Source organism: Pistacia vera, unplaced genomic scaffold (genome assembly GCF_008641045.1).
Source record: "Pistacia vera cultivar Batoury unplaced genomic scaffold, PisVer_v2 Contig198, whole genome shotgun sequence".
In the NCBI taxonomy this organism is placed as follows: domain Eukaryota; kingdom Viridiplantae; phylum Streptophyta; class Magnoliopsida; order Sapindales; family Anacardiaceae; genus Pistacia; species Pistacia vera.
Window position 1 is genome coordinate 342,759 of NW_022195999.1, and position 144,179 is coordinate 486,937.

The 144,179-nt window shown below is 35.4% G+C and overlaps 12 protein-coding genes, 3 non-coding genes and 2 pseudogenes across 19 annotated transcripts; 7 read left to right on the plus strand and 10 right to left on the minus strand.

The window, feature by feature from the left end:
* Window positions 1–23,667: 23,667 nt before the first annotated feature.
* LOC116128215 (seipin-2) lies at window positions 23,668–26,361 on the plus strand. Its single transcript, XM_031413908.1, has 2 exons — window positions 23,668–24,750; window positions 25,838–26,361. Exons 1-2 carry the CDS (start codon window positions 23,800–23,802, stop codon window positions 26,321–26,323), a joined length of 1,437 nt encoding a protein of 478 aa, XP_031269768.1. The 5' UTR covers window positions 23,668–23,799; the 3' UTR covers window positions 26,324–26,361.
* Window positions 26,362–28,244: 1,883 nt separating this feature from the next.
* On the minus strand, window positions 28,245–30,246 carry LOC116128216 (aquaporin NIP1-2-like). Its single transcript, XM_031413909.1, has 5 exons — window positions 29,924–30,246; window positions 29,604–29,828; window positions 29,119–29,316; window positions 28,780–28,841; window positions 28,245–28,664 (listed from the first exon to the last, which is right to left on the minus strand). The coding sequence occupies exons 1-5, from the start codon at window positions 30,059–30,061 to the stop codon at window positions 28,454–28,456; spliced, it is 834 nt and encodes a 277-aa protein (XP_031269769.1). The 5' UTR covers window positions 30,062–30,246; the 3' UTR covers window positions 28,245–28,453.
* A 6,813-nt stretch (window positions 30,247–37,059) lies between these two features.
* On the plus strand, window positions 37,060–38,531 carry LOC116128270 (CTD small phosphatase-like protein). The gene is made up of 2 exons (XM_031413986.1): window positions 37,060–37,980; window positions 38,408–38,531. The coding sequence occupies exons 1-2, from the start codon at window positions 37,118–37,120 to the stop codon at window positions 38,424–38,426; spliced, it is 882 nt and encodes a 293-aa protein (XP_031269846.1). The 5' UTR covers window positions 37,060–37,117; the 3' UTR covers window positions 38,427–38,531.
* Window positions 38,532–41,777: 3,246 nt separating this feature from the next.
* Window positions 41,778–41,991, plus strand: LOC116128272. The gene has a single exon (XR_004127737.1). It is a non-coding gene; the product is annotated as a small nucleolar RNA U3 (small nucleolar RNA).
* Window positions 41,992–42,167: 176 nt separating this feature from the next.
* Window positions 42,168–45,523, plus strand: LOC116128239. Its single transcript, XM_031413963.1, has 5 exons — window positions 42,168–42,387; window positions 42,805–43,716; window positions 44,030–44,230; window positions 44,375–44,570; window positions 45,114–45,523. The coding sequence occupies exons 1-5, from the start codon at window positions 42,298–42,300 to the stop codon at window positions 45,296–45,298; spliced, it is 1,584 nt and encodes a 527-aa protein (XP_031269823.1). The 5' UTR covers window positions 42,168–42,297; the 3' UTR covers window positions 45,299–45,523.
* Window positions 45,524–53,749: 8,226 nt separating this feature from the next.
* Window positions 53,750–56,917, minus strand: LOC116128228 (BES1/BZR1 homolog protein 4-like). 2 transcript variants are annotated; one of them, XM_031413948.1, is made up of 3 exons: window positions 56,561–56,917; window positions 54,030–54,793; window positions 53,750–53,927 (listed from the first exon to the last, which is right to left on the minus strand). In XM_031413948.1, the coding sequence occupies exons 1-3, from the start codon at window positions 56,774–56,776 to the stop codon at window positions 53,924–53,926; spliced, it is 984 nt and encodes a 327-aa protein (XP_031269808.1). In that variant the 5' UTR covers window positions 56,777–56,917; the 3' UTR covers window positions 53,750–53,923. The 2 variants fall into 2 exon arrangements, with proteins under 2 accessions (XP_031269808.1, XP_031269809.1); XM_031413949.1 differs by lacking the exon at window positions 53,750–53,927 and having other exon boundaries at window positions 54,026–54,793.
* A 1,685-nt stretch (window positions 56,918–58,602) lies between these two features.
* LOC116128234 (BES1/BZR1 homolog protein 4-like) lies at window positions 58,603–61,770 on the minus strand. 2 transcript variants are annotated; one of them, XM_031413956.1, is made up of 3 exons: window positions 61,414–61,770; window positions 58,883–59,646; window positions 58,603–58,780 (listed from the first exon to the last, which is right to left on the minus strand). In XM_031413956.1, exons 1-3 carry the CDS (start codon window positions 61,627–61,629, stop codon window positions 58,777–58,779), a joined length of 984 nt encoding a protein of 327 aa, XP_031269816.1. In that variant the 5' UTR covers window positions 61,630–61,770; the 3' UTR covers window positions 58,603–58,776. The 2 variants fall into 2 exon arrangements, with proteins under 2 accessions (XP_031269816.1, XP_031269817.1); XM_031413957.1 differs by lacking the exon at window positions 58,603–58,780 and having other exon boundaries at window positions 58,879–59,646.
* Window positions 61,771–66,406: 4,636 nt separating this feature from the next.
* Window positions 66,407–70,961, plus strand: LOC116128233 (heat stress transcription factor A-4c-like). Of its 3 annotated transcripts, none has more exons than XR_004127736.1 (5): window positions 66,407–66,567; window positions 66,666–67,432; window positions 67,530–68,606; window positions 69,401–69,516; window positions 70,202–70,961. XR_004127736.1 is itself a non-coding variant. In XM_031413955.1 (3 exons), the coding sequence occupies exons 2-3, from the start codon at window positions 67,217–67,219 to the stop codon at window positions 68,526–68,528; spliced, it is 1,215 nt and encodes a 404-aa protein (XP_031269815.1). In that variant the 5' UTR covers window positions 66,407–66,567; window positions 66,666–67,216; the 3' UTR covers window positions 68,529–68,765. The 3 variants fall into 3 exon arrangements, 1 of the variants encoding a protein (XP_031269815.1); XR_004127735.1 differs by lacking the exon at window positions 70,202–70,961 and adding an exon at window positions 70,097–70,180; XM_031413955.1 differs by lacking the exons at window positions 69,401–69,516; window positions 70,202–70,961 and having other exon boundaries at window positions 67,530–68,765.
* Window positions 70,962–75,663: 4,702 nt separating this feature from the next.
* On the plus strand, window positions 75,664–77,832 carry LOC116128232 (pentatricopeptide repeat-containing protein At4g18840-like). Its single transcript, XM_031413954.1, has one exon. The coding sequence runs from the start codon at window positions 75,758–75,760 to the stop codon at window positions 77,363–77,365; it is 1,608 nt and encodes a 535-aa protein (XP_031269814.1). The 5' UTR covers window positions 75,664–75,757; the 3' UTR covers window positions 77,366–77,832.
* A 107-nt stretch (window positions 77,833–77,939) lies between these two features.
* Window positions 77,940–79,311, minus strand: LOC116128208 (transcription repressor OFP5-like). Its single transcript, XM_031413901.1, has one exon. The coding sequence runs from the start codon at window positions 79,259–79,261 to the stop codon at window positions 77,957–77,959; it is 1,305 nt and encodes a 434-aa protein (XP_031269761.1). The 5' UTR covers window positions 79,262–79,311; the 3' UTR covers window positions 77,940–77,956.
* A 2,986-nt stretch (window positions 79,312–82,297) lies between these two features.
* Window positions 82,298–84,385, plus strand: LOC116128254. The gene is made up of 3 exons (XM_031413973.1): window positions 82,298–82,556; window positions 82,866–83,482; window positions 83,602–84,385. Exons 1-3 carry the CDS (start codon window positions 82,298–82,300, stop codon window positions 84,244–84,246), a joined length of 1,521 nt encoding a protein of 506 aa, XP_031269833.1. The 3' UTR covers window positions 84,247–84,385.
* Window positions 84,386–87,264: 2,879 nt separating this feature from the next.
* TRNAE-UUC lies at window positions 87,265–87,336 on the minus strand. Its single transcript has one exon. It is a non-coding gene; the product is annotated as a tRNA-Glu (tRNA).
* Window positions 87,337–90,416: 3,080 nt separating this feature from the next.
* On the minus strand, window positions 90,417–93,112 carry LOC116128213 (U-box domain-containing protein 17-like). The gene is made up of 2 exons (XM_031413907.1): window positions 90,594–93,112; window positions 90,417–90,500 (listed from the first exon to the last, which is right to left on the minus strand). The coding sequence occupies exon 1, from the start codon at window positions 92,741–92,743 to the stop codon at window positions 90,596–90,598; it is 2,148 nt and encodes a 715-aa protein (XP_031269767.1). The 5' UTR covers window positions 92,744–93,112; the 3' UTR covers window positions 90,417–90,500; window positions 90,594–90,595.
* A 9,894-nt stretch (window positions 93,113–103,006) lies between these two features.
* On the minus strand, window positions 103,007–105,107 carry LOC116128214 (annotated as a pseudogene).
* Window positions 105,108–111,978: 6,871 nt separating this feature from the next.
* Window positions 111,979–112,050, minus strand: TRNAE-UUC. The gene has a single exon. It is a non-coding gene; the product is annotated as a tRNA-Glu (tRNA).
* A 3,189-nt stretch (window positions 112,051–115,239) lies between these two features.
* LOC116128271 lies at window positions 115,240–117,510 on the minus strand (annotated as a pseudogene).
* A 9,932-nt stretch (window positions 117,511–127,442) lies between these two features.
* Window positions 127,443–136,293, minus strand: LOC116128225 (protein STICHEL-like 3). Its single transcript, XM_031413946.1, has 7 exons — window positions 135,664–136,293; window positions 133,232–135,481; window positions 132,074–132,293; window positions 131,129–131,683; window positions 128,732–129,383; window positions 128,422–128,485; window positions 127,443–127,709 (listed from the first exon to the last, which is right to left on the minus strand). Exons 2-7 carry the CDS (start codon window positions 135,296–135,298, stop codon window positions 127,617–127,619), a joined length of 3,651 nt encoding a protein of 1,216 aa, XP_031269806.1. The 5' UTR covers window positions 135,299–135,481; window positions 135,664–136,293; the 3' UTR covers window positions 127,443–127,616.
* Between the last annotated feature and the right edge of the window lie 7,886 nt (window positions 136,294–144,179).

Sequence of the window (144,179 nt, forward strand, 5' to 3'; positions counted from 1 at the left end):
AACAAGACATTCTCCAATGCATTGTGCCTGTAGCAGAGGATACTTGGAGGTAACTAGATTGTTTTTGAGGGTTGACCAAGACCTTTCTCTACAATACAATGGAAAAGGTTACACCCCATTGCACTTGGCAGCCATGCATGTCAGAATTCCAGTCCTTGAAGATTTTTGTTAAGCTCTCCAACTTCCTATCAGTACCTGACATAAAAGGAAGAAACAGTGTGTCATCTTGCTATTAAGTTCAAGTGGAAGTTTCAAGACTTGTGATAAAGAACAAAATAGTTTACACTTGAATTGATTTTAATTGTTACTATCTGAATGATGTTATTTCAGTTAGCAATATATATTTTGAATAAAACAACAGAGAACATCAACTGCTGCAATTGTGAACGAGATACAGTGCTAGAAGTGATGTAGAAAGCAACCAATTCAAGAAAGCCTTAAAGCCACAGAAAAACTCTCTAACCAGGGGTCACAAAAATACTTGAAAACACCAAATGATTTGATATGGGCAACGGTGTGAACTGCCCTTAGACTTCCGACTTTGCCAGCAGCCCAGGAGTTGTGCCTGCATCAAGCTCAAGCATGTCAGCAAAATCTAGAAAAGATTCAGGCGATTGTTAAATCGAAGAAAAATATGTGATAGTCATTACTGTTGATCAAGATGATATTATGCTGGAAAGTGGAAACTCATGAAGTTGGTCACATTTTTGTAATAATGGAGCTGCATACTTTGGCGGCAAAAAACTGGAGTTCTGTTGCTGTTAGTTTCTACTGTAATGCATCAGAATTTCTTTAATTGTTATAAGGTACACCTTAGGTGAATTCAGCTGAAAATCTGTTGCTGCTTAGGTGTTAATATAATGTGATGTGTTTGTAGTTGTTAGCAAAGTATGGCTGTGTATTTTGATTGTAAAACCTACTGCAGAGTAGGTGCAACAGTGTAGTAATCTTTGTATATTTTTGCATTATTGCTTAATGAATTCAGCTCATTCATGCATTAGGCCTTTGTAAGTTAACTTTGTTTCAGCTTTTCCTTAGAATTCTCCAGCTCTAAAACCATCAATTACAGTACCCTAATAAAACCACAGATCCAGAAGCAAAAATTGGATATGCTTACCACCTGGCCTCACGTGTCATTGAATCTTGTGGCCTCTTGCCTACATCAAGCGCGCAACCAGTGTGAAAAGAGGATTTACTTGAGCATCCATCCCTAAATAAACCAGAAATTCAAGATGATAAGCCTCTAGAACCAGTTACCTTGACAGAAGAAAAGTTTTGTGTAATCTGAAAGAAATAAGGACCCTGAGTGATGGACGCGGGAGAGAATTGAATCAACCTTCTAAAAGTCGCCATAAAAAGCAAAGGCAAGATGAGATATACGAAGAAGCTCTACATAATGCCAGGAACACAATTACAACGGTGGCAATTTTGATTGCCACAGTTGCTTTTACTCCAGGCACAAACCCTCCCGGTTGAGTCCCTCCAGGAGGGACCATTGAAAGGGAAATTAACAGTTGGCAGAACAAGGGATCTTTACTGTAAGCAACAACATTGCATTTTTCACATCCTCTGGCATTGTCATTGATCTGGTGAGCTTCATCCCCTTTCGAGGAAAACAAATTACGAAAATGTTGGTGATAACTCACAAGGTCATGTGGATGGATAACTAAGGTTTATTCTTTAACCTTAGGATCTTCATTTTTTAACCTTGGTTCACTGCTCAAAACTGAAATATGGATATTAAATTTTCTATATAAAAAATAAAATGCTTTTTTTTTTTAAAAAAACCCGTATAAGCATAGAAACAACCTCAATTAGACGCCAATGGATTTCACCTAGAAATTGAGTGAAAAATGGATTACTAGCATTGAAATCTGAAGTGCTAAAAAGTATGGATGAATCGAAGACAACATAAAATGCCATGGTGCGATATATTACCTGCATGGTTTCAGTGTTGTCCTCTGGAGAAGGCGCCCTGACCGTGTCTTTAACTCGGGACCAATTACTGATGAAGTAATTCTTACTTTTCTTGTCCCATCCTTCTGATCTTGTAACTGAAGAAATTTCAATCTAGGGAAAAGAATAACTGATGAAGTAAACTTCCCAGTGATCTCATCCCAAAAAATTAAAGATAAGAAAGACACCTTTAGAAGAAAACCAACCTGTATTCAGACGGGTAAGAGAATTGAAAAATGTTTAAGAAAATCCTCTACTCTTCCAAAGTTGGTCAAATCTAGCCATTCTCTCAAGGAAGCCACAAAGCATTAAAGCCTTTACCTTGGCGACTAAATTTTTGTGCGCCTCAGAAATTAAAATATACCTGTAACATTATTAGTCATGAATTAATTGCATAATGAAATTTTTAAATGATACAAAATATGAATAATGCCTATCATCAATTAATAATCCTCTTTGAAGACAACGAAGGAATTCTTGACAGAGAACTGATTGCGTGAACACCATGTTGCGCCTTGAGTTGAGTTGCATCGTTGCAACTGTGAACAAAAGCTTGAAACTCTGTTGCATGAAGCTTTTCATCAAGAGAGAGAGGATGTGGTAATGCTGCTCTTGGAGATTAAGCCTTGGACACAAACTTCACTTGCTTGCGGCAGAGGATACTTGGAGATAACAAGATTGTTTTTGAGGCTTGACCAAGGCCTTGTCTCTGCAATACAATGACAAAGGTTACACCCACTGCACTTGGCAGCCATGCATGGAAGAATTCCAATCCTCGAAGATTTTTGTTAAGTTCTCCAACTTCCTTTAGTATCTGACATAAGAGGAAGAAACACTGTGTCATCTTGCTGTAAAATTCAACCACTATGATGAACTTGTATGTCTGGAAAATTTATTCATATCATCTAATCTTCTCCTTAAGAGAGATAAATATGGAAACACCGTATTACATTGATGGATACCTACCCAGAATCACTCACTCAAAACACACACCACAGCAGTCACAATGAATCAACCCAGAATACACAACCAGAACTTGCCCAACACAGGAAATATCAGAAATTATATATATATATTGAAGATGATGAACTCTACACCAATTCAAGATAACCTCAACTCAATCAACATGAACAAGTAAAGAAATAACAAAAATGAAGATAAACAGGGTAACAACTAAGTAACATAGCCTGCTGGACTTCAAGGGCCAGCCAGCTCCCCTTTTCACTTTTCTTCTTTGAATAACCTTCTAATTCTTCTTGTCTCATTGACTAGCTTAAAAACCCTCCAAAACTGATGTAGTGTATTTTCAAGAAGTTTATAAAACACCCCAAATCAAGGTGTTTTGGTTGGTTTTAAAATTTTATTTCACAAATACTCTATCCACTACAAAACTATCTCAATTATATCCAAATTTTAAAAAATTAACCATATTATGTGTGTCGCCAACCATATTAAATATAAAATAATTTTAAGCAATCATAAAAAAAATTATTAAAATCTCATTTCTAAATGCTTTCTTGGAGAAGTGTAATTACAATTTTTCAATCACTCCAGATACTGCAAAGAATGGCAAAGAATGATAAGGAGACTTTATTACATTTAAAGTTATAAAATACTAATAAGTAGAAAACAAATAGAAAACCCTTACCTTGTAATTGAAAAAACAAAACTCCAAACTACTGGTTGAAGTTAGGGTATTTTATGGGCATTTATGTAAATTTATCATTTTAAAAAACAGTCAGAACCGCTAGAAAATAAACTCTCAAGCATAGGTTGGGTGTTTTAAAAACCCCTACTAAAAACCTTTCAAAACTACTATGGTAGTTTAGCCTCATAACCACTACCATGAAACTCTCAAATGGACCCTTAAAGTTTGAATTGGTAAGTTCAGCGTAGAGCTGGGCATTTGGGACCGGGCCCAAAAGCCTAGCCCCAAAACCCAGTCCTCGGAGACCTGGTCCCGTTTCCTAAGGAAGAGGGCCCGAGCCCTCCACTGGGCCCTCCTCCAAGGCCCGCGCCTGGGACCGATCCCAGGCCTGGGCCCAAATTTTTTTGCATTTTTTCAATTTAGTCCTCTGCACAATTACATAAAACTCCCTACTAATTTTAAATAAATATAAATTATGAGGGCTAAAATTAAATTTTACAAAATTTATAAAAAAAAAATTAATAATAATAATGTTTTTATAACCGTTTGCAGCAGCCAACGGTTATATTTTTCTTTTAACCATTGGCTGGCAACGGTCACATGCCAGCCAACGGTTATATAAATTATAACTTTTTTTTTTCATTTTTCCCCCCACAACTACGCTGTAAATAACCCTAAAATCTTTCATTTTTTTCACATCAATCAATCTCTCATTCTTTCATTCTCTCAATCTCTCTACTCCAAATCTCCAATCAATTTCTCATTCAATTTATATTTATATTTATAATTTATTCATATTATTTATTTATATTATTCAATTTTTTTCTATTTTTCAATATCATCATAATTTCATATTATTATTTAATTTCTTTTCATTTTAATTATTTATTATTTTATCATAAATTTATAATGGCTTCCTCAAATGAGTTTTACATTCCATCCACCGAAGAAATGGAAGGCTTCAATCCATTTTCACCATTTTCTCCAGAGGAAGCAACTGCAATTCCACAACCACATTCAGTCAGGACGAGGTGTAGCCAAACACATGCGAGCTACGAGTCAATGGGCACGGGCATAGCCCAACCCCTCCGACCATCAAAGAGGGTCGTGTCCAATGTATGGCGATACTTCACCAAATCAAAACAGCCAAAGACAAATGGGGAGGGGGAAGAATCGTATGGGATATGTAATTTTTGTGGAACCATTATTGGCGCTGAGAAGGGGACTTCGACGATGCGATAACACGTGGAGAAGAAGCATCCCCAAATAGATGCATCTTCAAGCGAATTAGGACCATCAGGTAGACAAATTCGATCTCAACTTAATTTTAATTCACAATCCTCAACTCTCTCAACATGGCAATACAATACACATATTGCACGAGAGGAAATAGCAAGATATATAATTACTACGGACTCTCCTAGTTGTTTATATGAAAATCCTTTTTTTATTAATATGGTTAAAACTGCATTTTGTCCAGCATATACCCCTATTAGTAGAAGTACAAGTAGAAGAGATATACTAAAACTTTATAACAAAATAAATAATAAACTTAAAAACGAATTTCAAAATTTTAGGAATATATCTATTGCACTTACATCAGACATATGGGCTTGTAGATCAAAAACCGATTTTTTAACTGTCACAGTACATTTCTTAGATCATAATTGGGGTTTACAACAAAAATAGATAAGTTTTAAACCATTATATGAAAAATATAGTGCTGAAACTATTTATTTTACAATTCTTGAAGTTTTGCAAGAATATTTATTAACTGATAGAGTTGTAGCGCTAACGCCTGATAATGCAGCTGTTAACACCGTGCAATCTCTTTATTTGAAAAGAGATTGGATCCGTGTGGTGAAGGCAAATTTTTTCACCAGAGATGTGCTTGCCACATCATCAATTTGATAGTTAAAGCAGGTTTAGATGCTATACATTCAAAGATGGAGATGGTGCGCAGAGCTATCGGATTTATCGTCGGCGGTAGCAATAAAAGATGGCAGGAGTATGTCAAATATTGTAAGCAAGAGGAGTCACCGGTTCGACATTTCAAGTTATGTATAGACATGCCTATCTGTTGGAACTCTACCTACTTGATGTTGGAAAAAGCTTTGCCAACCGCAAAACAAATTATAGATTTCGTCAACCGGAAGAACCAACCAGAGGAAGTTGTCAGCTACGATGATTGGGCGGTTTGTGAACTTTTTTATTCATTTCTTAAAAAAAATTATGATACTACTAATACATTAAGTGGTATTTATTATCTAACTACTAATTTAGTGTTAGATATTTTACTTCAAATTGTTAAAACTTTTGCTCAATATAGATATAATAACATTTTACGTGAAATTGTTTTAAATATGGAAGAAAAATATAAGAGATATTGGTTAGATATTCCATTCTTATATGGATTAGGCCTTTTTCTAGATCCTAGGTTTAAATTACCCGTAGTTAACGGTGTAATTACTGAGTTAGGCCAGCATTTAGGATATGATTATATGTCTTATTTTATCGACTTTAAACAAAAATTAGATAGGCTTTTTTCTTTATATGAGAACAAGTACAATGGAAGTGGAGCGTCTAGGAGAGACGATCAGGACCTTGATGCAGCCCTCCCTCAAGGATCGAGCAAGTGGACGTATGTGGAACGTGGCAGAAGCTCCAACTCGTACATACATGGACCAAATGAGCTGACTCGCTACCTACAGGTGGACCTGACCTTTATGATGATGAAGGAGCAACTTGACATAGATATTCTTCAATGGTGAAACCAACATGAAAGTCGATTCCCCATTATATCCCAAATGGCACGTAACATTTTATCTATGCCGGTTTCTATAATTGCACCCGAGTCAACATTTTCAACAAGTGGTCGGATTGTTGAAGACAAATGATGTTCTTTAACCAATGAGATGATTGAAGTGATAACGTGTTTACGGGATTAGACTCATGCAGAAAGAAGACTGCAACAGCACCTTGAAGATCCCGAACTACTCAAACTCTTTAGGAATACAGATTTTAATGATGTAACTAGTGTTGACGATGGAATTGAAGATGAATAATTTAATAAAAAAATTATTTAATTGTTAATTTGTGAAGCGTGAATGTGCGAAATGTGAATATTACATTTATGTTAAAAACTAAAATTAACTATTAATTTATTTATTTTTTTATTATTTTTTCAAATTAATTAAATTTTATAAACTTACTAATCAACCCCTGAAAAATACTAAAAACCCCCTATAAAATTTCATTTCGCCCCTAAAATATAAAAAAAGATCAGGGGAGGAAAAAAATTATCCAAGCCCATAAGACCAGTCCCTACCAGTCCTAGGGCCAGTCCTTACCAGTCATAGGGCCTAGTTCGGGTCCTGATTTTTCTCATGGGCCTGGGATCGGTCCCAGGCCCATGAGTGACGGTCCCAAGCCCATGAGTGACAGTCCCATTTAGGACCAGTCCCAAACCTTTTTTTTTTTTTTTTTTGAACTTTTCTGCATTCTGAGTTTGCGACTCTTGCTTGGGTCCGTTCATGTTGATGTTGAAGCAAAATTGATTCCATCAATGCGCTGAAGTTGAACTTAGAGCTGGTTAAGGACCAGTCCCAAATGGGCCTAGGCCTAGGCCCGTTTGGGACTGGTCCTTAACCAGCTCTAAGTTCAACTTCAGCGCATTGATGGAATCAATTTTGCTTCAACATCAACATAAACGAACCCAAGCAAGAGTCGCAAACTCATAATGCAGAAAAGTTCAAAAAAAAAAAAAAAAAAAAAAGGGACCAGATTAGAGAGAGCATTCAGTCTTGCTTGTGAAGAATGCAACTCAATTAACTATGTTGTGCCTAATTTCATGGCGATCAAATGTGTGCCACGCATCTTGAAGCTGTGTCAAAGGCTAATGGCCTGAATCCTCCCACGTGTCGTCTCGTCAACGATTGTCTTCTCTCACCAGGTGATTATTGTCCAAAGCATGGGTAAAGCTACCATTAGCATGGCCAAGCCTATTACAAGCATGGAGATTAATGACTTAGATCCTAATTAAGGGGGTTATGCATGCAAGCAACCTCGTAACACCTACTCTCAACCACTGTTAGAGAGTCAAGTGTAAAAGGAGTCCACATCCTCTGTTCCAGGGGATTACAATATTAGTAAAGTTGAAGACAAAAAATACACTGACCTTTTTTCCTAGAGTTTTTAAAGAGAATAGGTCGCAAGAGCCGAATGTCGTTCATTTATCTCGCGAACTTCCCTATGCAACCCCATTCGACCCTGTAACACTCCTCAATAATAGCACAACAGTAAATATAGGTTTGGTTTCTATACCGCCAAACCACTATAAAAAAAATTTTGCTCTTTACTTTATTACATGACCTTGCTGGTTACCAGTAATCACATATACATCCTACCTGGTCCCTTCGAAGGCCAACTGGATTTCTCTAATTGGTATGAATTATCGCATCAACAAATTGCCATTGGTTTGCTAATTCAATGACATTCATTGACTTCTATTGACTAATTAATATGAAGGGAAAACCCTTTTCTAGAAACGGAGTATACCCTACACACATGAGGAATGAGAAAGCAGAAGATGAATGCAACCCAACACTTCAACAAAATTCTCATATACCAACCCAAAGATTGTTCATGTTACTGACTGACAGTCAAATAATCAAATATATAAAAATCTCATTTACTCTTTTTCTCCTTTAACTCACAGTGTCACTGTAGGGGTGGTAAACGAATCGAGCGGCTCGGTGAGCCGGCTCAGCTTGACTCAAGTCAAGCTCGTCCAAAGCTCGACTCAGCTGTAATCAAGTAGGCTCGGCTCTATTGTGAATATTTTGTGAGTCGAGTTCAATCAATGCTCAGCTCGGCTCGAACAGCTCGCTCGAAAGGCTTTCGAGCCGAATCTGGCTCAAAAAATAAAGGGTTGATATAGAGGGTTTTTGAAACTATGGAGCTTTAAATTGTAATTTGCATTACTTAATATTTGAAAAATTAACAAATCCCCCATGTAAACATTTGTAGAAAACAAGATCTCTTCCCCCATTTACTGAAAATCCCTAAAAGTGAAAAAGAAAAATACCCAATCCACCACCATGCTATCGCCGTTGCCATCTTATTGTCGTCGTGCTCATGTTGCCCATTGTTCCTACCATCGGCCATTTTGTTGGAGGTGATTAAGAATTGGGTACTAACCATCCCTTGAGGGTGACTGCCTCAACCTGGCTCTGTCTCTTCTATGGACATTCGTATGACCACTGAGGGCTTGAGCAGATTTAAATTACTTTTGCAGAAGCTACATGTTATTAACGGAATCAAAGAAATTGGGGAAAAAGTGTATTGTTTGTTATTGATTACTTCGAGAACTTACAACACTTATATGGTATTGTTACTAACAATTAACTGCAATAAAATATTAACTAAACTCTAGTCAACTAGGTATAACACTTTAACACTCAACTTAACTAACTATTACAACATTGTAAAGTAAGTTAAGAGTCTGTTTGTTTTATTATTTTAGATAGGATTTATAGGATTTTTGAAAAAGTAAAAGTTGGGTGGTTATTATGAGGTGGGATTTGACAATTAACTAAAATATCTCCTAGGTTTGTTAATTTACTAAACACCCCTTGTAATAAAACATTAAAAATTAATAAAAACACCCCTACCCACTCATTAAATACCGGCAGCTGACCACCACCACCAGAGGGTGGTCAGATTCGCCGTATTGGCGGATGACCAACTAGATCTAACCCGTCGTGAGCTGATACGACCTTTTCCAGCCAGATCCACCATGGATTTGACTGGAAAATGCCAGATCTGGTCGCATTTGGTTGTATATGGCTGTCGTTGATGGTCAATGACAGCCATATCTTGGTCATCATTGATGATTAGCTACGGCCAAATCTTTGGATGTAAATCGGGCCTTTTCGGTCAAATCCACGGTGGATTTGGCTGAAAAAGGCTAGATCTGCTTACTACCAACCAGATCCAGCCGATAGTGCGCCAATATACCAGATTCTGGCCACCTGTTGGCGGTGGCGGTCAAAATCTGACAAATGTGGGTGGGTGGGGGTGTTTTAATCAATTTCTAAATTTTTTTGGGTGTTTAGTTAAATTAATAAACCTATGAGGTTTAAAAAAAATATGATTTTCAAAATAAGAAAACAAATATGTATTTTGAAAAAAATTATGAATAGGATAGTGTAAAAACAGGAAAACAAACAGACCCTAAGCTATTATAACACTGTAAAGTATATGGCACGTGTAACTTGTAAGATCTTAGTGGCCATGAAAACCCATAATTAATTGGAGTTAATGAGTGTTTAGTTAAGTGGGGTCACTGACTATAGGTAAGACTCCTTGGTGTCTGCAACATCTAGCTAGAACAAGAATAGTTGATTTCTATTACAAACAGAGAACTGATTGTAATTTTCTTATTTTTTATTGACAAATTATACATCAATATATAAGAAAATAAAGAACTAATCTAGGAAATAAAAAATCTAACTTCCTATTTTACAGATTTGTTCCTATTATTTATTGATTACAATCTTAATATCCTATTATAGATTTATACACTTAATCATGCAATATCTGCAAGATTTTGCATGATTATCTACAGCACTCCCCCTCAAGATGGAGCATAGATGTTAATCATGCCCAGCTTGTTACAAATATAATCAATCCGAACCCCATTCAAAGCTTTAGTGAAAACATCTACTAGTTGCTCTCCAGTCTTCACATATCCTGTAGAAATTAAACCTTGCTGTATTTTCTCACAAATGAAATGACAGTCAATTTCAATGTGCTTAGTTCGTTCATGAAATACGGGATTAGAAACAATATGAAGAGCAGCTTGGTTATCACTAGGGGTGAGCACGGGTAGCGGGTAGAACCAGAACCGGGGGTAAGAACCGGAACCGGAATCGGAACCTACCCAGAACCTGCACTGTGCGGGTAGGTTCCGGTTCCAATTTTTTGGAACCGCTACTGTGCGGTTCCGGCTCCGGTTCTTACCCCCGGAGGAACCGGAACCGGAACCGGAACCTGTAAAAAGGGTACCCTGTTTGGAACCTGCATGGTGTACCCCTGTTTGGAACCTGTTTGGAACCTGTTTTGGAACCTGTTTGGACCTGTTTTGGAACCTGTTTTGGAACCTGTTTGAAACCTGTTTTGGAACCTATATTGGAACCTTTTTTGAACCTGTTAGAACCTATTTTGGAACCTGGACTATAAATAATATTTGTGAAATGTAAATAATGGGGGAGTTTCTATTATTTTACATATAAAAAAATTTAAAATAGAAAAAGTTAAATTTTTAGAATAACCTAATTAAATAAATATACAATACAATTATACTTTATACATATAAATTACACCATATTAAAAGCTTTAATAATTATAATACATTAATATAAGTTTTGATCAATTAAGTGAATAATTGGAATTATGATCCAATTAAAAGTGTTTTACATTTTTAATGTTATTAAAATAATTATTTTTGAATAAAATAGTATATTTGATTGAGTAATTATTTTAGTTATTTACTTCAATTATCAAGTTCTAAGTATATCAATATAAATTAGTAATTAATTATTATATATGATAAATTGATAAACATTAATAAATTTAATTACTAGTAAATATCATGCTTAATCAATTATAACATTACATTATAGTTAAATGATTACTTAATTAATTATTTATAACATTACTTAATTGTTTATAGTATAATTTTATAGCATTACATTAATTGATTACTACCTTAATTAATTGACTTTATTATAAACTTAGTACAAACTTAATTAAATGATTAAAAATTTAATTAATTATAATATAACATTAAAAATTTATAGTATTTATTTAATAGTTAATTCACTATAATTTACATTATAGTATGATTATTAATTAATTATAACATTACATAATTAATAATTACTATTTGATTATGAGTTATGATATTATGTTTTAAACATTAGTAATTATTAATTTGCTACATAAACATTAGCACAATACTTAATTAAATGATAAGAATTTAATTAATTATAACATTACCTTATAAACATTTCATTATAACTTAATTAAACATTACATTATAGTTAAATAATTACTCAATTAAATTATAATATTATTATATTACATATATATTATGATCATTTACTTAATTATAGCATTACATAGTTAAATGATTACATAATTACATAATTAGGTATGAATTTATAACATTACTTATAACGTTAGTAATTTACTATTTACTATATTTTACATTACTTAATTAAACGATTAAAAATTTAATTAATTATAACATTACCTTATATATAATATAATTACTTAATCAATTATACATTCTATTATAAACATTAGTATATTAATAAAATGATTTGAAATTTAATTAATTATAATAAATTATAGATTTATATATGATTATTTAATTCATTATAACATTACATTATACATTATAGTATGATCTATTAATTAATATAACATTACATAATTAAATAATTACTTAATTGATTATGAGTTATGATATATATTAAACATTAGTAATTACTAATTTACTATATAAACATTAGCACAATACTTAATTGAATGATAAGAAATTTAATTAATTATAATATTATCTTATAAACATTTCATTATAAACATTAATTAAGCATTATTATAGTTAAATAATTACTCAATTAAATTATAATATTATATATTACATTATATTATGATTACTTACTTAATTATAGCATTATATGTTAAATGATTACATAATTACTTAATTAGTTTATAATTTATAACATTACATTATAAACATTAGTAATTTACTATACTATTACTTACTTAATAACAGATTAAAAATTTAATTAATTATAACATTACTTATTATTTGTAATATGATTACTTATCAATTATAACTTCCATTATAAACTTAGTATATTAATCAAATGTTGAAATTTATTAATTATAATATTAAATTATAGATTTGTAGTATGATTACTTAATTCATTATAACATTACATATATACATTTATAGATGATCATATAATTAATATAACATTACATAATTAAATAATTACTTAATTGATTATGAGTTATGATATTATATTTAAACATTATAATTACTAATTTACTACATAAACATTAGCACAATACTTAATTAAATGATAAGATTTAATTAATTATAACATTACCTTATAAACATTAATTAAGCATTACATTATAGTTAAATAATTACTCATTTAATTATATATTATTATATACATTATATTATGATTACTTACTTAATTATAGCATTATATAGTTAAATGATTACATAATTACTTAATTAGTTATGAATTTATAACATTACATTATAAACATTAGTAATCTACTATACTATTACATTACTTAATTAAACGATTAAAAATTTAATTATTATAACATTACTTTATATATTTGTAATATGATTACTTAATCAATTATAACATTCCTTATAACATTAGTATATTAATTAAATGATTTGAAATTTAATTAATTATAATATTAATTATAGTTGTAGTATGATTACTTAATTCTTATAACATTCACTTATACTATTATATTATGATCATATATTAATAAACATTACATAATTAAATAATACTTAATTGATTATGAGTTATGATATTATATTTTAACTAGTATTACTAATTTACTACATAAACATTAGCACATACTTAATTAAATGATAAGAAATTTAATTAATTATAACATTACCTTATAAACATAATTAAGCATTACATTATAGTTAATAATTACTCAATTAAATTATAATTTATTATATTACATTATATTATAATTACTTACTAATTTAACATTATATAGTTATGATTACATAATTACTTAATTAGTTTGAATTTATAACATTACATTATAACATTAGTAATTTACTATACTATTACATTACTTAATTAAACGATTAAAAATTTAATTAATTATACTTATTTTATATTTTGTAATATGATTACTTAATCAATTATAACATCCCTTATAAATATTAGTATATTATTAAATATTTGAAATTTAATTAATTATAAATTAAATTATAGATTTGTAGTATGATTACTTAATTCATTATAACATTACATTATACTATATAGTATGATCATATATTATATAACATTACATAATAAATGATTACTTAATTGATTGACATTTATTATAAACATAGTAATTTACTAATTTGCACAATATTTAATCGAATTATTATATTTTTTATTATTATAACATTATTATAAATTTATGGATGATATTTAATTAATTATCATTCTATTATACAATATTATATACTTAATTAATGATTAAAATTTAATTAATTATAAATTACTTATAATTAATAATATATTACTTAATTATTAACATTAACATTTACATGTGTATGATCACTTATTTAATTATACATTACTTGTTTCTAATATTAAATTTTAAATTAATTTGGTATATTATAAATACCCATTAACCAATTATAACATTAAATTATAAATTATAAACATTAATAATTATTAACTTATCAAATAGACCCCTGGCAAATGGCAATGTTAGTAATTAGTATTAAGATTGTTGTTTGTTTAAATGATTTTGGTGAAGTTATTTTATGTATTGTGATGAATAATTGTTGTGTTTTGGTTTGATTGACGAATTTTATGTGAATTTGATGAATTGATTGAATTCAAGCGTTGCTTAGAGATTACAGGTTATAGTTACATTGGACACAATGAATGAAAACGAAAATTTGTTAGGGGTGTATTTGTAAACTTATAAGTTATTTTTGTTATTTTTTAAACTAATAGGGGGTAATTGATTTTTTACAGGGTACCCTGGAAAGGAACCGAACCTGCATTTTAGGTTCCGGTTCCTTGAATTGAAGAAACTGTACTGTGGCGTTCCGGTTCCGGTTCCTTTTTTTGGGAACCTGTACTGTCGGTTCCGGTTCCGGTTCCCCGGAAAAGTGCAGGTACCCGGAACCGCTCACCCCTAGTTATCACACCACAATTTTGCTGGCAAAGAGGCCATAAGACCACTTCGTAAAAAACTGATATCCATATTACTTCAAACACAACTGGCCATCCCTATATTCCGATTCTGCACTAGATCGGGACACAATAGTTTGCTTCTTACTTTTCCATAAGACCAAATTTCCACCAATAAACACAGTAGCACGTAATGGATCTCCTATCGATCTTGGAACCTGCCCAATCTGCATCAGAGAAGCACTCAACATTATTATGTCCATGATTTTCGTCAAAATCCCAGGTCCTGGAGCTCCTTTCAGATAACACAGAATCTGTTCTAACGCTGCCCAATATCAACATTAGAGAAGACATGAATTGACTACTACACTGACAGAGTACACAATATCAGGACGAGTGACTGTTAGATAGTTCAACTTTCCAACCAGTCTTCTATACCTCTCAAGATTTCAATAGTTCACCATCTTTGGTAAGTTACGAATTAGGAAACATTGGCATACTACATGGCTTAGCACTCAATTTTCCTGTCTCAGTTAATAAGTCAAGTACATATTTTCTTTGACAGAGGAAGATGCCTTTTCTTGCTCCTTGTAACCTCAACCCCTAAGAAATACTTCAACACTCCTAAATCTTTTGTATGAAACTGAGTGTGAAGAAATGTTGAGTAATGAAATCCCTGTAGTGTCACTCCCAGTGATGATAATGTCATCAACTATACAACAAGAAGAATAATGCCAACTGTCGTTGTTTGTAAAAGACTGAGTGATCAACTTGCTCTTTGTCATTCCAAACTTCGCAACTACCTCACTAAACTTCCCAAACCAAGCACGTGGACTCTATTTCAAACCATACAATGATTTGCGAAGATGACAAACTTTCTCATACTCCCCCTGACAACAAATCCAGGTGGTTGCTCCCATATAGACTTCTTCCTGAAGGTCACCATGTAAAAAGGCATTTTTTATGTCCAACTGATGTAATGGCCAAGAATGAGTAGCCCCATAGAGATAAATAAGCGAACAGAAGTCAATTAGCCACAGGGGAAAAAGTGTCGATAATCCACTCCTAAGTTTGAGCATAGCCTTTAGCTCAAAGACGAGCTTTAAGCCTAGCCACTGACCTATCAGATTTACTTTAACAGCAAACACCCATTTGCATCCAATAGGCTTATTTCCAATAGGTAAGTCAACCAGTTCCAAGTACTATTAACATCTAAAGCATTCATCCTTCTATCATAGCATCACGCCAACCAGGATGAGATAAGCTTCATGGACAGTTCAGGAAGGGAGGAGTCTAGTGATGCCACAAAAACAAGAAAAAGATGATAGTGATAGGTGTCATAAGAACACAATGAGAGATAGGATAATACATTGACGTTTACCTTTTCGAAGAGCAATGGGAAGTCAAGATCATCAGGTTAGATCCAACGACGAAGAGTCTTGGGTCGGACATGAAGTCTGAGTTCTCCTTGACAAGGAACACAGGTATCGGGATCACTGGAGACTGGTCTAATGACGAAGGGACTGGTACAGAGGTCATATCGACGAAATAGACAAGCGAAATGGAGGTATTGGACAGACAAGTGGTGGTGCCCGAGGAGGAACAGTAGGTGGGGAAGACTCAGGTGTGGGAGTAGCTGGTAGGGATGTGACAGTATAGATTAGTAAGTCATCGTCCTCCCCCTGACGTGTATAGGTAGACGAAGTGGGGAAAAAAGGGGTGTTTTCTAAGAAAGTAACATCAGGTGACACCAGATATCTATTAAGACTAGGACAATAACATCGATATCCCTTCTGAAGACGAGAGTAACCTAGAAAAACACATTTAAGAGATTTGGGATCTAACTTGGTTACTTGGGGTCGAACATCACGAACAAAACAAGTACTACCAAATATCTTTGGGGCAATAGGAAACAAAGGCTTAGACGGGAAGAGAACACTGTAAGGAGTAGAACCATTCAGAATAGAGGAAGGCATGCGGTTAATTAGAAAACAGGCCGTGGAAACTGCATCGGCCCAAAACTGTTTAGGAACTTGCATTTGAAATAATAGGGCTCGAGCGGTTTCAAGAAGGTGCCTATTTTTCCTCTCGGCTACTACATTTTGGGACGGTGTGTCAACACAAGAGGATTGATGAAGAATGCCATGCTGGCTCATATAAGACTGAAAAGAACTCGAAAAATATTCTTTGGCATTATCGCTTCTTAATGTCTGGACAGAAGTATTAAATTGAGTTTTAACTTTAGCACAAAAGGCACAAAAATGAGAAAACAACTCAGAACGGTTTTTCATTAAATAAAGCCAAGTTACACGAGAGTTGTCATTAACAAAGGTAACAAAATATTTAAATCCATGTTTAGACATAATAGAACAAGGACTCCAAACATCTGAATGAACTAATTCCAAAGGGACACTAGCCCGTTTATTAACTCCTGGACTTGAAGAAAGACGGTGGTGTTTGGCAAATTGACATGACTCATAATCTAACGAAGATAATTTATTAAACTGAGGACATAGTTTCTTTAACAATGGTAAAGAAGGATGTCCTAACCGATAATGCGCCTCAAAAGGGGTCGAAATACTGGAACATGCAATGGTTATGGGCACCTGTGTGTCAAGGATGTAAAGCCCTCCAGATTCATGTCCTTTACCAATAATCTACTTTGTCGTAAGATCCTGAAACAGGCAATGATCACGGAAAAATGAGATGCAACATTTAAGAGCATGAGTGAGTTTACTCACAGAAATTAAATTAAAAGCGAACTGTGGTAGACTCAATACAAAGGATAGGGAAATTAACGGAGTAGGGTTAACAGACCCAGACTCAAGAACACAAGAAGTTGATCCATCAGCTAAAGTAACATTAGACAAGGAATTATGTGACTGATATGATGAGAAGAGACTAGGATTACCTATCATATGATCTGTGGCACCAGAATCAATGACCCATTTGGAGGATGAGGAAATAAGACATGTATTTGGTTTACCTGACTTGGCAAGAGCAGTGATGGAAGTAGATGAGGACTTCAATGATTCTTGATAATGAGAAAACTTGGCAAACTCATCAGCTGAAATCATAACCCTCTTTTCAGAAGTATCAATAGCGGCAACATGAGCTGACTGAGGTTTCTAGGCCTTATTTTGCAACTTTCTATACGTGCACTTTGTATGACTGGGTTCATGACAATTGTAGCACACAATCCTTCCGGACTCCTGACTCCGATTCTCACGATAATTCGAACCCCCTCCTCTATTATTGCTCCTGTTATATGAACACCCAGTGTCATGATTCTGACTTACAATAGCACTACTCGATTGAACAGATGGAGTGCTTTCTATACGAAGAATCCTAGTAAATATGTCTTGGAGGGAGGTGATCTCAGAACTAGCAAGATCCTGAGATTTAGCATATTCAAACTCAGAAAGGAGTCCAGCTAGGAAACTCATAATCGCCATTTTCTCTCGTTGAGCTTGTTGAACTTGCACATCAGCACTCACCGGTAGAAGAATGTTAAGTTCTTCATATATCTTTTTAAAATCCATAAAATAGGCCGTAAGAGACCTATCTTGTTTCTCAGCTTGATAAAAAGCTTTGCATACATCAAAAATACGAGAAACATTTCCTTTCCCAGAATACAAAAAATCTAGATAGTCCATCAATTCCTTCACATAATCACAATGATTAATTAAACCAAGTACCTCACTATTGATGGAGTTCCGTATCTGCAAGAACAACCCGGCATCCTCTCTCAACCATGTTTGTTTTGAATCGTCTTCAGATGAATCTTTGGTGAGATGATCATCTTTACCAATGCTTCGCAAATAAAGACGAATTGTCTTACTCCAATCAAAATAATTATCAGACCCATTAAGCTTATGTTCCGTAATTTTGGACATTATAGGAACCATATCAATTATAGACTTATCAGTCATGGTAAGAAGACGAAAATAGCCAACAAAAACTCTTTCAAATAATGAACCCTATATCAACAAAAACCAACAAAACTGATACCAATAGAAACCAACAAAACTGTTCTGACCTGGCAGAGAAACTGAGGAACTAATCACACAGATTTGCCGAAAATAACAAGACGAAGCCGGGAAGGGTGATAGAAGCAAGTTCCTCCGTCGCAAGCGCCCACACGCGCCAGCGCGTGGATCTGACGCAGATGAAAAAGGGTGGTGCGTGAGACTCACGTGCTACTCCTCCGATGACCGGACTTCAGGGAATGGTCGATCGGTAGACCGGTAGACGAGGCTTCTTCCTAGGCAAGCGGTGAGAAAAAATGGCACTCTCCAGGGTGACTCACAAATAATGCTCACTTGGGCAGAAAAAAAAAACGAATTGAAAAAAAAAAACAACCTAGAATTGCTCTGATACCATGTTACAAACAGAGAACTGATTGTAATTTTCTTATTTTGTATTGACAAATTATACATCAATATATAGGAAAATAAAGAACTAATCTAGGAAATAAATAATCTAATCTAGGAAATAAAAAAACTAACTTCCTATTTTACAGATTTGTTCCTATTATGTATTGATTACAATCCTAATATCCTATTATAGATTTATACACTTAATCATGCAATATCTGTAAGATTTTGCATGATTATCTACAACAATTTCCTTTTATCATAAAAAAAAAAAAAAAAATAAGAGACAAGCAACATTTTTGGATTGTGTGTATACTTATACAGATCAAAGATGCACGCTTCTCTAATGGCTCGCAAGCCGACTCAAATTCAAATTCTTGAGCTGGCTCACAAGCCAAGCTTGAATCCCCCCTCTCCTTTAACGAGTTCGAACAGGAAATCAACGGCTTGTCTAGCTCGGCTCGAACTCAAACTCAGCCCCCTATTGATCGAGCCGAGCTCGGTTAGCTGAAAACTCAGCTCAGCTCAACTCGGCTCGATAACAGCCCTAGTGTCATGCCATCGAAGAATGTCGTAGGCCCGTTAATTATTGGGATGTAAGTGTCAATTTCCAAAATTTGTGGATCATGATTATTAAACTTGAAAGTAGGTATTAGATAGTAAAATATCCTGAGATTCCTAGCAGAAGTATCACCATTGGAAAGTATATACGTATTAAGAAGTAATTAAGAAATTAAATACGAGTCTCTAAACTCTAATGGAGGTGGGCGATAATTTCCAAAAGTATAGGAATTTTTAATTAAGCTAAAGTTTAGGGGTGCTCAAGATATTAACCATATGAATTAGACCTAGGCAGGGACTAGTCCCAACCGGGTTTGGGTCTGGGCCTGATTGGGACCAGTCACTCACGGGCTTGGGACCAATCCTAGGCCCATGAGAAATTTCAAGGCCCAAGACCGGTCCTATGGGCCTGGAAAATTTATTTTCACCTTGCAACTTTTTTTATATATTTAAGGGGCCAAAAAAATTATGTAGGGAGATTTATGTAATTTTTAGCGGCTTGGAAAATTTATTTCCACCTATGAGAGATTAGTAAATTTTTAATTAATTTTAAAAAATAATAAATAAATTAATAGTTAATTATAATTAATAATTATTTATAAATATGGGGTGTTTTAAATTTAAACTTTAAAGAGATAATTTAATTAATTAATTTTAACATAAATATAATATTCACACAATCACACTTCACAAATAAACAACTAAATAAATTTGTTTTTATTAAATTATTCATCATCAACAATATTTACATTGTTCAAATCTGTGTTCTTGAAGAGTTCGAGTAGTTTGAGATCTTCAGGATACTGTTGTAGTCTTCTCTTTGCATGAGTCCAATCTCATAAACACGTTATCACTTCAATCATCTTATTGGTTAAAGAGCATCTTCTGTCTTTAACAATCTGATCACTCATTAAGAATGCTGACTCAGATGCAATTGTAGAAATCAGCACAGATAAAATATCACATGCCATTTGGGCTACAATGGGGAATCGACTTTGATGTTGTTTCCACCATTGAAGCACATTCATCTCACATTTCTCCTTCTTCGTCATCTAAGACATGTCCATTTGTAGGTAGCGATTCAGCTCATTTGGTCCATGTACGTACGAGCTGGAGCTACTACTTCTGCCATGTTCCATATATGTCTACATACTCGATCCTTGATAGATGTCTTCACCAGGGTCCGGTCGGACATCTCTATTGGACGTTTCAATTCCACTTCCATTGTACCTGCTCTGATATAAAGAAAAAAGGCTTTCCAATTTTTGCTTAAAGTTAATCAAATAATACGTATAATCATGTCCTAAATGTTGGCTTATCTCAGTAACTATATAATCAACTACATGTAATTTAAACCTGAGATCTACAACAAGGCCTAATCCATATAAGAATGGAATATCTAACCAATATTTCTCATATTTTTTTTTTTCCATCTTTGAAACAATTTCCTTTAAGACGTCATTATATCTATATTTAGCAAAAGCTTTAGAAATTTGAAGTAAAATATCTAATGCTAAATTAGTAGTAGGATAATAAATATCACTTAATGTATTAGTGGAATCATAAAAAACTTTAAGAAATGAATAAAAAAGTTTGCAAACCATCCAATCATTATAGTTGACAACTTCCTCCAAATAGTTCTTTTGATTGACGAAATCTATAATTTGTCTTGCAGTTGGCAAAGCTTTTTCCAACATCAAGTAGGTGGAGTTCCAACGGATAGACATGTCCGTACATAACTTCAAAGGTCAAACTAGTGGGTCCTCTTGCTTACAATATTTGACGTACTCTGCCATCTTTTGCTGCCACTGCCGATGATGAATCTGATAGCCACGCGCACCCTCTCAATCTTCGAATTTATAGCCTTTAAACCTACTTTAACAATCAAATTGATGATATGGCAAGTACATCTTTGATGAAAAAATTTGCCTTCACCAAGCGGATCCAATCTCTTTTCAAATAAAGAGATAGTCGCAGTCTTAGCAGCTGCATTATCCAGCGTTAGCTCTACAAGTCTTTTAGTTAATACATATTCTTGCAAAACTTCAAGAATTGTAAAATAAATAGTGTCAGCATTATGTGAAATATATAATAGTCTAAAACCTATCAATTTGTTGTAAACCCCAACCATGATCTAAGTAATGTATTGTGACAGTTAAAAAATCTATTTTTAATCTACAAGCCCATATGTCTAAAGTAAGTGTAATGGATATATTCCTAAAATTTTGAAATTCGTTTTTAAGTTGAACATTTATTTGGTTATAAAGTTTTAGTATGTCTCTTCTACTTGTACTTCTACTAACATGAGTATATGCTGGACAAAATGCAATTTTAATCATGTGAATAAAATAAGTATTTTCAGATAAAGAAAGGGGAGAGTCCGTAGCAACTATTTATTTTGCTGTTTTCTCTCATGATTGGAGTGCATTGTATTGTCATGTTGACAGAGTTGAGGATTATGGATTAAAATTAAGTTGAGTTTGAATTTGCTTAGCGGGTCCGGTTGAAGATGAATCGGATAGCTACATTATTTGGGGGTGTTTTTTCTCCAAGTGTCGTCACATCGTCGAAGTCTCATTCTCAACCTCAATAATGGTTCCACATAAATTACATACCTTGCACGATTCTTCCCCTCCCCATTTGTCTTTCCCTATTTTGATTTGCTGAAGTATCGCCATATATACATCAGACACAGCCCTTTTTGACAGTCGAGGGGGTTGGGCTTGCTTGTGTTTGGATGTACCTCGTCCTAGTCAAACGTGGTTGTTGAATTGCAATTACTGCCTCTGAAAATAGTGAAAATGGATCGAAGCCTTCCATTTCTTCAATGGATGGAACGTAAAACTCATTTGGCACTTCCATTATGAATTTATGATAAAATAATAAATAATTAAAATGAAAAAAAAATGAATAATAATATGAATAAGAGATGATATTGAAAAATAGAAAAAATTGAATAAATTATAAATATAAATATAAATTGAATGTAGAGAATATGAATGACAATTGGATTGGAGTAGAGAGAATGAGGCTCCGTTTGGTTCACTTTTTTACATTTTTTAGAAAAGTTTTTTTTTAAAAGTTAAAAAAAGTTGAATTGGGCGGGTATTATGATGTAGGATTTGGAAATTAATAAAAATACCCCTTATATTTTTTTATTTACTAAACACCCCTATAATAAAACATTAAAAGTTAACAAAAACACCCCTAATCCACCCGATAAATACGGACAGCCGGCCACTACTACCGGAGGGTGGTCGGAGTCACCATATCCGTGCATGACCGACTGGATCTTGCCGGTCGTGCGTCGATATGGCCTTTTCCGTCAGATCAACGGTGGATCTGGCCGACAAAGGCTAGATCTAGCCGCATTTGCTCATCAACGACAGCCAAAGATACAACCGTCATTGATGGTCAACGACGACCATATGTTAGCCGTTGTTGACGACTGGCTACGGCCAGATCTTTGGCCTTAGATCTGGCCTTTTCCGGCCAGATCCACCGTGGATCTAGCTGGAAAATGCTAGATCGGTGCACTACCAGCCAGATTCAGCGCGCCATTATACTAGATTCCGGCCATCTTCCAGCAGTAGTGGCCGGAATTTGGTAAATGTGGGTTTCTGGGGTGTTTTTGCAATTTCTAAAAAAAATATTTAGGGGTATTTAATTAAATCAACAAATTTAAGGGGTTTAAAAAAGTTGAATAATATTGTGAGTTTTTGCAATTTTACTTTATAACTTTTTTGGGAATACTAAAGCGAACCAAACGGAGCCTGAGAGATTGATAGTTGGTGTGAAAAAAATGGAAGTGTGTCGTAATACTCTTTTTTCTTTTCTCCTTTTTTTTTTTTTTTTGGTAAACTATCAATTTAACTCTCAATATTTTTGTCAATTTTAATATTTACAAGAGGTTTTTAGATATTTTTTAAAGGATTTTTTTGGGGAAAAAAAAAAAAGGTTTGGCCTTAAGCTGGGACTATCCCAAGCCCGGGCCTTGGAGGAGGGCCCGATCTAGAGACTGGTCCCTCCTCCATGGGCCTGGTCCGGGTTTGGGACCAGGCCCTCCTACCTGTCCAAATGCCCAGGTCTAAATTTATTATGAATTGAGAACTTTGGTGCATTGGGTGGACAAGGCTGACGCTGACCACGTGTTTCGAACCTGGTTGCGTCAACACTTAACAGGCACGAATCTGAGAAAAGAAAGAGTGTGAAAGGAGAAAAAATTCAATTGTAATGTAATGCAACACAAACCCTATTCCTTTTCCCTAATCTTTTAATGGACCCGCCAAATCCGGCCAAAGATGACGACGATGAACTTTTCGTCGACGCCCTCGACGACTTCCCCTTCGACGATTGCCTTCATACTGACAAATCAGACCAGTCCCCGTCGAAATCCAAAGACATTCCCTCGACTCTGAGGCGGCGTTCGCTGTCTCGCCGGCGAAGTGAAATTCATCGAAATTTGAAGGAGAATGAAGTTATTTTCGAGAAAGGATCGGACTCGACTGTGGACCGAGTTGACTCATTCCGAGTTAGCGAAGATAAGACTGAGGAATCGACGGTAACTTTCGAAAATGATGACCCAGTTAGTGACTCAGCTGATTCGGTTGACTCAGAGTCTTCGAGTTTGCTCGTTTATATTGCTGGGTTAATGATTAAAGCAATTTGTTTTGAGTTCAATTTGCTAATTAGCTTCGTTTTATTTCCCATATCGATTTTATCTTCTTTTTACATGTTTGTGATGGACCCATTTCGTACTGTAAAACGTGGAAGAGAGTATTTAATGCTAAAGTTTTATAATTTATGGAATTTGATATCTGGGTTTGTTAGTCCTTGGATTCATGATTGGTTAAAAGGGTATGAATCGATATGGAAGCTAGTTTTGCGATTCGGTTGGGGCTTGTTCTGGTGTATTTATGTATGCTCCGTGTTGTGTGGGTTATTGCTGTTGGCAGTCGTGATTAGTGGGTTTTTTATGAGGTTTTTGGTGGAAGAACCTATTCAAATAAAAGAGACTCTGAATTTTGATTACACAAAGAATAGTCCAGTTGCGTTTGTACGTATTCTGTCTTGTGATGCTGTTTTCTGTGGCTTCAATTGTGAAGAGAAGAAAGAAGTTTCAAAGAGTTTAGGGTCTCGGGTTATACCAATTGATCATAAGATGCAGGTTTCTGTCATGTTGACACTGCCGGAATCAGATTACAATCGAAAACTTGGGGTTTTTCAGGTGAATATTTGTTGCAAAGCTTGCGATTCCTTTTGGCTATGTGTTTTTTTTAATGTTTCGATCAAGTTAATAGTCTTTAATCAGTCAGTTTGTATTTAGTAGTAATGACTTTGTAGTTTGCTCTGTTTCATGCTTCAGCATTTGCTATGGTTCGAATAACTTATTTGCATAGTTTAATCAGTATCAGATAAGAAAACTAAATTACTAGGGTGGAGGAAATTTTAAATTTCCAGCTAATTAATCGTTACTTTATATGTCCCATAAGCGCAAGATAATTTTGTAGCTTATAACTTCTGCCACATTTCGATTTGTGAATTTTAAGTAGTAGTCTCTCCTTGCAAGTTGCAGTATCATACTGTGTACAAAAGATTGAGACGTTATTTCCTTTTAGAGGATAAAGGGGCCTTAGAAGAAGACCTTAATACTGTGCTATGGCTCTTACTCTAAAAGACTTATTCCCCAGATTTTTAGATAAAACCACTTCTTTTGTCTCCCTCATCTCAATGAAGTTTCATGGCTTTAGGTTGAAGTTAATGAATGTTATGTGAGAATGAATGTTGGATTATGATCTTCTGACCCAGTGACAATAAGTTTGGTTGTTGAGATTAGCTAGAACCTCTGGAGAGTGGATGGTTCATCAGAACATCACAAAAAGTATGGACCTTAATACCAGAATACCCTAACATTGTAGCATGTGCAGCAGCTGGACTATGTGAACTTAAACCACTGGTCTCTTTTTTTGAAGAAAACAAATGTAAATTGTCTTTTTTTTCTGATATAAATAGCTTTTTTCATATTCCAGTACTACTAACTCGTCTATTTTGAATCTGTTCTTAACATGTTCTGTTTAGAACTTGATACTTTAGCATGTGATATGTAATCTCAGGGCCACTAATTTTTTAGATTGATTTATTTCCTCTTTACTTTTATTGTCCGGCATTTTTGTTAATTGCCCTTTCCCTGTTCTTGAGATCTGTTCAATAATTGTAGCATTGGAGTCCATGTTCTGCATTTTTTTGTGGTATGTAGAGGATGGATGCTGGTCTGACTGATTTCCTTTTTTTTTTTTTTTTTTTTTTTTTCGAAGATCAGAGTAGAACTCATTTCTGCTAATGGCAAAACACTTGCGAGTGCAAGCCATCCTTGCATGTTAAAATTCAAAAGTGAACCTATCCGTCTTCTATTGACTTTCCTTAAAGTTGCTCCTATTGTTGCTGGGTATGTATCAGAATCTCAAACACTGAATGTGAAGCTTAAAGGTTTCATAGAAGGGGATGTTCCTACTTCATGCTTAAAGGTGAAAATTGAACAACGAGCAGAATATGGGCTCGGTGCTGGTGTCCCTGAAATATATGATGCCTCCCTTATCCTTGAGTCAGAACTTCCATTTTTTAAAAGAATTATATGGTATTGGAGGAAAACCATTTTTGTATGGATTACCATTACATTGTTTATAATGGAGTTGTGCTTCATGCTAATCTGTTGTAGACCTATTATTCTTCCAAGAGCAAGACCAAGGGGTGATTCTGCAAGTAATAGTGCCCGTGGAAGTAGAATCCAGTCACAAACTTAGTTACGGCCAATGAGGCTTCAGCAGAATCCGGTTGCAAACTTAGTAACTTGATGAAATTGATTTCTAACACATTAATTCACACTCAGATTTTTTGTAATTTGATTTCTCTCTTATTTGTTAATTCTTTTTGGCCACTGTGTATATGTTTTTATGTTGTAAACTCAATAGTCAATAATAATCTACATGTTCGAAAGAGAATTTACTTGAGTATTTGAATATCATATCTTTAGCTCTTGATATTTTAACTTTGGAATGCAAATGGACAAAGTTCTTATATTTTAAGTTTTAAACATAGGTTAAGCTTGACGAAAATTCTGAAGAGGCCATTTATTTATGTCATTTACCATTCAATTTTTTTCAAATTTGAACACTTTCTTGACCTAAACTTAATTGAATTTTGAAGGGTCTTATTTACTAATCTATTAATGACACCTCTGTATTATGAAAATAATACGTGTATGCAGAATTTGACTGCAACTCAAATAGAGGGAGGGAAACTCTCCTTTTAAGTTTCCAATGTCACAGCCTCACAGAATGAAATATTTGCAGGAGTTCAATTTGGATTGGTCTTAATCCTTTTCACAATACCCCCATTCAGTTCCGATAATACCGTCAAAAAGATTCACATGATTTGAACATTCCTAAATTTCTGTCATGAACTGGATAATACTTTAAAAAAAGAAACTTTCAACTTACATCAACTTTTACGAAATGTGCTTTGTTTTAGGTGAAGAAAAACTTGATTCATGTGACTTGGGAAACGTTTTTTGAAGTTTGAACAACAAATTGGCTCATTAAAACTGTTCTTATCCACAGCACACGTCTTCTGCTCAGATCATCTTACACCATTTTCTTGTCATCCATATCACGAGTATAAAGGAAAGAAGCCATTTCAATTTTCCCGTGTTATGGCCAAGAATTCATGCTCATGTTTCTGGCTTCAAGTCATTTAATAGCTTGTGATTCACACAACATATCACTTTTCTAAATATGATATTTGGATAAGGTGTTTGACTCAAATTTTCTAACCCAAGTGATAAGTTAGCAACTTTTTTCCACCCAAATAATGGCTTAATGACACTTTCCGATTGATAAACTTTTAAAATATCACTTTACTATCCAAATTTATATTCCGACAGCAAACAAAGAGCAAACTCGGTCCAAGCTGTTGGGGCTTTTGAAAAATGGGAGCAGATGAGTCTTTTGGTGGTGAAAGATTGGATTTTGCTGGTTGTGATTAACCAAAATTTGACCTGGAAGGGGCGATTGTGTAAACCCTGATCGCTTGATTGTCGATGATTGATGGGGTGGACGGGAGTAAGGTTTGAGGGGTTTTCATAAGTGATGATCGAGAAAGATAACGGTGATGATATAGGGTCGCAACAATGTCAGAATTGGAAACGTAATATAAATATGGATAGTAAAATAGTATTTTAAAAATTTGTAGGTGGGAAAGTGTCATCAAACCATTATTTTGGTGGAAAAAAAAAAATTTGTTTTACTCATCTTTTTTATAATGAAACTCAAGATCGCAAATATTCCTTTGGAAGATCTTCAGCGGCAATCTTCAATGGGATAGTGTTAAAACCTATTTTGAAAACTAATCATTCAACATAAGCAAACAAAAAGTGAACAATTGGAAGATTCATTTTTGTTCAATTTTTCTTTTGTGAGAAGAACAGCTAAAATTATGTAAACAAATGGTATCTCCACAACACGTGGAAACTGGAGAGATGGAACCTCCAGATCAATATGCATACGGTCAAAGATTACTGCAATTGAATGGTGTATTTTATTTCATTTTGAACACAATTTAATGGTGTCTTTTTTCTCATTTAATCAGTCTACCGCCACAATTAACAAAGGAATAATTCATATTATCATTTGGAGATTTGTATTAGAAGAAAGAAAACACCAAGGATAACAAAGTGCTACTTTATTTTACTATGCGTATTACAGGAGTGAATACATACATTTTAAGAAGATAAAAACTTATATAATTGTGTCTGCTTACACAAATGCAGAACATACAAATCCACCCCAGTAACATGATGCAGAAAACCCTCCAAAATCTGTATTTTACACAAGTTAACCTAATAATTCTGTAAATTAGACTCCTTAATTGAATTCTTAGGTGCTGTTCACGTTCTTCAGGAACGAAGCACTCTTTGTAATCTCGCGCAAGGGCTTGTCCGTGTACCTCACCATATTGTACATCCAAGCTCCGGCTGTGGCGCCAAGGATTGGTGAAGTCAAGTAAATCCATAGACCCCTATACTGGCTTGACACAATGGCAGGTCCCAAGCTTCTTGCAGGGTTCATTGATGCTCCTGATATTGGTCTGCACAAAACAAGAAATTAATATTTTACTTAAAGATGACTTGTGCTAAGCTCCAATATGTGTTGACTATGATATATGTTTAACTAGTTTGAAATGATAAATTAAGTTAATATACCCTGCAAACATCACATTAAGCAGCACGGTGGAACCGACAGCGAGCCCTGCAAGCTCTCCAATCTGCAGAAGCAACAGAATTATTAATCATGTAATGTTTCCACATATCATTGTCAATAGAGATAATTTTAAAGATTAAGTCATTGTCTATGTCATTGTTTTTTAACATTAAGATTCACACGGTTTGGTATGTATTAAACTGATTAATACTAAAAAAAACTTCAACATATCCGAAATCCCATCTTGTTATTGAAGTTAATTAGCTACCCTTTTGGATAATTATGTATATCTAATCACAAATTAAAAAGAAATGATTAGGTGAGAAGGAAGATGAACTGACCGCTCTGTTATCAGTGGCAACTCCAGATATAACAAACATGAGGTAAAATGTGATTATGAACTCAATCACAAAAGACTGCATTTCAGACCCAGTTGGTGCTGTTCCTACAAAGTGATCTTGGTTCCCGTTGAAGAGCAATCGAAGGGTTCCAGCCGCCAGTGTCGATCCAAGAACTTGAGCTGCTACATAAGCTGGTACCTGCAACATTGAAGCAACATAAACTTGATATATAACTTAAACTAATAGTCCAGGTGAGGCGAAAAGCCTATTATCATAATTAAGATTGAATTGAACCAGAAAAAACTGAAATGATGTTCAAGAAGAATTGGGACTGTCAACAGTGGCTGCAGGCATAATAGAAGTAACAGAAATAGACATATAAGTGATTAATTAACATTATTTTAAAGGCATATCAAAGTTGGCTTGGTGGTGTCGTTTACCAAATTGATGAAAAAATGGTGCTAAAGTATTGACCAAGTTTTCACCTGTTTCAATGGAAACCTCTTGCAGGTTGCGAAAGCAATGGTGACAGCAGGATTAAAATGGCCACCAGAGATATGGCCAACAGAATAAACCAGGACCATCACCGCCAGCCCCCACACTATTGATATCCCAGGCAGTGTCACAACCTTTTCTTTGCTCAAATTCACCACCACAGCCCCACAACCAGCAAAAATCAGAAAGTATGTGCCCAAAATCTCAGCTATTATCTGCATAAACATAACAAGCAACAAATCAATCACCCCATATCCAAAAACAAAGAAACTTTCCAATATAATTCAGAAGAAGAAAAGTGTTTAGTCACCTTCTGCACGAAAGGCACAGAAAATTGTAGGTCGGAGTCTTGTTTGGCTTTGCAGACAGCAGAGCCAGGAGTATTTTCACCATCTTTAACGTTGACAACAACTTCATGGTATCCATTGCTCCCAGCAGCCTCGGCCATATTGATCTGTATATACGAGAAAAGCTATATATATATACAAAGCAAAAGGATTTGGGAGCAAAGTGGACACAGAGATGGATTGACAAAAAAAAATCCTAGCAGTTTTGGCTGTTTGTGACTAATGCTCAAAATATTAAACTGCCGATGTTCAATTTATGGACAACCGAAGGAAGGTCCCCCTTAAATAATGGAGAAAGGAAGAGAGAAATAGTAAGGGCCAGGTTGTTGGACTTTTTCTCTTTCACATAGAAAGAGAATATAAATTTGTCATAAACTTTAATATTAAATATATTTTTCTTGTGATTATTAAATAATGTCTCTCTGTTTACTTTGGAGATATCGTTGAAAGTGTGACATTTCATATCATGCAAAATATAAATATTAATGTGTTGTTTTTTTTTTTTTTTTTTTTTTAAATTTTATGGTGGGGGGGAGAAAGGAAAGCATTGAAGGCTAGCTGCCTGGTTCAACCACCCACCGCAAATACAGGGCAACATGCAAGCTTCTTTTATTAATTTTTGTGTAATACCCTTATTTATTAACCTCATTAATATTATAATCTTCCTATATTAGTTTTCTCTGTTTTCTTTTTTTCTCACTTCTATTTTAAGATAAATATTGCTATACTCATTTATCTATTTTTTCTTTTCCACTTTTAAGAGACCATATATAATATTGCATCAACAAGGTATTTCTTTCATATTTTTAATATATATATATATAACTTTAAATAAACATTTAATGTAACATAGTAAATATTTTTTGCAATATGTAGATAATTATTACTATGTGAAGATAAGTTCCTTAAGACGGGATATAAAAAATTACAATGTCGAGTTCATTCTTATTTTTTATCCATTTTACCCTTATATGAAAAAGAGTATCTTCGACTAATAAATATGCAAAAATAAAATAAAATACCTCATTTCCACTCATTTTCATTCACTCTAGCCTCACTTCTTCAGCAGCTGAGATCCAAGACTGGTTCATGCAGAGACACCAGCTCCCACCTGGGTTAGGTTTCAGATAAATGAAGTGCAAATGCGGAGGAGTGAGTGGTGGTTGCTTTCACTGATGAAGAGACGTGTACAGAAGGGTTGGAGGAAAAAGCAATGCGGTGGAGAAGTAATGAATCAATGGAAGATGAAGAAGAGTGGTTTAAATTTGTGGTGTTGAGTTAGATAGATAGAATTAATTAACTAGTTTCTAAATATAGTCAGTATTAATTATTGCTGGTGTAGAGTATTAATGAATCAATGTTTATTTTCCAGTCGGATTTTGTTCTTAGTTCATAGTTGGAACCAAGTCTGATAACTGTCTAGTACTTTGAGAAACCACTTAATGGCTGGTTGCTTTGTTAGACAAGCCATTAATTAGTTGATTTATATATGTAAAGTTGCATTGCATATATAAAAGATGAACTCACTCAAACTATTGTCATAAGATGTTTGTTTAAATTTTATCAGTTCAAAATCTCGTAATTCAGACTTAAAAACTTATAATTAAAGCACTTTTTTATTTATTATTTAACTTTCATCACTGAAAATCTCACAAGAAAAGTATTAAATAAAGATAGAAAACAATGATTTATCTTGATTCGTTTCAATTAAAGAATTACGTCCAGCATTCAAACTGATAATTTTATTGAGTATCAAAACTATACAGGAATTACGATTATAGCACACTCTCACTCTTTATTCTCACTTTAAGTTTTTTACTATTACAGAAAATACATAATAAAAACCTAACCTTATTTAAGTTTGCTCGAATCTAACCTGATTCAGGTCTAAATATTAGTAAACTAATTCTAACAAGACCCCCAAATGAGTCGTCATAGATAGATAATTCGTCAAAGTTAAGAGAAGTATGCAAAGTTAAGAGAAGTATGCACCATATCTAATACTTTATTTACTACATGAAATATGTATATACCCTTTTCTTTTCTTTTTATTATTATTATTATTATGTTTTTTTTTTGGGTAAGAAGAAATCATGAATCTCAAATATCTAATAAAATATCAAATAATTTATAATGGATTGTTATTATAGACTAATAATATTATTAGAATGGTAAGTATTCACTGATTCCATTAATTTATTTTGGCTCAAAATGGATTTATTTATGATGATAATTTTTATGCTATATACTTGTTCCCATTGTATTTGTCCATTCCAATTTCTCCAAATCCACCAAGCATTAATTTTAGCAACTATCAATCAATTCCCTCACTCTTTTCAAGTTAACTTATCTGCTCACAACCATACAAAATAACCTCAATTATGTCTGGAACATTATGTCTGGCTTCAGACAATTAACTAAGAAGCAAAATGACTAAGAAATCAAGAAATGTTTCCGATAGTTAAAAAAATGGAATATCCCACTGTTTAAATAAAAATAAAAACAGGCAAGCATCTCCATTATATGCAACTCTCTCACCATATAGAGATACCGTGTTCTTTTTTCTTTTTTTTTTTAATCATCAAGAATATTCGGGTCAGTTTAAGCAAACATCAACTAATCTTTTAGAATTCTAGAACTAACGACTTGATAAGAGCTCTAATGGCTATCCCTATTAGTAACCGATAAAGGATTCGAACTCAGGACCTCTTAAATAATACACCCAAGAGTTCCTATCAAACTACTCGATCACCCAGAGATAGTTATATAAAGCTATCTTTCGTCAACTAAATTCTCTTCGGATTAACTTATTTCATTTATTTATATTAAATTTTGCGGCTTTTAAAGATTCATGTGTCACATTTTATTCTAGTGATTGCATATACAATGTGTGGAGATTGAACTTTTAATTTGGAGGATTGTCTTTTTCTGTCATTTATATTCGTGATTTTGTTTATTCATTGCAATCAATCCATATTTGGAGGCATTGATCCTTATAATAAGTTAAGTTAAAAATAAAAATAAAAATTCTTGCCAATATGCAAATTTATATTAATTTTTGGATAATACTTCAGCTTATTTTTTAAGTATTAATGGAGCTTTCCTGGATTAGTAGGTAATCAACCGTCATATTGATTCAATGTTTAATATAATTAGACAGCCCTAATTTAAAATAAAAATAAAAATGAAGGGCTAGTCAACACTCAACAAGGGGATTGCACCCTTCAATTTCCAAAAATAAATGAAAATTAAGGCTCAGTCAATGAGAAATATTGCTTCCCTCATTACCCAAATGACATCAATATGCCAATATTTTCCAATAAAAAAAATCATACAATTACAATATAATCTAAGTTTCTTCCTTTTTATAACTTGGGATGTCTGGGCCAACTTACACGTACCTCAGCTAATCCTCTAGGATCCTGAAACTACCGACCAGGTAATAGCTCTAATGGCTACCCTATTAGCAATCGAAAAGAAACTCAAACTCAAGACCTCTTGAGTAATAAACACAAGAGTTTCTATCGAACCACTCGGCAACTCAAAAGTAGTTATAAGTTTCTTCCTGTTAATTTTTTAACCCTTTTGTTTTGACTACAAGTAATCTAATTGTTTTCTTACTTCCCTGCATACTAAGCAACTGATTAATTACCCAACCCAATTGAATATTCATTGACCTTATAGGTGAACCAAATCCATTTAACTCAGCAATTAGTTCCACCAACATGAAGCATTCAATTGATTGGCATTAGCTATTAACTACTGAGTCTAAAAAAAAAAGTCATAAAATCCATTTCAATTTATTAGTTTTTTCACTTAGTAATTATTTACATGTATTTGTTGGGTTCCTCTGTCTGCAGATTTCAAAGTACATTATCAAAGACATCTTCAACAGCCAAATTTCCGGTAGGTATTTAATACATGATATTGGCCCATGGCTGAAATACAGGTTATTGTGGGGGATGCTAACCCCTAAAATTTATTATGAATTAAATGTTTGGAGAGTAACAGATGAAGATGGAGAAGATCAACTTGATGGAGGGGTCAAAATAAAATTCTACAAATTTGACCCAGCTAGATGCTGCTGATCTCACAATTTGTCACATATTACGTGGGTTTTCCTTCTTATTGCTTAATTAATTATGATTTATTAAATCAGAAAAAAGAAAAAAAGTTTTTGCCTTGACACGGTCCTATTTGTTTGCTATAATAAATCTTTTTTGTGCTGAAATTATGCCTTGAAAGAGTGACCTTAGACACTCTCACGCACTAGTATAATAATCAACTAATCAATTTCCTGGTAATTTTTGCTGAAAAGTCATGACACTTTGACTCAATGGTTTTTTCTCTATGAATTTAATTTTCCTACGACCATGTGCAATGCAACCACTACTAGTCTAAATTGTCAAACATATGCATTAACGCATACTAACATCATCCCTTGATGACCACTACTGAGTGAGTGACTGAATAATCAGTTAGGATTTTTGGGTGTTTTATTCAAAAAATCCTGAGTTCGATTCACCTCAATCCCTATTAGAGGGATCACTAATTGATCTGATCGTTGAGGTGTACAAAAACTGGTTTGATCGTTAACTTCAAGGGTCAGAGATTAATTGAGTGACTACCAGCTTGACTGTTTCACAGTTTTATGAACAGTTTACTTATATCATCCACCGAAATGGTTTATGTCAAAAGGACAAGTAGCCGCATACAGAAACGACAGATTTTATCATGGCAATGACATATATCTAACACTTGTGTGAAATAAGTAATAAGGCGTACTGTTTCAACGCGCATAGACCAAGCCAACCTCACACCAGAGTCCATTCATGGCCACTTTTTTCTATTTTCTACCATTCCCATTAATGTTGTAGGAGACTCAAAGTAAATGCACTCTGTTTTCTACTTCCATGTTTTCCTTTTGGATTGGACTACGTCCAACACTCCAAATTTTTCAAACCCAAATGGGTCGTTCGTTGCCTTATGGCCCTTATCCCTTTTTTCAGATTCTGCTACTGTTTTGTGTAATCTTCTGCTTTCACATTTAGAATTCTCTTTTATTAGCAAAATGGTTTGGTGAAAGCCCCCTCAAAGGGTCTCCCGTTTATAATGGAGATTCACTAGAAATTGCAAATTTAAATTGTTTAAAAGACTTAGTGGCAGACAAAGAATACTGTGGCATTTTGCTTTATGTAGAATTTTGCTTATGACTCTATGCATGTTATTGCCTCCTTAATTAATTGGTCATCAGTGACCTAATTTTGCTTACTATGAGATTACTTAAGTTGACACTGGCATTAATTGATGCTACTTATAATGGCAAAATTTTCCATAAGATAACTTTTTTTAATTTTTTTTTTATGACTAGGGTGTTCGGGGGCCAACTTACGCGCACCTCAATTAGTCCCTCGAAACCCTAGAATTACCAGACTGATAAGAGCTTCAATGGCTCTCCCTATTAGCATCTGAGAAGTAACTCAAACTCAAAACCTCTTGAATAATATACTCAATAGTCTTTATCGAACCACTCAATCATCCAGAGGTAATTGCAATAAAATGACTTGACCGGAGAAGGAATTAATTAAGTAAACTGGAGTAATAGGGGGTAGGGAATAAAGGAGCTCAAATTAAATAAAGAGCCAAATAGGGACAAATACTTTTTAGATAATTAGTGAAGAATATATGCCCTAGTCAAAAAAGAAAAAGAAGGTAAAGGCAGGAGATACTCTTCAATTTGAAAACTCTTTTTCTCCTTTTTTTTTTTTTCAAATTAAATTAGGCAATTTTTTTTTTTAATAACCGAGGGTGTTCGGGCTAGCTTACGCACATCTCAACTAATCTCCCAAGACCTTGGAACTACTGGTCGAGTAAGAGCTCCAGTAACTATCTCTATTAACAACCGAGAAAGGACTCAAACTCAGGATCTCTTGATTAATACACCCAAAAATCTCTATTAAACCATTCGACCATCGAGAGGTAGTTAATTAGGAAATACTTACTCTTCTTCCTTTGTTAATTTTGTTAAAAAAATTGGTTTGTTCATTTCAGAAGCAAACTGGAAATTCAGTTGAGCTTTATCTTGGGCTTTCTATTTGAGTTCCTGACTCATATGGGCCAAAAGTTTGTACCCATAAAAAGAGTGGTTTTATTTGAAGTTTAAACCCCATTCAACCTCTTTTTTGACCCCGATAATTGTTTTCCAAAACAACATATATTTTTTAAACTTGTAATTACCAAAAAAGGCATTTAATATTTTAATACACCTAGATATTAAAAAACTATTTATTTTTTAGAACTCTAAACCATTTTGTTTTAAGATTAAAAGTATTTGGAAATGATGAAATATGATATCAAATTATCAATCAATGAAAACCTTAGCCTAGAGTTGCAAATTAACTTTTAGAAGCCCATGACTTATTTAAATATTGTCTTTATTTTTTATGATCGAGGGTGTCCGAGTCAATTTATATACACTTTAACTAACCTCTTTGAACTTTGAAACTATCGACCTTATAAGAGTTTCAGTGACTACCCCTATTAGCAACTAAAAAGGGTTCGATCTCAGAACCTCTTAAGTAATACACCTAAAAATCTCTATCAAACTACTCAACCACTAAGAGATAGTTATTTAAATACCGTTCAAGATCTCTGTTTTTTTTTTCTAAAAAAGAAAAAATTAGGTCTATAATATGTTTGATCAAATTTATATGACCAACCAAAACCTTTGTTCTTTCAGTATAAATCCACTAAAATATCATCTTACTTGGTTCTCTTTACCTTTGATTTCAAGGGAGGGAGGCAATTGTCCCTCTTGAATTCTAAATTTTTTTCTTATATGTTTTCACTAATTTTTAATTCCTTTTCTTTTACCTTATTACAAACCATGGGTAATAGAGTTTTGAAATGGTCATTTACTTTTTAGCCCCAAATTTTGGTTAAATTTTAAATAATTTCCCATAATTTTGACTAAAATTAACCGCCCTCACTTTAACAAAAATATAGCTTCGGTTCCGAGCCTATCTTTTCGACCGTTATACCGAACCACAATTTAAACCCCCAACGCTCCCCATATCCCTACTTCCCTTCCCCAAATCTCTCTCTCATTCTCTCCCTATCTCTCCTACATTCTCAAGGAAAAAAACGAATCCACAAAAATGGTGGCCAAGTTTATCAAAAAAACCCCACCGAAAATCTCCAAGAACCGCCATCGCCGCCGCAAGAAGTCCCCCTCCAAGTCCGCCTCCGCTGCTAACTTCATCTCTTCCATTAACAAATCTTTGTACTCATGCAAGCGCCGTCTCGCCAAACTTTTCTCCAAATTGGTGCGCATGACCACTCCAACTCGCAAAAGCAAAGGCTACAAGATATTGAAAACAGAACAAAAAGATCACCCTGAATTTGAAGATCAAGTTCTTGTTCCTAAAGTTCTTTTCTTTGGTAAGGAAAACGTTCTTCCTCCTCTCATATCCCCTGAGAAAAAAACCATTTTTCTTGATCTTGACGAGACGTTAATCCATTCAAAACCCGACCCTCCTCCGGAAAAATTTGACTTCATTGTTAGGCCAAGAATTGATGGAGAAATCATGAATTTTTATGTTGCAAAACGGCCCGGTGTTGATGCTTTCTTGGAATCAATAAGTAAAAAGTACGAATTGGTGGTGTTCACGGCGGGGTTAAAGGAGTATGCGTCGTTGGTTCTTGATAGGCTTGATGAGAAGAGGGTGATATCGCATCGGCTTTATCGTGATTCTTGCAAACAACATGATGGAAAGTTTGTAAAGGACTTGTCTGAGATGGGGAGAGACTTGAAGAAGGTGGTGATTGTTGATGATAATCCAAATGCCTATATTTTTCATCCGCAAAATGCGATTCCGATGAAACCCTTCACCGGCGACGCCAATGATAAGGAGTTGTGTAAGTTGGCCAAATTTTTTGAGCGTTGTGATTGTTTCGTTGATATGAGGGATGCTGTGAAGGCATTTCATCCTTTCCAGAACAACTTCGATGGTGAAAAAAGGTATGAGAACTCGGAAATGTGATTTCTTGGATTTTATGGTTGAGGAGATTTGTATTGAACAATGAATTGCTAAATGAAAAGAATGCAATGAATTGTTCAGGGATTGAATTCAGATGCAAAGTTTCTTTGCATGATATAACTATTGTACCATGACAAAGTTGATTATGTTTCTGTTTAAATTTTCTTTTGGACTCCAAATTCCCAACTTTTTAATGATGTTTAAAAATATGACCGAGTAAATTTACAATTTGAATACATCAATAACCCTTCAGATTTAAAGAAGGAAAATCTAGATTTACACATGTCTAGGATCATTATGAAATCAGATTTACGCATGTGGAGAAGTGGTGGAGCAAAGAATCCCTTCTCACTGTCCCCAGTTAGAAGTTTTTGACAGTTTACTAACATAAAAGAGTTGGTTTTGCAGAAGAAATGGTGGATCCTAATTTTTCTTGCGTGGATCTTGAAACAATTTGACGCTGACGGTGTATCTATCTCTATTCCAAATATTTTGGCAGCCAACTCTATTGCAGGATATATTTATTTAACTACATCTTCACTCGGTTTTAACGGCTACCCTGTAAAATATAACTTTCAGTTTTATAATGATAATTTTCTTCTCTCCTTCCTTTCCTCCTGCAACTTTGATATCTTTTACAATGCATCATCGATGTGAACGGATTTTATTATTCTGCAATTTGACTTGAGTATGACCAGACGGAAGTTGGACATGGAAGAGAATTCAGGTAAAAAGAGCAGGGGCTAATAGTGTAAAAGAAATGTCCTGGTTGGAGATTTCAAACTCAGGCTCTCAGTTACATAAATTAGCCAACGAGATATCCATAGAAACATTTCACCAACTTTTATAGGTAACTGAAGATTACATGAACATTCTCTTAAGAGCTTAATAATTTCCTTCCCTTTCAACCTTTCAAAGGACAATCTCAGAATCTGGGGGGCATTGTTTCAGTCAGTAACCACAAGAATTTTCCTGTTTCACTCTTGGCAATTTGAAATTCAGTTTAAATAGCTTCTAATCCTTGCTATACCCGGGCAGATTCAAAGAAGCAATAACAGAGATTCCAACACAAAGGCTACATGTCCCAATTACAAGAATTTATGGTTGGCAAAATTGTCTCAAAGCTTTCTGCTTGATAGGAAATTTTAAACAAGAAGGGTAATAAGATGGTAATATACCACTACAACGTCAAAATCACAAGAATATTTGCTAGCCAGAGTTCTCTAACAGTTTTCTGCTTGATAAAAAATTTTAACTAGAATGAAAATAAATTAGTATCGTGCCATTGACTGCTTTTCTTATGGTTAGAAACATTCCCTTACACATTTAAGTACAATCTCAAGGCACTCAACATTACCCACATCTAGTTTCTCAACAGAAAGTTGTTAACCACAGCATGCAATCAGGAGTGAAACACTATTTCTTCAATTCTAAAGATAAGCCTCTTCTCTAGAAAACTTTTTTGGGTACTAAGCCCACTTCTGCCATCTTCTATATTCTATCAACTACACAAGCAGATACTCATAAATAACCCCGAGACAACAATGCCAATATGGAATTGCAAAAGTTTAGTATAAGGAAAAGTCCAATACCTTAATGGTGAACCCTAAAATCAGCCAGTCAATTAAGACTTGAACCTCTCAAAAACTAAAATCCTAAAAAGTTAAAAACAAAAAAAAGTAAAACATAAGCTTCTAAATTTGGCGTAACGCCATCAATCATACTCCATAAATATAGAGAAAATTGTCCACGTAACAGTATAAAGAGTGAATCTATATATAACACATTTGACATTTTGACAAAAATGCTTCTATTTAAGTAAATCCTAAGAGGGTCTACTCTGATAACCAAAAGAGAAGATTGATTAGAAAAAATTTACAGAGGATGTGTACCACATCATCCATGTATCTATCGTAAAAACATGACACAACATATTTGCTTCTTAAATTTCTTAGTCATCAATACATGATAAGTCTTTTGTGCCTGTCCCATCTAGAAACTTTCTCAACATCAAAAACTACACAGTTTTAAAAATCATACCAACCAACATAAGAAGAACCAGAATTTGAGAAGCAGAAGCACATTCCAACCGGAGGACATGACGAACAATCAACTCCAACACCAATGTAAAACTAAAGTGATCCAACATAGAAGGAAAATCTCATCATTGATTTCCTTCAAGAATCAGAAAGTTTTTCCTTCAATAACTTCCAATTCAATCGAACATATATATCAAAAGGCGACAAACAAAATCCAATTAATCGTGCGAATTGAGAATGTCTTTTGAGCTATAAATTAATTCCCAAACTTTCCAATCCAGAACCAACTCCATATATTGAATCAATAATCACAAAGCGTTAACAAGCTATCCCAATTCGTACAAATTAAAAAATAAAAACAAAAACAAAAACATAACATAAAATGGGTTACTACAATACAAAGCAAGCTCACAATCGATAAACTCCAGATGAAAATGTAAGGTCATGAATCACAAGTAAAGACCTGGTGAGGCAACCTCCAAGCTTCAGTTTTGGAAAAGCACATGTCATTGAGAGCTTCACTACGGCACCATCGGCACTTAGGGTTCTGAGAACACTGAGATCTTGACAACATTTCGTTGCACCTCGGGATCTGGTAGCGTTTCCTTTGAACTGCCAACAGGTTTCGATTTGAAGATGAATAAAAAGAGATTGATGTGGGTTTGAGATGTTGTGTTGATGAGAATTGGAAGAGAGTTGATAGGAAGATGAAGAGGATTAGTATCAAAACTGAGATTCTACGGTTCGTTGTCGCCATGGGGAAGACAAAGATACGGCTTGTGTACTGCGATTTTACTAGCTTTCGGTCTTTTTACGGGAATTTTTCTGTTTCCGGATTTTTCGTCACCGAATAGTTATTATACAGTTAAAATTAATTGACGAATATGTTCAATTAATTTTTATTGGGCTAATGAAAATAAGAAAATAACTTCCCACCCAAGGTTTACCTTAAATGACATTTTCCCACCAAAAAAGTTTCAAACTACCCCTTTCTCACCTAAAGTTTATATTCCATTTACTATCCACAATATACTTTCCATTTCGGCGGCCACCGTAGAGCAAATTTGGTCCAAGCTAGTGGGGCTTTTGAAGAGGGGATATCAATAAGTTTTTTGGTAGTGACAGGTTAAATTTTGGTGGTCGTAATTGATCGAAATCTAAAGTGGGAGGGGTAGTTATGTGTTTCACAAATCACTCGATTGTTGACGATTTGCGGGGTTGGTGAGAGCAAGGTTTGAAAGATTTCAATGAGTGATGATTAGAAAAGAAAATGGTGGTGGTGTAGAATCGTCAAGATGTCGGAATCGGTTGGCGATTAGTCGAAATATAAACTTTGGGTGAGAAAATAACATTTTGAAAATTTTTGGGTAGAAAATGTCATTAAGGAAAACCTTGGGTGGGAAAAAGTGTTTACTCATGAAAATAAATAAATAAAAAATCTAATAAATACAATATTCTTTTGATATATATAATTGATATTAAAAAATTAAACAGCAAGGAGGTTTTTAAGGCTTTCTGAAAATAGTGGGGCATCTTAGAATTGAATGATCTCTCAAGGAGGAAGTAAAATATATCCATTGAATTGAATATTATAGTGCTGTACACGTGGCAACAAATATAACAATCACACCTGTCAAAATCCACAAATCCAGCCCAGCAAGAGAAAAACCGAAATCCCACATCGCTAGCTTACGCAACAAACTTATAGGTTTTATAAGCCTTTGAGACAACACTTGGGTACGACCTTACTTGAACAGGATCTGTTCTATAGGCTCGTACCTCTGTGTCTTTGAGTTCTAAGAAGACAGGATATCAAATCTGGTGGATGAATCATGACCGTGAGATCAGAGCGTGATTAACAGAGACCAATGATGTAGATCACTGGCCTCAGTAGAGGATCGTTCTCAGCCATTGAAAAGTGGTTGGGGTGATCCCACGGTTGTCTGACAGATTATAAATTACTTTTAACTTTTTTACCCTCCCTTGCTGACTTGTCACACTTTTATTCGTCCATCCTTAGTAAAACTATGCACATTGCCGTAGGCTGCCACGTAATCTACGGTTAATTTATTTTATTTTTAGATAAAAAAAGGAACGTGAAAAAGACGTAAAAAAATGGTACAAGAAAACAATGACTCCAAAGAGACGCCATTACAGCTCAAAATCCCCAAATAATTTAATTTCCCAGAAAATAGAAAATTAAAATAAACCCGAAAATTTGTATTCAATCAAGTCGAATTCTGCTATTATCGTGATTAGATGGAAGACTATCAAGTGAATCCCAAATCCGAATCGGTAGAAATCGGAGCTCCGAAGTCCAGTCAGCCGAATCCTCCTTCTCCGCCGGCGGTGAGTTCGTAATTATAAATTCGTTTGGTCTAGTTTCATTGCTTTAAATTCGGTTTCATGATTTTGTCGATCTGAATTCAATTGAATTTCCGTTCATTTTGATTGAGCTGGCCAGTTTTGTTTGTATAATCGGGCTGTTGTTATTTCAATTTTTTTTTAAATAATTTCTTTCTAAAAAAAAAAAATTGTTTCTTTGAGTATTGTTGTTTTCATGTTTTTTGTGGCTTATTAATCATAAATTAGATTAACAGAATTTTGAAATTTTTCATGCGAGTGGGCTAAGATGTGAATAATCATGGGGTGGTTAAATGTTAATCTGTTTAATTTCAATTGAATTAGGCTAGAGATTATTGAATAATAAATTATTGATGCATAGTTGTAAGTTGTTTTTTCTCAGCTTTTGACGTTTGATTACAGGATGATAAGGGACTTGAAGATTGTAGAGATCATTCTAAATCACTACCCATTGTTGGCTTTGAGAGTAAAATAACTGTTGAATCTAGAGATAACGATGCTGAGTTACCTAGACCAGTTAATAAGGATGAACAAAATATGGAATCAAAGGCTACACAGAAAAATATGGGAAAATACTTCTATTATGACTCGCCGCATTATGAATATACCGGGGTTTGGATACCTGTTTCGGTTCCACCAATGATGGAAGGCGATAATGAAGAGTGGGCAAGAGAGCTTCACACAAATGGAGGTTACTTGCCAGAAGGTGACATGGGATGGAGCCAATTCCTTAAGGAAGATAAAGAGTTAACCATGTGGGATGTTATAGTGGAGATGTTACTTGTGGCCCGTGGAAAAGTAAGTGCTATTGCTAAGGGAGATATTCATAGAGTTAACTTTTCATGGATGTCAAACCATCTACTTGAGCAAGCTTGGCAAGAGATGGCTCAAACTCTCACTGAGGCCAACTTTGGTAATGTAAGTGAACTTCTTGAAGCAGACCCACCAAAATGGATGGCTGATAGTGCTGCTTCTGCTTGTATGCTGTGTGGTGTGCGGTTTCATCCTATTATGTGCTCCAGGCATCACTGCCGGTTCTGTGGAGGAATATTTTGTGGTGAGTGTTCTAAAGGAAGGAGTTTGTTGCCTGCAAAGTTTCGAGTTTCAGATCCCCAACGTGTCTGTGATGTGTGCTGTGTGCGACTTGATTCCGTCCAACCATACTTGATGAACCAAGTAAGTAATGCTGCTCAGTTGCCAACCCATGACCTGACAGACCTCAGTACATTGAGATCCTGGGTTAATTTTCCATGGGGACAGTCCATGGAATATGAGATTTATAAGGCAACAAACACAATTCGAGGTTATAGTAAGGTAAGATTCAATTTCCAAGGATGTTTCTTTCAAGCATATCTCTTTTTATGAAAGCTGTTATATGAATAAGCCAATGAATTGTGGGAATCACTTTTAACATGTACTAGATCTATCAGGGAGTTACGTGTTAGTTCACTTCAGATTTATTCTTTCCTAGCGCAGAAACTGTGCACAAGAATTATGTCATGTGGAGCTTGCATCTAATTTGGAGAGATGAGCTCTTTGCTTTTATTTTTTTTAGCTTGATGAAAGATTTCTGTTATGTTCTTGAAAGCCGCATATTTCTGACTGTCTATAACATATTTCTGCTCAGGTTGGTTATCTGAAGCCTGAGAAATCAATTCCAGATGTCATTCTACGACAAGCAAAAGGCCTTGCAGTACTATCTATTGCAAAAGTTGGGATGATGGTTACCTATAATATTGGAACAGGGCTTGTAGTTGCTCGTAGAGAAGACGGCTCGTGGTCTCCACCATCTGCCATTTCTTCATTTGGTGTAGGATGGGGAGCTCAGGTGAAGTAGCTCTTCTTTGACAATTGCCAGAACTTAAAAGAAGCCTTAATTTTAAGATACTAATGCAGTTTTGTTTAACCATATTTTGGTATTATTTACCTTTTTGTTTTATCTTTTCATTATTGCGGGGATATTTGCTTACAGGCTGGAGGAGAACTGACAGACTTCATAATTGTTTTGAGAACGAATGAGGCTGTGAAGACATTTACTGGTAATGTGCATCTCTCCATTGGAGCTGGCTTGAGTGCAGCAGTTGGCACTGTAGGACGAGCAGCTGAAGCTGATGTACGGGCTGGTGACGGTGGTTATGCTGCTTGTTATACATACAGCTGCAGTAAAGGTACAAATTTAAAATCCATATGCCAAAGTTTTATTTTTATTTTTATTTCATTTTTCTGTTTTTCTTCTATTTCTTTGAGGTTCATGCTTTAAGTCTTTTTTATTTTTTCAAGTCATATTCTTTTATGTGCACTAGTCTCAACGGTTGATGGAAGTTATGGATTCTGATCTGAATAAGAACGAGATTATAAACAAATATCCACGATAGACAAAGTTGCCGAGATGCCAAATAGTGAAAGTAATTTGTTAAATATCTTCTTAGGAGTCAATGGTCTACTGGTCAATGCAATGTCAAGCTCTCTTTTTAGGGGAGCCATGGGGATTGTGTAGGGAAGGTTCAAATTTGTTTAATATTGATCCTGAAAACTTTTATAGTAAGAAATATTTCTTGCCTCAAATAGTAGTACTGTGAGATGCAGAGATGCAAGCTTCTCATGTTATCACTTGATACAAGATGGCAGAAGTTAGCCTGTGTCTGCTGCACCTCTCAAGTTTGATTCACATTTTTTTCCATTTTTAATTTGTTTTATACTTAAATGTGCAGGTGCATTTGTTGGATGTTCGCTGGAAGGAAGTATTTTCACCACTCGCACACGAGAGAATTCCCGGTTTTACGGCAGTCAATCCATCACTGCATCAGATATACTCCTGGGCTCAATGCCCATGCCACCTGCTGCTGCTATTCTTTATCCGGCACTTGAAGATCTATATCAGAAGTTTCAGAGATGATTAGTTTAGAGTCAGACTGAAATTATTTACTAGTATATAACGAAAAAGCAGTCCATGGAGCATGAGACCTTATGTGGTCAAAGCGTCTATGTATATGATAGTTCTTTAGCCACGATTTGTTGGGCTTGTAAATAGCTGATGTTCAAGTGTATAGCGTGTCCTCATAAAATTGGTTTATTATAAAGCAATGTGGTTCTCATTCTTTATAAATGCCTATTATTGTTAGTGGCCTTTTTGTATTTCTGAAAATTAATAAAAAATTAGAAAAATAAGACGAAAATGGGTAATAAATCACAAAGGGTCTCCTATTGGTTTGGGCCTAATGGTGATTAATAATATTATACTTACAAAGATTTTCATACAAAGTGATGTAGCAAAATATAAATAGAAGAGTAAAATAAAAAGTCAAACTCATTAAATTCACTCTTCTATTCATTTTTTGTCACATCACTTTGTATGGAGGTCTTTGTAAAATTTCTTTGTAAGTGTAGTATTATTCAATGGTAATCGTTGCATCCCTTCTTCTTGAACTTTGATCACACTTTCTAATATCGATGAACCAACATGCGATCGATCTCCTTACAAAACCCCACTCTAAGAAGCGTTCCATTGTAGCTTTGTCATCCCTAAATGTAAGAGTCAAATATCCAACTAGTTAGTGAAAGTATATGCATGATTTAAAAAACATTCTAGGTGATTAGAATTATAAAATCGAGGCCAAAAATTCAATAGAAAAATCACACTTTGAAAATACAGAATAGTTATAAAAAAACAGTATTTTGGTCTGATTTAGATCATGTTAGATAGCTTACCAGAAATTTGTTGGGTTTGTGGGTTTTGCCTTTTGACCTCGATTTTGGGCGTTAAAATATGTATTCTAACATGGAAAAACTGTCCAAAGGGTTTATGAATATAGAGACAAAAAATTCCCCCAAAAAAAGTGAAAAAAGGTAGCAAAGAATAACCTGGTGAAGCAACTGTATTATGATACTTAAAAAAGTAGTAAAATATATCTATTTATGGTGATTTGTATGGTACTTGGAGGTTGGTTTTGTGGTTGTAGTGTTTAAGATGTGGTGTTTGAATAGTTCAATTGATGCATAGCGTTGATGCTTAATTTTGACGTCAACGATCTTATACGTGTAAAGTATTAAAAGAATCTTAAAAATTACACATGAAACGATTATGAGATTTGGTTATAGAACTGAGATTATATATGTTTGAAAAAACATAAATAAAATATTAACAAAATGGATTTTTATAGTGGTTCGAATTCTTAAAACAAATCCTACAACCACTGTGATTTTATTATTCTCTAACTATTTTTCTGATATCGCCTTTAAGGCGTCCAAAGATTGAGTAATGCTTTGTTTACAAAGAAAAATAATGAAACTCAAACGTATGTCAACTTATATATATCCAACCTCTCATTTTTCATGAAAAGAGATACTCATTTATACCTTTGAGATCAATGTAATGAGTGTATTTGCAAGTTGTCTTAACACGTGAGAACCACTTTTTAATCTTTATTTTAAAATAAGATAGGATTGATATAAATGCTATTAGGTCGATTTAGTTTTGCCGATAAAGGTTATTTTGTCATTTAACTCTTATTAAACTTTAATTGATGAGATTGACAACTCATTATGATTGGTGGTGCTAATGTCAGTGTAACACAGAGAAAATTGGAACTTTGAATAACGCTCAAATGTCATAAAAGAGAGAATTTTGCAAAATTCGTAAAAAAATAAAATATGAATTTCGCATGATAAAAATATGAAATTTGAACATATGGCTACGCAGATATTTCACCATATGGGAAAATGGGAAAACTGAAGGAAAAAAAAAAAACTTTCTAAGAGGTTGAAAGTTGGAACGTGTCCATGGGTATTTTGGTAATTTAGGGACTTTGCCCTCCTGACGCTAAAACCGTCATTTTGCTACCCAGATTAGTAAATATTAATGTTTTAGGACTAATATGATTTTTTGGGATTTTAAAATTATTTTTCCTTTGGGTTTTTAAAAATGGAGCTTTCATATCTATTTATCCAAGAAGTTCAATTAGATACCCTCCGAGCAGGCCTAATTCAAAGAAACATCTTGACTCAATAAGATGCTCTAAATACCGCCACACTATAACCCACAAAATTGCCCTATTGAAGTGGTTTGAGTCCATTACCCTTCGGAAAGAGAAAAGAGTGGTTACTCTTTATTTATGTTGTTGTTCGGTTGTAGGCCATTGAACCGTGGAGTGTACCAGATTTTGCCTTGAGGTAGGCTTGGGCCTCGTGTCACATAAGGGCCTTATCTGACTCATTGGATCAAATTGAACCTAAAATACAAAACTACCATTTCTTGATGGGCGTTTATGAACAATGCGATCGTATGATGAGCTTTTAGCAGCAGTGTCATCGTTTGATGGGCTTTTACGAGACAATCTATACCATCTTTTAATGGGCTTTTAGTAGCGAGTGTGTAGGTTTTGTCTATGAGAGTGACATAGGCTTGTATGGAAGAATCGTATTGGACTTACATGTCAGAGAATGCTAAAGTGTCTTAGGTTTATATGTTAGAGAATGTTAAGGGCTTTTTCAATTTTATTGGGCTTACATGTGAGAGAATGTCAAAGTGCTTTGGGTTTACAATACCGAGGGCTTTTAGAATCACATTAGGCTTATAGAGCAAACAACATGTTCTCACCCAAGGTTTAGCGAAATTCCAGTTCATACCTTTGGTTGCATTTATTTCAAATTCACACCCTTGAACTAACACTGTTAATTAATTTTGAATTCTGACATGTGCAATTACCAGCCGTCGGCGTTTTCAACCTTGTTCTAGCTGGTTTTTCACGCAAAATCACTTCCAACCTCTTCCTTGTAACCCTACACCAAAACCCACCAAACCCCTTCACTATTGCATCTTCCCATCGCTAGGAAGCAGCCTGTGTTTGGTTGGGTAGCTGGTTGAGGAATTTCCTCAAACAGCTAGTGGGCGTGACTTTGAATGGAGATTTTGGGCTGGTGGATGATAACTGGTAGCCAAAGAATGCACAACAACCACAACAAATCAACAAAGAGGAGGATTGGGTGTCAAAAAGGCAGAAAAAAAGGTGCAAAAAAAGTTATCGCACGGCGATGGGAATTGAACTTGGGTAGTAAACGGCGAGTGATGATGGCCGATGAGGAGGTGGGTTTTGTAGAGGCAATGAAGGGGATTCGATTGGTGGCTTCGGGGTGAATTTTCAATGAGGGAATCTGCCGAAATTTGGCCGCAAAGTTTGAAGAAATCGTAAACGCCAAGGAGGCTGTTTTCCGACGATGGGAGGGTGCAACAGAGAAGGGGTTTGGTGGGTTTTGGTGTAGAGGTTACGAGAAAGACGTTGGAGGTGATTTTGGGTGAAAAACTAGTTACAACAAGGCTGAAAACGCCAACAACTTAATGGTGGTGCCGACTGGAAAGTGATGGTGGCTGTGTGGGGGAAATAAAAAGTGAAGGGGTAGGAAGGTAATAACACAAGTCAGAATTCAAAATTAATTAATGGTGTTAGTTTAAGGGTGTGAATTTGGGATAAATACAACCAGGGGGTATGAAGTCGGGATTTCGCTAAACCTCGGGTGGGAACATGTCGTTTGCTCTGGACTTATATGTCAAAGAATGTCAAAATATCTTGGACTTACATGTCATCTAATACTAAAGACTTATTGTTTTGATTAGGGATGGGCAGGTCCCAAAATCAAAGAAACTGAAACCAAAACTGTCAGTACTGGTTCCTAAAAACTTAGAACCGATTTTGGGTACCCTAAAAAATATCAATTAGCCCTCTATTTTAAAAAAAATGATAAATAAACCCTTATAAAATAATAATTACACCCCTAATAATTAAGCGCAAAACATTAAATAATATATTTGTTTATATTTACCTTATGTTTGATGCTTGATTATAAATATTTAATTGTTTTTTTTCATCGATAATAACCATTTAAAAACTATTATTTAATAGAAATGTCTTAATGTATATTAATTTCTTAATTAAGTAATAAGTGAAACTTAAATATTAATAAGAATGTTTTGAAAAACTGATATTTTAATGAAAATTAATAAGAATTTTGATTCTAAGATTAAAAGAACCAATTTTTTTTTTATATATTTATATGATATGCAGAATATAAAAAAAAACCACATATGCAAAATGTTTAAAAGCCTCATATTCTTTAATATTATATTAATTTAGTCCCAATGTCGGTTCCTTTTCCTTTGATTTGGAACCGAAACCGGAATCACACAGTATCGGTTCCAATTTTTTGAAACCTAAATCTACCCTATTATGGCCAATTCCGGATAGGAACCGAAACCAACACCCGGGTACCCGTTGATTCCGATTCTATCCTAAAATTTTGCCCACCCCTAGTTTTAATGATGCCTTGGACTTATATTTGGAAAATGTCGAGCTTTATTTGGGAATAAAAAAAAGTGGTGACTTGGGCCCAAAATTTAATTTTGAATTTTGAGTAGTAGTTTCGTACATTAATTAGAGCCTTAATTGCGACAAAAAAAAAAAAAAAAAAGGGAATTCTAAGAGGTTGAAGTTGAAACGTGTTCATGGGTATTTTGGTAATTTAGAGACTTTGCCCTCCAGACGCTAAAACCGTCATTTTGCTACCTAGATCAGTAAATATATGTTTTATGATTTTTGGGAGATTTTTGGATTTTAAAATTATTTTCCTTTGGGTTTTTAAAAATCGAGCTTTCATATCTATTGATCCAAGTTCAATTAGATACCCTCCAAGCGAACCTAATTCAAAGAAACATCTTGACTCAATAAGATGCTCTAAATACCGCCACACTATAACCCACAAAATTGCCCCATTGAGTGGTTTGAGTCCATTACCATTAGCCTTCGGAAAGAGAAAAGAGTAGTTACTCTTTGTTTATGTTTGTTGTTCGGGATTTTGCTTTGAGGTAGGCTTGGGCCTTGTGTCACATAAGGGCCTTATCTGACTCATTGGGTCAAATTGAACCTAAAATAGAAAACTACCATTTCTTGATGGGCTTTAGCAATAGTGCTCTCGTGTGCCATCTCTTGATAGGCGTTTATGAACAATGTTATCATATGATGAGCTTTTAGCGGCAGTGTCATTGTTTGATGGGCTTTTACAAGACAATCAGTACCATCTTTTAATGGGCTTTTTAGCAACAAGTGTCATATGTTTATCTATGAGAGTGACATTAGACTTACATGTCAAAGACTTAGGTTTACATGTCAGGAAATGTTAGGGCCTTTTTCAATTTTATTGGGCTTGCATGTGAGAGAATGTCAAAGTGCTTTGGGTTTACAATACCTAGGGCTTTTAAAATCGCATTAGGCTTATAGAGCAAACGACATGTTCCTACCCAAGGTTTAGCGAAATCTCGAGTTTATACCTCTAGTTACATTTATTCCAAATTCACACTCTTGAGCTAACATTGTTAATTAATTTTGAATTCTAACATGTGCAATTATCATCCTACCCTCCACTTTTTATTTCCTCCAAAACAACCACCTTCACCAGCCACTGCCACTACCAAGTTATCGGCGTTTTCAACCTTGTTCTCGCTGGTTTTTCACCCAAAATCACCTCCAACCTCTCCCTTGTAACCCCTACACCAACACCCACCAAACCCCTTCACCGTTGCATCTTCCCATGGCCGAAAAGCAACCTATGCTTGGCTGGGCAGTTGGTTGAGGAATTTCCTCAAACAGCTGGTGGGCGTGACTTTGAAAGGAAATTTTGGGCTGGTGGATGATAACCAGTGGCCAAAGAATGCACAACACCCACAATAAAGCAACAAAGAGAAGGATCGGGAGTCAAAAAGGCAGAAAAAACGGTGCAAAAAAAGTTGTCGCACGGTGATGGGAATTGAACTTGGGTAGCAAACGGCGAGTGATGATGGCCGATGAGAAGGTGGGTTTTGTAGAGGTGATGAAGGGGATTCGATTGGTGGCTTCGAGGTGAATTTTCAATGAGGGAATCAATCGGAATCTGGCCGCAAAGTTAGGAGAAAACGCAAATGACAAGGAGGTCATTTTCTGGCGATGGGAGGGTGCAACGAAGAAGGGGTTTAGTGGGTTTTGGTGTAAAGGTTACGAGAAAAAGGTTGGAGGTGATTTTGGGTGAAAAACCAGCCTGAACAAGGCTGAAAACGCTAGTGGCTTGGTGGTGGTGGCTGTGTGGGGGAAATAAAAAATGAAGGGCTAGGATGGTAATAACACAAGTTAGAATTCAAAATTAATTAACGCTGTTAGTTTAAGGGTGTGAATGTGGAATAAATACAGGCAAGGTATGAAGTCAGGGTTTCCCTAAATCTCGGGTGGGTACATCTCGTTATGTCAAAGAATGTCAAAATATCTTGGTAGTGGTGGCGACTGGAAGGTGATGGTGGTTGTGTGGGGGAAATAAAAAGTGAAGGGGTAAGATAGTAATAACACAAGTCATAATTCAAAATTAATTAACGGTGTTAGTTTAAGGGTGTGAATCTGGAATAAATACAACCAGGGGTATGAAGTTAGGATTTCGCTAAACCTCAGGTGGGAACATGTCGTTATGTCAAAGAATGTCAAAATATCTTGGACTTACATGTCATCTAATACTAAAGACTTATTGTTTTGATTAGCGGTGGGCGGGTCCAAGCACCCGTCCAAAATCAAAGGAACCGAAACTAGCCGATTCCTTTGATTTGGAATCGGAATCGGAACTGTCGATACTAGTTCCTAAAAACTTAGAACCAGAACTTGTGTTACAGGTTCCCATTCCGATTCCGGGTACCCTAGAAAATATTAATTACCCCCTTATTTTTAAAAAATGACAAATCAACCCTTATAAAATTACAATGACATCCCTAACAATTAAATGCAAAACATTAAATAATATATTTATTTATATTTACTTGATGTTTGATTATAAGTATTTAATTGTTTGTTTTCACAGATAATAAACATTTAAAAGCTATTATTTAACATAAATGTCTTAATTTATATTAATTTCTTAATCAAATAATAAGTGAAACTTAAATATTAATAAGAATATTTCGAAAAACTGATAGTTTTAATGAAAATTAATAAGAATTTTGATACTAAGATTAAAAAAACAAAAATTTTCTAATATATTTATAAGATATGCAAAATATAAAAAAACCCCATATGCAAAATATTAAAAACCCCATATTCTTTAATATTATATCAATTTAGTCCCGATTTCGGTTCCTTTTCCTTTGATTTGGAACCAGAACCGCATAATATCAGTTTTAATTTTTTGGAATCTAAACCTACCATGTTATGGTCAATAGGTTCCCGTTGGTTCCGATTCTACCCTAAAATTTTGCCCACCCCTAGTTTTGATGATGCCTTGGACTTACATTTGGAAAATGTCGAGCTTTTTTTGGAAATAAAAAAAGTGGTGACTTGGGCCCAAAATTTAATTTTGAATTTTGAGTAGTAGTCTTGTACATTAATTAGAGCCTTAATTGCGAGATTGAACTTTGATTATGCAATTGGACTTCCCATGACAAAAATGGCCATCATCACCTATTACATTGAATGGCGTCTAACGTCAATCCCCAATAGTAACATGAATTGACTCGATAATACAATGTTTCGTTTAGCAATAACATGTACATTCTTCCCGAATTTGTTTTCCTTAATTTTTCATATATTCTTCTCTGGTAGTCGAAAACAAAAGACCTAGAAAGCAAACACTAATTTAACATCATTCATCACCTGTATCTACAGATACTATTTACGCAAAAACAATCTCAACAATGACCATAATAATTATCCAACAACATGGCCATGATCCTTTCCTAATCCAAATATTATCAATTATCATAAAGTCACAGAGATCTGGCATGCAATGCAATAGTCATACCATAATTCATCTTCGTTCTAATTATTATTCAACATTCAAATTTTCACTGGCTGGAACACCTCAAATGTGCTGCCAAAACCACAACAACATAAATTGAATACATAAGAAATATCGATCCAAGAATGTTGCATAATTTTCATCTGGCATATACACTCTAGATTATTGTTTTTATTTTGATTTGTACTGGCTGATTATGTAAAATGGAGTGATGGAAAAAAGGCATGGAATGAAACAATAATTGGCTAGGAATAAATCAACATGCGACCATAAAATAGAAGTACTCATACACGTGCACAAATGTGATTGTAGCTTCAAAACAATCATCTAATCTTTGACAACCCAACACCCTTTTAATCACAAACCAGAAATCACACCAAAAAAAACAAAACCAGTGTATAAATGCTGCAATGGGAAATTCTATTTGGGAAAATTTGATGAAGGAAATAAGGAACATAAGAATGAATTGAACCAAGGGAGCCAAGTCACCACCATAATCTATTTATAATTTTAACTTTTTGTCCTTTTTTTTTTCATTTTTGTTAGGAAAAAAAGAAAAAAAAAAAAGAAAAGAAAAGAGCAAGATACTCCTACTTACTGTACTTCTATATCAGCTGCCTTGCCAACTGAAAATACTAGATAATTTGAAGTTGAATTTTGCACAAGGAATGACGAAGCCAAATCAAGACACTGGACAATTCCCCCATACCTCTTATACAAATATTCTTTATCTGCAATAGCAAAGCAGACACATAGGTAAACAAAGCCAGAATGAATCGAAGGATGTATATAATATGCTGAATCCATACAGCAACAAATGCATTTGAATTTACCTGGTTCTAGAGTTTCCCAGTGTAAGTTCAAGATCATCAGATACACATTCCTCATGGATCCTTTCTCCTTCCCAAGGCTTCACCAAACCCGTTGCATTACAGCCAAATGCAAACTCAGCTGCAATCCCATCTGTCATTGGAACATCTGCTGTTTGATCAACACCAGCAGGAACTGCAGGAGAGCAGGTTCCACTTTGTCCAGGAGTCCACATCCGTGACGGTCCACCTGAAAAAACCTCCTCTCTAAAACCAAATGGATTTCGTGCGACAAGGCTGAATGTAGGAGATGATGGACCACTTTGGGGAATTTGAATTCCTGCAAGCCATCCTGAATCAGGCAGGACTTGACGGCCAGGACTTGGTGGGGTTGATGATGGCATGTAAGAATAATGCTGCCCGGGCCAGGCTGAGCCGGCAGCAGGGTCATCCCAGTCATTTTTTGTTCGAGGAGTTCGGGCAGTTGGGGAGCTCAATGGAGGCGTCACTGGAGCACTTATGGAACCCCCAGGATTATAGAGATGGTGGGGGTGTTTAGATGAAGTTGATGATGAGCTAGAAGAGAGGTTTTTGAGCCATGGTATGAGGGAATTGGCATCAGCACCACCATTTGTATTGGCAGCATAATGAGATGCACGTGGACTAGGGAAGGAAGATGAGGCAGGACTTGGATTGTAGGATGCACATGGACTTGGCTGATATGATGAGCATGGACTAGCTGATGCAGACCCTCCAATAATGTCCATGCGTTCTACAGGTCTGCAACCCTACAAAAAGGCATAAAAAGGAACATTAATGAGCAGAGCAAAATTATTCAAACAACTTTACTATTATCATATGCATTCCATCTCAAAAAAGATTTATTCTCATAGCAAAAAGAAAAAATTGATAATTATCAAATGCACTATTGTCCAAATAGACACTTCCTACTTTATCATATCCTTCCAAGCAAAATTTGACGTGATCATGGGCCATAAAAGGTCGAAAGTTAAATTACTCACTGAGATTGTGGTACTTGTATGAAGCTTTGAGCCAATTGTCAATATCAATAATTGAAAGCACATTTTATTGAATGAACTACAAAGGTTGACACGTAATTCTGAACCTAATATCTACTCATATAACTACCTAAACATACTGATGTCACATTAATTTGATAATTTTGTGTGGACACAATTCAACTGCTAGAAAGAAAGACCAATCATCTTAATTTAAGTTGTCCCTTTCTATTCAATTCAATATTTAGTTCAAAGACCTATTTCATAATAATAAACAGCTCCTATAGTCAATGGTGGCCTTCATAACAAAGTCTTAAATGGCACAACTTCATTATATCCAAGAAAATGACAACATTATCTACTAATATAGTTATCTCCATTTCCTCCTAGACCCCACCACATATATTAATCAATACACAATGCAAAGGTTTTAACCAATAAAATCTTTATTGATCCATAATTTTCAAAGACACCATCAATGCAGAATGAACCATTTCAACTGTTTAACACGAATGCAGGATTGAATAAATGTGTACTGGACTTATCATAACTACAATCAAGACAACAAGAGCCACCATATCGGCCACTCAAATTCGAATTGCAAATATAATGATGGGTAGTGTAGTAATTTCGACCCGACAAGTTACTATATTAATGCATTATGCACCTCATAACACGCTATCTCCCAACATGTTCCTGCCTTAATCAAAGACATCCCACACGCTTTACTGTCTAATTTAAAAAATTATTACAAAATGTGGAATCCAAGGATTCGATATCTCCTTTTCTCATTAAATTTAATGAAAGTTTCAACAAAACTTTTCAACAATTAATAAAGCAAAACCCACCGGCTCACGAAAAAAATAACCCGGGAATCTCGCGAGAAATGTTCCGAAATGACCACTATGACCTCACAATTATGAAGAGAGATTAGACCTTGCAGTGGCAATTTCGGAAATAAAAGTAAATGATGACATGTAAGAAAAAGTTTTCACGATAAAATGTAAAGCGCTTGAAAATCGAGAATCAACAAAAGAGGAAAAAGAGAGATTGAGCACAGAAACAACAGAGCTTGCATTAAAGCAAAGTGGCAGTTCAATCCAGTAAGGTGGGATTGAAAAATCAAAATGACAAAACTGCCCCTTAAAAGAACATCGTTCTGATGACAAAACATGGATATGATCGTCTTACAAAAAAGTAATTTGAAAACTCTGCCCCTCTCCTCATCCCGTTGTTATAAGAAAATCAAAAACAGGGAGCGAATATTACGATCTTGTGTTTCGTGCTATCAGCCCAAATAATATTTTTTTTATCAAAGCAACCAAAACAATCTCAACCGTCGATCAAGTAACATCACACAAAGTTATCTGACATACACCGTGTAACTGACCGGCACACGTCACTACGTCAGTTTGAACTTTGAACGAACAAAATTTTCCATTAATTTCCAGAACTGATTTCAAATTTTAGATCCACATGAAAGTTAACTAAACCTGATAATAATTATTAACTAGTAATTAATAATGAATAAATTACCTTTCTGTAAGTGGTGCCGTCTTCTTCGACGGTCCACCCGGCTTCATTACAGAGAGCTTTCAAGACCTCGTTGTTGTCGCAGTGTTTAGGAAGCTTGTAGTTACCGTACATTCTCAAGCCTGAGTAGATCTTCGCGGCGATGGCTCGTCTTCTCCGCTCTCGTCTCTTGTTGTTCTCCCTCTCCTTCCACGTCGGCATTCTCGTTCCCGAAGTCATGTTTTACAGAACTTCTTTCGGTCGAGAAAACGACGTCGCTCTTTATGAGCTTGGTTTCATGAGAAGGGGAAATGATCGGAGAGGGAGTGGACTGATTGGCGGTATTTTTTTAAGAGACAGAGTGGTTAAATGAAGTTGTTTTGGGGAGAAGGTGAACTAAATACAGAGTGTGATTGTAAATGGACATGGAAATGTGAAGAAATTACCAGGATGCCATTTTCATGCTTTATTCCGAGATCACGGGACTAACACGTGTTTAGGCTTTCAATAAATAAAGTCCCTGTGATGTGTACTGTAGAGTGTGGGCTTCGCGGTACCTAAAGTTTAATAAAGGTAAACGGTGGCGTTTGGTTTCTTGTCGTATTAATTTGGACTGCTTTTTTTGGTTCCCAGAAAAACATTTGTCGTGTAAATGACAGAGAAAAGAAAAGAGGGGGTATAATGGGAAACTAATAAATTTATTTATTAATTATAATTTGTTAAAATCTTATTTGGATTTGTCCATTTGGATTTTGGGATAAAGCCAAGGCCTTCCAGGCAAAATTTTTTACCATATATTCAGCCGGTGGGGAGCCGTCACACGGCGGCGTGATGTGAATGGAGTTGTTTGATGTGAAACGGCGTCACTCTGTTGTCAGTGTGGATTTTACAATTGATGTATCTAAATGTATAGCGTTTGTTGGTTGGACGGATGGTCTGAGAGAGAGAGAGTCAGGGCTTCTCTCTCTGCAGTCTTCACGTGACAGTACCCACTGCCCACTCGCTGCTTTAGCGTGACTAACGAGAAGAGAGACTTATTTTACTTAGTAGCATAATTGGATAGCCAGTTAGGAGTTTGGTGGTTGGTAAATGTGGGGCAATCTGACATGTGCCACCTTCTCCGATCATCTCTTGTTGGTGATTGATCATCTTTCGAGCCTCTTCACTTTCACAGAGAACTCTGTCGAAATGGCGTCTAACGTCAATCCCCAATAGTAACATGAATTGACTCGATAATACAATGTTTCGTTTAGCAATAACATGTACACTCTTCCCGAATTTGTTTTCCTTAATTTTTCATATATTCTTCTCTGGTAGTCGAAAACAAAAGACCTAGAAAGCAAACACTAATTTAACATCATTCATCACCTGTATCTACAGATACTATTTACGCAAAAACAATCTCAACAATGACCATAATAATTATCCAACAACATGGCCATGATCCTTTCCTAATCCAAATATTATCAATTATCATAAAGTCACAGAGATCTGGCATGCAATGCAATAGTCATACCATAATTCATCTTCGTTCTAATTATTATTCAACATTCAAATTTTCACTGGCTGGAACACCTCAAATGTGCTGCCAAAACCACAACAACATAAATTGAATACATAAGAAATATCGATCCAAGAATGTTGCATAATTTTCATCTGGCATATACACTCTAGATTATTGTTTTTATTTTGATTTGTACTGGCTGATTATGTAAAATGGAGTGATGGAAAAAAGGCATGGAATGAAACAATAATTGGCTAGGAATAAATCAACATGCGACCATAAAATAGAAGTACTCATACACGTGCACAAATGTGATTGTAGCTTCAAAACAATCATCTAATCTTTGACAACCCAACACCCTTTTAATCACAAACCAGAAATCACACCAAAAAAAACAAAACCAGTGTATAAATGCTGCAATGGGAAATTCTATTTGGGAAAATTTGATGAAGGAAATAAGGAACATAAGAATGAATTGAACCAAGGGAGCCAAGTCACCACCATAATCTATTTATAATTTTAACTTTTTGTCCTTTTTTTTTTCATTTTTGTTAGGAAAAAAAGAAAAAAAAAAAAGAAAAGAAAAGAGCAAGATACTCCTACTTACTGTACTTCTATATCAGCTGCCTTGCCAACTGAAAATACTAGATAATTTGAAGTTGAATTTTGCACAAGGAATGACGAAGCCAAATCAAGACACTGGACAATTCCCCCATACCTCTTATACAAATATTCTTTATCTGCAATAGCAAAGCAGACACATAGGTAAACAAAGCCAGAATGAATCGAAGGATGTATATAATATGCTGAATCCATACAGCAACAAATGCATTTGAATTTACCTGGTTCTAGAGTTTCCCAGTGTAAGTTCAAGATCATCAGATACACATTCCTCATGGATCCTTTCTCCTTCCCAAGGCTTCACCAAACCCGTTGCATTACAGCCAAATGCAAACTCAGCTGCAATCCCATCTGTCATTGGAACATCTGCTGTTTGATCAACACCAGCAGGAACTGCAGGAGAGCAGGTTCCACTTTGTCCAGGAGTCCACATCCGTGACGGTCCACCTGAAAAAACCTCCTCTCTAAAACCAAATGGATTTCGTGCGACAAGGCTGAATGTAGGAGATGATGGACCACTTTGGGGAATTTGAATTCCTGCAAGCCATCCTGAATCAGGCAGGACTTGACGGCCAGGACTTGGTGGGGTTGATGATGGCATGTAAGAATAATGCTGCCCGGGCCAGGCTGAGCCGGCAGCAGGGTCATCCCAGTCATTTTTTGTTCGAGGAGTTCGGGCAGTTGGGGAGCTCAATGGAGGCGTCACTGGAGCACTTATGGAACCCCCAGGATTATAGAGATGGTGGGGGTGTTTAGATGAAGTTGATGATGAGCTAGAAGAGAGGTTTTTGAGCCATGGTATGAGGGAATTGGCATCAGCACCACCATTTGTATTGGCAGCATAATGAGATGCACGTGGACTAGGGAAGGAAGATGAGGCAGGACTTGGATTGTAGGATGCACATGGACTTGGCTGATATGATGAGCATGGACTAGCTGATGCAGACCCTCCAATAATGTCCATGCGTTCTACAGGTCTGCAACCCTACAAAAAGGCATAAAAAGGAACATTAATGAGCAGAGCAAAATTATTCAAACAACTTTACTATTATCATATGCATTCCATCTCAAAAAAGATTTATTCTCATAGCAAAAAGAAAAAATTGATAATTATCAAATGCACTATTGTCCAAATAGACACTTCCTACTTTATCATATCCTTCCAAGCAAAATTTGACGTGATCATGGGCCATAAAAGGTCGAAAGTTAAATTACTCACTGAGATTGTGGTACTTGTATGAAGCTTTGAGCCAATTGTCAATATCAATAATTGAAAGCACATTTTATTGAATGAACTACAAAGGTTGACACGTAATTCTGAACCTAATATCTACTCATATAACTACCTAAACATACTGATGTCACATTAATTTGATAATTTTGTGTGGACACAATTCAACTGCTAGAAAGAAAGACCAATCATCTTAATTTAAGTTGTCCCTTTCTATTCAATTCAATATTTAGTTCAAAGACCTATTTCATAATAATAAACAGCTCCTATAGTCAATGGTGGCCTTCATAACAAAGTCTTAAATGGCACAACTTCATTATATCCAAGAAAATGACAACATTATCTACTAATATAGTTATCTCCATTTCCTCCTAGACCCCACCACATATATTAATCAATACACAATGCAAAGGTTTTAACCAATAAAATCTTTATTGATCCATAATTTTCAAAGACACCATCAATGCAGAATGAACCATTTCAACTGTTTAACACGAATGCAGGATTGAATAAATGTGTACTGGACTTATCATAACTACAATCAAGACAACAAGAGCCACCATATCGGCCACTCAAATTCGAATTGCAAATATAATGATGGGTAGTGTAGTAATTTCGACCCGACAAGTTACTATATTAATGCATTATGCACCTCATAACACGCTATCTCCCAACATGTTCCTGCCTTAATCAAAGACATCCCACACGCTTTACTGTCTAATTTAAAAAATTATTACAAAATGTGGAATCCAAGGATTCGATATCTCCTTTTCTCATTAAATTTAATGAAAGTTTCAACAAAACTTTTCAACAATTAATAAAGCAAAACCCACCGGCTCACGAAAAAAATAACCCGGGAATCTCGCGAGAAATGTTCCGAAATGACCACTATGACCTCACAATTATGAAGAGAGATTAGACCTTGCAGTGGCAATTTCGGAAATAAAAGTAAATGATGACATGTAAGAAAAAGTTTTCACGATAAAATGTAAAGCGCTTGAAAATCGAGAATCAACAAAAGAGGAAAAAGAGAGATTGAGCACAGAAACAACAGAGCTTGCATTAAAGCAAAGTGGCAGTTCAATCCAGTAAGGTGGGATTGAAAAATCAAAATGACAAAACTGCCCCTTAAAAGAACATCGTTCTGATGACAAAACATGGATATGATCGTCTTACAAAAAAGTAATTTGAAAACTCTGCCCCTCTCCTCATCCCGTTGTTATAAGAAAATCAAAAACAGGGAGCGAATATTACGATCTTGTGTTTCGTGCTATCAGCCCAAATAATATTTTTTTTATCAAAGCAACCAAAACAATCTCAACCGTCGATCAAGTAACATCACACAAAGTTATCTGACATACACCGTGTAACTGACCGGCACACGTCACTACGTCAGTTTGAACTTTGAACGAACAAAATTTTCCATTAATTTCCAGAACTGATTTCAAATTTTAGATCCACATGAAAGTTAACTAAACCTGATAATAATTATTAACTAGTAATTAATAATGAATAAATTACCTTTCTGTAAGTGGTGCCGTCTTCTTCGACGGTCCACCCGGCTTCATTACAGAGAGCTTTCAAGACCTCGTTGTTGTCGCAGTGTTTAGGAAGCTTGTAGTTACCGTACATTCTCAAGCCTGAGTAGATCTTCGCGGCGATGGCTCGTCTTCTCCGCTCTCGTCTCTTGTTGTTCTCCCTCTCCTTCCACGTCGGCATTCTCGTTCCCGAAGTCATGTTTTACAGAACTTCTTTCGGTCGAGAAAACGACGTCGCTCTTTATGAGCTTGGTTTCATGAGAAGGGGAAATGATCGGAGAGGGAGTGGACTGATTGGCGGTATTTTTTTAAGAGACAGAGTGGTTAAATGAAGTTGTTTTGGGGAGAAGGTGAACTAAATACAGAGTGTGATTGTAAATGGACATGGAAATGTGAAGAAATTACCAGGATGCCATTTTCATGCTTTATTCCGAGATCACGGGACTAACACGTGTTTAGGCTTTCAATAAATAAAGTCCCTGTGATGTGTACTGTAGAGTGTGGGCTTCGCGGTACCTAAAGTTTAATAAAGGTAAACGGTGGCGTTTGGTTTCTTGTCGTATTAATTTGGACTGCTTTTTTTGGTTCCCAGAAAAACATTTGTCGTGTAAATGACAGAGAAAAGAAAAGAGGGGGTATAATGGGAAACTAATAAATTTATTTATTAATTATAATTTGTTAAAATCTTATTTGGATTTGTCCATTTGGATTTTGGGATAAAGCCAAGACCTTCCAGGCAAAATTTTTTACCATATATTCAGCTGGTGGGGAGCCGTCACACGGCGGCGTGATGTGAATGGAGTTGTTTGATGTGAAACGGCGTCACTCTGTTGTCAGTGTGGATTTTACAATTGATGTATCTAAATGTATAGCGTTTGTTGGTTGGATGGATGGTCTGAGAGAGAGAGAGTCAGGGCTTATCTCTCTGCAGTCTTCACGTGACAGTACCCAGTGCCCACTCGCTCCTTTAGCGTGACTAACGAGAAGAGAGACTTATTTTACTTAGTAGCATAATTAGATAGCCAGTTAGGAGTTTGGTGGTTGGTAAGTGTGGGGCAATCTGACATGTGCCACCTTCTCCGATCATCTCTTGTTGGTGATTGATCATCTTTCGAGCCTCTTCACTTTCACAGAGAACTCTGTCGAAACTGCTATTTTTTATTAGAATAATACTATATGTATCGTTTTTATAATATATTTTTTATATAATATTATATTATAAAATATAATTAAATAAAAATTTAATTTTAATTTTAAATTAATTAATTATATCTTATTACATAATATTATATAAAAATAATATATATGTAATATTACTTTTTTTTATTATAGTCCATCGTTATCATTTTGCTCACCCTTATCATATTAAGCTATTTAAGAAATTAAATGCTCATTAAGAACTAATAAATATGATTATTATTATATGATAAGCAGATTCATAGGACTATATGATAGGAGTGGTGTACCTCATTAGGTGGACGTACTTGAGAATATAAAATTATAAGTCTATGTAAATAATTTATAGGAACATGAGACAGCCCTGGTTGATTTCGATGTGGGCCGAATGGCTGTATAAAGTATTGGCCTACTATCAACATAGCGTTTATATAAAAGAAAGTTTAGTTATACTTCAGACGCCATGTACATAATTTTTTATTTTTTTATTTTTTTTGTCACTAGATTGTCAATACTTTAACTAATCCCTTAAGAATGTGAAGCTAAAGGTCCATCAAAACTTTAATAATTATCTTTATTAGTATATAAAAAAGACTCGAACTCAAATATTTATATCAAACTATTCGATCACTCAGAGATAGTTTATAAACATGTTTTATTTCTTACATAAGTGAATAAAAATAAAAATAGTTTAAAGATAAAGATGGGTTAACAATCTAATATTATAAATTTTTTCTCATAATCTTAACGTTACACATCATTTATAAGCTGACTAACTATTAGTTATCATGTTAAGATTTTGAAAGAGAATTTATAAAATTGAAATATAAAATGATATTAACCAAAGTTTAATTAAATATACGATATTAAGATAAAAAAATTTATTCTTATAACGCAAGCCGTCAGGTAGTTTATCACTTCAAGTAAACGTGGGGCCCACACCATCCTGATGGTCATTTTTTCCAAAGTCCAACGTCCCGCACGTGCGCCGCGGACTCCAACTGGCAATGAACAAATTGGATTGAAATTAGTGGAGTCGGGTCCGCCTCGGCCACCCTTATGAGGCTATTACCTATTAGGTAGCTGGCTATGGAGTTCATTAGTAGCAAGCAATAACACAGTGATGTGGCACATATTATACAATTTTTATTATAATAGATAAGAACCAATTAACGTGGCACGAATTGCGGGAGTTTTGACAAGTTGGTAGAAAATGGTGGGGACCAGTGGGTAAGGAAAATCTAATCATATCCGTTAAACTGGTGGGGTCAGGTGATGGCCGATATGCCCGCCACCCACGAGGCAGTCTAGCGCTGATTTAAGGTCTAAGCCTGGTTGGTTGTGTTGTCTTTTCCAAGCTTTTGTTTTTAGTCACCTCATTCTCAACTCTCACTAAAAACAAAATCCAACTCACATTACTTCAACCTTCTTTTATTTATTTATTTTTAATTTATGATATCCAAACTTCGATAAATCTTTCAGACGTTACTATTACCCTAATAATCGAGATGAAAAAAAATTTAAACTTAAAACATTTTAAAAAATGCAGTCAACGAATCACTTGACTATTTAATGTAGTTGGCTCTTTTTTTTTATTTTTTTTAAAGAAATAATGGAAATTTACATTTTAAATCAGATTTTTTTATAAAGATGTATTTTAATTCCACCATATATTTTATTAACCCAAGTAAATAGAGAAGGTAAAAATAAAATATATTTTTAATAATTAAGACTTTTATACTATAAATTCTTGATCATTGATTTATGATTTAGAATTTACGTTAATACTAAAAATAATTAAAAATTGTAACTTATTTTTCAAGTAAATTGGATTATATTTTATTAAAAATTCAAATTTTGTATCAAATTTTTTGGCCTTGTTGTTTGGCTTTATATCCAACTCAAGTATATGCTCCACATTTGGGCTTTCATTTTCCGGAACACGACAATCATAAAGCCCTGTAAACAAGACTCGGTCAGCCCAATTCCCAATTGTATTCAAACAAAGCTTTGGTCCACTTCCGTTAATTATGTTCTAATTCCACAGATTTTACGCTCAAATTCGAATGTCAGGTCAACCATTTTAACTATACACCAATCACATTAATCAAATAATTTATATTTGATTTTTGTTTAGTACTTTGATTTCAAACAGTTAGATTCTAACCCAATAATTAAAATATGAGTAGTATACTTTGATTGGATCACAATATATACGTCAAATCAATTAGACGGATTCACTATATTAATATCTCGTTTAAAGTTGATAATAAGAATATTCAAACTCATCAAATTAGGTTCGAGAATCTAATTATACTTAAAACTTATGAAAGATTGAAATAAAAATAATAAAAACTTACGTGATTAGATTGATTTAGTGTTTTAAACGTGAAAAAGAGTTGCGTCGAACATCAGGAATGATAGATTTGATCGATTCATAAAAAGTTGTATCGTAAACGATAAATTCAATTAAATAAATCTATCATGAAATGATTACGCATGTCAAGATCTCACATCAAAAGGCATGAAATTTGCGATGCCTTGAACGAAATATAAACAACATTCTTACTTTCACCGTTGTTTGAACCAAAAAAAAAAACACATATCAAGACTTAAAAGATGGTTAACGTGTGAGTGTGACGCTGACCCAGACAACTTGTTTGCATACCACTCTATCACCCAACCGGACCCTAAGCCGAATGGGCTAAGGAAAGTCCCTTGAATGTAGAATAAACAAACAACCAAAATTAAAAAAAAAAAAAAAAAAAAAAGGAAAATTTTAACACCCTATACTTTACCGTAAAATCACCAATTCCTATAAGTTTTGAGAAATTAATTACTACACCTCCGTGTAGAAAACACTTATATGGGGATAGTTTATCATTTTTCTAATGAGATAAAGCCGTTTAATTAAAAGTTAACGATGTGTTACTACTCGTAATTATTTTAATAATCATTGCCAAGGTTGGTAGTTAAAAAAATTAACATTTTAAGTGAAAAGTTTTCACCATGTCAATGCTGATTGATCTCTTAAGGGGCAGGTAGAGGCGAGTGATTCAACTCAAAAAAATGAAAATTTTTTTTTCTTATGTATATTAATTTAATTATCATCCCACTCTTTATTTTTATAAAATGATATTAAATTACTTATTTGTCCTTCCTAATCCATCTATACATTTTAGCATGATAAAAAGATGAAACCGTTTTATATAAGTATATATCACAAAATTATATATTTATTAAAAGTAATATTACACTAACAACAATTTCTTAAAAAATTTTTATTATAATCCTAACGTAACAACTCGCAATTAATTAGTGAAACTCATGTAAGATCCGTTATGAATTAACAAATTACGAGTTGTCACGTCATAATTATGAGAGAAAGTTTGTAAAAGAGAGTTGTTAGTATAGTATTATTCAATTATTAAATGAATATCATTAATTAGAGGGCAGCATGGAAGGTTCTAGAAACACCTAGAGAATTCGCTGACTTCCACTTGAAAACTTCGGGGGTGTAGAGTAATAAGACATGTAACAATCCACATAAGCACACACGTCACACAAATTCAAGACAAACTGAGCATATAATAAAACTTACAAAAAAAGAAAAAAAATCAATATCGGAGGGGAAAAGACAGATATGAAGGGAGCCAATGATTTGAACACAACTAGGCAAAACTGCGTGATATCATTATCGTGTACTGGTAGTCAATGCCCTTTTATTTATTGAATTACACTGCTAAAAGGACAAGTTTATATATACATATATATATATATACATATTACATGGTTATGAATTTACTTTGTAATAAAAAAAAATTGTATTAAAAAAACCCTAGAAAATCTCTCTACGCGTTTCTAGAACCAGAATCCCCAAAAGTTCTCATACAGGGTTCAACTAAATGAATCGTTTTGGGGACCGGAACCCCCATGCTAGCGTGATTGCTCTTTCTGTTTGGTAAAAGCTCTGACACCTTGAATTCATTTTTTTGCTTTGGTATTTTTTTTTTTTTTTTTGGTGGATTTTAGTTGAAATTGAATTTTTGGGAAATACAGGGATTGACTGCTACTGTGGTTAGACACTTGGAATATATTTTGTGGGTTTTGATCTGGGTTTGGAATTGCTTTGGATTTGACGATTCTTGAAGCTTTGACAAATCTTGGGTGATAAGTTTGGCTGTGTGTGGTGTGAGGTCAAAAGGGTTTTCTGTTCACTTAATTGTAGAGCTTGGAATTCGGGTTCTTTCCATTTGAATTGTTCCTTGATTTTGTTAGTGTCATTTTAGTTGTAAAGAGCTCAAGGAAAATTGGGCAATCTGATTGGGTATTTACTGAGAGTAAAAGGTTTTTTCCGTTGTGGATTCAAGAGTTGTAAAGGGTTTATAGGAATTTAGTGTTTTTAAAATTCATTGGAGTTTAGCAACTTTATAATGAAACAATGATGGAAGGGTTTGCTTTTCATTGAGATTGAAACTTGAAGTGGATATTGAAGTTCGGTTATAAAAATAATTTGAGTTTTGTCTTTTGGTGCTGAAACTATTCAAGCAAATTGAGAGTTTGCTGCAGGTGTTGAATTTGGGGAATTTGATTAGATTTTAAGGTTTGCAATGGATGATGTTCAAGGCAGTTCAAATTCACTTCCTCCTTTCCTTGCAAAAACATATGATATGGTAGACGATCCATCAACAAATTCAGTTGTGTCCTGGAGTCCATCTAACAAAAGCTTTGTTGTGTGGAATCCACCAGAGTTTGCCAGGGATCTGCTACCAAGATTCTTTAAGCACAATAACTTCTCAAGTTTTATCAGACAGCTCAATACATATGTAAGCCAATATTGTTTCATTCAATTGGTATATTTTATTTGATATAATATTATTGTAGATTAATGCATATGGTGATATTGACTTTACATTTCAACAGGGTTTCAGAAAAGTTGATCCTGAGCAATGGGAATTTGCAAATGAGGATTTTGTAAGAGGTCAGCCACATCTTATGAAGAATATCCACAGACGAAAGCCAGTTCATAGTCATTCTCTTCAGAATGTACAAAACCAAGGAACTCAGTTAACTGAATTGGAAAGACAGAGTTTAAAGGAAGAAATTGAGAGATTAAAAAATGATAAAGAATTGCTTATTTTGGACCTACAGAGGCACGAGCAGGAGCGGCAAGGATTTGAATTGCAAATGCAGCTTTTGAAGGAGCGTTTTCAGCGTATGGAACGGAGACAGCAGAAGATGTTGTCTTCTGTGGCTAGAGCCTTGCAGAAACCAGGGGTTGCCTCAAATCTTGGGTCACAGTTGGAAACTCATGATAGAAAGAGAAGACTTCCACGAATAGGTTACTTTTACGATGAGGGCAACATTGGAGACAATTTGCTGGGGACTTCCCAGACTGTAGCTAGAGAAAATGCTGAGAGTACTAGTGCTTTGTCATCAAACACAGAACATTTTGAGCATTTGGAATCTTCCTTGACCTTTTGGGAGAATATTGTGCATGATGGTGGTGAAACTGCTCTTCCACTTAATTCAAGCCTGGAGTTGGATGAATCTACAAGTGCAGATAGTCCAGCCATATCTTGCATACAGCTTAATGTTGATGTTCGGCCAAAATCTCCTGGAATTGACATGAACTCTAAGCCTGTTGTAGCAGCTGCTTCTGATCCTGCTGTGTCAAAGGAACCAGCAGCTGTGACAGCTGCTGCTGTCACAACTGGCGTCAATGATGTATTTTGGGAACAGTTTTTGACAGAAAATCCTGGTTCTACTGAAATCCAGGAAGTTCAGTCAGAAAGAAGGGATTCAGATGGCAGGAAGAATGATAACAAACCTGTTGATCATGGCAGATTTTGGTGGAATATGAGAAATGTAAATAGTCTTGCAGAACGGATGGAGCATCTAACTCCTGCGGAGAGAACTTGATATTGTTTGATTGTTTTTTTTTCTTTTTCTGTTTTCCAGCTTTTGATGCCTCAGTATCATCTTGCATAATAAATTTAGGTATGATTGGTTGGATCTGACAATAAATAGATGTTCTATGTTTGTAGTTCATTGTTTTTCAGAACATCATGATTTATTGTTATGCCACAAGTCCATTATGCATTTTGGTTTTAGTTGCTGTTATGATTTAAATGGCCTGCGTGGACTCTCTTTCAATCATGTTCTGCTCAATCTGTTATTTAAAGAAAAGAAAAAAAACCGTATGCAAGCATGCAGAAAAGCTCATACACTGATGTTGTGTTTAGGCAAGTAGCTGAGTGATCTTTAATCTGACTTGAAGATTCCCTACTAAGATATGCTCCTTGCCCATCGAGTGATTCGCATCTTTTCTTGAAAAACATTCAATTATGATCCGATTGTTACTGGTGTTCTCGGTTGATGATTTGCATTTAATACACTCTACTACTAGAGGAATCTAATGTGTTCAGTTGACATCAAGGAAACTTCCATTTACGTGTTTTATCTTCTTGGATATGACCTGATGACTTTTTATTACTTATTGCATATTATCGAATTATTGATTTTATGGCTTGTTCTCATATGTTCAGCAACCAGAGTCATATTGGGTTTCTTCATGAGTTAACTTCAGACCAAGGTTGGGAGTTTGAGCAGCCATTTGTTAGGATAGGTTGGCAAAACACTTCTTTCCCATTATATTTTTGCTACATGCCGAACAGAAGTTGCCAGACTACCGTGTCCCTACCAAAAGTCAATTTGAATGCTTTTCAGGTTTTTATTGGTGTCATGCCTTGCCTTTCACATTAATTGGGTGCTCTGCTCACTGTTTCTCATAGATTGAGCCGCTGATAAGATTGCTTCTGGGGTCGCCCATGTTTTTGTCACTGTAGCACTAAAATATGAGTCACCAATGGAACGTCAACCTCTAAACAAAGATCATTCTTATAATCTGGTAAGACATTCATATTACCTACTGGAATGAAAGAATCAGTTTGACCTTCTAACTCGCTGATTAATAGAATTATTTATGCCTATTTTCGCCCTATCAACACATTCCACTGTTTATGAGGAGTGAGTACTTGCTTTTTCTCATAATCTAGATGAGCATGCATACTTCTGAAATATGTTGAACGATGGTCTGTGTCCATTATGCTGGCCATGTGATAATCTTTGGTGCTCAACAGCAGAACCTCGCATAATTTCAGGCTTGACACGGCAGCAGAACTTCGTACACTAATATATTGCTTCCATAACTGATCATCTCATATAACTCTAATGCCCTTGGGAAAGAATCAAATACTATAAAATTCATTCCTAGACACTACTGTATGTGCATAGCTTCAACTAATCTTCTCCTTGAATTTGATTTTGCAAGTTAAGAAGATGAAGTTTAATGGATGTTGAAATCTCCCATTAGCAGGATGATAGACTGTACATAGCCGTTATGGTTTTTATGTCATGTATGGTTGTTCAATTTAGAGCCAGTATTAATACTTGCTCTGACCAAAATCTTGCTATTTGACATTACACAGGTAAGTTATTACTTGTAAAAGACGCAAATCATTCTTGCAATTGCGTATTTGAGGGGCGGTCTTACTGACATTGACAGTATGCTCTTCTGCGGTCCATGGTTGTAGATGATTTGCTTATGCCAAGAGATTCTCTAATTTTACTTTTACACGTAACAAAACTGAAACTATTCTAGTTGATGAAAAGACAAGTGGCCCCGAAGTTGACTGTTTTGGGAGCTTTTTCATTGCCATAATCTCGCCTCCATCTCTGTCACCGTTTACCTACTATTTATGAAGAAGATATTGATGATGACATCGGGGTTGGGTGGCTCGCAGGAAGCCTAGCACTTACTCAGAAAGTGCTGGGTAGTTAGGTTACAGATAACACAACTACCTTCAAGCTTTCCGCCGCAAGCACATGGGTTTTTTATGCTAAATTATGTGGGCAACAGATATAGCCAATGAGCTATCCGTTATCAAATGCCACTTTTGGAATGGAATCTTGTGTAGCATATTATATCAGCAGCCGCGCTACGTGGCTACCACTGCACCAGTACAGAACCTGGCTAGCTCAATCAGTGGAGGATGTTCTCTTCATAGTAGATATAGTCGCTTAGGATTTGTGAATAATATTTTACTTACGGAAGTAAATATTTCAATTCAATCCTGATCAACTTAGTTAAAAGTTAACGTGTGCAAAATTTATCACAGGCCCGCTTCCAACATTGGTAAATACCATAACTATTGGTGTTGTGCCACAAAATACATACTGATGTCAGCACCACTAATCAGAGCTCGACAAGCACTTAAAGGCAAAGGGTATTAGTTGTCAAAACTCAAATCGTCTCGAAGAGATATTATATAACACTTGTCACACCTTTATCAAAACAAAGGATCAAGATAAATGAGAGATCACTATGTGTCAAGGCAACTTATAAAAGCACTTATTACGTTGAGCTCAAAGATTTATAAAACTATAAATGGTCAGTTCTCTTCGTGAAAAGGAGGCTGGCTGGGCATATGAGAGCTAGACATACATTTGAGATTTATTATTTTTTCTCTGCAAACAAAATATTTCTCCATTTTTGTACACTTTATAGGCAATATCAGAAAAATAGTCAGAGAATAATGGTGGATGTAAGATTCGCTTTAAGCATTCGAACCACTATAAAAATCCCCATTGTCAGTCTTTTATTTATGTTTTTACAAAAATATATCATCTCAGCTTTAATCAACTCTCATAATCATATCACGTATAATTTCTAAGACCTGTTTAGTACTTTACACGTGCGAGGTAGTTTGTGTCAAAATCACACATCAACAGTTTGACGCTAGAAAGGGGGCATGATTCGCATCAGCTCTCCATGTTTTTCTAGCAAATCTCAACTTCTTCAAAATACTGAAGCATGTTTCATATTAGAGCTCCCAGATCGCGTGGCTAGATCGGCCAAATCGTATGCATCAAAGCTTCCACATCGCGTGGTAAGATCGCTCAAATCGCACGCATCAGAGCTCTCGGATCACCCAGATTGCACGTATCAAAGCTCTTGGATTGCCCAAATCGCACGCCTCAGAGCTCTCAGATCAAGCACATCAAAGCTCTTAGATAGCCAGATCGCTCAGATCGCACGTATCAAAGCTCTCAGATCGTGCTCTTAGATCACTCTGATCTTCATATTCAAATCGCATGGCTAGATAGCTCAGATCTCTCAGATCAGATTGAGCTCTCAAGCTCTCAGATCAGATTGAGCTCTCAAGCTCTCAAGCTCCCAAGTTAACTAGCTCCTAAGTTCTTGAGATCACACGTTCAAGATCGTTGAAATCACATGTTTAAGATCATCGAGATCACGCGTTCAAGATCATTGAGATCACACATTCAAATCATTCAGATCGCGCTCCCGAGCGGCCAAATCGTGTTTTTGAGCACTCAAATCGCACTCTCGAGTGACTAGATTGTGCTTCCGAGCACTCAGATTGTGCTCTCGAGCGACCAAATCGTGCTTCCAAAAACTCAGATCACGCTCCCGAGTGACCAGATTGTCCTTTCAAGCACTCAGATCGCGCTCCCAATAGCCAAATCATGCTTCTAAGTACTTAGATCACGCTCCCGAGTGGCCAGATCATGCTTCTGAGCACCCAGATCACGCTTCCGAGCGCTCAGATCGCTAATCTCAGTTCTCATATCAAGCTCCGTGCTTTTTGATCGAACTCCCTGTGTTCTCAGATCAAGCTCTGCGCTTTCTGATAGAACTCCTTATGTTCTCCGATCAAGCTTCGTGCTTTCTGATCGAATTCCTTGTGTTCTCAGATCAAGCTTCGCGTTTTCTGATCGAACTGCTTGTGTTCTCAGATCAAGCTTCGCACTTTCTGATTGAACTCCTTGTGTTCTCATATCAAGCTCCGCGCTTTCTAATCGAACTCCTTGAGTTCTCAGATCAAGCTTCAAGCTTTCTGATAGAACTGCTTGTTTTCTTAGATCAAGTTTTGCGCTTTTTGATCGAACTCCTTGTGTTCTCAGATCAAGCTTTGAGCTTTCTGATCAAACTCCTTGAGCTATTTATGCTCTCTGATCGAGCTCATAAGCTCGCTTATTTGCTTGAGACGCATGCATTAGTTCGTTCAGATCGTGCACTTCAGATTGCTTAGATTGCGTGCACATATCAAACTCCTTAAGCTCTCAGCTCGCACGCTCCAAATTAAGTTCCTCATCTTGAGGTTGCATACTTCGCATCGATTAGATCTCACGCCTTAAACTCTCAGATCGAGCTCCTATTAGATCGCAATCAACTCTTAGTTCTCAAATCGCGATCAGCTTTGAGATTGCGAACAACCTCAAATCGTGTTCCCAGCTCTCAGATTGCGATCAGTTCTTAGTTCTCAGATCGCGACCAGTTGTCAACGTAAAAAAAAATACATCGAAAACTCAAACAACCCTAAAACATGCCAAAATGGTGGATTTTCACCTAAAAAAAAACCCTAACTAGGTTTCCTTGTTGCCACAACGTAGAGCTCGAAACGAGCTTTCCGTGGATATCTTAGTAACTCCAAAACTCTTCCCGGATCAAAAGTTATGGTTGTTTTAATTTGACATGTTCGTTTAAGACCTCTGAACCGTGCGTTTTGACTTCTGACGCTCAACTCTCTCTAGGAATTCATCTACTAGACATTTTATGTCAGTTATCAGATCGTGATTAGCTTCAGATCGCTCCAAGCTCTCAAATCGCAGTCCTAGCTCTCAGCACCCGATCACGCTAAGCATAGTTCGAGCTCTTCAGTTCGAGACTGCAGTTTATAGTGCGAGACCCATTCAAATCAAAGACCTAAGTTTTTGAAGTGCAATTACGTACTCCAAAAACTAGGGGGGTTCTTGTAAGAATTCATGCTTAGAACGGGTAAAATTGGTGTATAACATGGTATAAGGTCATATGGCATGTTATTGAAACTAAAAGGGTGATATTGTTACCTTTTATGCTTTACAACTCTTGTAACTTGAAAATGAGTTCAAGATCTTTAACAAATTTGATGAGAATCCTCAAAGTAAAGTTCACCCCAAGATGAAGAAAAGAGAGCCGGCTATGAGAGCTCAAGAGAGAGAGGTTCATTCCAAATGAAAAATTAGATTAAATTTAGGAATATCACTTATTTATATACAAAGACCATTTTGCTATATTTTGAAATTGTTCTCAAGTCCTTGAATTAAAATGAATCCTATATTAACACTTAATACAAATTCAATATTATTTTCAAGTCTTTAAAATAATTTCAATTTAATATTAACTCATTATTGATCATAAATCCTTGAAACAATTTCAATTTAATATTAACTCTTTAACATTAAATCCTTGATTTAAACAAATTTATAATCAAGACATATAAAATAATCTCGTTTAATATTTAACCCATTCATTTCTCACCAATACATAAATTCGGATGCACACGTTTACATCTGAACATCGTTAACCTTTAACGATATGTATTACTTTCTCTTCTCATACTTGGTTTTTAGGTGTGACCACTTAAGTTCACTGTAACCTAGCTGTGGGCTCAATATCACAATCCGATATGTTTCGTCATAACTTTTTATGATTGAAACTCCCACCGATCATGGTAGGCATCTAGCAATACTCCATAACCCCTAAGCTGCAATGAAGTTAAACTCCAATGAACCTTTTTTTCCCGATCGTACGTCTTATGTAGTACAATCGCTCTGTCATCTAATCCCGATTAAGTATAGGTTTATGGTATGTCAAAACCCTTAACTTAATCTTTATCCGAATTGTTAATCAATACAATGGAACGTGTCATCATGAAACTCCTTTTTCATTTGACTATTTTGTACTCTGGCCAAAGATTTCCTTTTTTCAATGTTTATTGTACTCATCTGGGAACTCGGGACCAAACTATTTTGAGTCAACGAATCCTATCTTGACCATCACTTGTCCTCGCACATGAATAACATATGATCAAATTGGCTTCTTACACAAGACATGACTAGTCTTGTGTATATACACCATATGAATATGCATCATATGTCGAGTCTGACCGTAATGTCTCGGGTCTAAAGATTAGTGGTACACTAGTAAGATCCTAAGATGTATCATTGACCACATTCTAAATGTCCATATGATTCATCGTAATCGGTCATATTCGATAAACAGTTCACCAACTTTTTATCCATGCTAATGCCCTAATGATATACCTCTTATAATCACCCACACTAATATCATCACATGATATTCAATGGAGGCATTCAATATATCTACGATGCAATGTTATTGCCCAATTAACATTACTTACGTAGGGAATGCTTCGACGATTTGATCTTCTAAAGATCCGTATCATCCGGACATTTCACATGCATTATAAATAGTATAAATGAAGCAGTAAACAACATGTGAAATTAGAACTCTTTCTTCCATTCTTAAAAGAGTATTCACAAGATATAATGTCTTAAAACTGACAATACGATTGGTTCTTAAGGCATACACTAATAGTTCTGTTGTGCCAAAAATACACATTGGTGTTAGCACCACCAATCAGAGCTCAACAAGCACTTAAAGGCAAAGGGTATTAGTTGTCAAAGCCCAAACCCCATCAAAGAGATATTATATATCACATGTTCCAGCTTTATCAAAATAAAGGATCAGAATGAATGAAAGCTCTCCATGTGTCAAGACAACTTGCAAAAACACTCATTACGTTGAGCTCAAATGTGTATAAATAGGCAGCTCTCTTCATGAAAATGAGACTGGTTGGGCATATGAGAGCTAGGCATACGTTTGAACTTTATTATTTTTTCTTTGTAAACAAAACATTTCTCTATTTTTGTATGCCTTTATAGGTAATATCAGAAAAATAGTCAGAGAATAATAAAATAACAATGGATATATGATTCGTTTTAAGCATCCGAACCACTTTAAAAAATCTCCTTGTCAATCTTTTATTTATATTTCTACAAACGTATATCATCTCAGCTCTATAATCAACTTTCATAATTATATTACGTATAATTTCTAAGACCTGCTTTAACACTTTGAAACCGATTAGTGTCAAAATCATACTCAACAATTGGTATAATACAAATTATACTCTTGACAGATATTTTCACAAGAAAATTTGGGGTCGACGTTTGAATATAAGCATTTTGTGAACAAGTCGGGAATCGACTCAACAGTTTGGGAGATGACAATGAGTGCATGTTTATCGCAGCCCCCGATTCTCTCTTTCACAGATATGGCCACTTCCCTTACTGAAATTCAGCAAGCTCATGCCCACATGATCAAAACTGGTCATTTCAACAACACTTTTGCTGCAAGCAGACTCATCAGTTTTGCCATCACGAACCCTGATCCTCAAACTCTCTCTTATAGTCACTCCGTTTTCACTCGCATTCACGACCCAAATTCATACACTTTTAATACCCTCATTAGAGCTTATGCCAACGGCCTCAACCCACAAAATGCACTCCCAATCTTCCTTCAAATGTTAAGTGGCCATGCAAATGTTGTTCCTGATAAGTACACTTTCACTTTTGTATTAAAGGCGTGTGCTAATTTTGGTGGATTGAGAGAAGGAATGCAAATTCATGGTCATTTGTTAAAGAATGGAATTGGGAGTGATTTGTTTGTTCAAAATACTTTGGTTCATATTTATGCTAAATCGGGGTGTATCAAAAGCGCACGTAATATGCTTGATAAAATGCCGAATCGAGACGTGGTTTCTTGGAATGCGCTTTTAAGTGCTTATGTGGAAATGAGAATGATGGAGTTGGCGCGTGAATTGTTTGATGGAATGGAGGAAAGGAGTGTAGAATCTTGGAATTTTATGATTTCGGGGTATGTAAATGTTGGATTGGTTGAAGAAGCTAGACGGGTTTTTAATATGATGCCTTTGAAGAATGTGGTTTCTTGGAATGCTATTATCACTGGTTATGCGCACGCGAGTTGTTTTAAGGAAGTTTTATTGTTGTTTGAGGATATGCAGAATGCGAAAGTGAAGCCTGATAATTGCACATTTGTCAATGTTTTATCTGCTTGCGCTCGTGTTGGAGCTTTAAGCCAAGGTGAATGGATTCATGCTTATATTGATAAGAATGGGATTGGAATTGATGGTTTTATAGCTACTGCACTTGTTGATATGTATTCCAAATGTGGGAACATTGAAAAGGCTATGAAAGTTTTTAGAAGCACTCTGAGGAAGGATGTTAGTACTTGGAATTCAATAATTTCGGGTTTAAGTATACATGGTTTTGGAGAATCTGCATTGCAGATATTCTCTGAGATGATTGTGGAGGGTTTTGAGCCGAATGAAGTGACATTTATTGGCGTTTTATCTGCATGTAGTCGTTCAGGGTTGTTAAATGAGGGGCGTGAAATGTTTGACCTCATGACTCGTGTATATGGGATTCAACCAACAGTTGAGCACTATGGCTGCATGGTGGATTTGCTTGGTCGACAGGGATTACTAGAGGAGGCTGAAGAACTTGTGAGAACAATGCCACAGAAAGAAGCTCCTGTTGTCTGGGAATCACTTTTGGGTTCTTGCAAAAACCATGGTAATATTGAATTGGCAGAGTTTGTTGCTAGGAAGCTCCTGGAGTTGAATCCTCAAGATAGTGCTGGTTATGTTCAATTGTCAAACATGTATGCATCTGTTGGAAGATGGGATGATGTTATGGAGGTGAGAAGTAAGATGAAGGCACAAAAAGTAAATAAGGAGCCCGGTTGTAGCATGATAGAAGTGGATGGAGTAATTCATGAGTTTTTAGCTGGTGAAGGAATTATTCCTTGAGCAAACTTTACCCTGGGAAGTATGAATTAGACAATCCAGATGCAAGCTCTTCTTGGTAAACCCTGGAGCCCAACAGGGTATTAAACCTACTTATTTTCGAGAAGTAACAATTGTTCACTCTCCTGATCCTGGCACTCCGTATGAGTTCAATTAAAGCCTACAAGTAGCCATGTGCTGTAGATTGTGGAATCCACAAGAATAGGCAGTGGACTTTTGAGAGAAAGGAGCCTTCAAATCCATAACTGTTGCATAAAAATTACAAAATGATAGAATTCTGCTGATGGGATGTTAAAATTGTTTGTACTTGGAGAATGGAACCGCTTCGTCTTTAGAACATTGTGGGGAGGCATCTAGTGATAGTGTTCCCTGATTGTAAGTAGCCAGCTTTGTACTATTTACCACCTAAAAACTTCTTTTCTTTTAGTACATTCAGTTCTACCAATTGTCAACTTAGAGGATTCTGGTGCATGTGCGATAAATTTCAAGTAAAGATTTCAATGTAAATGAAATTAGAAGCATGATATTAAAGCACTAAGACTGTAACTATTGACAGTATGATTACAAGTTTGCCTATCATTAGCTGACCATTAGTTAATAATTATGGAAATAATTTTCATTCTTTAATTCATTGTCAAAGCAAGCCTGGTCCATGTCATACCATACCTGCCGGAAAACCTTGATGATGAGATCATGGTATTCATCGGAATTCAGTGTCAGATAGCACGCCAAGAGCTCTTCGAGTTCTTCTGGCTGGCTGATCTTCTTCTCCATGATCATCTCATTCATCGAGTCTCGGAAGTCTTTTTGCGGATCAAATGAGGTTTTCACCACAGCAAAGCTCTCTAGGTCTGTTCCTCCCTCCATTGTTTTCTCTTTTCCCTTCCTCATCTTCAGTTTGGCTTTCTTCATGTCTTCAAGGGCCTTTATTCTTGGAGAGGAAACTTTCACCCTGCTACTCTGTTTCGTTCTTTGTCTCTGCAATTCTCTGCTAATGTACATAGATTTCCTCTGGTTCTCATTCTTTGACTTTAGCTCTTTGATCTTCATCTGTTTCAATTCTTCCCACTCTGAACTCATTTTCTCTACAGAAGTTCCATAATTTCCATTTAAACTCCGTCCTGCATGTACACCATCTTCTTCAGCTATGAAATTACAATTTTTTGACATTCTTGAAGAGAAATGACGCCGTTTCTCTAAATCAGCACTCGTTAATTTGCAATTCTCTCTCTGCATCATTTGAATTGTTCTTGGCTGTTCAAATTCCAAGTTGTCTTTTGCAACTGATTTTCTTGATTTCTCTTCTCTTTCATTTGAACTCCTTGAAACTCTTGGATTTATTTTCTTCAATTTCTTTTCAGTTTTCACTCTAGGCGTCTTGATAATTGCTTCATGTACTTCACTTTTACATGCATCCATTCCAGGAAAAATCTCCCCATCTCTTGACGACTCTCTAATCTTCCTTGAATTCAAACTCAAGTTGTCAAACATCTGAATCTCTTCTTTTCCCATTAACGTTGTAGCTTTTGATCCAGAACTCTGCCAAGTTGAAGGCGGAACGTCAAACTCATCATGAGAATTAAACCAATCCGAGCTTAAAACACTCCTACTACTCTTCCCCTCAAAACCCTCTTCGCCAAATGATAATCTCCAGAAATCATCACCTTCCCTGCCATAGAATCTACCTCCTCCTCTAGCATTACCACATGTTTGCGAACTTACGCAGGCCGAATTCCACCTGGCGTCGACGCCCTTCACTTTACCCGGTTTTGGTTCCACGTCTCTACTCTTTTGCTTGAACTTAGAAAGCCATGAGATGGGAAAGACATGAGAGATCAAAGAAGAAGAAGAAGAAGAAGACGACTTGGAATTATAAACTTTCTTTCTTCCCCACTTCATTATCTTATGCTAACAGATAGAAAGTGAGTCTCTGAATGAAAACTGTTTGATGAAGGAGATAATGTTGATCACATTCAGAAAACTGAATGAATGATAATGGATGAAAAGTGTGGAGAGTTCTAGCAGTTATGGGGCAGTTAGGCTGATAAATAGGTACGTCGTGTTTCTGTGTTTACTAATTTTTTTTTATTTTTTTTTTTTCTTTTTGTCTTTGGGGTTCAAAAGAAAGAACCGCTCTAATTCATGTGACCACTTTACTTACCTTTTTCTGCTTTCTGATTTGTACTTGAATAGAAATTTATGCCAAGTAGGGGACCCTATTTCTGATGCTCAAGTTAAGTAACAACCTAAGTACATACATTTATCAGAAACTGAGTTAAACCCAGATGGCCTTCTCTATATTACCACATTACTTGAACTGGCTGTCAATATCTCTAACAGCTACTTGGCTTGAGACGATCTTGGATGATTAAGACAGATAGTCTGTCTCTCTCTTTTTATGTCTTTGCTTTTTGGGTGTGATTTATTTGTATGGTTTTAGTGATTTAGAGATGTTCTCTCTTTAATCATTTCCTTCCCTTTGGTACTAAAATCAAAATATCAAATTGATTGTTGTTCCTTCTTTTGCTTTTGGCCTTTTCTACATTGTGTCGTCTTCTTTTAGTCAAACTTTGGTACAGATTCTCTGCAGTAGCCAAAGAAATCTCATGGGTTGGGTTAAAATTGGGTTGGGCTGGCTAGAACATAGACTCACCCCATCTGCTCTGCGCTACTTCAAATTATACATGGTNTTTTTTTTTTCTTTTTGTCTTTGGGGTTCAAAAGAAAGAACCGCTCTAATTCATGTGACCACTTTAGTTACCTTTTTCTGCTTTCTGATTTGTACTTGAATAGAAATTTATGCCAAGTAGGGGACCCTATTTCTGATGCTCAAGTTAAGTAACAACCTAAGTACATACATTTATCAGAAACTGAGTTAAACCCAGATGGCCTTCTCCATATTACCACATTACTTGAACTGGCTGTCAATATCTCTAACAGCTACTTGGCTTGAGACCATCTTGGATGATTAAGACAGATAGTCTGTCTCTCTCTTTTTATGTCTTTGCTTTTTGGGTGTGATTTATTTGTATGGTTTTAGTGATTTAGAGATGTTCTCTCTTTAATCATTTCCTTCCCTTTGGTACTAAAATCAAAATATCAAATTGATTGTTGTTCCTTCTTTTGCTTTTGGCCTTTTCTACATTGTGTCGTCTTCTTTTAGTCAAACTTTGGTACAGATTCTCTGCAGTAGCCAAAGAAATCTCATGGGTTGGGTTAAAATTGGGTTGGGCTGGCTAGAACATAGACTCACCCCATCTGCTCTGCGCTACTTCAAATTATACATGGTTAGTCATCTCTCATTTGAAAAATATTGATAAACCCTAGCTCCCAAGTTTCCTTTGAACATGAAATTTAACAAATTGAACAATGTTGTCATTCTGTTACAGACATTTTTTCTTCCTCAGATAATACAAATTTGCCTAATTTTATAGATGATGACAGCAAGAGCAAAACAAAAGAAAAAGGTTAATTCATGAACAGAATAGAAGAAGAAAAACCTAGATAGTTAACCCCAAGGGTTTGGCCTCGCGGTCAAGGAGGGTTGCTCACTTTCTTGAGTTTTTAAGTTCAAACTTTAAGGTCATCTATCACAATAACATTATGATTTACCTGATCATTTGGACTTATAGGGTGTTTAATAGACTCTGAGGATTAGTTGAGATGTGCACAAGTTTGCTAGATACTCTAGTAATAAAAAAAATGAAAAAACTAGATAGTTTTTTCTTATATTTGACTTTTCTCATATGAATTTTATCATTTTTCACATTGCCGATGAATGAGAGTATAAACTAGTTTATAAATCTTGAACTATCTCAATTAAAGTATACAGATTTTGGGTGGTGAAAGATACTTCGGCAATGGTTCTGGTATCAACCTCCCAGGATGGTTTACACCTCAAGTACAGAATCATCTAACTTTGCTCTTGCTTCACAAATAATGAAAGCATCACTTTGATTAAAAGAAAACCATTATGTCTTCATCCTAAAGGTCACAACTGTTAAGTTTTTTAACTTGGGGGGTTGTTTCATCCTAACCACTCCTGTATTGTTTTCTTCAATGTGTAATGCATTATATCAGAATATGCATTTTATATGGTTAACAATAATAGAAATATTTATGTAATCAAGAACATTATTGAAATTAAGCTAAGGTTACTATGTAAATCCAGAGATGGTAAAAGTTAGATTGCAGAAATTAAGGACTTCTGTAAAGAAAATTGGGTTTGTCATTTTCTTTTCTGGTAGGTAAGTCAAGATCCAACAAAAAGCTGAAGCATCAAACCACCCTCTATGATTCAGAATTTCCACCCATAAGGAGTTAACAATAGTGCTTGATTTGACTGCGTTTCACCTAATAATCAGAAAACTAAAGAGGGTACTGTATGTTCAAGCAAGGAGAAGTACGAATAAAGTAGGAAGTCATTATTAACTCCCCATCCTGGCACCAACAGTAAAGATAATGTTTCATGTTCAAATCCATTTAATACATTGTTTGGCCAATAATATTTCTCATCATGTAGAAACAGTAAATTCCCTTGTGGAAAAGTTGAACTTCTGCGAGAGATGGGCTTGTCCTTTTCTTTTCTGGTACGAAAGTCGGGGACTAACAAATACTTAAGCATCAAACTGCCTTCTAAGATACAGAATTTGCACCCAACAAAGGGCAAAATCAGTCAAAAGTAATGATATTTTAGTGCTGCACAGCTTTACTTACACCTAATATTCAGCATGAGAAAGGCATATAAGATAGAGTAAGTTCTATGCATTTAAAAAGTAGGAACAAAATTTTTTTGAAGCAAACTCTACAAAGTTTAAAATAAATAAGTCCCATTCCCACTTTCATTGAAGTTTATTGATTCTTTCATACATTACAAAGCACAAAAACTTTGATATAGAAATTTACTTCATCTCAACTTAGCTTGAAATATCATCAATGGCTAAGCTCAGGAAACCATGTAGATTTTCTGTAGTTCTAGTTCTAGTTCTGGTTTTTCTTTGCAATGGTTGGCATGCGAATGCCGAAACTGAGTATATATCAGCAGTAGGTGATCCAGGAATGAGAAGGGATGGCCTTAGATTAGCCATTGAGTCATGGAATCAATGCAATGAGGTAGGAAAAGAAGTTCCTCATATGGGAAGTCCAAGAGCTGCAGATTGCTTTGACATATACAAGGCTTCTCCACAGTCAAATGGTAAGTTCCCACTTTTCCTTGTATTTTCATTTGATGTTAGGTCACTTATGATTAGGTTAAACATAATTATTAAAGAGCATTAACACAAACTGGATTCGTTTCCTTTTTTATTTCTCATCATGTTCGTGGAGGTGATGAAAGAAGATTGTATTTTGTTTTATCTTTACATTAAAAGCAACCTTGTCCTTGAAAGTCACTGTGTTATTTAATTTCTCTCCAGAAACATATATCAAGTTATCTTTGGCAGTGTAGAAAAAGTAGTTATTCTTTCCATTATATTCTCATTTTTGGCAATTAATTTATGTATAGAAAAAAACTGTTCCATTTGCCTACCCTACACATTGGTCCACAGAGTGACAGAGGCAGACAACAAGCTAGGGGTTGGAGACCCTTTTCTTGGAGTTCAACCGGATGCTCTTTTCAATGTAGACCTTTATGCTGCAGAGAAGGAACTCTATTTGGGATCTAAATGTGAAGTTGAAGACAAACCAAATCCTTGGCAATTTTGGATGATCATGCTCAAGAGTGGTAACATGGATACTTCTGCAGCCATGTGTCCTAAAAACGGGTATAAAGTTGGGCCATTTGGCCCTGATAATGGGTTCCCTTGCTTTGGAAAAGGGTGTATGAATCAACCATTGATATATCATGACTACACCACATTGCAGGGGCCAAATAGGACTACCCTTAAGGGAAGGTTTTATGGCTCATGGGATTTGAATGCTGATTTGAGTAAAGGATCGGTGGGTAACATTTCTTACCATTCTGTGGATTGGAAGAAGGAAATTGGTCGAGGAAGTTGGGTTTTTCATCATGTCTTGAGGACTTCAATAAAGTATCCGTGGTTGATGCTTTACTTCCGATCAGATGCCACGCAGGGGGTGTCTGGTGGCTACCATTATCCCACCAGGGGTATGTCCAAGATTGTAAGTCATTCTCACTCTAATTTAGCTTTATGGAAGCATTCCATTTTAAATTACAATTTTTTTCGATCAAGCAAATCAGGTTGTTGGGCAATCATTAAAATCCCAGATGTATTTTGCAGATTCCAGGATCACCAAACTTTAAAGTAAGGTTTACTCTAAATGTGATCAAAGGTGGGGGTCATAACAGCCAATTCTACCTACTGGACATTGGCAGTTGTTGGAAGAACAATGGACAAAATTGTGATGGCAATGTAACATCAGATGTTACTAGATATAGTGAGATGATCATAAATCCCAACATAACTTCGTGGTGCCAGCCTGACCATCTCAGTACATGTCCACCGTACCACACATTCCCCAATGGGACTCGCGTCCATCGCAACGACACTGCCCACTTCCCTTATGCTGCTTATCACCTGTATTGCTCCCCTGGAAATGCAGACCATCTTGAAATGCCTTACACTTTATGTGATCCATATAGCAATCCTCAGTCTCAGGAAATATTGCAAATTTTGCCACACCCCGTTTGGGGTGAGTATGGCTATCCTACTAGCCAAGGAGAAGGTTGGATTGGCGATCCAAGGACTTGGGAGCTTGATGTTGGAAGATTGTCTCAATCTTTATATTTTTATCAGGATCCTGGAAGTCCACCAGCCAGGAGGCAATGGAGGTCTATTGATTTGGGAGCTGAGATTTTTAAGGACCCTGATCAAGTTGCTGAGTGGACTGTTAGTGACTTCGATATCCTAGTATCAAAGCAATGAATATGCATGATACAGAAAGAGAGAGATTAGGTGCAAATGAAAACATGAAGTAATTGTATAGAGGAGTTTCTTCAGCTTCAATCCAAAGGATTTCTGTCATTCTTTTCAACATATTAAGAAAATGTCTAAATCAGAATTTTGTGCAGAAAAACTTAGCAGGCTTTTATTTTTCTGTCATTAAATCCATTTGTTTACATTTTAAGATTCTCAAAGAAGTTTAACAATGTGAGGGGTGTCTGCCTCTTGCATTTCTATTCTTTCTACTTATTTCATGCATCACTTAAGGTGCAATAAATCTCCATAAATATGATTTTTTTTTTTTTTTCCTCTTACCACAGTGTAAAATAACTGGACTAATTTTTTGTAATCTTCATTATCTAACTGGATAAGTCATTGAGTTATTGACACTCAAAAGTCTCTTGCTCCAATAACGTCATTTTCACTACAGCTCATTCAATTTGCCACTCCATCCAACGAGCTAGGAGATCTTTTTCATGAACAGGATTGATGACGGTAGTTAGCAGAGGTAATTGAACTTGGTAATTTCCGTTGACATAAACAATGCTGTAAAGGGTTCATATGGAAAGGTTTCTCCATTTTTGGTAAATTATTCATCAGCATATTTATACTAACTTTGACAAAATTGTAGGCACCAACTCCCNATCTAACTGGATAAGTCATTGAGTTATTGACACTCAAAAGTCTCTTGCTCCAATAACGTCATTTTCACTACAGCTCATTCAATTTGCCACTCCATCCAACGAGCTAGGAGATCTTTTTCATGAACAGGATTGATGATGGTAATTGAACTTGGTAATTTCCATTGACAAAAACAATGCTGTAAGGGGTTCATATGGAAAGGCTTCTCCATTTTTGGTAAATTATTCATCAGCATATTTATACGATCTTTGACAAAATTGTAGGCACCAACTGCCTCTGCTCATAAATTTAGTAAACTTGAAACTCAAAAGAAATGTCTAACCTCTTAACATGAAAGCGATATGAATGAGGTGATATTCTTATGATATTGTAGGATCTGTTTGTTTAAATATTTTTAACTATCATATTCATAGTATTTCCAAAATATCAGTTTGTTTCTCTATTCTGAAAATACTATTATATTTTCTTCAACTACATTTTAAACCCCTTAAGTTCATTAATTTAACTAAACACTCCCAAGAAAAAAGTTTAGAAATTGACAAAAACACCCCCACCCACCCACATTAGGCAAATTCCTGCCACCACCACCAGAAGGTGACCGAAATCTGGTATAATAGAGCACTACCAGCTGGATCTAGCCGGTAGCCGGTAGTGCGCCGATCTATCATTTTCCAGCTCCGGCTAGATCCACGGCCAAAGAGTTGACCATCAATGACAACCATATCTTTGGCCATCGTTGACGACCAAACATGGCCAAATATGGCCGTAGATCTGGCATTTTTTGACCAGATCCATAGTGGATCTGGCTAGAAAAGGCCATCTTGGTGTACGACATGCCATATCCAACCGATCGTGCATTGATATGGCGACTCCGACCACCCTCCGGTGGTGGTGGCCAGCTGTCGGAATTTAATGGGTGGATGAGGGCGTTTTTATAATTTTTTATGTTTTTATTACAGGAGTGTTTAGTTATTTAACAAACCTAGAGGTGTGTTTTTGTTAATTTTCAAATCCTACCTCGTTATTCTCATTCTCTAAAAATATCAAAAATACTATCTAAAATACTAAAACAAACACACCCATAGATATTTTTCCTTTTCACATTGTAAAGCATCTTGAGACGAAGTTGGGTTCACAATGAAGAAAGAAATCTTAAAATGCAAGAGTTGACTTGCAAAGACGACCCCAAGTGAAGAATGACGATAAAGTTGAAATTGAAGCCTGAGAAATTGCTGGGTAATTTCCAAGTTTGTAGACAACACTTCAATTGAACGACAAGGAATAGGATGATATAAGAAATTCATCTTGATATAATATTGGAAGTCATCAAGTCTTTGAGTGCAAAGGCAGTGTGAGCATTACGGCAAGACTATATATATATTTTAATTTTCGAAGGTATCCAGACTGGTTTACGTATATCTCAACTAATCCCTTGAAACTTTGGAATTACCCGTCGAATAAGAACTCCGATGACTGTTGTTATTAAAAACCGATGAAAGACTTAGAACTTAAAACCTCTTGAACACAAGATTATAAATTACTTCTTCAAAAAAAAATAAATAAGTTATCAAGTTTTTATTAAATTAAAAAAAGAAAATTATCGATTTTAAAAATAAATAAAAAATGTTTGAAAAAATGTTATCTACAAAATATCAAGTTTTTAGGGAAAGCCCTTCTCCAAAAATTATCTAGTTTTTTATATTATCTAAATTTTATCAAATTTTTACTAAAATAAATACATTATCAAGTTTTTATACGAAAAACATTTTTAAAAAATCAATTATTATTTTTTATTTAAAAATATTTTCTAAAACTTATCAAGTTTCTGCCTTTCTGGGGAAATCCCTTCTCCAAATTATCATTTTTTATTAAAAATATATAAAATATCAAGTTTTTGTTAAAAAGATTTTTGAAAAAAAATATTATCTACAAATTATCAAGTTGTAAGGAAATCCCTTCTCCAAAAATTATCAATTTTTTATATTATCTACAAATTATTATTTTAATTAAAAATATATAAAAATATCAGAATTTTATTAAAATAAAATTAAAATAGATTATCAAGTTTTTATTTAAAAACTTGAAAAAATATTACTTACAAATTAACAAGTTCTTTAGGAATCCCTCCTCCAATAATGATCTAGTTTTTTTTATATATATTATCCACAAATTATCACATTTTTATTGTAAATAAATAAATTATCAAGTTTATATTAGAAAAATGAAACATTATAAAAAATAAAAATTTATAAAGTTTTTTATATTATCTACAAATTATCAAGTTTTTGTGAAAAATAAATAAATTGTCAAAAATTTTAGGCAAAATTTTATTATGAAAAAGAAAAATTATAAAAAGCTTTCCGTTGCCGGGAATCGAACCCGGGTCTCCTGGGTGAAAGCCAGATATCCTAACCGCTGGACGACAACGGATCATTTAGTAAACCTTCTTTTAGGGTTTTTATATTTATTATCATATCATTTCACATTCCTCGCATTTTCTCTCTTATTTACTTGTTTAACTTTTAATTATGCAACTCTGCTCCAAATTTAATATCAGAAATTTTTCTAAGAACCAGAAAATCAGTGGCTAAAGCAAACCTTAGCCAGTTGTGTGAAAACTTTTGAGTCAAACTAGAGACTAGTAAAAGTAAGAAAAACTTAATAAAAATTAAAAATAAGCTACAAAATTTTAATCTATGATATGGGTATAAATACAGGTAACCATTGTAGATAAAATTACTTCATTCTTAATTATGCAATAATATTAACTATGTTATATAAAAGAAATCCTTTAATAGAATGAGTGTATATACACTCGTTCAATCACAACACCCGTATAAGTCACATACATTTGCATAACTTACGTAGTGATTATATGAACATACATACATCTATATTATAGAAAAAAATATTTACCATATAACACATAGTATAACAAAAGAGCAAGTACCCCATTTATGGTCTTACGAATAGTGTCAAAAATTGAAGGAAAAGTACAAGTCAATCTTCAGAAGTGCACAGCCGGCCAAGAAATAATAGTCACAAATCTCATGGAGGTGGAATATCCTTGTCCTACTCAACCTCGTGTGCTTAGTGGCTTTGTCATGAAGGATGACTGTATAACCAAATTTCTCAAGAGCAGCTGAGCAGGCAAGAGAGAGAATGGGGAATTGACAAATGCATTGTTATGTGACATATTAATAACTTGTGACCAGGGGAATTGAGATTTGACTGCCACCAACTATGTATCTGTTTTTGCAGACTATTGGACTCTCTTTGATCCATTCTACCCGAATCTTTATTCCGTATAAATATCCATACCCATTTTGGGATTTCCTCTAATCAAGAAAAATCCTAATATCAGGTTTATGCTTGTTATGCCTAAAAAAATCAGAGCTGACGTAGGCTTACATCAGCAAGGACCAATCAGAATTCAGAAAGGCATTGTGTTGTCCAAGTGCTACCACATTGTCCAAAAACAAAAGGAGTAAGGCTGTCATCCGCTTGGCAGGTAAAGGCCTGGCGAGTGAGTGGTTAAGAGTCATCCACTTGCCCAAGCCCTACGTGATTTAAGAATCTCTTCCATGCAACCGGCCAATGAGGAGCAGGGTAGGAACTACACGACACCTGTCCGCTGGCAGACCCATAATCATTACTTAAAAACCTCTTACTATAAATAGAAAGCTCCTCTCTATTTTTTGGGATTCTAGTTTTGATAACATAAACACTCTCTCTCCCTCTCTGTATTTCTGCTCTCTTAGATCGCCGAATGCGACCTAATTGTACTCTTTCATAAATAAAAAGACAGTGGACGTAGGATTCGCTTTGAGCATCTGAACCACTTTAAAAATTTTCTCCCTTTTATTTGTTTCATTTTCCAGTTCATCTGTAATTTTGAAGTCCGCTTAACACTTTTCAAATGCGAACAGTTGGTGACAAAATCAAGCATCAATAATGCTTAACAAAAAGAGATGAAAATGGGTATGCTTAAAGATTAGGTTTATGCTTTCATAAAGGATGGAGGAAGAATACTTATGCAATGAATCAAGTTGAGCCACACTTTTTGTTCTCTTTTGTTCTTCTCATTCTTTAAACATTGTTGCAGTAAAAAAAAATCAAAGGAAGAGATGAAGCAAATCATGAGATATAGTTGAGGTGCGTAAACTGGTCCGGATACCACCATTATCAAAAAATAAAAAAATAAAAAAAACCTATTTCTAAAATGAGAATGATTTGTCCATGTCTCATTATAGGAACCCTAATAGCTCCACATTGAGATAATCTCAACTACCACTATCACCACCACCACCACCACCACGTTTCTCTCAAAACTCTCTTTCTGACAATCTCCAATTATTTCCCAAGTAAATGGCCTGCTTGTGTATCCACTTTGCCTGCCTGCCATTCAATCTTAATCCTTTAGAGCACAAGGCTCATGGTGAATACTTTGACCCACCACATCCAACCATTTTCGGAACTCCCAATTGCAGCAAGATTCTGCTCATTTTCATATGTCCCCAAGGAGTGGACTGAAATCGGTATCTTAAGCTCACAAAACTCTGTTTATATGTTTTAATATAGACCAATTACAATATGCCAGGGCCATTATAATTGAGTTCAAATTCACTAAAAAGAATAAAGTATGTAGTTCATTGTCGCGTTGACCATATCCTTTATCAATGCAACTTTTTTGATGCAACATCAGCAAGTTGATGCGGGTCTGGAGTGCACCAGTCATTGGAATCTAATATACCAAAGTGAAGTGATTGGCATCATCTCAGGATACTGTAGAGTCGGTGATAGGAACCATTGTTTAATAGAACAAAACTTGGTTCCGAAATTGGATTGCTGAAAATGACAACCACTAGGTTGATCTCCAGGAAGTTTCCCATTATTGAAATTTATTCTTGCCTTTCTTTAGAATCTTCATAAAGCATTCTCAGCAGAAATATGCCTTATTCTTGTTATTTTTGAACACAAGGTTCTAAGGTTCCTCCTTTTTGACTATCTAGATTCCTATATGCTTCTTTCCTCACATGTGAGAGTTTGAACAAATAAATTATGCCATTCAGATCATAAGATGATCTTCAGCATCTTTTCGCACTCTTACCGAATGAGGAAAAATTAATAAACAGAACCAAGGCCAATCTGCGCAGCCATATAACGTCATACAATCACCCTTAGCGCCAGCTAAAAGCTAAAAATGACAGCCATATGCATGACCATCTGAAAACTTTAACAATTTTAGAATGTGAAATAGTGAGCAACTGGTTTACAAACTATTTTATCATCTATCAAAATCTACATGTTTAGATATTACTCGACTCGATATATTCAGTTATATAATCAATATGTTTGGATCTTTCTCAAAAGTATATATAATGCACAAAATTACTGAACAAAGTAGAAAACAATCTGAAAAGTGCCTTTTTCTTGAGCATCAGTAAACTGCTTACATTTTATGTTGAGTACTTTCTATTTTACTTTTCTAAATCAATGAGCATTACACATAAAAAATTAAAAGAGCTCTACAACATTTGTCATTCATTCAACACAAGTACGGTATCCCTATAACTTTCCTTCTCTTTAATAACCTGAAATTTCAGTGAAAGAATTTGTAACTATTACCAACAAAAATGTGAACATATATAAGCAGGGAAGATAACATCACATGGGTGGCTGTTTACCATTACAAAACAGGTACGGACATGGACATAGGCACTGAGACATCACCGGTGAAACTTGAATCCCTATTTGCAGCTGAGTTGCCTGCAAATGCATAACCGACACCCAGTCCACCAAAATGCAAGGAAGCATTTTCACACCTTTGAAACACTCTTGCAAGGGATGCCGCCTTTCTTCTCGCCCGCTTTGTACCAGTAAACAACAGAGTCTGAAGCAAACCAGCCAATGCTGGTGCCTTAACCACTCTCTCAGTTGTGGCTGCCCCACCACTCCTGCACAACTCGAGTAATGCTGCAACTGCATTCTCTTTCCCCCTCGGTGTTCCACACCTCATCATTCCAATCAACCCTGCCACTGCCATTTCCTCTTTCCCCACGGCTGCAGCCCCAATTTGCTGCCTAACAATTAAGGCCAATGCACCTGCTGCCTCCTCTGCAACCCCTTCGGTTCCCAATGCTCCAACTAGTGCTGCGACAGCTCCTGCCTCTATCATTCTCAGACAATTATCTGTGTGCGTAGATAGATTAAATAAAGCTGTGACAGCATCCTTCTTCCCTCTTCGGGTTCCAACTCTCAACAACCCCGCCAAGGCCTCAACAGCCCCACTCTCATCAGCTATTTTCTTCTTATAGTCATGAACTGCAGAGAGGCTAAACAATGTCGCTGCAGCATTTTCCCTGGCTTCTGTTGTGAGTCCAAACCTCAGGACTTCAACAATAGATGCCAAACACCCGTTCTCATCCATGATATGACTTTTGTTCTTGTCATAAATTGATAGATTAAGCATCGCAGTAACTGAGTTCTCTTGTGCAACAGGGTTATGAGATGAAAGTAGCTTGCGAAGATGGGGAATTGCACCAGCTTTTGCAATAAATGCACGGTTTTCTTTTCCAGTTTTAGCTAATAAGCGTATCTCCCGTGCAGCCAGAGTCTTTGCAGCTTGCAACCCATTTGCTAGCTGTTCGATGAGAAGCTCTGCTGTGGCTCTATTGGCTTCAATTGCAGCTTTACTAGGCAAAGCCGCAGCAAAAAAATCAGCAGATGTATCTGTAGTCTCTGGAGGGTCACAAGGAATTCCATGAGCAGTGCACCACTGCATAATTAAATTCCTCAAAGCTCGATTAGGAAAAAGTCGTGTATGGACAAGCATTTGGCCCGTCTTTGGACAAGAACAGTGCCCTTCCTCCAACCACCGGGTGATCGAACTCCTATCATAAGTCTGACCAGTTGAAATTATCACTGGATCATGCATCAAATCCAACGATATCGGGCAACAGAAGTCCTTAGGTACTGATAAAAAAGTATCCGCAATCTCTTGAGTAATCAATCCTTTTCTTGGCTTCTTCTGATTGCCTATTCCCAATCCCACCTCATCTTCCTCGAACCCAAATAGCAAAAACCTGCAATATCGTGTCACTGCAACAAACCCATTAAGGACAGCAGCTGTTGGCTCAACATCCCCCTCGTGGTTAGCAATTTGCTCTTCCAAAAACTCAATCTCAGTTCTACAACTCTTTGCATCTTTAATCTTCAAATTCTCCACAAAGAACGATCGCAACTCCACATGATTTGGTACCTTCCCATTCTCAAACTCATCAAGAAAATAAAAGAATTTAACCCTCAATGAATCATCATTTTTATCTATATACAATTTAGCCTTCTTAGCATGCCTCTGCATAAGGTCAACCTGCTCCCTAACATCGTCACTCAATTCAACATCATTAACTGGAAAAACATCCAAAAGGGTCGATATTTCTTGATTCAAATCATGAAAATGCCCCGAAATTGAATGATTTTGAATCAAAAGCCATAACTTACTGGACTGTCCACAATAATCAAGTAATATTTTGCACCTGTAAAGGAGCAAATACAGCTCCTTGAAACACAACATGGCCGTTGAGGGAAGAGGCGAACCCGAATCCCTTAAACATTCTAACAACACAAGAAAAACCTCGATCTTTCGAATTAAAGAACGAAAATTCTTCCTCTGAAAGAAGAAAGATTTTGTGGAAAAGCAAGAAACAAGCTCAGATGAAATAGTTACAAGGGTTTGTATAAGAGCGACATCGGTTAAGTCAACCGGAGCCAAGAACGCCTGTAAGGAAGGTGATCTCCGTCTCCGAAGAGACGAAAATATGGCCGCTGTAGCCATAAACTAGCTAAAAATGAATAACTCCACCCAACAAAATCAAGGATTTTGATACAACTAGATCTAAAATAACTATAGAAAACAATGAAAAAAACTCAAAGTCTATACATATAACAAAACCAACCCAAAGAATAATAATAAAAGAACAATGAAACAAAAAAAAAAAAAAAAAATTCGTCAAAGTGAGTAATAGACTACAAAGAAAGAAAGAAAATCCCTCACTCTTGTTGTTGGTTGAATCTTCAAATGAAGAAGAAGAAAAGGGCACAAATAAATAAAGGGTTTAAAAGTGAAATTTGTTTGTGTGCCGTATGCGCGTTTGTTAGAAAGAGAAAGGAACAAGAGAGTAAATTTCCAAGGTTCTGGTTCTGGTTTTGGTTTTGGTTTTGGTTCTATGAATTAAATTCAATGGAAGGGGGGTTTTGTGAAAATGACATGTACAGTTTTGACGCTTAATTTATCCAGATTCCTCCTCCTCCTCCTTTCTTCTTCAACTCCACTCTTTACATTTACATTTACATTTACATTTACATAAACAATTAAATCATTTTTCTCTACTCCTTTTATTTATTTATAGAAAATTTGCTATATTTTCTGTGGATAATAATAAACCCAATTATCCAGATTTTTTATTATTACCTCTCAAAATTACGGGTTTAGATTACACTTGTAATTAATTTAATATCATTTTATAAAACTAAACTTCTAGAAATTGTCAAATTATTGGAGTAGGTTCATTTCCGGGTCATGGAGAAGATTATAATTATATAAAAAATAAATTAAATAAAAGAGTATCAGGAGGTTAAATTTGAATATTCCTGAAAAAATACAAATAATAAAAAGAAAAAGAAAAAACTGGGATTTGGTTGGAAGGGTTGACTAAAATAAAGGCAGTGGACCCACGTGACTTTTGGTTTTTTGGGCGCGCGGTGGAATTTGGGAGGTCATTACTGTGTGGGCCACTTGTATTTACTGTTGAGTTTTTGTTTTTCCAGTTTGACTAAACTCAACGTTTTATCAAGTTAAAAGCTCCACAGTGAAAGTTGACCGCCCAGAGGCCATAACTACTTCTTTTTTACCTTTTTTATCAAAAGTAAAAAATGCTCAATTATTATATTTTCTTTCTTGTAAAATACGAGGGTGTTTGGTTTTTATTTTCAAAATATTTTTTTAAAGTATAATTTGATGATAAAAATAAATCATTTAATATTGTTGAAATTTATTAAATACCTTTTGAAAAAACATATTAAAAATATAAATATCCCATTTAAAAATAATAAGAACATGTTATAAAAATAGGAGTATCTAATATTTTTCAATAACTTTTGTGCATTTCATGTCTATGTAAATGTAAAGCCAACTAAAATATATCTAGGTGATCAAGTAATTTGATAAGGACTCTTAGATATATTATTCAAGAGGTCTTGAATTTGAGTCTCTCATTAGTTACTAATAGAGGTAACCACTAGAGTTCTTACCCAACCAGTAGTTCCAAAGTCTCGGAAAATTAGTTGAGGTATGTATAAGCTAGCCTAGACATTCCCGATCATTAAAAAAAAAAAAAATGTAAAGCCTACTAGTAGGGATAGACACTGGAACTCTCATCCGACCGATAGTTTCAAAGTCTTGGAAAATTAGTTGAGGTGCCCATAAATTGGCCCAGACACCCCTGATCATCAAAAAGGAAAAATGTAAAGCCTATTAGTAGGGGTAGCCACTGGAGCTATTACCCGGTTAGTAGTTCCAAGGTCCTAGAGAATTAGTTGAGGTGCGTGTAAATTGTCTAGACACCTCTGATAAAAAAAAAAAAAAATATGGAAATCCTACTAGTGTAGTTGAGGGAATGAGCATAATCCCTCAATGTTGTGAAATGGAATTGATGTTGTAATTTTGTTTTTATGTGTCTAGCGTGACTAAGAATGTCACTTTGATTTGTTTAATTTTTGTTAGAGAAAAACATCAAATGAATAAATTAAAAAGGTTTGACCAAATATTCATAATTGGATTAAAATACAGAAACGACCGGCTCCCCTAAAGAAATGACAAATGACATGAAGACAAGGTTAGGTACAATAAAATTAATTTTCTCATTCCCTACAAATGAAGGTGCCTTTTGGTTTTTCTTATTTGTTTCACTAACGCCAAAATAATTAATTAATTTCTTAAATTACTCTTCAATTTCATGTGGACTTAAAACCCAGAAAAGAAAAGTGAGTGATTAATTAGGTGAATTTAAGTGGGAGATTAGTAAAATGGTATACCACATTTTCCTACCAAATAATGGCTTAATGACACTTTCCCACCCAAAACTTTCAAAACACAACTTTGTTATCCAAAGCACATTTCCGTTAGTAAATTTCGTTGTGAAGAATGGTATGAGGGTCAAAATTATGTTATAAGTAAGGGTAGGATTGTCAATTTAAAATTCCACTTTGTTGAGAAAATAGCGAACGGTGAAAGGAGGCGACGATTCACGGCCAACAAACGATGAGTAACCAAGTGCCGAGGTTCGAGGGGTTTTGAAGAGGGGGGGTCGAAGGTTGAAAGGGTGGTGGAAGATTGGATTTTGGTTGCTGGAATCTGGCAGAATCGACACAAAAACAGCAAAACCCTAGGTGGTGGAGAGTAGCGAACGGCATGCAAATGACGTCAGGAAGGTTAGGGGTTTTGGAGATGGGAGGCCAGTGAGTTGATTGGTGGTTCAAAAGGGATTTCTGTTGTTGAAAGCAGCCGAAAAAGAGCAAGAATCGCACGAACCAACCGTGTGCGGTGGCCAGCGAATGGAGGGATTAGAAGGTGACCTGCTTTTTGGGTGGTTGTTTTTGTTTGGGTTTTGTGATTATTGAAGTTTGGATTAGGTGAAGTTTGATTGATTTGGTTTTTTGGAAGTTGATTGGTTTTCTGGACGGAAACTTCTCCCACATTTCCCAGAAGCTTTACTTTTAAACTACCTATCACATATTCAATAGAATTCCCCAATGAACTGCCCACCACCAAGCAAGCTAGCATGCATGGAAAGCCTTTACATGCACGCCCATCACGTGCGCGAGATCGCCCGGCACCCAATGCATGCGCCACATCCCTCTTGCCCCTGCACAACCACCAAATAGCCCCATCAGTTACCACAAACACCAACCCCTGTGCCACTCACCACCCCAACACACCTCTCGTTTTCTCACCAATCACCGACGATTGAAGCTTCCCCACTCTAGGGTTTTTCGATTTTTGATTGATGAATTGAGTTTGATTTGTTCGGTTTTTTATGCTTGTTGGGTTGAAAGATGATTGAGGAAGGTTTATTTGAAGTGGTCATGGTTTATTTGTTGATTTTCCGGTCACCAGAAGTCTCTAACACCATCACCTTCTACTGTTCCCAGCGTGCACAACATCCATTCGACAAAAGGTCAACGACAATTGTCAATAGTGAAAAAGGCTAAGAAGAGAAAAGAGAAAGGTATTTTCGTTTTCACAATGAATATCACTCTATTTAACAAAAATTATTAACAAAACATAATGTTTGGGTAATAAACTTGTATTTTGAAAGTTTTTGGGTGAGAAAGTGTAAGTAAACCATTATTTGGGTGGGAAATGGTAGGTTAATCTTACTAAAATGGGTTATCAAAACATGTTTAAATATAGGTGCAACAGAAAAGGTTGGTGGCTAGTGTTGTTTCTTTAAAAGTTTTGGCTTAATGTCTTCGTCAGTTTGGTCTTGTTTGGTAAGGCCAACAACAAGCCATCTTTAAAATCAATTAATTCTTTATTTTCATTATAATTAAATTAACCTTTTTAACAAATATAATCGTTTTTTTCCAAATTTGTAACTGTTGTTGGAAAAATAAAATTAATATTTGGGGGTGTTTGGATCATATAATGTTTTATTATAGGGGGATGTTATATTAGCAGAAAGATATATCACCTTGAAGATTACTCAAAAGTTTAGGAAATGTATTTGGTTGATTCGAATAAATTGGTGAATAATATATTTGGTTGGGAGGATAAATGGGTTGGTATGTTATTTAAATTACTAAATTGCCCTCTTTTTTAAATATTAATATAATATTATTTTCATTATTATTTTTTGAATAGTTTTTTTAAGCCCTTACATTTGAAATTTTTCTAAAACACCCTAGCCATATAAAACTTTAATTTATAGTAAAATCACCCCCACCCACCTAAGCCACTGCTAACAGCTAGCCACCACCGTAGGTCGCAGCCGACAATCGATAGAATGGCCTATGACTGGCCATATATGGCCGACTGTGCGCCGACAAAGCCATTTCCAACCATGGATCACAAATCCATGGCCATTTTATGGCCAAATATGTGACCATAAAATGATCAAAGATGTAGCCGTGAAACAACTAGATCTGGCTATTTTCGGTGATGGATCTGAAAAGGCCTTACCAACACATGATCGGCCAAATTCCGTCGATCGTGCACCATTACGGCGATTGACGTCGACAGTCGGTAGTGGTCTTAGGTGGTTGGGGTATTTTGTTAACTTTTAAACTTTTTTGTAGCTAAGGTGTTTTAGCTAAATTCTCAAATGTAAGGGGGTTGAGTAAGTATTATTTGGTAGACATTTGAGGGCAATTGTATCTGAAATGGTATTTAATTAACAAATTACTTTGTAATCTTTTAATAACAGCCATAGGGGAGGATATCAGATTACCTCATACATTACTAACAGTAAACGCTATTTGCAATAAAAGACACCCGTAATATTTTATAACTTGCAAACCAAACACTAGAATCTTGCAAAATAAACGAAGATTACCCCCGTTATCTTATATACCCCCGATCCAAACGCATCCTTTATGATAGTAATGACTAATGATAACTTCCTTTGATGTTTGGTTAATTAACTTTTTTTGTGATCGAGATGTCTGGGCCAGTTTGCACGCACCTCTACTAATCTCTCAATGACCTGAAGTTAAAAACCAGGTAAACCCTCTAGTGACCACCCCTGTTAATAACTGAGGGGAATCGAACTTAAAAGTTCTTGAATAATACATTCAAGAATATTTATCGTCCCACCTGGTCAGTAAAGGGTGGTTAATTAACTAAAAATTCCTTTAAGTTTATGAAATAACGTAAATTATTGTCCTTAAATTTTTAACTGTTAAAATGAACAACAATAAGGTAATTCTATAGATATTTATAAACTTACATAAACTAATATTATAACATTTAGTTAGTGGTTCGTTAATGGATAAGAGGATTTTTGTAATTAATATCACATTTCATGGGATTACTTTTTAAATAAAAAAATTGAGAAATTATAAAGTATATATCTTAATTTCCCTTTTTATTGAAGTTAATTTTAATATAGAATATAAATTATGAATTTGTAATATAAATATATTAAAATTTGCATAATTTTTCTACTATGTGTTAGATATACTATAGTTAATGAACTGATGAAAAATCAAATCAAAGTTGGCCACAAACTTTGATCTTGCCAATCCCCTCAAAGTGGAGCCATGAATTTACTGTCGACAAGCTACGTGTCATGTAGTGATTAATCGGTTATGGAAGTCAACCTTGAATTACACGCCCCATCACAAGTACAGCTGTGATTGCAGTCACGCCACGTTGAGAAAGTCAACCAATTAAATAAAAGTCCAAGAAAAGGAAGTGGGCATAGGTTGGACCGTGACCAAAGCTGGGCCGGTTTGTGTGCTAAAATTAAAACCACCGTTAGGTTAACTTAGTGGTCGGGTTAATCGATGACGTGGAGAAGCGGTATTTGACAATAGAGAGTATCGTCACGGGCGGGGTGGGGTGAGTCATAAGTGCCGGCAGTTTTGCGTGTACACATGGTGTGAGTGCGACACGTGTTTTCTTTCAGCATGCAACACAAGTTGTGGTACAGCTACGTCTACACGCTTCATTCATTCAAACCTCATCATGAAATTACGATACACATTTCTGCTTATATTATTATTATTATCATATCTTATCATCTACACTGTGCCGTATTCATAAATTTTTACACCATTGGGATACTCCGCTTGGTTACTTTTTTAGAATAATATTCTATTATAAATAGCATTTTTGAAAAATATGATAAAAATTTAAGAATATATTTAGTAAATTTTTGAAAAATATTTTTTGAAAATATTTGTTTATTTTAACCTCCTAAATTTGTTAATTTAACCAAACACCCCTTACAATAAAAGTTTAAAATTGATAAAAACACCTCTATCCACCTACATATTATCGACAGTCAACCACCATCGCTGAAAGGTGGTCGGAATCCATTGGAATGGTACACGACCGGTTGGATTTGACTAATCGTTGGTCAATTTGACCTTTTCCGACCATAGATCTGGTGGTCATTGACGGCTATATCTTGCTCGTCATTGACGATTATATCTACGACCACAGATATGGCTGTCGTTAACGGCCAGATATGGTTGTTGTCAATGACTAGATCTGGTCGTCTAATAGTCATATATTTGGCTATAGATCTGGCCACTTTCGGCTAGATCTATGGTGGGTTTGGCCAGAAATGGACAAATCAGTGTACAACCAGTCAGATCTAACCTATCGTGCGTCGTTACGGTGCCAGCAGCTTATAGTGGCAGTGGCGATGGCTGGCGACGACAATGGCTGCTGGCGAGTGATAGTGGCTTGGGTGGGTGGGGGTTGTTAATTTTAAAACTATTATTGAAAAATGTAATTGTTAATATTTTGAGTTGAATAGAATAAGATTGGATTTTGAAGAACATTAAAACAGATGCATTTTTAATTTTTTTAATATAGGATAATGGGAAAAAAGTGTGTCAAACTTAGCCTAAAATTTTTCTTGCTAAGGTTTTAATAATATTTTTTATTTACTTTTAATGAAATATTTTTTACTTTATAACATATAACATTAGATTCTATAAATTCATATATGATTTAACATTATAATTAAACTATGAATCTAATCTAGTGTATGTTGAATTACTTTTTATTAATGGTAATTAGGTTATATGATTAATTATATTTTTTAAATGAATCATTGATATTTTGAGAATTAGAAGTAAATATAATTATAAAAGGATTATTCTTATTATCATTATTATTTTGATAACTGTAACATATAAAAGCCCATGATTATTTGAGGTTTTCTAATGAACTATATTTGGGGGTTTTGTACGTTTTAGTATATTTATTATCATATCATTTCACCGTTCCTTCCCTCGCATTTTCTCTCTATTTACTTGTTTAACTTTTAATTATGCAACTCTGCCCAAATTTAATATCAGAAATTTTTCTAAGAACCAGAAAATCAGTGGCTAAAGCAAACCTTAGCCAGTTTGTGAAAACTTTTGAGTCAACTAGAGACTAGTAAAAGTAAGAAAAACTTAATAAAATTAAAAAAAACTACAAATTTAATCTATGATATGGTATAAATACAGGTAACCATTGTAGATAAAATTACTTATTCTTATATGCAATAATATTAACTATGTTATATAAAAGAAATCTTTAATAGAATGAGTGTATTACACTCGTCAATCACACCCCCGTATAAGTCACATACATTTCAAACTACATATGATTATGAACATCATACATCTATATTATAGAAAAATATTTACCATATAACACATAGTATACAAAAGAGCAATACCCCATTTATGGTCTTACAATAGTGTCAAAATTGAAGGAAAAGTACAAGTCAATCTTCAGAATGCAATGCCAGCCAGACAATAATAGTCACAAATCTCATGGAGGTGGAATATCCTGTCCTACTCAACCTCGTGTGCTTAGTGGCTTTGTCATGAAGGATGACTGTATAACCAAATTTCTCAAGAGCAGCTAGCGGCAGAGAGAAGAATGGGGAATTGACAAATGCATTGTTATGTGACATATTATAACTTGTGACCAGGGAATTGAGATTTGACTGCCACCAACTATGTATCTTTTTTTGCAGACTATTGGACTCTCTTTGATCCATTCTACCCGAATCTTTTCCGTATAAATATCCATACCCACATTTTGGGATTTCCTCTAATCAAAAAAATCCTAATATAGGTTTACTTGTTATGCCTAAAAAATCAAGACTGACATAGGTTACATCAGCAATGACTAATCAAATTGAGACATGTGTACATCCCAGCACTGCCACGTCGTCCAAACAAAAGAAGTAAGGCTGTCATCCGCTTGGCAGATAAAGGCGAGTGAGTGGTGGGAGTCACCCACTTGCCCAAGCCCTGTTCGATTTAAGGATCTCTTCGTATAACCGGCCAATGAGGAGCAGGTATGACACACAGCACCTGCCCGTCGCGCAACTCATAGTCATTACCTAGAAACCCTTACTATATTTTTGGGATTCTAGTTTTGATAACATAAACACTCTCTCTCCCTCTCTGTATTTCTGCTCTCTGTATGCTGCAGAGCGACCTATTGTACTCTTTCATAAATAAAAAGACAGTGGACGTAGGATTCGCTTTGAGATCCGAACCACTTCAAAATTTCTCCTCCTTTTATTTGTTTCATTTTCCATTCACGTGTAATTCTAAGTTCCTTAGCACTTTTCACTGCGATAGTTGGTAACAAAATCTAACATCAAAATGCTTAACAAAAAGAGATGAAATTGGTATGCTTAAAGATTAGGTTTATGCTTTCATAAAGATGGAGGAAGAATACTTATCAATGAATCAAGTTGAGCCACACTTTTTGTTCTCTTTGGTTCTTCTCATTCTTTAACATTGTTGCATAAAAAAAAATCAAAGGAAGAGATAAGCAAATCATGAGATATAGTTGAGGTCGTAAACTGCCCGGATACCCCTTATCAAAAAAAAAAAAAAAAAACCAAATATATAACTTATTTCTAAAATGAGAATGATTTGTTCCATGTCTATTATAGGAACCCTAATAGCTCCACATTGAGATAATCTCAACTACCACTACACCACCACCACCACCACCATTTCTCCTCAAAACTCTCTTTCTGACAATCTCCAATTATTTCCCAAGTAAAGGCCTCTTGTGTATCCACTTTGCCTGCCTGCCATTCAATCTTAATCCTTTAAGCACAGGCTCATGGTGAATACTTTGACCCACCACATCCAACCACTTTCGAAACTCGAATTGCAGCAAGATTCTGCTCATTTTCATATGTCCCCAAGGAGTGGACTGAAATCGGTATCTTAACTCACAAACTCTGTTTATATGTTTTAATATAGACCAATTACAATATGCCAGGCCATTATAATTGAGTTCAAATTCACTAAAAAGAATAAAGTATGTAGTTCATTGTCGGTTGACCATATCCTTTATCAATGCAACTTTTTTTTGCAACATCAGCAAGTTATGCGGGTCTGGAGTGCACCGTCATTGGAATCTATATACCAAAGTGAAGTGATTGGCATCATCTCAGGATACTGTAGAGTCGGTGATGGGAACCATTGTTTAATAGAACAAAACTTGGTTCCGAAATTGGATTGCTGAAAATGACAACCACTATGTTGATCTCCAGGAAGTTTCCCATTATTGAAATTTATTCTTGCCTTTCTTTAGAATCTTCATAAGCATTCTCAGCAGAATATGCCTTATTCTTGTTATTTTTGAACACAAGGTTCTAAGGTTCCTCCTTTTTTGACATCTAGATTCCTATATGCTTCTTTCCTCACATGTGAGATTTGAACAATAATAAGCCATTCAGATCATAAGATGATCTTCAGCATCTTTTCGCACTCTTACTGAATGAGAAAATTAATAAACAGAACCAAGGCCAATCTGCCAGCCATATAACGTCATACAATACCCTTAGCGCCAGCTAAAACTAAAATGACAGCCATATGCATGACCATCTGAAAACTTTAACAATTTTAGAATGTGAATATGAGCAACTGTTTTACAAACTATTTTATCATCTATCAAAATCTACATGTTTAGATATTACTCGACTCGATATATTCAGTTATATAATCAATATGTTTGGATCTTTCTCAAAAGTATATAATGCACAAAATTACTGACAAAGTAGAAAACAATCTGAAAAGTGCCTTTTTCTTGAGCATCAGTAAACTGCTTACATTTTATGTTGAGTACTTTCTATTTTACTTTTCTAAATCAATGAGCATTACACAAAAAAATTAAAAGAGCTCTACAACATTTGTCATTCATTCAACACAAGTACGGTATCCCTATACCTTTCCTTCTCTTTAATAACCTGAAATTTCAGTGAAAGAATTTGTAACTATTACCAAACAAATGTGAACATATATAGCAGGAGAATAAACATCACATGGGTGGCTGTTTCCATTACAAAACAGGTACGGACATGGACATAGGCACTGAGACATCACCGTTGAAACTTGAACCCCTATTTGCAGCTGAGTTGCCTGCAAATGCTAACCGACACCCAGTCCACAAAATGCAAGGAAGCATTTTCACACCTTTGAAACACTCTTGCAAGGGATGCCGCCTTTCTTCTCGCCCGCTTTGTACCAGTAACAACAGAGTCTGAAGCAAACCGCCAATGCTGGTGCCTTAACCACTCTCTCAGTTGTGGCTGCCCCACCACTCCTGCACAACTCGAGTAATGCTGCAACTGCATTCTCTTTCCCCCTCGGTGTTCCACACCTCATCATTCCAATCAACCCTGCCACTGCCATTTCCTCTTTCCCCACGGCTGCAGCCCCAATTTGCTGCCTAACAATTAAGGCCAATGCACCTGCTGCCTCCTCTGCAACCCCTTCGGTTCCCAATGCTCCAACTAGTGCTGCGACAGCTCCTGCCTCTATCATTCTCAGACAATTATCTGTGTGCGTAGATAGATTAAATAACTGTGACAGCACCTTCTTCCCTCTTCGGTTCCAACTCTCAACACCCCGCCAAGGCCTCAACAGCCCCACTCTCATCACTATTTTCTTCTTATAGTCATGAACTGCAGAGAGGCTAAACAATGTCGCTGCAGCATTTTCCCTGGCTTCTGTTGTGAGTCCAAACCTCAGGACTTCAACAATAGATGCCAACACCCCGTTCTCATCCATGATATGACTTTTGTTCTTGTCATAAATTGATAGATTAAGCATCGCAGTAACTGAGTTCTCTTGTGCAACGGGTTATGAGAGAAAGTAGCTTGCGAAGATGGGGAATTGCCCAGCTTTTGCAATAAATGCACGGTTTTCTTTTCCATTTTTTGCTAATAACGTATCTCCCGTGCAGCCAGTCTTTGCAGCTTGCAACCCATTGCTAGCTGTTCGATGAGAAGCTCTGCTGTGGCTCTATTGGCTTCAATTGCAGCTTTACTAGCAAAGCCGCAGCAAAAAATCAGCAGATGTATCTGTAGTCTCTGGAGGGTCACAGGAATTCCATGAGCAGTGCACCACTGCATAATTAAATTCCTCAAAGCTCGATTAGGAAAAACGTGTATGGACAAGCTTTGGCCCGTCTTTGGACAAGAACAGTGCCCTTCCTCCAACCACCGGGTGATCGAACTCCTATCATAAGTCTGACCAGTTGAAATTATCACTGGATCATGCATCAAATCCAACGATATCGGGCAACAGAAGTCCTTAGGTACTGATAAAAAGTATCTGCAATCTCTTGAATCAATCCTTTTCTTGGCTTCTTTGATTGCCATTCCCAATCCCACCTCATCTTCCTCGAACCCAAATAGCAAAAACCTGCAATATCGTGTCACTGCAACAAACCCATTAAGGCAGCAGCTGTTGGCTCAACATCCCCCTCGTGGTTAGCAATTTGCTCTTCCAAAAACTCAATCTCATTCTACAACTCTTTGCATCTTTAATCTTCAAATTCTCCACAAAGAACGATCGCAACTCCACATGATTTGGTCCTTCCATTCCCAAACTCATCAAGAAAATAAAGAATTTAACCCTCAATGAATCATCTTTTTCATCTATATACAATTTAGCCTTCTTAGCATGCCTCTGCATAAGGTCAACCTGCTCCCTAACATCGTCACTCAATTCAACATCATTAACTGGAAAAACACAAAAGGGTCGATATTTCTTGATTCAAATCATGAAAATGCCCCGAAATTGAATGATTTTGAATCAAAGCCATAACTTACTGGACTGTCCACAATAATCAAGTAATATTTTGCACCTGTAAAGGAGCAAATACAGCTCCTTGAAACACAACATGGCCGTTAAGGAAGAGGCGAACCCGAATCCCTTAAACATTCTAACACACAAGAAAAACCTCGATCTTTCGAATTAAAAACGAAAATTCTTCCTCTGAAAGAAGAAATTTTGTGGAAAGCAAGAAACAAGCTCAGATGAAATTTACAAGGGTTTGTATAAGAGCGACATCGGTTAAGTCAACCGGAGCCAGAACGCCTGTAAGAAGTGTGATCTCCGTCTCCGAAGAGACGAAATATGGCCGCTGTAGCCATAAACTAGCTAAAAATGAATACCTCCACCCAACAAAATCAAGGATTTTGATACAACTAGATCTAAATAACTATAGAAAACAATGAAAAAACTCAAGAGTCTATACATATAACAAAACCAACCCAAAGAATAATAATAAAAGAACAATGAACAAAAAAAAAAAAAAAAAATTCGTCAAGTGAGTAATAGACTACAAAGAAGAAAGAAATCCCTCACTCTTGTTGTTGGTTGAATCTTCAAATGAGAAGAAGAAAAGGGCACATAAATAAAGGGTTTAAAAGTGAAATTTGTTTGTGTGCCGTATGCGCTTTGTTAGAAGAGAAAGGAACAAGAGAGTAAATTTCCAAGGTTTTGGTTCTGGTTTGGTTTTGGTTTTGTTTCTATGAATTAAATTCAATGGAAGGGGGTTTTGTGAAAATGACATGTAGTTTTGACTTTAATTTATCCAGATTCCTCCTCCTCCTCCTTCCTCTCTTCACACTTCACTCTTTACATTTACATTTACATAAACAATTAAATCATTTTTCTCTACTTTATTTATATAGAAATTTGCTATATTTTCTGTGGATAATAATAACCCAATTATCCAGTTTTTTATTATTACCTCTCAAAATTACGGGTTTAGATTACACTGTAATTATTTAATATCATTTATAAAACTAAACTTCTAGAAATTGTCAAATTATTGGAGTAGGTTTCCGGGTCATGGAGAAGATTATAATTATATAAAAATAAATTAAATAAAAGAGTATCAGGAGGTTAAATTTGAATATTCCTGAAAAATAACAATAATAAAAAGAAAAGAAAAACTGGGATTTGGTTGGAAGGTTGACTAAAATAAAGGCGTGGACCCACGTGACTTTTGGTTTTTGGGCGCGCGGTGGAATTTGGGAGGTCATTACTGTGTGGGCCACTTGTATTTACTGTTGAGTTTTTGTTTTTTCCAGTTTGACTAAACTCAACTTTTATCAAGTTAAAAGCTCCACAGTGAAAGTTGACCGCCAAAGGCCATAACTACTTTTTTTACCTTTTTTATCAAAGTAAAAAATGCTCAATTATTATATTTTCTTTCTTGTAAAATACGAGGGTGTTTGGTTTTTATTTTCAAAATATTTTTTAAAGTATAATTTGATGATAAAAATAAATCATTTAATATTGTTGAAATATTAATACCTTTTGAAAAAACATATTAAATTATAAATATCCCATTTAAAAATAATAAGAACATTTATAAAAATGGAGTATCTAATATTTTTCAATAACTTTGTGCATTCTTGTTACGTAAATGTAAAGCCACTAAATATCTGGATGATCAAGTTTTGATAAGGACTCTTAAGTTATTATTCAGAAGTCTTAAATTTGAGTCTCTCGATTACTATATTATTAACCACTGAAGTTCTTACCAACGGTAGTTCCAAAGTCCGCAAAAATTAGTTAAGTGTTATAATCTCTAGACACCCTGATCATTAAAAAAAAAAAAATATAATAAAGCCTACTAGTAGGGTAGCACTGAGCTCTCATCCACCAATATTTCAAATAGTTCAAGTCTTGAAAATTAGTTGAGGTGCCCATATTGGCCCGACACCCCCGATCATCAAAAAGGAAAAATGTAAAGCCTATTTAAGGGTGGCCACTGAGCTATTACCCGTGATAGTTCAAGGTCCTAGAGAATTAGTTGAGTGCGTGTAAATGTCTAGACACCTCATCATAAAAAAAAAAAATGTAAATCCTACAGTTAGTTGAGGGAATGAGCATAATCCCTAATGTTGTGAAATGGATTGATGTTGTAATTTTTGTTTTAGTGTTAGCGTGACTAAGAATGTACTTTGATTTGTTTAATTTTTGTTAGAGAAAAATCAATGAATAAATTAAAAAGTTTGACCAAATATTCCATTGGATTAAAATACAAACGACCGGCTCCCCTAAAGAAATGACAAATACATGAAGACAAGGTTAGGTACAATAAAATTGAATTTTCTCATTCCCTACAAATGAGGTCCTTTTGGTTTTTCTTATTTGTTTCACTAACCCCAAAATAATTAATTAATTTCTTAAATTACTCTTCAATTTCATGTGGACTTAAAACCCAGAAAGAAAAGTGAGTGATTAATTAGGTGAATTTAAGTGGGAGATTAGTAAAAGAGTATCACATTTCCACCAAATAATGTTTAATGACACTTTCCCACCCAAAACTTTCAAAACACAACATTACTTTCACAAGCACATTTCGTTATAAATTTCGTGTGAAGAAGGGTATGAGGGTCAAAATTATGTTATAAGTAAGGTAGGATGTCAATTTAAAATTCCCTTTGTTGAAAAAAGCGAAGCTGAAAGGAGGCGATGATTCACGCCAACAAACGACGAGTAACCAAGTGCCAGGTTCGAGGGTTTTTAAAGAGGGGTGTCGGTTTGAAAGGGTGGTGGAAGATTGGATTTTGGTTGGCGAAATCGGCGCAAAACAACGCAAACCCTAGGTGGTGAGAGCGCGAACGACGTGCAATAGCATCAGAAGGTTAGTTTTTGGAGATGGAGACCAGTGAGTTGATTGGTGGTTCAAAAGGGATTTTTGTTGGAAAGTGCCAAAAAAGCGCAAGAATCGCGAACCAACCGTGTGCGTGGTCGGCGATTGAGGGGTTAGAAGGTGACCTGTTTTTTTGGTGGTTGTTTTTTGTTTGGGTTTGTGATTATTGAAGTTTGGATTAGGTGAATTTGATTGATTTGGTTTTTTGGAATTGTTGATTGTTTGTTTTCTGGACGAAACTTCTCCCACATTTCCCAAAGCTTTACTTTTAAACTACCTATCACCATATTCATAGAATTCCCCAATGACTGCCCACCACCAAGCAAGCTAGCATGCATGGAAAGCCTTACATGCACGCCCATCACCGGAGCACCCAATGTCGCCACACACCCCTCTTGCCCTACAACCAAATAGCCCATCATTCACCACAACCAACCACCCCTGTGCCCTCACCACCCCAACACACCTCCCGTTTTCCTCACCAATCACCACGATTGAAGCTTCCCCCTTTAGGGTTTTTCGATTTTGATTGATGAATTGAGTTTGATTTGTTCGGTTTTTTATGTTGTTGTGTTTGAAAGATGATTGAGAAGGTTTTTGAAGTGGTTATGGTTTTTTTGTTATTTTTTCCGTCACCAAACTCTCCAACACCATCACCTCCCTACTTCCCAGCGTGCACAATCCATTGGACAAAGGTCGACAATTGTCATATGGAAAAGGCTAAAGAGAAAGAGAAAGGTATTTTCGTTTTCACAATGAATATCACTATTTAACAAAAATTTAACAAAACATAATGTGTGGGTAATAAATTGTATTTTGAAAGTTTTGGGGTGAGAAAGTGTAATTAACCATTATTTGGGTGGAAAAGGTAAGTTCTCTTACTAAAATGGTTATCAAACATGTTTAAAATAGGTGCAACAGAAAAGGTTGGTGGCTAGTGTTGTTTCTTTAAAAGTTTTGGCTTAATGTCTCTGTCAGTTTGGCCTTGTTTGGTAAGGCCACAACAAGCCATCTTTAAAACCAATTATTATTATTTTTCATTATAATAAATTAACCTTTTTAACAATATAATCGTTTTTTTTTCTTTTTTTCGATTTAACTTGTTGGAAATAAAATTATATTTGGGGTTGTTTGGATCATATAATGTTTTATTATAGGGGGATGTTATTACAGAAAAATATATCACCTTGAAGATTACTAAAGTTTGGAAATGTTTTGGTTAGTTCGAATAAATTGGTAATAATATGTTTGTTTGGAGGTAAATGGTGGTATTTTTATATTACTAAATGCCCTCTTTTTTAAATATTAATATAATATTATTTTCATTTTATTTTTTTGAATATTTTTTTAACCCCCCTACATTTGAAATTTTCTAAACACCCAACCATATAAAACTTTAATTTATACAAATCACCCCCACCCACCCAAGCCACTATTGGCAGCTAGCCAGGCCCGCCGTTGACAGTCGACGGAATGGCGCACGACTGACCATATATGGCTGACCGCGCCCGCCGACAAAGCCATTTCCAGCCATCGATCACAATCCATGGTCATTTTACAGCTAAAGTATGGCATGAAATTGTCAAAGATGTAGCCGTGAAACGACTATCTACGCTATTTTCGACCATGGATCTGAAAAAGGCCTTACCAACACACGATCGCCAAATCCTGCTGGTGGCGCCATTACGGCGATTGACGTGTGTACGGTTTGCTAGTCTTAGGTGGTTGGGGTATTTTGTTAACTTTTAAACTTTTTTGTAGCTAAGGTGTTTTAGCTAAATACTCAAATGTAGCGAGGCGGAGTAATTGTTTTTTAGTAGATATTTGTGAGCGCAATTGTGTCCGAAATGGTATTTAATTAACAGATTACTTGATAATATTAATAACAGCCCTAGGAAGTATCAAATTACCCCCTACATTACAAACGTAAACGCTATTTGCAATAGAAGATACTTGAAGACTGATGAGGCGATGACTGATGAGAGACTGATGACGAAGTGACGATGCGGCCGCGATCTGAGACTGAGAGATCTGAGATGAGATGTTCAGATGAGAGTGAGACTGTGAGAGGGAGGCGTGACCATGATTCATGATGAGTCTGATGACTGATGAGATACGTGAGAGGGAGACGTGAGAGGGAGGCGTGACTGCGTGAGTGTGAACTGTGACTCTGTGAGAGGGAGGCGTGAGAGGGAGGCGTCAGGCGTGAGAGGGAGGCGTGAAGTCTGTGATAAAAAATTAAAAACTTTTAGGGATTCATTCAGTTCAAAATATACGGGTGCCCGCGGGTGCCCACGGGTTCACCCGTATGACCCGTAATTTATTGGACCGGGTAGGGGTACGGATGACAAAAAAATGGGTTTAATTTATTGAACCCATACCCTATATTTTTTACCCGGGTACGGACCGACCCGCTGGTCCATACCCGTTTTGCCAGGTCTACCACCCACCCACATTTGTCAAATTCGGACCACCATCACCGGAAGGTGGTCGGAATCTGGTATAATGTGTACTACTGGCTGGATCTGGTCGGTAGTTCACTGATCTATCATTTTCTAGCCAGATCCACGGCCAAAGATTTGGCCATTGATCTTTGGCCGTAGCTGGTAGTCAACGACGACCAAGATACGATCGTCATTGACCATCAATGACGGCCAAGATACGGTCACCGTTGACCATCAACAACGGCCAAGATATGGTCGCCGTTGATCATCAATGACGGCCATATCTTTGGCCGTCATTGACGACCAAACATGGCCAGATCTAGCATTTTCTGATCAGATCCACCAAAAGGTCATATCGATGCACGACCAGCCAAATTCAGCCAATCGTGCGTCGATACGGTGACTCCAGCCACCACTCCGACGATGGTGGCCGGCTGTCGGAATTTAATGGGTGGGTGAGGGTGTTTTGGTAATTTTTAATTTTTTTTATTTCAGGGGTGTTTAGTTATTTAACAAATCTAAGAGAGTATTTTTATTAATTTTTAAATCATATCTTGTTATTCTCACCAAATTCTCAAAATATAAAAAATAATATCCAAAATACTAAAACAAACACACCCGTAGATATTTTTCCTTTCCCTGACATTGTAACATTGTAAAGCATCTTGAGGCGAAGTTGGGTTCACAATGAAGAAAGAAATCTTAAAATGCAAGAGTTGACTTGCAAAGACGACCCCAAGTGAAGAATGACGATAAAGTTGAAATTGAAGCCTGAGAAATTGCTGGGTAATTTCCAAGTTTGTAGACAACACTTCAATTGAACGACAAGGAATAGGATGATATAAGAAATTCATCTTGATATAATATTGGAAGTCATCAAGTCTTTGAGTGCAAAGGCAGTGTGAGCATTACGGCAAGACTATATATATATTTTAATTTTCGAAGGTATCCAGACTGGTTTACGTATATCTCAACTAATCCCTTGAAACTTTGGAATTACCCGTCGAATAAGAACTCCGATGACTGTTGTTATTAAAAACCGATGAAAGACTTAGAACTTAAAACCTCTTGAACACAAGATTATAAATTACTTCTTCAAAAAAAAATAAATAAGTTATCAAGTTTTTATTAAATTAAAAAAAGAAAATTATCGATTTTAAAAATAAATAAAAAATGTTTGAAAAAATGTTATCTACAAAATATCAAGTTTTTAGGGAAAGCCCTTCTCCAAAAATTATCTAGTTTTTTATATTATCTAAATTTTATCAAATTTTTACTAAAATAAATACATTATCAAGTTTTTATACGAAAAACATTTTTAAAAAATCAATTATTATTTTTTATTTAAAAATATTTTCTAAAACTTATCAAGTTTCTGCCTTTCTGGGGAAATCCCTTCTCCAAATTATCATTTTTTATTAAAAATATATAAAATATCAAGTTTTTGTTAAAAAGATTTTTGAAAAAAAATATTATCTACAAATTATCAAGTTGTAAGGAAATCCCTTCTCCAAAAATTATCAATTTTTTATATTATCTACAAATTATTATTTTAATTAAAAATATATAAAAATATCAGAATTTTATTAAAATAAAATTAAAATAGATTATCAAGTTTTTATTTAAAAACTTGAAAAAATATTACTTACAAATTAACAAGTTCTTTAGGAATCCCTCCTCCAATAATGATCTAGTTTTTTTTATATATATTATCCACAAATTATCACATTTTTATTGTAAATAAATAAATTATCAAGTTTATATTAGAAAAATGAAAAATTATAAAAAATAAAAATTTATAAAGCTTTTTATACTATCTACAAATTATCAAGTTTTTGTGAAAAATAAATAAATTGTCAAAAAAATTAGGCAAATTTTTATTATGAAAAAGAAAAATTATAAAAAAATTTCCGTTGCCGGGAATCGAACCCGGGTCTCCTGGGTGAAAGCCAGATATCCTAACCGCTGGACGACAACGGATTACCTGGTGAACATTCTTTTAGGTTTTTTATATTTATTATCATATCATTTCACCGTTATTCCTCGCATTTTCTCTCCTATTTACTTGTTTAACTTTTAATCATGCAACTCTGCCCAAAATTTAATATCAGAGATTTTTCTAAGAACCAGAAAATCAGTGGCTAAAGCAAACCTTAGCCAGTTCTGTGAACACTTTTGAGTCGAACTAGAGACTAGTAAAAGTAAGAAAAACTTAATAAACATTAAAAATAAACTACAAAATTTTAATATATGATATGGGTATAAATACGGGTAACCATTGTAGATAAAATTACTTTATTCTTAATTATGCAATAATATTAACTATGTTATATAAAAGAAAGTCTTTAATAGGATGAGTGTATGTACACTCGCTCAATCACGACGCACGTATAAGTCACATACATTTACAAAACTTACGTAGTGATTATATGAACATACATACATCTATATTATAGAAAAAAATATTTACCATATAACACATAGTATAACAAAAGAGCAAATACCCCATTCATGGTCTTACTAATAGTGTCAAAAATGGAATGAATAGCACAAGTCAATCTTCAGAAGTGCAAAGTGCACAGCCGACCAAGTAATAGTAGTCACAAATCTCATGGAGGTGGAATATCCTAGTCCTACTCAACCTCATGTGCTTAGTGGCTTTGTCATGAAGGATGACTGTATAACCAAATTTCTCAAGAGCAGCTAAGCAGGCAAGAGAGAAAATGGGGAATTGACAAATGCATTGTTATGTGACATATTAATAACTTGTGACCAGGGGAATTGAGATTTGACTGCCACCAACTATGTATCTAATTTGCAGACTATTGGACTCTCTTTGATCCATTCTACCCGAATCTGTATTCCAAATAAATATCCATACACATTTTGGGATTTCCTCTTATCAAGAAAAATCCTAATATGAGGTTTATGCTTGTTATGCCTAAAAAAATCAGAGCTGACGTAGGCTTACATCAGCAAGGACCAATCAGAATTCAGAAAGGCATTGTGTTGTCCAAGTGCTACCACATTGTCCAAAAACAAAAGGAGTAAGGCTGTCATCCGCTTGGCAGGTAAAGGCCTGGCGAGTGAGTGGTTAAGAGTCATCCACTTGCCCAAGCCCTACGTGATTTAAGAATCTCTTCCATGCAACCGGCCAATGAGGAGCAGGGTAGGAACTACACGACACCTGTCCGCTGGCAGACCCATAATCATTACTTAAAAACCTCTTACTATAAATAGAAAGCTCCTCTCTATTTTTTGGGATTCTAGTTTTGATAACATAAACACTCTCTCTCCCTCTCTGTATTTCTGCTCTCTTAGATCGCCGAATGCGACCTAATTGTACTCTTTCATAAATAAAAAGACAGTGGACGTAGGATTCGCTTTGAGCATCTGAACCACTTTAAAAATTTTCTCCCTTTTATTTGTTTCATTTTCCAGTTCATCTGTAATTTTGAAGTCCGCTTAACACTTTTCAAATGCGAACAGTTGGTGACAAAATCAAGCATCAATAATGCTTAACAAAAAGAGATGAAAATGGGTATGCTTAAAGATTAGGTTTATGCTTTCATAAACGATGGAGGAAGAATACTTATGAAATGAATCAAGTTGAGCCAAATTTTTGTTCTCTTTGTTCTTCTCATTCTTTAAACATTGTTGCAATAAAAAAAATCAAAGGAAGAGATGAAGCAAATGAGATATAGTTGAGTTCGTAAACTGCCGGATACCCCTTATCAAAAAAAAAAAAAAAAAAATAAAACTATTTCTAAAATGAGAATGATTGTTCATGTTCATTATAGGAACCCTAATAGCTCCACATTGAGATAATCTCAACTACCACTATCCCCACCACCACCAGTTTCTCTCAAAACTCTCTTTTGACAATCTCCAATTATTTCCCAAGTAAATGGCCTCTTGTGTATCCACTTTGCCTGCCTGCCATTCAATCTTAATCCTTTGAGCACAGGCTCATGGTGAATACTTGACCCACCACAATCAACCACTTTCGGAACTCAATTGCAGCAAGATTCTGCTCATTTTCATATGTCCCCAAGGAGTGGACTGAAATTGGTATCTTAAACTCACAAAACTCTGTTTATAGTTTTAATATAGACCAATTACAATATGCCAGGGCCATTATAATTGAGTTCAAATTCACTAAAAAGAATAAAGTATGTAGTTCATTGTCGGTTGACCATATCCTTTATCAATGCAACTTTTTGGCAACATCAGCAAGTTAATGCGGGTCTGGAGTGCACCAGTCATTGGAATCTAATATACCAAAGTGAAGTGATTGGCATCATCTCAGGATACTGTAGAGTCGGTGATGGAACCATTGTTTAATAGAACAAAACTTGGTTCCGAAATTGGATTGCTGAAAATGACAACCACTATGTTGATCTCCAGGAAGTTTCCCATTATTGAAATTTATTCTTGCCTTTCTTTAGAATCTTCATAAAGCATTCTCAGCAGAAATATGCCTTATTCTTGTTATTTTTGAACACAAGGTTCTAAGGTTCCTCCTTTTTGACATCTAGATTCTATATGTCTTCTTTCCTCACATGTGAGAGTTTGAACAAATAAATTATGCCATTCAGATCATAAGATGATCTTCAGCATCTTTTCGGACTCTTACCGAATGAGGAAAAATTAATAAACAGAACCAAGGCCAATCTGTCAGCCATATAACGTCATACAATCACCCTTAGCGCCAGCTAAAAGCTAAAATGACAGCCATATGCATGACCATCTGAAAACTTTAACAATTTTAGAATGTGAATAGTGAGCAACTGGTTTACAAACTATTTTATCATCTATCAAAATCTACATGTTTAGATATTACTCGACTCGATATATTCAGTTATATAATCAATATGTTTGGATCTTTCTCAAAAGTATATATAATGCACAAAATTACTGAACAAGTAGAAAACAATCTGAAAAGTGCCTTTTTCTTGAGCATCAGTAAACTGCTACATTTTATGTTGAGTACTTTTATTTTACTTTTCTAAATCAATGAGCATTACACATAAAAAATTAAAAGAGCTCTACAACATTTGTCATTCATTCACACAAGTACGGTATCCCTATAACTTTCCTTCTCTTTAATAACCTGAAATTTCAGTGAAAGAATTTGTAACTATTACCAACAAAAATGTGAAATATATAAGCAGGGAAGATAACATCACATGGGTGGCTGTTTACCATTACAAAACAGGTACGGACATGGACATAGGCACTGAGACATCACCGGTGAAACTTGAACCCTATTTGCAGCTGAGTTGCCTGCAAATGCATAACCGACACCCAGTCCACCAAAATGCAAGGAAGCATTTTCACACCTTTGAAACACTTTGCAAGGGATGCCGCCTTCTTCTCGCCCGCTTTGTACCAGTAAACAACAGAGTCTGAAGCAAACCAGCCAATGCTGGTGCCTTACCACTCTCTCAGTTGTGGCTGCCCCACCACTCCTGCACAACTCGAGTAATGCTGCAACTGCATTCTCTTTCCCCCTCGGTGTCCACACATCATCATTCCAATCAACCCTGCCACTGCCATTTCCTCTTCCCCACGGCTGCAGCCCCAATTTGCTGCCTAACAATTAAGGCCAATGCACCTGCTGCCTCCTCTGCAACCCCTTCGGTTCCCAATGCTCCAACTAGTGCTGCGACAGCTCCTGCCTCTACATTCTCAGACAATTATCTGTGTGCGTAGATAGATTAAATAAAGCTGTGACAGCATCCTTCCTCCTCTTCGGGTTCCAACTTCAACACCCCGCCAAGGCCTCAACAGCCCCACTCTCATCAGCTATTTTCTTCTATAGTCATGAACTGCAGAGAGGCTAAACAATGTCGCTGCAGCATTTTCCCTGGCTTCTGTTGTGAGTCCAAACCTCAGGACTTCAACAATAGATGCCAAACACCCGTTTCATCCATGATATGACTTTTGTTCTGTCATAAATTGATAGATTAAGCATCGCAGTAACTGAGTTCTCTTGTGCAACAGGGTTATGAGATGAAAGTAGCTTGCGAAGATGGGGAATTGCACCAGCTTTTGCAATAAATGCACGGGTTTCTTTTCCAGTTTTGCTAATAAGCGTATCTCCCGTGCAGCCAGAGTCTTTGCAGCTTGCAACCCACTGCTAGCTGTTCGATGAGAAGCTCTGCTGTGGCTCTATGGCTTCAATTGCAGCTTTACTAGGCAAAGCCGCAGCAAAAAAATCAGCAGATGTATCTGTAGTCTTGGAGGGTCACAAGGAATTCCATGAGCAGTGCACCACTGCATAATTAAATTCCTCAAAGCTCGATTAGAAAAAGGCGTGTATGGACAAGCATTTGGCCCGTCTTGGACAAGAACAGTGCCCTTCCTCCAACCACCGGGTGATCGAACTCCTATCATAAGTCTGACCAGTTGAAATTATCACTGGATCATGCATCAAATCCAACGATATCGGGCAACAGAAGTCCTTAGGTACTGATAAAAAAGTATCGCAATCTCTTGAGTAATCAAACCTTTTCTTGGTTCTTTTGATTGCCAATCCCAATCCCACCTCATCTTCCTCGAACCCAAATAGCAAAAACCTGCAATATCGTGTCACTGCAACAAAACCATTAAGGACAGCAGCTGTTGGCTCAACATCACCCTCGTGGTTAGCAATTTGCTCTTCCAAAAACTCAATCTCAGTTCTACAACTCTTTGCATCTTTAATCTTCAAATTCTCACAAAGAACGATCGCAACTCCACATGATTTGGTCCTTCCCATTCTCAAAATCATCAAGAAAATAAAAGAATTTAACCCTCAATGAATCATCTTTTTCATCTATATACAATTTAGCCTTCTTAGCATGCCGCTGCATAAGGTCAACCTGCTCCCTAACGTCGTCACTCAATTCAACATCATTAACTGGAAAAAAACATCCAAAAGGGTCGATATTTCTTGATTCAAATCATGAAAATGCCCCGAAATTGAATGATTTTGAATCAAAAGCCATAACTTACTGGACTGTCCACATAATCAAGTAATATTTTGCACCTGTAAAGGAGCAAATACAGCTCCTTGAAACACAACAGGCCGTTGAAGGGAAGAGGCGAACCCGAATCCCTAAACATTCTAACAACACAAGAAAAACCTCGATCTTTCGAATTAAAGAACGAAAATTCTTCCTCTGAAAGAAGAAAGATTTTGTGGAAAAGCAAGAAACAAGCTCAGATGAAATAGTTACAAGGGTTTGTATAAGAGCGACATCGGTTAAGTCAACCGGAGCCAAGAACGCCTGTAAGAAGGTGATCTCCGTCTCCGAAGAGACGAAAATATGGCCGCTGTAGCCATAAACTAGCTAAAAATGAATAACTCCACCCAACAAAATCAAGGATTTTGATACAACTAGATCTAAAATAACTATAGAAAACAATGAAAAAAACTCAAAGTCTATACATATAACAAAAACCACCAAAGAATAATAATAAAGAACAATGAAGCAAAAAAAAAAAAAAAAATTCGTCAAAGTGAGTAATAGACTACAACGAAAGAAAGAAAATCCCTCACTCTTGTTGTTGGTTGAATCTTCAAATGAAGAAGAAGAAAAGGGCACAAATAAATAAGGGTAAAAGTGAAATTTGTTTGTGTGCCGTATGCGCGTTTGTTAGAAAGAGAAAGGAACAAGAGAGTAAAATTCCAAGGTTTGGTTCTGGTTTTGGTTTTGGTTTTGGTTCTATGAATTAAATTCAATGGAAGGGGGGTTTTGTGAAAATGACATGTCGTTTTGACGTTAATTTATCCAGATTCCTCCTCCTCCTCCTTTCTTCTTCAACTCCTCTACATTACATTTACATTTACATTTACTAAACAATTAAATCATTTTTCTACTCTATTTATTTATAGAAAATTTGCTATATTTTCTGTGGATAATAATAAACCCAATTATCCAGATTTTTTTATTACCTCTCAAAATTACGGGTTTAGATTACACTGAATTTATTTAATATCATTTATAAAACTAAACTTCTAGAAATTGTCAAATTATTGGAGTAGGTTCGGGTCATGGAGAAGATTATAATTATATAAAAATAAATTAAATAAAAGAGTATCAGGAGGTTAAATTTGAATATTCCTGAAAAAAATACAAATAATAAAAAGAAAAAGAAAAAACTGGGATTTGGTTGGAAGGGTTGACTAAAATAAAGGCGGGGACCCACGTGACTTTGGTTTTTTGGGCGCGCGGTGGAATTTGGGAGGTCATTACTGTGTGGGCCACTTGTATTTACTGTTGAGTTTTTGTTTTTCCAGTTGACTAAACTCACGTTTTATCAAGTTAAAAGCTCCACAGTGAAAGTTGACCGCCAGAGGCCATAAGACTTCTTTTTCCCTTTATCAAAAGTAAAAAATGCTCAATTATTATATTTTCTTTCTTGTAAAATACGAGGGTGTTTGGTTTTTATTTTCAAAATATTTTTTAAAGTATAATTTGATGATAAAAATAAATCATTTAATATTGTTGAAAAGTATTAAATACCTTTTGAAAAAACATATTAAAATTATAAATATCCCATTTAAAAATAATAAGAACATGTTATAAAAATAGGGGTATCTAATATTTTTCAATAACGTTTGTGCATCTCTTGATTACGTAAATGTAAAGCCTGCTAAAATACCTCTGGATGATCAAAGTGGTTTGATAAGGACTCTTAAGTGTATTATTCAAGAAGTTTTAAATTCGAGTCTTTTCTCGATTACTAATAGTATTAACCACTGAAGTTCTTACCTAATCGGTAGTTCCAAAGTCCCAAAAAATTAGTTGAAGTGCGTATAAGTTAATCTAGACACCCCTGATCATTAAAAAAAAAAAAATATATATATATATATATATAAAGCCTACTAGTAGGGGTAGCTACTGAAGCTCTCATCCAACCAATAGTTCTAACCAATAGTTCCAAAGTCTTGAAAAATTAGTTGAGGTGCCCATAAGTTGGCCCGGACACCCCCGATCATCAAAAAGGAAAAATGTAAAGCCTACTAGTAAGGGTGGCCATTAGAGCTATTACCCAGCTGATAGTTTCAAGGTCATAGAGAATTAGTTGAAGTGCGTGTAAACTGTCTAGACACCTCCAATCATTAAAAAAAAAAAAATGTAAATCCTACCAGTATAGTTGAGGGAATGAGGATAATCCCTTAAATGTTGTGAAATGGATTGATGTTGTAATTTTGTTTTTGTAGGTTTAGCGTGACTAAGAATGTGACTTTGATTTGTTTAATTTTTGTTAGAGAAAAATATCAAATGAATAAATTAAAAAGGTTTGACCAAATATTCACAATTGGATTAAAATACATAATCGACCGGCTCCCCTAAAGAAATGACAAATAACATGAAGACAAGTTTAGGTACAATAAAATTAATTTTCTCATTCCCTACAAATGGAGGTACCTTTTGGTTTTTCTTATTTGTTTCACTAACCCCAAAATAATTAATTAATTTCTTAAATTACTCTTCAATTTCATGTGGACTTAAAACCCAGAAATGAAAAGTGAGTGATTAATTAGGTGAATTTAAGTGGGAGATTAGTAAAAGAGTAAATCACATTTTCCCACCAAATAATGGTTTAATGACACTTTCCCACCCAAAACTTTCAAAACACAACATTACTATTCAAAGCACATTTCTGTTAATAAATTTCGTAGTGAAGAAGGGTATGATGGTCAAAATTATGTTATAAGTAAGGGTAGGATGGTCAATTTAAAATTCCACTTTGTTGAGAAAACAGCGAATGGCGAAAGGAGGCGATGATTCACGACCAACAAACGACGAGTAACCAAGTGTCGAGGTTCGAGGGGTTTTAAAGAGGGGAGGTCGGAGGTTGAAAGGGTGGTGGAAGATTGGATTTTGGTTGGCGAAATCGGCGCAAAAACAACGAAACCCTAGGTGGTGGAGAGCAGCGAACGACGTGCAATTAGCATCAGGAAGGTTAGAGGTTTTGGAGATGGGAGACCAGTGAGTTGATTGGTGGTTCAAAAGGGATTTTTGTTGCCGAAAGTGGCCAAAAAAGCGCAAGAATCGTGCGAACCAACCGTGTGCGGTGGTCGGCGAATTGAGGGGTTAGAAGGTGACCTGTTTTTTGGGTGGTTGTTTTTGTTTGGGTTTTGTGATTATTGAAGTTTGGATTAGGTGAAATTTGATTGATTTGGTTTTCCGGAGATTGATTGGAAATTGATTTGTTTTCTGGACGAAAACTTCTCCCACATTTCCCAAAGCTTTTCTTTTAAACTACCTATCACCCATTCGATAGAATTCCCCAATGAGCTGCCCACCACCAAGCAAGCTAGCATGCATGGAAAGCCTCTACATGCACGCCCATCACCGGCACCCAATGTGTGCGCCACACCCCTCTTGGCCCTGTACAATCTCTAAATAGCCCTATCATTCACCACAAACACCATCCCCTGTGCCAGTCACCACCCCAACACACCTCCCGTTTTCTCACCAATCACCTACGATTGAAGCTTCCCCGCTTTAGGGTTTTTCGAGTTTTGATTGATGAATTGAGTTTGATTTGTTCGGTTTTTTATGTTTGTTGTGTTGAAAGATGATTGACGAAGGCTTATTTGAAGTGGTTATGGTTTTGTTTGTTGATTTTCCGATCACCATAACTCTCCAACACCATCACCTTCCACCATTCCCAGCGTGCACAATTGCCATTGGACAGAAGGTCGGTGACAATTGTCAGTAGTGGAAGAGGCTAAGAAGAGAAGAGAGAAAGGTATTTTCGTTTTCACAATGAATATCATTGTATTTAACAAAAAATATTAACAAAACATAATGTGTGGGTAATAAAGTTGTATTTTGAAAGTTCTTGGGTGAGAAAGTGTAATTAGACCATTATTTGGGTGGGAAAAGGTAAGTTGCTCTTACTAAAATGGGTTATCATAACATGTTTAAACATAGGTGCAACAGAAAAGGTTGGTGGCTGAGTGTTGTTTCTTTAAAAGTTTTGGCTTAATGTCTCTGTCAGTTTGGCCTTGTTTGGTAAGGCCAACAACAAGCCATCTTTAAAACCAATTAATTAATTATTTTCATTATAATTAAATTAACCTTTTTAACAAATATAATCGTTTTTTTTTTCTGTTTTTTTTTTTCTGATTTGTAACCATTGTTGGAAAAATAAAATTAGTATTTGGGGGTGTTTGGATCATATAATGTTTTATTATAGGGGGATGTTATATTAACAGAAAAATATATCACCTTGAAGATTACTAGAAAGTTTAGGAAATGTGTTTGGTTAGTTCGAATAAATTGGTTAATAATATGTTTGTTTGGAAGGATAAATGGATGGGTATGTTATATAGATTACTAAATCGCCCTCTTTTTTAAATATTAATATAATATTATTTTCATTATTATTTTTTGAATAATTTTTTTAACCCCCTACATTTGAAATTTTGCTAAAACACCACAACCATATAAAACTTTAATTTATAACAAAATCACCCCCACCCACCCAAGCCACTATTGGCAGCTAGCCAAGGCCGCCGTTGACAGTCGACGGAATGGCGCACGACTGACCATATATGGCTGACCGTCCGCCGACAAAGCCATTTCCAGCCATCGATCACAAATCCATGGTCATTTTACAGCTAAAGATATGGTCATGAAATGGTCAAAGATGTAGCCGTGAAACGACTAGATCTAGCTATTTTCGACCATGGATCTGAAAAAGGCCTTACCAACACACGATCGGCCAAATCCTGCTGGTCGTGCGCCATTACGGCGATTGACGTTGACGGTTGACAGTAGTCTTAGGTGGTTGGGGTATTTTGTTAACTTTTAAACTTTTTTGTAGCTAAGGTGTTTTAGCTAAATACTCAAATGTAGCGAGGCGGAGTAATTGTTTTTTAGTAGATATTTGAGGACAATTGTGTCCGAAATGGTATTTAATTAACAGATTACTTGATAATATTTTAATAACAGCCCTAGGGAAGGATATCAAATTACCCCCTACATTACAAACAGTAAACGCTATTTGCAATAGAAGATACTTGTAATATTTTATTACTTGCAAACCAAACACTAGAATCTTGTAAAAATAAACGAAGATTACCTTCGTTATCTTATATACCCCCGATCCAAGCGCACCCTTTATGATAGTAATGACTAATGATAACTCCCTTTGATGTTTAATTAATTAACAATTTTTTTTTTTTTTTTTTTTTGTGATCGGGATGTCTGGGCCAGTTTGCATGCACCTCTGCTAATCTCTCGATGATTTGAAGTTAACAACCAGGTAAACTCTCTAATGACCACCCATGTTAGTAACTGAGGAAAATCGAACTTAAGATTTCTTAAATAATATACTCAAGAGTCTTTATCATCTCACCTGATCAGTCAAGGGTGGTTAATTAACTAAAATTTCCTTCAAGTTTATGAAATAACGTAAATTATTGTCCTTAAATTTTTAGCCGTTAAAATGAACAACAATAAGGTAATTCTATAGATATTTATAAACTTATATAACCGTATGTTATAACATTTAGTTAGTGGCTCATTAATGGATAAGAGGATTTTTGTAATTAATATCACATTTCACGGGATTAATTTTTAAATAAAAAAATTGAGAAATTATAATTAATTCCCCTTTTTATTGAAGTTAATTTTAATATAGAATATAAAATTTGCATAATTTTTCTACTATGTGTTAGATATACTATAGTTAATGTCTTAATGAACTGATGAAAATCAAAGTTGGCCACAAACTTTGGTCTTGCCAATCCCGTCAAAGTGGAGCCATGAATTTACTGTCGACAAGCTACGTGTCATCTATTGATTAATCGGTTAAGGAAGTCAACCTTGAATTACACGCCCCATCACAAGTACAGCTGTGGTTGCAGTCACGCCACGTTGAGAAAGTCAACCAATTAAATAAAAGTCCATGAAAAGGAAGTGGGCATAGGTTGGACCGTGACCAAAGCTGGGCCGGTTTGTGTGCTAAAATTAAAACCACCGTTTGGTTAACTTAGTGGTCGGGTTAATCGATGACGTGGAGAAGTGGTATTTGAAAATAGAGAGTATTGTCACCGCGTCACGGGCCGGGTGGGGTGAGTCATAAGTGCCGGCAGTTTGCGTGTACACATGGTGTGAGTGCGACACGTGTTTTGTTTCAGCATGCAACACAAGTTGTGATACAGCTACGTCTACACGCTTCATTCATTCAAACCTCATCATGAAATTACGATACACATTTCTGCTTATATTATTATTATTATTATATCTTATGATCTACACTGCCGTATTCATAAATTTTACACCATTGGGATACTCTGTTTGGTTAGTTTTTTAGAATAATATTCTATTATAAATAGTATTTTTGAAAAATATGATAAAAATTTGAGAATATATTTAGTAAATTTTGAAAAATATTTTGTTTATTTTAACCTCCTAAATTTTTTAACTTAACCTCCTAAATTTGCTAACTTAACCAAACACTCCCCACAATAAAAGTTTATAAATTGACAAAAACATCTTCATCCACTCACATATTGCCAGCAATCAACCACTATAGTTGAAAGGTGGTCGAAATCCATTGGAATTGTGCATGATCGACTGGATTTGACTAATCGTGGGTCGATTTGACCTTTTCCGACTAGATCTACGGCTATAGATCTGGTTGTCATTGACAACCATATCTTGCTCGTCATTGACAACTATATCTACGGCCACAGATATGGCCGTAGTCAACGGTCAGATATGATCGTTGTCAATGACTAGATCTGATCGTCTAATGGTCATATCTTTGGCTATAGATCTGACCACTTTCGACCATATCTATGGTGGATTTGGTCAGAAACGGACAGATCGGTGTACAATCGGTCAAATCTAGCCTATCGTGCATCGTTGCTATGCCAGCAACTTATAGTGGCAGTGGCGATGGCTGGCGGCAACGATGGCTGCTGGCGAGTGATAGTGGCTTGTGTGGGTGAGGGTTGTTAATTTTAAAACTATTATTAAAAAATGTAATTGTTAATATTTTGAGTTGAATATAATAAGATTGAATTTTGAAGAATACTAAAACAGATGCATTTTTAATTTTTTTAATATAAGATAATGGGAAAAAAGTGTGTTAAACGTAGCCTAAAATTTTTCTTATTAAGGTTTTAATAATATTTTTTATTTACTTTTAATGAAATATTTTTTACTTTATAACATATAACGTTAGATTCTATAAATTCATATTTAATTATATGATTTAACATTATAATTAAAATATGAATCTAATCTAGTGTATGTTGAATTACTATTTATTAATGGTAATTAGGTTATATGATTAATTATATTTTTCAAATGAATCATTGATATTTTGAGAATTAGAAGTAAATATAATTATAAAGGATTATTCTTATTATCATTATTATTTTGATAATTGTAACATATAAAAGCCCATGATTATTTGAGGTTTTCTAATGAACTATATTTGGGGGTTTTGTTTTTAAGTTTGCCAAAGATAATAGAGCTATCAACACATTATTCTAATTATAATATATGAATGGAATTAAAGTAATAAATTTATATAAAATTTCCATATATATATATTCTTTCTCAAATAATGTCAATTTTATTAGCCTAACTCAATCCATTAAGCACTCTACATCTTGATTGTTTTGTGAATAATCAAATACAAAATCAAGATTAGCCTAACAAGTTATGATTGATTTCATAGGATTCCCATTATACCACTTTCTATTAAATACTAATAATTCATAATTGATTGTATTTTAGCTCATTTTGGTCCAGGAGAAGCATAATTTTTAATCATAATATTTGGCCAAGTCATGATTATATCAAGACTTTGGACTAATACACTTTGGTCTAAACAAATACAATGGTCCGAGTCAAAATTCGGTGCACCGGCGGACCGATCCATGCACTAAATTACTGATTAAATTCTAGTTTATTCTATAATTAAATAAGAAAATAAATCAAGCTTAGGCCGACAAATTCTAAGAAAATTCAGTATCTTATATATATATATATTGGTAATTATCCAGCGACTGGGTTTGAGTCCGTTGATTAACGAGTGAATAACAAATACCTCCTTCAGGTTAGTGAAAGATAGAGACACTCAATGGTTTAACAAAAGTAACAAAAATCCCCCTATATTCAATAAAATATACAAATAAAAAAAAAAAATTTCTTAAAAATGGGCAAGCAATTGTATAATTTTTTATTCATTTTTGTTTCATGTTATTGTTAATTTTTATTACTAATTTTATAACTTTTTTCATAATTTGTTATTTTAATAATACAACCTGAGTTAGATTTTGTATTAAAGTAATACGCTACAAGTGAGGGTAAAATAGTACTCACCTAAAAACTATTGTGTCAAATTTTGTTTCTCTTAACATTTATTTAATAAAAATTGGGGGAGTTTTGATACTTTATGAAACTATTAGGTGCGTTGGGACTTTTACTAAACCTGAAGGCGGTATTAACATTCCCTCGCTGGTTAAATTAAGGGAATCAGACCACGTGCTTTGCATGTGTCACCTAACACGATTTCAGTAAGCTACACGAATCAACCATTTAAAACTAAATAAAATTCAATAAATTTGACCAAAAAAAAAAAATCCCAATTTATAAATAAAAATATTAGTATTTGAAAGAGGGTATAAGAAGAGAAGCCGACATCCTCAGCAAAGAAGATAAAAGAGCTCACTTTTGAGATGTCGTACGTTCACATTGAAAATAAATAAATAAAAAGAAAAGCCAGAATTGTCCACACGTTCATATTATGTTCAATAAGTGAAGTCATTTTTATCTCTGTAATAGCGAAGAAGCTACCTCTGGACTTTTGATAATCTTTTGATTTGTTTAAATGAAAAAAGAATGTCTTTCTGCTGAGTGGTGAGAAAAGTTTGGCTTTTCCTGGAACCCAAACAAACCGACAGAGAATTTGAAAATCTGACTGCTGATTAATGACTTGGAAGTTTAGTTTCATTTATGAGTTCAGACGGAACAGTTGACAAGAGACATTTTTCTGTGAGTAAACTAGGGTTTTAATGACTGACTGGGATCAATCTCACAATTTCAATGCCGCATTTACTTTGCTTGTTTTCTTTCTCATTTTTCTTGCTTTCGATTTCGACAACTCTGTGTGATACCTTTAAATAATCACTTGATTCCAAAGCTTAAATTCATATTACTATTATTCTTCTCTCCATCAGTTAATGCGCTCTACACTTTGACGCGTAATATGTGAACAATTAACACGTCAATTGACAATTTTAGTCGACCATTTTTCAGAGACGAACAATCATTTCTTAAGAAGAAACGATCGTTTATTTATAAGAAATTATTATTCCTTCATAAGTAACATTGTTAAGAAAAAATAACTATTTCTGATCATTCTTTATAAACAAACGTCTCGTTCGTGTCTAATCAAAATCATTTAATGCATTGAATGTGTTGGGAGCTAACGTGAGAATTGCTAACTCAAACTCAGATTGTTGACTGTGATACCTAAATATCAAATAATTCAAAAATATTACATTTACAACCTAATCTCAGAACCTTCTCTTATAACTCTAACGTTACAGTAGAGTTGACACTATCACGTCAACTGACAATTTTGATTAAACATGAATTATCGTTTTTTAGAGACGAACGACCGTTCTTTTATAAAAAATTATTGTTCCATTCATAAGGAACAATCATTGCTTATAAAGGAATGATTGTTAAGAAGGAATGACCATTTCTGATGAAGGAACGATCATTCTTTATGAACAAACGTCCATTCATTTTAACAAACGATTGTTCGTGTCTAATCAAAGTCATTTAGTACATTGAGTGTATTGGGAGCTAACGTGACAATTGTCAACTCAATTATCACATTGGGGTTATAAGATTGGATTATGCACGTAATATTATTCCAAATAATTACTTGATTCAAAATAACTTCTTCACTACATTGGTTGTGCTTTCAAAACCATTGGAGTAAAAGAAATTTCCAGAGCGTGATTTAAGAATTCATTGTTCAAACAACCCAGAAGATCATGGCTTCTTATAATATAAAGAAGAGAATTGACAGAAGAAGAAACAAGGGAAAAGATTGCCAATTCACTTATTTAGACAACATGGGACTGAAAAACATAGGTACAAATACACTTCTGCAGCATTTCCATACAAAAATTCAAGATATCAATGACATAAATTATCTCCAGACTCTGCTACTCAAAGCCTTTAGAACAACATTAGTTTCACCAACTCTAGTAATGATCCTTATGGGGAAGTAACCAACAGGTAAAAATTGAAATCACAAATATCCTAAAATAAGATTTAATTTAGAGGGATGAAGGATAACCAATATGAAATTCATTAAATGAAACTGCACTATTAGATTTCTTTTCTAATTTTTTCTAATCTGAAATAACTACATTTTATTCAGGGATTGGCAGATAGAATCGAACTTGTAAACTGCAATAAAATGGCTAATTACAGGAGTAATATGAATAAGTACGTTGCACACCGAACCGATAAAAGCCATCCCAAAATTTTTATCTAGTCCTACCTTGGAGATTTAGAAGAGAGGCACTTTCCACAGGAGACAAGCTTCAGCAATGAATGTGGCTTTCGCGTTCTAGTTTTCAAACGAGAAAGCTGCAGATGCACACATAAAGTATATTTTAAGATCAATCACATCAAAATCAAATCAAGTTTTACGGTTCAATATAAATCTTCAGAAATCTAGTTAAGATAATGACACTATATTGCAGTAACGCTTTGGCAGTGAAGACAAATTGTTACAATTAATTTATAGAACAAACGCAGCTATGGTGGATCTATGTTTCCAGATCTTGGTTTAATTATTAAAACACACTTCAATAAATACATAGCCTGTAATGAACATGAAATAACTCCAGACTGGTACATGATATATAAGATGCAGTGCTTCTAATTCCCTATGAAATAATCCTTACTATCTAAAGTCAATGTAAATTATCATGTATGTATATCTATTTAAAGTACCATTATCAGCCAAGGATCCATTAATTCATTCTCTTTCCCTCTACGTCTAGCTTGTCTAGTTCTGAATTAAAAAGAAATCGTTATACGTAAATATGCATCTGACTCTTGCATTCCGTAAATTAAAATCATTTCATTGACTTTCTGTTGCTTTTGATTAAAAAAAGAAGCACCACATATTGATGGATAATCAAATCATTTAGCAAAATGAGTAATAGGTCACATGTTGCAAAATGAGTAACATGTTGCCAAAACGAATAATAGGTCACTTTTTGCCAAAATGAGTATTAGTCATAGAATTCCACTGTTAGAAGTGAATAAGAAAGTTCAGTACAAGATGAATTACCTTCCGACGAGTTACACGAGTTGCTTTCCAGCAAAGCAAGCTTCTTGACCTAGGCTCCAATCTCCTGTAAATTAACAAATATAAGAGCCGCAATATTTAGTGCTATGCTTAAAGCCTCCATAAAATAGCATGATATTCAGTAATTATTGATTAATTCAAGTTTTTGGATCAAGACAAGATTTCTAGTGAAACATAACAAGAACCTACTTATACTCCACTGAAATACAGTTGGAATACCTAATTTTAAGAACAAATGTAATTCTAATAAAAAGTTAACATGGTAATTATAAAAAAAACAACAAATACTCACAGGTTCTCTTGTTCAAGCTTTTCAGCAATGGAAACTGCTTTACGTCTTGACCATCCACTTCGCTGTGTACATCCTTCTGCCTGCTGAATTACATGTGCAAGGGAAACCTTGCCTCTCACAAGGCTCTGGCTCTGACTTTGTTCCCCAAGTTTCCTTCTTTCCAAGGTAGAGACCAAGGGCGATTTCTTCTGTGAAGCCGATGCATCTCCCATCCATGTACTCCCACCTCTTTTATTGTATTCTGTTCGACTGCCGGCATGATCGTTGTCTTTGGTTTCCCGGGGAGAGGCTGGTACTTCAACAATTTCATTCCTTCCAATTTCAAGAGATTCAGCGTGTAAAAGCTGTGCTTGCGTGCTTGCATCATGAACATCTCTATCTCTTGTAACTCTTTTGTTAAGTTCACGAGATCTAGCCCAAGGCAATCTGTTCCCCGTATTAGACTCCACATTAGAAAACATCTGAGAATCTTTAGAGGCTAAGCTAAGAGGTGAACGAAACCCCGTTCTACTATCTTTCCTTGATTCACACCTAATTTCAATTGTCACCGGAGAACCAAGAACAGATTCAAATGCTTGAAAAATGTGATCCTTAAACTTTTCTGCCTTAGATTTTGTGAGATGTGAGCTAAACATCAATTGTATGGTTGGAGCTGAAAGAAAGAACAATCAATGCAGACTCAGAATTAGACACCGAGCAATTAATGAGCACAACCGCATTAATAAAAATATAAAAAATAATATCAAGTACGAGTAAGAAGATTGTCAGATAAGCATCTCGTATAGAAGCTAGAGGAAATACCAACAAAAAGTTGTATTCGTGCAGTCTACACACATGATAGGCAATGCTTAACAAGGTATAACTCCAGTAAGGGAAAGGGAAAATGAAGCGTGGATAAGCTGCCTACAGGATCTGACGATAGCATTAACAGTTAAAATTATGAATATGATATGTCATCTCAGTGACATCATCTTTTAGCAACATGAAATCTTTCCATACCAAAAAAATAAAATAAAATAAAATTCAATGAAAGTATAACACCGTTACAAGAGAAGTCAAGTACGAATACATAAAATCATATGTTGTCCCGGAAAAGAGAGTCCACAAGCTGAATTTCTAAACAGACTAGCAATATATTCAGTTGAAATGCATATAATTGTGGTGAAGGAGAATCGCATTTCTAGTAAAACTGGATGCTGGCCGAGGAAAATTGAAATAAAAGTTTGGGGACGGAAGTGTATTACTCAGCAGTTCTTGCGGTTGCTTCAGAAAATCTAAACCTTGGCAAGTTAAGGTCCAACTAACCAGCTTAAAGTTTTACACCTACTTGGAAAAGTAAGGCAAGAAAATACAACATCTAAAACTTTTACCAAAGTGGATGCAACCGGGCTGTCACCAAACAAAAAAGCAGTCAGTGTGAACTTGATAATAAAAGACACGAGACAGCCTAGCCAATTAGTAGACATCTAAATAGCCTTTAGGGAGCATTAAAATCAAAGTGCACCATTGAGTTTTGAGTGGCAATAACAGGTAAAGTTAATATTACATAGGCAAGATGAAAATCCTCCACGTAACATCTTACACTCTACTTCCAGGCCAGTTACCTGCTGTCAAGAAGATATGCCTGCTTCTCCACACTAGCACACAACTAAAATGTAGGGAGGGTACTTTCATTGAGAGTGAAATGGAAGCATGCTCCAAAAATGGTAGCATGCACACGCTAGATAGAGACTCCAATTGATGGAAGAAAAGAGAAACGAAAATTTATTATTCCAAGTTGCAAAAGAAGTGACACTTGTCAGTTGGTTGCATCACAAAAGTGTTTCAGTTTACTAACATTCTGAAGAGGATGAAAACATAAGGGAAGAGGCATGCACAATTTCATCCAATTGACTCGAGGAAATGCAGACGACCTTTGTGACCTGAAAGCGGTTGGAAACTTCAGGTATAGCATGAAAGAAAAAGAATACATTGGTCGAACTGTTCTCTTGACTTTTAACAAAAAAATGAAAGGGGAAATTGAGTGAAATGATGAGAGAAGATTACCTAACGCACTAGGGAAAGAAATGCATTTTGTTTAATTTGATTTAAGCCTTTATGGAAAAAAATGAATGTTAAGTTACTTCGACTTTTAATTAGCTTATTAAACCAGCTCCGAGATCCTGAGTTTCTGAAGTTCATGCTCAAAAGCACCCTCAATGACATTAAATGGACTTCAAAAGCACTAAATTTTCCAATTTAGTTCAACACTATTCCAGTTCCACTAAACAGCACCACAAATTAAAACCTTTCAGAATGCTGACAAATCTCCCCACACGATATAGAAATCATTCTGAATGATACAATTGCATAAATTATAAGATGGTTAAAGTAAGCATAATGCACATTAGGATGTACCTGCACCAAAACTGACAGAGATCAACTTTCCTTCTTTGTACAAAAACTCTTTTATACCATTATTTTGAATCTTCTTAAGCACTTCCAACCAGATTTCTTCAGTTTCAGTGTGGCTTTTGCCTGAAATCTGCCTGCCACTCATTCTAATTGTATCAGTGGATGTTTGTTGAGGAGCTGTCCCAGCCCCAGCATGTCTTTTTCTATCTAGACTAATACCTTTCTTCTTGCTATTATTAACGAAATCACCAGAACTTCCAGCATGGAAATTTTCCAATCTAACATTCATTGACATGCCTGTCTCTTCATTAGACATCATAGCTGGGTCACCACTTTTCCTGGTCATATGACTTCCACCTGCATTATCTAGGGCCAAGGGACTATGATTAAAACTAGTATCTGCAGAAGAACTCGGCAATATGTACTGCTGATCAGGAGCAAGTTGAAGCAATGCAGCCGTTAGCCATGTTAATTTATCATTTGACGTCCTCAGTTGTTTCTCAGCCTCAGACAAAGTTTTTAGAGCTTGACGCAGCTTCTCCATATCTTCTTTTGACACTGGAACCGATAAATTTGTTGTAATATCTCTAGAAGAAGAATACTTTTGAAAAAAAAAGATAAACTTAAAAACTAAAAATGATAAAGATTTGAACTGCAAAAGGAAAAAAAATAAGATCTGAGAAGCTTAATAAATTAAACATAGTTGAGGTAGATGAGCCAATAGAGCTTCAGACTGCACCAAAACTGTTCAAAGATTTTGGTAAGTAATGTACAGTTGTTACAAAGGAGCTGCCTTAACCTAATCCCAGACACAGTGTTCTCTTTTTTTCTTTTTTGGTTGTGTATATGATAAGTAATACTGCATATACATATTTAAAAGGATCTAATACAATTAGCACCAGTTAAAATAGAATGAATGGACTGAGAAGAAGCAATTTTTATACTCACATGGTTGCCTTCTAAAGAACCTCCTTCTATGCCTGTCTTTTCTGAAATCATAACTACCAGCAAGAATATCAGTAATCACAGTAGCAAGTTGTGACATCAAAGCTAAAGGCTCCACACCAGTCTCCATTATCACTCTTAGATTCTTTACAGTGTTTACTGTGTCTGCAGATAATGCTAAATCAAGAAGATCCACCAACTTTTCATCAGAGATAAGCCCAACCTGTGAAAAGAATTCACATTTCAGAGCAATTTATGCATACCAACACCAGCAAATGACACTTAATCAAGTAATATTAAGCAAATGGGAAGAGCCAAAATCACAATGTGGATAGTGAAGCACTTCCTTTACATTTAAACAGAAATTTATATCTTGAATCTCATACAACAATGCCTAGACACCTCCAACCCCAATCCCAACCCACATGCAAATACACACTTTTTGGCTGGGTGAAAAGCGAAGCATGGTACAAATCTGTCCTATTGTCATTAATATTTGCCAAAGTCAAAATGAGCAGCGAAGCATCTTGTTTAGATTATATAAACAGAAATTTATATCCTGAATCTCGTACTACCATGCCTCAACGCCTCCAACCCCAACCCACACTTTTTGGCAGGGTGAAAAGCCAAGCATGGTAAAACTCTGTCCGATTGTCATTAATGTTTTTACCAATTGACCCATCAGACATCCCCCAAGAAAACATACAAGAAGACGAATCACCAACTACTTATCCAAAAACTCAAGTCACATATTAAAAGAATAATCAAGTGTCATCAAATGAATATCAGAGTTGACTTATTCTAAAAAAAAAAAAAAAGTGGTCATTAAACCATAATCATAAAGTTCTTTAGAAGACAAATAGCTCTGCAGCACCTTGCCGAATCAATAGTCAGACTGGTCTACCTACAGAGAACATTTCATTAGCATTGCTTTTGAGCTTACGACTATTACCTTATGGAAAAAAACAATAATGAAGACATTACAATACAAGGAGGGTATCATGACAAAGAAGTCTTTAGTCAGAGAGAAAAGAAGGAATGGAGACAGTCGTAGGAACTCAATTCCTCATGAGTAAGTATACAAAATAACTAACATAAATAGTAAGAAATTAAAAACAACTAAGCAATTTGATTCTGGTTCCAAAAGAATAAAGAACTTACCAGTTCTTGAACCAGAGGAACCGAAATTCTCTGTCCAAGCAAACTAAGTTGCTCTAAGGTCATCTCTGCATCCCGCAATGATCCATCTGATCTTGATGCAATAAGTTTTAGTGCATCCTTGTCAATTTCTATATCTTCCTTGGATGCAATCCACTGCAAAGTATAGATGATATCTGCATCTTTCAACTTTGGGAAAAAAAATTTCTGGCACCTGGATATGATTATATGAGGCAAAACATCAAGGCTTGAACTGACAAGAACAAAAACCACACGTCTGGGTGCTCGATCAATGACCTTCGATATAGCACTCCAGCAATCTAGGGACAGAGTATCACAGTCATCAAAAACAAATATCCTATATTGTGATGGTAGCTTGGAGATCACCATATTGTCAAGTAGATTCAGGATGCCCTCAAAGTCAAAATTACTGACTGGACCAACTTCACGTATATTTCGACTTTTACCCATGTCATGAGAAATACAAGAGTTACAAAAGCCACAAGGCTTGGGATGTTCCAGAGACTGACAGTTCAAAGCTCGAGCAAAAATGCGAGCACAGGAAGTTTTCCCTGTGCCATGAGGTCCATAAAACACATATAGCAACCCAACTTTCCTTCTCATGACGGCATTGGAAAGAGCTTGTGCTACCAAATTCTGTCCCACTAGATCTCTGAAAGTTTTTGGCATGTATTTTTGTGTCAGGTTTTGATGCCTCCCATTGCGGTTTGCACCTAACTTATGCTGGTCACCAGATCTACCTTCAGAAGCAAGGTCAGAATCAATATCATTCTTCAGTAAATGATCAGCAAAAATACCTAGCTCTCCAGAATAGTCATGCACCCAAGCGTTTTCAGTGCTTTCTAGAGATCCAGATGCCTCAACAAGTAGAGGCAGAGCCTCTGCATCGGATCTAGTGGATGAGGTTGAACGATCAGATGCCACAGGCATAGGAATATCTCTTCCATGGGAAGCTCCTTTCCTTATCCTTGAGTCTGACAGACCACAAGAAGTTAAACTTCTTCCAGCCATGTCAAGGAATGTTTTACCCCTATGATGAATTCTTGACCAATTCCATGGAATCCCACACCCATTTCTAGGAGCCCTTGTGACATTTTGATCTCCGTACTCTTCTTCTTCCTCCTCTATGTGATACCTTGGGCGTGCCGAACCTTGAGCTAATGAATTAGAAGCCACAGATATTTCACTCTGACCTTTAATATCCCTCAAGGCTGAAGCAGTCCAATTTCTTCTGGTCCCTCGAAACTTACGCCTTTTTCCCCTATTCAGTCCATTGGAGTAACCACGGATGCTGGCTTCTGGTTCCTCACCAGCTTTCTCCAGTCGAGAACGTCTACCATGAAATTGAACATTTGAAGATGCTAAATCATCACTGTCCATGGGAATATCATCCAACTGCTCAGTGAGGGTCTTAACTCGAACATCTTGGGATTGCTTACCCTTCTGTTTATTCTTTCTATCTTTAATCTCAGAGTTACCTGAAACAACATCTTGAACCAAATAATTACCATCTTGATCTTCTGGAAGCTCCTCATTGCCACCCAAAAGATCAGTCCTACTTTTCCGACTAGATTCTTCTCTCCTAACTCTTCTACCGTCACAATTTCCACTTTTGCTACTACGTTCACTGATTGCTGCTGCTACCCCTTCATTAAGCACACCAACTTCAGCGGGAGCAACTTGTGAGATAACAAAATTCGGCAAAGGAGGTGAGCTTCCCGAAAACCTACTACTATCCCTCCGACGCTCAATGCCAACCGACCTTCTCCCCTCCCAAATAGTGGCATCCTTGTCGCCTTTCTTAGGAAGCAAATCAACAACAGAAGGTGAATGCCACGATGGAGGACTGGCAGAGGGATCCCTAAGAGAACGCGACCTCTGAAGGACTATAAGGTCCCTCATAAGGGACCTATCAGCCAAAATGGGACTCTGCTTATGCATATGGTTTTTCAAGTGAATGCAATTGGTCAAATGTATGTGGTTGCGTAGATGATCACTAATATCACCATTCGCATCCTTGAGAATCCTATCACGAATAGCTTTGGTCATGATCAGAGCATTAATACGTCCAACAACAGATTTTCTTGTAAATTATAGAAACAAATCAAACCAGATTGCATTCTCCTTTGATTCTGTAACCGCCCCAAATCTTCACAATTATAGCATTATGAAAAAGGAAACAAATTTTATTCCCAGATGGGTAACGATACTCCACTGATCGATTGAAGAAACCTACAACATCGCCAAAATTCAAACAATCAAAAACAAAGTTTGAAACAACTCCATCAGCAATAGCGCACCAAAAAGTTTCAAAATTTCCACCAAGAACGACAAATTCTCCAAAACAACATCATTTGCCACTCAAAAGACAAAAACCCATCACTACAAACAACTAAAGAGAAACACATAAATACCTGAAACTCATATTCGAATCCAAAAAATTCGAACTTTGAAGTCGAAAGCAGCAGCAATGGCGACACCTCTCAACTTCAATATGCAAATGATGTAACAACGACAAGAAGTGGATGGTAAAGTCAATCTCCAAGCTAAAAAGGCTTGAAAGATCCAAGCTTTTTAACCAAGTGAAGCGTTTTAAGAACCCATGTGGTGGTAGCAACAAAAGGAGGGCTAGAAGAGAGAGTTCTTTCTTTCTTTCTTTCTTTTTTTTCAACAAGAGAAGCAAAAGAAAGAAAAAAAGAAGCAAAGAATGAGTAATGACTTCACTCAAGTTAATTAGTCACCAGCAAAATCCCAAAAAAGTAAAGTGAGCGTTCCAACCATTAAACCAATTAGATCTCTCTTTCTTTCTCAACCAACTTCACATGCACTTGACCACCTGGGGTTTCTTTCAAACGAAAAAGACAGCCCCCCAACATACCAAAAACGACAACACAGTGAACAGAGAGTAAGTTTTATATAGAGTGTTTTGAGTTTGTGAAGAGATGGTGAAAGATTGGAGTACACAGAAAAAATCTCTAGAGAAGGAGGTGGTAATGGGGATGAGATCTATTACACTTACAGACAGGGCTCAAGAGAAACACAACACATGTGTCCTTTTGTTTGAGCATGCAAATTTTGGTTCTTTTAGTGTATATATATATTTTTTTTTTTTTTTCTTCTCAATAGTTAAGACTTAAGAAAGAGAAAATTTCTTGGACACTATTTTTCAAGCTTTTGGATTTTGAACGGGGACCAAAAAGTTCTTTCTGTTGAATTTATTGCAGTTTCCTTAGTACAGTTTTTTATTGGACTTTCCAAAACGGCAACCATTTAAAAAATAAAAATGTGAAAACCAGTGATGGGGACCTATAACCTTGAATGGTTATTTTTATGCAATTAGATTTTATGAACAGTTGGGTTTTGAGTTGTTTCTTCGCAAGTTAAAGTTCAGTTCAGAATGCAAAACTGTGGGCTATTTTCAGCTTTTGATTCTTTCGATGGTATGATGAAATTTGTGGCAAGGGGTTTTTACTGGTTTTAGTTTTGGAATCAAATTTGAATAATGTGGTAAAGTTTGTGATTAAAGATTCCATAAAGAAAAACCAAAATGTCGTTTAAAACCATAAAGTGAAAAAAAGTTGTTTGGAAGACATAGTACAGTTTTTGGACTGAAATACAGCTGAATGCTGAGTTAACTCGTCACCTGCTGCTTCAACGGCCTCCATAATATTTCTCAATTTTTTTTTTTTTATTAATTTTAATATGGATGGGGTTTGCCAATGTGGAACAGCGACAAGATGGTCTATTGATCGACTTGGGGTGTGGACCAATGCAGATTGTCATGGTAGTCTAAGCAAGGGTTGGTAATATGCCTACAAAGACGTCGTTATTCCGATCGTAGCTAGTAGTGCGCGTAAGGCATGTCATGACACTTGCGCGCTCTGGATGTCGACTTGTAAGCTCTCAGTTCAGTCCAAATATAGATTGAAAACAACAACCGCAAAAAAAAAAAAGATGAAAAAGAGTTTGAAAAGAGAGTCAAAAGAGTATTTGAAATTGTTGGGAGAAAAGTGGGTGAGGGCGAGCGACAACGACCCAATCGGATGTGAAATAGTGACGAGACGATTCAGCACTTGCCTCAAGATGTAGACCAATACCATATAAGATCACTAAAAAACATTATATATAAAATCACATTAATCGGAGTTAACTCTCAAATAGAAAAATGTAGAGGAATTCATTAAAAAAAAAAAAAAAAATTCTGCAGTTGAAATAGTTAATTTACCTCTTGTAAGTAAAATTATAATTTGAATGTGTATGATGAAGCATTAAAAGGTGGGAGATAGGTGGCGGGGTTAGTTAAAGGCTTAAAGGGTTGATCTTAATGATTAGACCTCATTTTGGGTGTAATAAAACAAATAATAAAACTTTTGTCCTTTTTAGGAACAAGTGTTTGACGTGGGGTAATTTATTGTTTTTTTTTATTACGGATGTGACCCTCACTCCACCTTAAAAAAAAAAAAATAGTGATCCAGTGTGGCCCAGTGAGTTTAATTCCCCGAACGGTGATAAGTGATTCCATCTCAACTCAGATCCTTTTGAATATAGAACTATTAGTGTCACAGTCACGTGCGATGATGTTCAAGGACAATGATCATAATCTCCTGCTTCTCACTCCATCAGAATATGCTCTGACATCACCCCCAATTTCATGCCACGTCTTTCCTCAGAAAATCTGACCGTTGCGTTTGTCACTACTGAAACATCCGCTGAATTATGATAAGACTAGAGTAATAAGTTTTTCGATGTAGATTTTCAATTAATGTAATTATTTATTTCTAGTTGCTGAAAATTATTATTCCTTCAATAAATTAACAATTATTAAATTGGGAAAATGATGATCATAATCCTTTTGACATGGTTTTTGGAATTTGATTGGTTGACCAAGTAAAGGCAAATCAATTTAAGAGTTGAGTCTAGAATTCTTCTCTAATCACTTTAACATTTTTTTCTCATCACAAAACAATGATATATGTTTAATGAAATATAGTGTTGCTATTATGTTGTTTTACGCTCATCAAGTCGTCATTGAATAGGTTTTTAGGAATATAATTCACGTCGAATGCGAATAGGACTAATAGCATATCCAAGTCTCATTCGATTCAAAAGCCACAAAAGTGTAGTGGGCAAAGCCTACAACAATACTAAAATTGTATTGTAGAAGACTAAAAAGACTATCTAATAAAAACATTTTCATCGTCTATCTTCACATAGAGGAAGGTTGGTTGAGAAATACAATGACGTGATAAAACAAACCCATCATTTTTGTTTTAAAAATCGAAATTTGTGTTATAAGATGGAATCATAATGACATGATATATGTAAATAATGAAGTATTAAAAAGGGAACATCCCATTGCTTGGCATGTGGGGTAGAAGAAGCAAGAGGGAACACATACACAAACAGACATTCCATATCATGTTGGGGCTCTCTGCCAAACACAGGCCCCCCCAATCCCATTTCTTCCCGAAATTCCTCACTCTTGACTCAAATATAGTACAAACACTTTGCTTCAAAATTGTGATAATCTATAATATCGTCTCCAAAATTTCAAACATTTTCGTCTACCCATTTTAGCATATGGTAGCAATGAATTAGAAATCCTTTTATATATTATTATTTTGTCTCAACTCACCTATTGAACACCTATCACATGTGGCGAAGGTGGGTATTATTTATTATTTACATCTTTCTTCCTAAAATGTCAATCCAATCCATCTGGATCTTCTTGGGTTCTCTATACAAATCAATAAAAGAAGTGAGCATGGACCACACACAGTTTGGCCCCTATATGCATATTATGAAGCAACATTAAACACAGCATTTTGGTGTTTTATTACGACCACCAATATTACGATTCATCACCATCACTATATTCCTTCTCTTGAATACATAACCATCATGTTGAGGCTTGAAGTTGAGATGGTGGCAGCAGTCGCCAATTTAATGTGCAAATGTCCTTTTCTGCAATAAGGGTTTCAGTAATGGCTGCAAAAATTTTCCATATATACTAACATGTTGTTTGTCACATGGTAGGTGGTCTTTAAATTTTTTTTCTTTCCATTATGGATACTGACATCCAGATCTAAATCAAAAAGAGTGACAAAGTAATTTCTTGATGGGAAATTTCCCAGAAAAAAAAAAAAAAAAGCCATAAATGTAGAGCAAAAAGGTCAGTGGAGAGTGTTGAATTGAGAGGCAAGCAGTTGAAAGACATTATTTTCATTCAATAAATGAGCCTTTTTACAGTTCATTGACAACCCAATTGTTCAGTTGTTCAAAAACACTTTCAACTACCAAATCCGTGAAGCCAAAAATGAAAGAAACCATACCATTCACATTATTGCCAAGCCGCTATACTAATAAGTTAAAAGCAGCTTTTGATAATTAAATAAGTAGATGAACACTTTCCCTAGTGGAAGTGCTTCATAAAAAAGCCTGAAGTGAAAGCTTCTTCTTCTTCTTCTTCTTCTTCTTCCAATGCAAATGATTAAGATTAACATAAACAAATGCATACTTGTCTTTACAATATGGAGATGGAAATGATGTAAAAGATAGTGGGAAAATCTTTGACTGCCTGGCCCTCGCAAATCTTTATATCAATCTCTCCTTATATGTGAGAACTAAAACGAATCCAATGTAGCTGACCTTATTGTAGATTTTGACATTTCATATGAAGAGTGGAGACTATAATTTTTACTCATTGGAAAGGGGTCTTTATGTCTAGTTCCCAAGGGACAAAATTTTGGTAATGTGTTCCAATCTGTTATCTTTTTTTTTTTTTTCCATTACTTTAATGCAATCACTACTCTTAATAAAAGAAAGCTGATTTAAGTAGCTACTTAAACCACGTGATAATGTGGCTAACTTTGCGGCGTTCTTGTGCCCTCAACAATGGTGGCTACAAGTACAAGGCTATGCCAAAAGCGGCAGAGTTTGGTGCAGCCCTAAATTGTAGGAGTAGGCGTGCATTTTAAACAATAAAATTAAAAACATCAATTATACAATACATTAAAACTAGTCTAGAAGTTTAAGTAAGAAAATAGACGCCAATAATATAATCCCCATACCTTTTTGTTTGGGGAGAAAGAATATTTCGGGCCATAAAATGAGAGAGAACTGACACAAGGTAAGGTGAGATGCCCTTTGGTCGACACAGAACAGAGAGCCCACCTGTCAATTTATAGCTTTGAGGTTACTAAAATTTTTTACTGGGATTCACTATAACTGTAACGTTACAGTAACACCATTGAATAGCTCATTTTAATGTAATATGGTAGTATGGCGAATTGGCGATGGCCCCGTTGAGGCTATATCAGTATGCCCTTTTGGTCGTCACAGACCAGAGAACCCGTATGTCAATTCATAGCTTTGAGGTACTAAAATTTTTAACTGGGAATCTGCTGACTAGCTCTTGGTTGTACGGAAACTGTAACGTTACAGTAACACTGTTGAATGACCCATTTTAATGTAATGCAGTAGTATGGCCCCGTTGAGGCTGTATCAGTTTGTCCCTTAATGAGTTGTCCACAAACTATCCAACATCTACATAAATGATTGTCGAGGGTGAATCACCTTCAACATGGGAAATTTTTTTTACTATTGATTATACATAGGTTAAAGCAATTGGGGCATTGATATACTGAGATTTGATTGAACTAACTTACAATTGTCTCGTCTGATTATAGAGTAATATTGGAAGAACAGAGTTTTTGTTTTTGATTGATGAAGATGAGACATTTTATTAAAAGATCAAATCAAGTTCAAATTTAATTAGAAGGCTATGTAGTTTGAAAGTGTTAAGTAAATAGTCTTATTATTAATTAAAATTAATTAAACATGATTAGTGGTTAATTAGAATTAATGAAGTATTGTGTAATCTTTTAAAAATTATAATATGTCCCCAAAGAGCCGAAATTCTTGCAAACAAACCCAAACACCTTCTTCTTCTTCCTCGCCATTAATGCATCCCTCCCCTGGTTGTTGTTTTTTATAAGCTTCTTCTACATCTTCTTCTTCTTCTGCATTTTCTTCTTCGTCTACATCTTCATCTTCCTCTTTCGTCTACATCTTCTTCTTCCTCCACCATTAACACTTTCTTCTTCCTCAGCCATTAACATCTTCTTCGCCACAAATCCACCTCCTCCTCCTCCTAACATTTCGTCCAGGTATATGTATCTCCTCTTTGCATTTTATATTTTGATTCACAAAGATTTAATGATGAATTGGGTTTAGGTTATGATTTTGATTTAGTTGTTTAGGTTATTGGGTTGTGTTTGAAGTAATGTAAGTTGAAAAGAGTGAAATTTGTTGAATATTTTCTTGCATTGTGGGTAGCTGAAAGTGGTAGCACCGATTGTAGGTGGAGATGACTGAAAATGTATTATGGATATGATGAATTGCTTAAGCGATTTGGTATGTCTGATATAATGCTGCAGATCACAGATCGCTTAAGTGATCAGGTATATGGTAGAAGATCGCTTAAGCGATCTGCTATAAGTTTGGTATATGGCAGCAGATCGCTTAAGCGATCAGGTAAATGGCAGAGGATCTCTTAAGCGATCATGCTTATTTATACTAGATCGCTTAAGCGATATAATGGATCGTTTAAGCAATCCAGTAAGCTATATACCAGATTGCTTAAGTGATACACCAGATCACTCAAGCGACTCTGCAGATGCTTTTTAAAATCTGTCAACCCTTAATACATCAGTTAATAATTTTTTTTTCTTGCATTATAAGTACTTGACTATTATGAGACATGAGACAAGTTGTTTTGGGTGTTGAATATTTTGGTGAGTGGGTGGAGGAAGGAAGTTGTTGGAAGTGGATTGGGAAGATCAAAGAAGTTATACCAATGGTTGTGAGCACAAATGTTAGTTTTGATGAAATAATTATAAGAGGTTATTTGAGTTGCTCACGTAGTGATATAGTTGTGAAGTATATTTTAAGCAGAGTTCCTGAACATTATAGGTACTTCCTGCTATATTAAAGTCGGATGAAGGTGTGAAGTTATATATTATTGATGTGGGTGATAATAGTTCAAGGCTGATTTTAAGGGTTTCTTTTGTAGATAAACCGTTGGAAGTTGGTTCAAAGGAAGAGGATAACGAGGAAGTTGGTGAAGAGAATGTTGGTTTTAATTTGAACTACAAGGGCATTGATTCTTAGTTGAAAAATCAAGAGTATGTGGTGATTTGGGTGGTGAGGAGGACATTATAGAAGATGTTGGTCATGTGCGGCAAAATGAAAATGTTGACGAGGAGGACCCCGTATATGTTCCCACAGATGTAGAGATTCCTCTAAATACAGATCATGCAGAAGATGTAGTTTGTGAGGAAGAGAACACTGTGGTCCTTTATGCAGGTTCAGAGGTGGCAATTATAGGTAGTAGTGAATCAACTCATGTTTTTACTAATGGATCAAACTTGTGCATAGGGTATTTATTTTACAACAAAGAGGAAGTGGTGAGGAAGCTAAAACTTGTTGTCGTGAGAGGTAATTTTGAGTTCATCACCAAAAAGTCTAATTCATCAATAGTGACAGTTACATGTCGTGACCGAAAGTGCAAGTGGCGGGTTTATTGTAAAAGGTTGGCGGAGTCCGAAAAATTTATTGTTAACACATATACTCGTGAGCACATATGTGGGTTGGGACATAATTCAAGTGAGCATCGACAAGCCTCCGCTGATGTTATTAGACAATTTGTCAAAAGTTAGTTTATTGAAGAGAAATGTCCATCTCCTAACGACATTCAAAGACCTGTGCGCACAGAGTTGGGATGCATTGTTAGTTACTGGAAATGCTAGAAAGGGAGACAACATGCACAAGATTTTGTGAGAGGCACGCCGGATCACAGGTACGCAGTATTAGAAGCGTACCGTTATGTGCTTGAATTGACAAACCAAGGTAGAAAGACGGCGTTGAAGTGGGACAAGAATATGAGGTTTAAATATTTTTTGTTGCTTATGGTGCTGCTATAAGGGGTTTTGTAAACATGAGAAAGGTGTTGGCTGTTGATGGTTGCTTTTTGATGGGAAAGTATGGAGGTAAATTGTTGGTGGCCACTGCATAAGACAGTGAGAATCACAAATATCAAGTTGCATGGTGTGTGGTTGACTATGAGAAAAACAAGTAGTGGACTTGATTTTTTCAGCAATTACATACGATAGTGCCTGACAGTGATGAGTTGGGCATAATATCCGATAGACACAACTCTATAAAGAAGGGGATTGCCATTATTTACCCTCAAGCACATCACAGATTCTGTATGAGGCACCGTGGTGAGAACATAAAACAAAAGTTTAAGTGTGCTGGCCTCCTTTAGACATACTACATGACAGCAAAAGCTTATCAAGTTGATGAGTTCGAGGAGCATTTTCAGCAAATCCGAATCAAGGATGATAGAATTGCTAAGTATCTTGAGTTTGGTGTTGGTTTCGAGCGATTGAGTAGAGCTTACTTTCTTGGAAGAAGGTTCGATATAATAACCACGAACATAGCTGAGTCCATAAATTCAAAGTTGTTAATAGAAAGAGAGTTTCCAGTAGTTGCCATTTTTGATGCAATCCAGAGGACATTGCCACAGTGGTTCCATGAGCGTCGTATGGATTCAGATAATTTTACCACAACCCTTGTTCTGTCAACTGAAAAATTATTGTGAGAACGTATGGAACTGTCAAATGCACTATTTTCCTATCCTCTTAATGCTCAAGAGTTTACCATGCGCGGCTATGGTCTGGATGCCCTAGATAGCCTTCTTAGTAAAACTTGCAGTTGTAAAGTACTTGACATTCAACATTTACCTTATCCTCATGCACTAGCAGCACTGAAACACCAACAGAAGCCAGATTTTGGTTCAAGAATTTACATGGAACTTTGCTCCCCTCTCTATATGGCAAATCACTACATGTTGGCTTATTCGGAAACG

Excerpts from the sequence above, each read along its gene's own strand:
- LOC116128208 (XM_031413901.1), bottom strand. The coding sequence starts at position 79,261 with ATGAAGTGGGGAAGAAAGAAAGTTTATAATTCCAAGTCGTCTTCTTCT.
- LOC116128225 (XM_031413946.1), bottom strand. The coding sequence starts at position 135,298 with ATGACCAAAGCTATTCGTGATAGGATTCTCAAGGATGCGAATGGTGAT. Across the intron at positions 131,684-132,073 it reads GTTCTTTAGAAGGCAACCAT|TGTCAAAAGAAGATATGGAG; the intron begins GTGAGTATAAAA and ends TATCGGTTCCAG. Across the intron at positions 127,710-128,421 it reads CTCGTGTAACTCGTCGGAAG|CTTTCTCGTTTGAAAACTAG; the intron begins GTAATTCATCTT and ends GTGCATCTGCAG.
- LOC116128233 (XM_031413955.1), top strand. The coding sequence starts at position 67,217 with ATGGATGATGTTCAAGGCAGTTCAAATTCACTTCCTCCTTTCCTTGCA. Across the intron at positions 67,433-67,529 it reads TCAGACAGCTCAATACATAT|GGTTTCAGAAAAGTTGATCC; the intron begins GTAAGCCAATAT and ends ACATTTCAACAG.
- LOC116128239 (XM_031413963.1), top strand. The coding sequence starts at position 42,298 with ATGGAAGACTATCAAGTGAATCCCAAATCCGAATCGGTAGAAATCGGA. Across the intron at positions 43,717-44,029 it reads CAATTCGAGGTTATAGTAAG|GTTGGTTATCTGAAGCCTGA; the intron begins GTAAGATTCAAT and ends ATTTCTGCTCAG. Across the intron at positions 44,231-44,374 it reads GTGTAGGATGGGGAGCTCAG|GCTGGAGGAGAACTGACAGA; the intron begins GTGAAGTAGCTC and ends ATTTGCTTACAG.
- LOC116128270 (XM_031413986.1), top strand. The coding sequence starts at position 37,118 with ATGGTGGCCAAGTTTATCAAAAAAACCCCACCGAAAATCTCCAAGAAC.
- LOC116128213 (XM_031413907.1), bottom strand. The coding sequence starts at position 92,743 with ATGGCTACAGCGGCCATATTTTCGTCTCTTCGGAGACGGAGATCACCT.
- LOC116128215 (XM_031413908.1), top strand. The coding sequence starts at position 23,800 with ATGGACCCGCCAAATCCGGCCAAAGATGACGACGATGAACTTTTCGTC. Across the intron at positions 24,751-25,837 it reads GAAAACTTGGGGTTTTTCAG|ATCAGAGTAGAACTCATTTC; the intron begins GTGAATATTTGT and ends TTTTTTTCGAAG.
- LOC116128254 (XM_031413973.1), top strand. The coding sequence starts at position 82,298 with ATGGCTAAGCTCAGGAAACCATGTAGATTTTCTGTAGTTCTAGTTCTA. Across the intron at positions 82,557-82,865 it reads GGCTTCTCCACAGTCAAATG|AAAAAAACTGTTCCATTTGC; the intron begins GTAAGTTCCCAC and ends ATTTATGTATAG. Across the intron at positions 83,483-83,601 it reads CCAGGGGTATGTCCAAGATT|ATTCCAGGATCACCAAACTT; the intron begins GTAAGTCATTCT and ends TGTATTTTGCAG.
- LOC116128234 (XM_031413956.1), bottom strand. The coding sequence starts at position 61,629 with ATGACTTCGGGAACGAGAATGCCGACGTGGAAGGAGAGGGAGAACAAC. Across the intron at positions 59,647-61,413 it reads ACGGCACCACTTACAGAAAG|GGTTGCAGACCTGTAGAACG; the intron begins GTAATTTATTCA and ends GCCTTTTTGTAG.
- LOC116128232 (XM_031413954.1), top strand. The coding sequence starts at position 75,758 with ATGACAATGAGTGCATGTTTATCGCAGCCCCCGATTCTCTCTTTCACA.
- LOC116128228 (XM_031413948.1), bottom strand. The coding sequence starts at position 56,776 with ATGACTTCGGGAACGAGAATGCCGACGTGGAAGGAGAGGGAGAACAAC. Across the intron at positions 54,794-56,560 it reads ACGGCACCACTTACAGAAAG|GGTTGCAGACCTGTAGAACG; the intron begins GTAATTTATTCA and ends GCCTTTTTGTAG.
- LOC116128216 (XM_031413909.1), bottom strand. The coding sequence starts at position 30,061 with ATGGCCGAGGCTGCTGGGAGCAATGGATACCATGAAGTTGTTGTCAAC. Across the intron at positions 29,829-29,923 it reads CTGTGCCTTTCGTGCAGAAG|ATAATAGCTGAGATTTTGGG; the intron begins GTGACTAAACAC and ends ATGTTTATGCAG. Across the intron at positions 28,665-28,779 it reads CTTAATGTGATGTTTGCAGG|ACCAATATCAGGAGCATCAA; the intron begins GTATATTAACTT and ends TGTTTTGTGCAG.